The sequence below is a fragment of the Myotis myotis genome, unplaced genomic scaffold, assembly GCF_014108235.1.
Source record: "Myotis myotis isolate mMyoMyo1 unplaced genomic scaffold, mMyoMyo1.p scaffold_m19_p_12, whole genome shotgun sequence".
In the NCBI taxonomy this organism is placed as follows: domain Eukaryota; kingdom Metazoa; phylum Chordata; class Mammalia; order Chiroptera; family Vespertilionidae; genus Myotis; species Myotis myotis.
This window is the reverse complement of record NW_023416316.1, coordinates 37,856,431-38,000,609: the sequence shown is the minus strand read 5'-3', so window position 1 is coordinate 38,000,609 and position 144,179 is coordinate 37,856,431. Positions and strand designations below refer to the sequence as shown.

The following is a 144,179-nucleotide window of genomic DNA, read 5'->3' as shown; positions in this document are numbered from 1 at the left end:
TTAGTTTTTAAATATGTAAAACTTTCACATGGTTCAAAAATAAAAATTATATAGTTCCTATTCCCAACTATCTTGTGTGTAATATTTTAATTACTTTCTGGTTGTTTTTTATTTGTTTCATTTTGCAAATTCAACATTACTATCATTAAATATATATTTATATTCTTATTTCTCCTATTTTCTTAAAAGTTTGCATACTCTAAGTACTTGTCTTGAAACTTGCTTTGGTCTCTTAATAATATTGTGTAAATGATTTTACATTATTTCACAGAGGTCATTATGTTTAACTGCTGAATTTTTGAAGTTGCTTCATTGTCTAAGTGGACCACATTTTAATCATCCAAAATTTTATGAATGGACAAATAACATTAAATAACCTCATATCTATGTATGTTTCTTAGGTGTATTAAATTCCTGTACGTGGAATTTCTGAATCAAAGAATATAAACAAATATAGTTTGTTTATAAACAAATATAGTTTTGTTAGATATTGCCAAATCCCCCACCATCGGGGTATATATTAGTTTCTTAGGCCTGCTTTAACAAATTACCACAAACTGAGTGGCTTAAAATACAAATCATTTATTAACATAATTTTGGAAGCTACAAGTCTGAAATCAAGGTGTTGGCAGGATCATGCTCTCTAAAGACTCGAAGAGAGGATCCTTCCCTGCCTTGCCTGACTCGATTGTGGGTAATCCTTGGTGTTCCTTGGCTTGTAGTTGCATCACTCCAACTTCTGCCTCTGTCTTCACATGGTGTACTTTCCTCTGTATGTGTGTGTCTGTGCTTAGATTTCCCTTTTTTTCATAAGGACAGTATGATTTTATCATCTTTACTTGATTATATCTGTAAAGACCCTATTTCCAAGTAAGCTCATATTTGCAAATACTGGGAGTAGGAACTTGATTTTTAAATATGGTTTTTAAGAAATTATTGATTTTAGAGAGGGGTAGGGAGAGGGAGAGAGAGAGAGAGAGAGAGAGAGAGAGAGAGAGAGAGAGAGAGAGAGAGAGAAACTTGATGTGTGAGGGTCACATCAATCAGCTGCCTCCTGCACATCCCCAACTAGGGTTGAGCCTGAAACCCAGGTATGTGCTCTGACCCAGGATTGAACCAGCGACCTTTCAGTGCATGGGATGGCGCTCAACCAACTGAGCCACACCGACCAGGGCTTGAACATCCTTTTTGGTGGACACAATTTGACCTGTGGTACCATTAGCAGTGTGAGTCTGCTTCTCCATAGTCCTGCTAAACGACTGTTGTCAAGTTTTTAAATACCAACCATATAGGTTCTAAATGGTATCTTAGAATTTCTGTCTCTTATTACTGAAGTTGAATATGTTTTCTTATGTTTATATGCCATTTTAAAACTGCCTCTTCATGCCTTTTTAGTTGTCATTGAAAACATTATTCTGGCCCAGCTGGTGGTGATTCCCGGTCAAGGCACATTGCCTGGGTTGCGGGCTCGATCCCCAGTAGGGGGTGTACAGGAGGCAGCCGATCAATGTTCTCTCTCATCATTGATGTTTCTATCTCTCTCTCCTTCTCCCTTCCTCTCTGAAATCAATAAAAATATATTAAAAATAAAATAAAACGTTATTCTGAAAAATTTCAAGCATGCCAAAAGAAGAGAACATTTACTGCTCCCTCACATTTCTAACATCTGACTTAATTAGTTGTCAATATTTTACCAATATTATTTCATCTACTACTTTCTCCTGTTATAGAACAGAAAGAGTTTGTCCACCCAGTGCTAGCAGAGCCAAACACTTGACATGGAAAATTACAGTGGAGAAATATTGGCTATTTTACTATGAATGGTGCCTTTCAGGAGAACAGGAAGCAGATGCTCAAGAGCCCAAACTCCCTGATGGCATGTAGGTTACAGATTATATAGAGCAAGGCCCTGGCTGGGTAGCTCAGTTGGTTAGAGCATCATCACGATATGTCAAGGTTGCGGGTTCGATTCCTGGGTCAGGGCACATACAAGAATCAACCAATGAATGCATAAATAAGTGCACCAACAAACTGATGTCTCTCTCTCTCTCTCTCTCTTTCTCTTTCTGTCTCCCCCTCCAACCCCTCCCTCTCTTCCTCTTTCCCCCTTCCTCTCTCTCTAAAATAGATTACATAGGGCAAAATAAGATACTGAGGATGGAGTAGGAGTTTGGGTCATGCTGGAAGCTAATTGGTCAGAGGTGAGGGAAGGATTGTGAATCATTTCTTCAGGTCTTGAGGACAGCTCAGTTTTTTCCCCAGTAATCCTCTGTTTGGTCTCATGGGAAAGTAGCCAGGGGTCATTCTACCTTAGGGCTCAGAAATTGAAACATAACTAAGCTCAAGATGTGATCTTTAGCCTACCAGAGTTCTGGATCTTGTAACCATGAGTGAAGTCCAGGCTACTATCTTCTGCTACCATGGAGGTTGCTCATTATCTGGAGGGAAATCTAGGTCTACGGCGGGGGCGGGGGGAGGAGGGGGGAGGGATAGGAGAGGAGAGAGAGAGAGAGGATTTTTAGAGCTAGGATTTAAAGCTAAATTTAATCAAAGTCATAAGGACCCTCGGTTTCAATTCCTCCCTTTCTTTGATATACCTCATTTTTAGGGAGAAGGGGCAGGGACTATTGTGTCTGCTTCCTGCTGAAAAGGCAGAATATGGGATTAGAGGAATGAAACTGCCTTATATTCAATTGAAAATATTCTTTAGTGGCCCTAGCTGTGTAGCCCAGTTGGTTAGAGCACCGGCCCAATATACCAAGATTATGGGTTCCGTATCTGGTCAGGGCACATACAAGAAGCAACCAATGATTGCATAAATAAGTGGAACAACAAATCAGTGTTCTCTCTCTCTCTCTCTCTCTCTCTCTCTCTCTCTCTCTCTCCCCCCCCACCCCCCCTTTCTATTTCTCTCTAAAAATCAATAAATTAAAAAATAAATTAAAAAGAAAAAGAAGCCCTAGCCATTTTGGCTCAGTGGATAGAGCATTGGGCTTTGGACCAAAGGGTCCCTGGTTTGATTCCGGTCAAGCATGTACCTTGGTTGCAGGCACCTCCTTAGCTCGGGCCCTGGTTGGGGTTCGTTCATTGTCTTTTTGACAATGAAAGATATTTGCAACAGTAACATAGTAAAATAATGACTATCTGTATATGACAAAAACTTAAAATGACACGGTTATAGATTTGATTATAATGCAGTTGACAAAGAAATCTGCTTTTCTCTGCAACATAATATTTTAAGATACCAACTAGAACCTATTTGACTAATAAACCCAGGTAAAATAAAAGTATTACTTAATGCTGATGATTCTAAAGATATGCTTATTTAGGCAAACCAAACTTAGAACAAGCTTTCATATTAAATATTTCCCCAAATCATGTGATTCTGAAAAGCATTTATGTTTGTTATAATTTTGAGAATTTTCATATAAGCACTTTTTGTTTAGCCAATTTAACATTAAAAATTAGCAATACTATTCAGTGTTGAATTATGCTATATGTAGAATATGCAGACATAAAAATACAGATAAACATAAACAGAGATTTTCATAGCTTTTTTCTTTCAATCCTCAGCCGAGGATATTTTTCCACTGATTTTTAGAGAGAGAGGAAGGGAGGGGGAGAGACAGAGAGAAACATCAATGTGAGAGATACACACCGATTGGTTGCTTCCGCATGTGTCCCAAGAGCCTGCAATTGAGGAGCGTGCCCTTGACCAGAATCAAACCCAGGACCCTTCAGTCTGAGGGCCGATGCTCTCTCCACTGAGCAGACTGGCCAGGGCTCATAGTTTTCATTTTAGATTGCTAGCGTTTGTGTCCCAGATACTATTTAAAACCCAGAGGAAAAGCTGAATCCAAATAATCTTTCTGGCACATGTACTAATTAAGATTTTGTTCAGAGGCTCAAAACTTTGCATGCTGTAAAGCAAATAACATCAACAATCAATTCCTATGCCACCTCCCCCCCCCCCCCCCCCGCCCCATACTTTCAGATTTAATTTGCCAGCTCTAGATCAAATTCTAAATTGGTTTCTAGTTAAAAATGAAATACCATGGCTAGGTTGAACTTCTGCTGCCCACTCCTTCAGGTCTGCTGAAATGAGGTTGGAATTGGCCCCCCCTTCCCACCAGACGAGACAAGTAACAGGTTCCATTTCAGCAATCAATCCTAGTTGCTAACTGTAACCTCTCAGGGTCCTTTCTTTAATACAGTCAGTAGCAGGAGCCTCCAAACCACGTCAAATGAGTCCCTCAGGACCCAACCAAAAGTAATGGGGGTTTTTTCTGGGGTCGTCAGCCATGAGGTTACTTATCTTAGACATCTCCTAAACCAAGTACTAAATTTCTGTGTTGGTCAGCTCTGAGCACTGCAGGTTTGTCCCTGAAACAATTAGTCCAGGAAGCTGCTTGGGAAGAACTTGGAGAGACGGCCATTGGCCAGGGGTCGCTGAACTGCAGGCGAATGTCCACTCTGTAATAGAAAGCATTCATCCACCTGGTGCTAGCAGATCCAAACACTAGACACTGAGAATTGCAGTGGAAAGTATTGGGTATTTTATTATGGGTGGCACTCTCCAGGAGAACAGGAAGCTAATGCTCAAAAGCCCAAACCTTCCAATGCAGTGGTTCTCAACCTTCCTAATGCCATTACCCTTTAATACAGTTCCTCATGTTGTGGTGACCCCCAACCATAAAATTATTTTCTTTGCTACTTCATAACTGTAATTTTGCTACTGTTATGAATCGTAATGTAAATATCTGATATGCAGGATGTATTTAGGCGACCCCTGTGAAAGGGTCGTTCGACCACCAAAGAGGTCGCAACCCACAGGTTGAGAACCACTGCTCCAATGGCATGTAGGTTACAGATTATATTGGGTAAAATCATAAGACGCCATGGGTTAGGGGTTCAGGGTCTTGCTGTGAACTGATTGGTTAGGGGTGAAGGAAGGGTTGTGAGTCATTTTTTCAGGTCTTGAGGACAGCTCTGATATTTTTTTCCCAGCGTCCCTCTGTTGGGTCTCATGGGGTAGCCAGGGAGTTGTTCCATCTTAGGGCTCAGGAGCTGAAACATAACTTAGGTCAAGACATGATCTTTAGTCTACCAGAGGTCCTGACCTTATGATCATTAGTCAGGTCCAACTACTGTCTTCTGCTCCCTGAGGGGAATGGCCAGGTCTCAGAGGGTTATGGCCACAAAGGGAGAGATGATTTCTAGAGCTAGGTTTTAAAGCTAAATTTAATCAAAGTCCAAAAACCCTTGGTTCCACTCCTCTATGTATTTATTTCTCCAATTCCAGGCATCATATCATTTCATCCATAAGAACTTCAGTACATAACTGGAACACATATAACTGAAAAAACCACATAAAAGCAATACAATTTTTATACATAATAAGATTACCAAAATGTCTTAATTTTACCTAATATCCAGTCTGTTCAAGTTGTCTCAAAATTTCTTTGAGTATAATTTTTAGTCTGTTAAATGAAGGGATTAGACAAGATTACCTAGGGCCCTCTTTTATTTAAAAATTTTGAGACTTATTCTCTAATTCTACATAATAAATGAAGGACATCTTGCTATTGTAAGCCTTGAAATACTGCTGGGTAATGATCTCATTACTTACTGGTGAATTCTACAGAGCACTGTTTCTATATTCTCTTTCTTCAGTTGGTAATAGTCATATCTATTGTGCTATCATTATCCATTACTTCTCTGGAAATAGAGTGACTTGGTTCTCTAATGGGACTTTGTTCTCAAAGCATTTTTCAGATTTGACAGTAGACTATAATGTCACCTTAATGTTGCTGTGAGTCTAATAGGAAGTGAAAAATGTCATTGGTGATGGTATGATTGTAAGCTCATCATTTGTTTCATTTGCTGTATCTTAGTCTCTCAGAAGCTTGACTTTACCTCCTCTCTAGCAGAGCCAGACTTCCAGGGTTTTAATCTTTCTTCTGCCAGCTGTGTCTTAGACACTGATTCCTTATCTGAGAAAGACAGAAATAAAGTCATCAACTTCATTGGGTGGTTATGAAGACTAAATTAGTTAACCCATGTTAAACAATTACCAACATAAACAATGACCAGCACACAGGAAGTACCAAGAGAATGACAGATCTTATTAATCCATTCCTTGTCCTAAATGCCTCTTCCATAACCCAGTTCTGCTTACCATTGTCAGAAGTACCTGCTAGTTCTTCGTGGAGAACTGCCTTGTTCAATATGGATGCTGCTGTTAGCCATGTGGCTATTTAACTTTAATTAAAAAAGAAGAAATTTAAACATCTGGTTTCTCAGTCAATCTATAGCCACTTAACAAGTATTCCGTAGCCACATGGCGGGTAATAGCTGCCACATAGGGCAGTGTAGATATAGACATTTTCCATTATTGCAGGAGATTCTTTTGGATAGTCTTCTTAGGACTTTCTCCTGCTGGGGTGATGGCATTAATATCAAGAGGGAACCCTTTTCCCCCTTCTCCTCTTATTTTCATGAAAACTTTTCCCTCTGCCTTCTAGGAGATAATGGTTTTCAGAAGGAAGACCATATCCCTCACTCGGTCCTTTTTATGCGAAAATAATTCTTTTTATGTGATAATAATTGATTGGATAGAGTCACAAAAATCTTCTGGGCCAAGTATCTCTTCTGGGAGGTAATAATAAGTCTTCCCTCATGTGTGGCCTTACTTTTTGGCTCTTGCTCTTTCTTAGTCATGTCTGTCTGTAAATAATATTCTTTCTTTTTTTGCCTCTCACATGGTAAACCACTAGGGAATAGATTTCTGGCTGTGTGTTTCCTTCCCTCACCTCTCCAACATTCTCTGTTAGCCCTCCTTATGACTGGGTAGGTAAGTTTAATTCAGAGAAGAAAGGCTAGCATGAATTAAGATCGGAGCTGTATTAGCCATTCCCATTTTATCAAGGATCCTAGTGCTTATAACATAAATATAATACTTTGTTTTAATTTCTATGTATGTTTCTTAAACCAATTGAATCCTGTGGAGGAGTGTGGGAGGTTAGTATCCTACAAAATGTTCACTCGCACTATAGCTCCCCAAAGCCTACCCCATCAAATCAAAATTCCTCTGCCTGACTTTCAAGGCTCTCTATAATTTAATCCTACTCTAATTATCTAATCTTCTTTAATTCAACTTAGTGACTGTTGGCTGAATGTCTTTTGTACATATGTTATGATATCTTTCTTCCTCTGCTTGATCCCGAGGATATAAAGATGGTAAGACATAGACTCTTCCATAAAAGCTATGGATTAGTTTGATAGAGAGGCATATAAATAAATAACATACATAATGTGCTGAGTGCCATAGTTAAAAAATATTCAAAGTACTAGGTGAATATGAAAGAGATAGCAGTAAGTTTTTTCTGGAGAGAGAGAGAGAGAGAGAGAGAGAGAGAAAGAAACAGTTTCAAAGACACACACACACACACACACACCCACACACACACTTGTATGGTGGATAGGAGTTTGCCAGATAGAAATGCCAGGGGAAGGGCTTTCTAGATAAAGGGAACAATATAAAAAAATGAGGCATAAGGTTTATATTCTTTACTCCAAATTGGCTTCTGTCCAGAAGCCACAATTCCATGCATATGTTCAAGTTGCTATGTAAGCTTGTGGATGAAATCAAACTTGGTGCTCTTTCTGGGTAAGACCTATCTAAGGATTTCTATTTTTGCAGATGCAGGCCAGAGGCAGGAAGAATGCTCTTTATTTAATACTAAAACATACAAAACACATTACAGAGGAGGGTTAATTATCACAAGGCTTGCAAATTCATTTGTAGAGGGGTGGGTTCATTTAGATTATGGTTGGTGAATTTATTTACAGTAAAAAATATCAGTTTCCTCTAACAAATATAATCTATAGATTATAGGTTTTTATAGCAAATATTTCTATAGATTATGCAAACAAAATTTTCCATATGAAAATACACTATAACAATGTGAACAAAGCCAATTTTCCAGACAAAAGCTTTGTGTTCATCACAAACTTCAAGTTTAAAACTTATATTCCTTGGAAATCAAACAGAAACAAACAAACAAAAGTATTTATGGCTAACAGTTGAATATCTTAGAGTATTTGGTAAACATTAAAAAGAGGAATTATCTATAATAATTTATAATAATAAAAGCATAATATGCTAATTAGACTGGGTGTCCTTCTGGACGACTTTCTGGACAAAGCCAGGGCTGTGAGGGAAGCCTGGGTCCCGGGTGCCAGAGGGAAGCCAGTGCTAGCAGCCAGGGGAAGGAAGGCCTACTCTTGCATGAATTTCGTGCATTGGGCCTCTAGTAGAAAATAAAAAAAAAGAGGAGTTGTAATTAATCATATCAAGAATTGGGACACTACATATATATGTATATGTATGTTTGTATATACAAACATACATATACATATACACTAGTTTTCTAAAAGTGCTTTCCATTTTTTTGTATTTGTGATAAAAATGTAAATATTTTAAAATTTTTCATTAAATATAATTGTAATTTCTACTTTTATAACTTTGAACAGTAAAATAAACTAGAGCCTTAAGTTTATGTTTCTACTGGCAGATCCTCAATTCTAGATAAGACTTGATGAATGATTAGATGTCAGAGGGGAGGGAGGATCTGGTGAGGAAAGGGAAGAGTTAAGATAATACTGAGTCTTCTCACTCAGGATGCTCCATAGACGGAGTTTGGGATAGGGGAGTAGTATTATTTGATGGAGAAGAAAAGAAAATGTTCAGTTGAGTTTTGAATGTGGCAATTTTGAGATAATGTGGTACAAACAACAATTAATAAGAATCCCTTTTCAAATAAAAATTTATGGATACATAATAGGGTGAAGGATGTAATACTTCCCAACACTTGTTCATTAACACTTGTCGTGCCTTGTGACTGCCACTTTTCTTCTTACCTTAATTCTTTAAAACGGTTATATTGAAGGTTTGTGAGATTTAATCCTGGTTACATTACTACAAGTCAAGTTGTTTTATAAATATATTACAATAAAAATATTCTATACTTTGAATTAGTAATGATATTCCCCAGCCTCAGGTCACTGTATATTTATTAGATAGATATTTCTTGCAATGAGCTACCATTATGGCCAAAAATCCTTGGGGTTTATTATAATGGGATGTAAATTATATCTGGTGTGATTGATGACAATAATAATGTAATAATACTTTAACAAATATTACTGCTTACAAAACTTTTTCACATACATTACCATATTTTCATACTTTAGCAATTTTTGGCGGAGGAAGTTGTATTTCTCAGTTTTATAAACACAGAAACTTAGGCTTAGATGACTTTATTTAAAAGTTTGGGATTCTAGTGGAACTCATTAGGCCTACCGAATAGCAAGGTTCAAAGCACCATGACCTGGAGATCAGTACCCGGGTAGAAGGGTGTGTATAAATGTAGACCTTCATTAGTCTATTAATTCATTTAGTAAACATGAACTGAGCACTTTCTGGGTACCAGGCCCTCAATCTTGGAGGCCTTAGATAATATATAAAAGGATACGCAAACAAAGTTGTCATTTATTTTTAAGAATTAAACAGAGATGATATGCCTGGAAATAAGTAGCACTAATGATTTATTACCATTCACATGAAGACTAGTCATATTCTTCCATGTGGTCAGCTAAGGAAGCCAAAAAGAAGCAGGAATTTCCATGGCTTAGGCGATATCTTTATAAATTTATCCATCAACAGACACAGAATATCTTTCCTTTTTTTTTGTCCTTTGCAATTTCTTTCATCAGTGTGTTCATCATAGTTTTTGGTGTACAGGTCTTTCACCTCCTTGGTTAAATTTATTCCTTGATATAATTGTAATGGATTCCTTAAATTTCTTCTTTTTGCTGTAATTGTAAATGAGTTGTTTTCTTAATTTATCTTTCTGATAGTTGTTAGTGTATAGAAGTGTAACATATTTGCATATTGATTTTCTATCCTTCAAATATATTGCATTTTAAGTTAATTATAACAGTATGTTGGTGGAGTCTTTAGGGTTTTCTATGCATAAAATTATGTCACTTGCAAGCAGTGACAGTTTTACTTCTTCCTTTCTGATTTGAAAGCCTTTTATTTATTTTTTCTTGCCTAATTGCACTGGCTAGACTTCCAATACTATGTTGAAAAGAAGATTGGGCATTCTTGTCTTGTTTCTAATCTTAGAGGAACAAAAGTTTTCAGTTTTTCACTGTTGAGTATAATGTTAGCTGTGGGCTTGTCTGAGAAGAAAGTGGGGACATGCAGAAATATAGTTAGGGTCTACTTTTTATGTTTTAAATTATGTAGATAATTTTTATCATTAATTTTTAAATTAATTTCAGGAGATAAATGTACATGAGATTAAAATATTAGTAAAGAGAGAAGTATAATGATTAAATAAATATAAACCAATAAATTGTCAAATTGAAGCTAGTATTCTTGTGAATACTCTTGAAAAAGTCCTGTACAAACATTTTTTAAAATCGTAGGCTTGAAAAAAATTAATAAAAAATATATACCATATATTTAAAAAACCCACATATATCTATAGATACCATATAATATATGAGGGCCATGCATAATTTGTAAAGGTGTTTATATTTATATACTAGAGGCCCGGTTCATGAAATCCTTGCACAAGGGGGGTGGCATGTCCCTCAGCCCAACCTGCACCCTCTCTAATCTGGGACCCCCTCGACGGATGTCCGACTGCCCATTTAGGCCCGATTCTACCGGGATCAGGCCTAAACAGGCAGTCGGACATCCCTCTCACAATCCAGGACTGCTGGCTCCCAACAGCTCGCCTGCCTGCCTGCCTGATCACCCTCTAACCACTCCCCTGCCAGCCTGATCGATGCCTAACTGCTCCCCTGCTGGCCCGGTTGCCCCTAACTGCCCTCCCCTGCAGGCCTGGTCCCCCCCAACTGCCCTCCCCTGCAGGCCTGGTCCCCCCCAACTGCCCTCCCCTGCAGTCCTGGTCCCCCCCAACTGCCCTCTCCTGCAGGCCTTGTCCCTCCCAACTGCCCTCCCCTGCAGGCCTGGTCCCCCCATCTGCCCTCTCCTGCAGGCCTTGCCCCTCCCAGCTGCCCTCCCCTGCAGGCCCAGTCACTCCCAACTCTCCTCCCCTGCAGACCTGATCGCAAAAACTGCCCTCCCCTGCCAGCCATCTTGTGTCCACATGGGGGTGGCCATCTTGTGTATTGGGGTGATGGTCAATTTGCATATTACCTCTATTATATAGGAGATAATTGTGATAGCCAGCCTCTAAGATGACCTCCTGTAATCCCCATCTCTTGGTATTCATGCTCCAGATGTTATTTCTTCACCTTGAGCATGGGTTGGACCTACTGACTTGCTTCTAAATAATAGAGTTTGGTAGAAGTGACATATTCTTTTGAAATTAGGCTATTAAAGGTTTCTGTTTTGGGTCAATCTCTCTCTCTCTCTCTCTCTCTCTCTCTCTCTCTTTCTCCCTCTCTCTCTCTCTCATCATTTGCTCTGCCATGTTGTTAGCAGTCCTGTGGAAAAGCCTCCAGCCAACAGTGAGGGGCTTAGGCTTACCAACAATCAGTTAACTTAAAAGAGGATTTTCCAGGTGAATCTTGATGTGACATGCATTGGCTGACATATTTATTGCAGCCTTGTAAGAGATTCTTAGCCCCAACCACTAAGCTAGGCCATTCCCTGATTCCTGACCCTCAAAATCTGCATGAGATGATTAATGTGTGTTGTTTTAAGGTACTCAGTTTTGGTGTCATTTGTTATGCAGCAATAGAAAACTAATATAATAATATGTTATTGTATATTCAATAGTTAAGATCTGGAAACAGCCCAAGTGCCCATCAGTAGGTGAATGGATTAAAAAAACTGTGGTACATTTGCACAATAGAATACTATGCAGTTGTAAAAAAGAGTATCTCTTACCATTTGAGGTAGCATGGAGAGTATTATGCTAAGTGAAATAAGCCAGTCAGAGAAAGACAAGTATCACATGATCTCACTTATATGTGGAATCTAATGAACAAAATAAACTGAGGAAAAAAAAATCCAGAGACATTGAAGCATGCAACAGACTGATGTATTTCAGAGGGAAAGGGAGGGCGGGAAGAGATTAATCAATGGACTTATATGCATAGTCCATGGACAGACAATAGTGCAGGGAAGACCTGGGGAGGGGACAGGAGTGGGATGGATGGGGTAAATGGGGGAAGAAATGGTGACATCTGTAGTATTTTCAACAATAAAGATAAATTAAAAAAATATATTGTGTGTATACAGGGGTGAGCAAAACTAGGTTTATAGTTGTGAGTATGCAAAACAGTTTATTCTTATTATTATTTGTTAATTGTATTATTTTTCATATGAACAACTATAAACATACTTTTGCCCACCCCTATATACACATACATATCCTATATAATAAAGAGCTAATATGCTAATTAGACTGAACAGCCAAATGACCTTCTGGACAACCTTCCAGATGAAGCCAGGGCTGTGAGGGCTGGTTGGGGCTGTGAGGGCTGGTTGAGGCTGCGAGGGCCGAGCCCCTTGCATGAATTTTGTGCATCAGGCCTCTAGTTTATGTATATATACATATACCAGATATGTCTCAATATTTTTGACTCTTTAACCTAAAAGTATTGCTACTTCAGACCCCCTACAAGCTGCCTTTTTAAAAAGAGGAGTCCTATATTAATTTCTAGTCAGTGTTTTCTGATATATTTTTGCGGGGGATGGAGAGAGCACTGTCTATTTTTGTATATTGTACTGTAAGAGATTGTTCTATAATCTATATGTTAATTACTTTTCAGATATGTTGAGAATATTGTCTCCTAATCTGCTACCTTGAAAAGATGATTTATGGTGTAATTGTCTATAAACATTTGCTATAGTTAGAAACTCTTAATACTCTTAATTTTTAAATTTTCTTTAGATTTCTTGAATTTTTATAATTTTCTTAGAAAGGCTTCCTTGCCTCCAAGATTACAAAATTTCTGTTTTAGCTCTTTTGCTGTTTATTTTCATTATCATTAATTTTCTTATCTTCAGTTTTTTTAACTTTAAGCTATTTCTATATGGTTTTTCTTACATTGTAAAACCACATTTCTACTCTTTTAGAAAATAAATGCGTTTTATATTCATTACGAAATTTTTTTATTCATAATTTTTACTTTAAAACATTTATTATGAAAAGTTTCTCTTTTATCATTTTTATCTTGTTTTAGCTCATCAGCTTTTACATTTTTATAGGATAACATAATGAGGTAAAAGATCATATCTTTTAAAACATTTTTATTGCAAAATATAATACAAAAATAGTGCAAAAATATTTGTGCAGAGTAACAAATCTTGTGGTTATGCAGTTGACACCTATGTGCTTCCAACCAGGTCAAGAGAGCTTTGACAATGTCTGTAAAGCTCTTTTCTTTTCTTTTCTTTCTTTCTTTCTTCCTTTCTTTCTTTCTTTCTTTCTTTCTTTCTTTCTTCTTCTTCTTCTTCTTTTTTTTTTTAAGAAAAACACTAAAGGAAATGTGACAAAATAGAAATAATTTAAAAATCTACAAGATGAATTTATAGATGTTTGTTATAGTCCTCTATGTTTAAAATCACTCATGATAATAGCAGCATCCTATATAATGAAGTGGTAGTATGCAAATTGACCATCACACTCTCGCACAAGATGGCCACCCCCATGTGGGCACAAGATGGCCATCACAAGATGGCTAGCAGGGGAGGGCAGTTGTGGGCAATCAGGCCAGCAGGGGAGGTCAGTGGGGGTGATCAGGCCTGCAGGGGAGGGCAGTTGAGGGGGGACCAGGCCTGCAGGGGAGGGAAATTGGGGGTGACCAAGCCGGGAGGGGAGGGCAGTTACGGGAGACCAGGCCAGCAGGGGAGGGCAGTTGGGGGCAACCAGGCCGGCAGGGGAGCAGTTAGGCGTCAATCAGTCTGGCAGGGGAGCTGTTAGGGGGTGATCAGGCTGGCAGGCAGAAGCGGTTGGGGCAATCAGGCAGGCAGGCAGGTGAGCTATTGGGAGCCAGCAGTCTCTGATTGTGAGAGGGATGTCCGACTGCCGGTTTAGGCCCGATCCCTGGCCTAAACTGGCAGTCGGATATCCCTTGAGGGGTCCCAGATTGGAGAGGGTGCAGGCTGGGATGAGGGACACCCCCTCCTCCCCTATACATGAATTTTGTGCACCAGGCCTCTAGTCAATAATAAAAGAGAAACCAGTAACCCTGAAAAGCAGTTTCTTTAAAACAGTGTTTATAATATTTTCTAGTATTTAACATAATACTTGAATGTAGGTTTTTAATGGTGAAAAGGTACCATTAAAAGGAAAGTTTTTTTGGGAAAAAAAAATCATCCAAGTCACTTGCCTCTCCATATCCTCTACAGAGAAATGATGAACCCAGCTAACAGTCTGAAGTCGTAACTTCTTGCACCAGAGACATTTGATTTAATTTTTTCACCTTGCTTAGTTAAGAAAATAGTAAGTTCTTACTGAGAACAAAATGGCTGAAAAGTGTCATCTTAGTATGTCCAGGCTTTATTCCAGAGCGAAGGAGGATATAATGCTGTACAGAATCTTTATTGGGCCTTTAGCCCTCCTCTGGGAGCAGGTGGAGTTGATGACCTGTGAGCATGTGAAACTAATTAAGGCTTTTTAAAAGAGACTCCAGGGAAGAGATTGCACAGAGCCTGCAAGTCATGGAAAAAGTCCAGAAAATAAGGAGGGAAATAGAGAAAATAGCTAAAAGTGGAAATGTGTGTGGCTAATCGAAGCTAGGCATCTATTTATGGGGTTGTCTTTTGTAGATATCTGAATCAAAATTTTTTAGGTGGTTCCTGGTTTCAGTATGAGTTGAACTAATTTAAATCTGTTAGTGAATAGTGCTGTGATATGTAATCTTTGGTGGCAAGGTAATTTAGTTGTCATTGAGTGGTTCTCGAATGTTGGAGTGCGTGATAATCACCTGATGTGTGTTAAACTAGAGATCATTGCTCCCCATCAGTGTTTCTGTTTCACTGGGTCTAGGATGGAGAGCAGAGGAATTTGCATTTCTAACAAGTTCCCAGAAAACTACATTTTGGGATGCTAGAGGAGATGCTCTTGATGCCCACTTAGTTCCTCTTTCCAGATTCCTGCATCCATCCCCCTACTGTTAACAGGATATACCTGCTAATTTCCCCAGAAAATTGCCCTTGGCAGATGGAGCTGCTTTCATATGCCTGCAGGGTTACCAGCCTCTGCCCTGTGGCCTCTAGCAGCTAGTGATTGACAGAGGCAGACCAAAGCATGGCCCCTTAAGAGAGGACAACTCTGATATATGATCTACAGCCCAGAAGGGTCCTCCTTCCTGCCATGGCTGCTTAGTCTTCCTTATCTTCTTTTCCTCACCCTTTTTCAGGTTTTTATGAAAAATGTGCCCTCAATCAACCTCTGGTGCTAAAATCGCCATCTTTGGCTCTGGCAAACCATGGACCTTGATTTCTAAGGCTTGTCCTAAATTGTATATGCTTTGGAGCCTTGTAGGTTCAAATAAAAGCTGCTCATTGAGATTTGTTCTCTGGTTAGTTGTCGCTTCTCTGTCATTAAATATTTAATACTTGAAAAAGTATCTGTGGACTTGCTGGGCAGGACTGTTTATTTCAAAACATGTTTTGAAGAACAATAGCTACTTTGTCCACCTTTATTCATTTTTAGTTCTGATTGAAAACAGTAAGAAAATATGAAGCTGATCAAGCCCAATTTTAGCCATAGAAAAAAGTTAATTAATAAGGTCAAGTTAACAAATCTTAAAAACCAGGAGGGGAAGAAATGTGTGCCTATAATGGAAATGACCTGGGGGATCAAATTTATGGGAGGAGGAAGGCATGCTACGCTTGAAATGCATTTCTAGCCAGTTCATATTATATGACTGAGACCTAACAGTCAATAGCTCTGACTAATTGGTGTCATTGTTTGCAGCTATAGATACACTTTCTCCTAAGGGCCAGCTGTCTCCAGCCAGTAGGTAGGGTGATGCTAAGAGGACTTTCTGAACTTCAAGCTGAAAAGGGAATGTAGGCCTCTGCATTCCCCCTCAAACCCAGCCCTGTTTCTGCAGTTTTGCCCTGGCAACAGCTCAGCTTTATGTCCAAAAATCATGTGTGGAGAGGGTGTCGACTTGATGGTTGATCTAACCAAGGTTTAGATCTTGGTTCTGCCCAGGAGCTGATCAAAGGGCAAGTTATATCAGCTTTGGCAACCTCAGTTTCTTGTTCTGTTAAATGTGACTGAGTGAGATTACGTTTGTAAGCCCAGAGCATATTTCTAGGTACATGCTAAGGAACATTGTTCTTACTGTCCGAGATATTTGATTCCATCCCGCTCATTTCTTATTTTTCACTAAGTTGCACTATTAGGAGTCCTTCCCAGTAGGCTGTTTTGATTGCTGATTCTAGTGGCCCGCATTCCTGAATCCCTTTGATCTTTAAGGGAGCTGGTTTGCGTATCTTGTACAACTACTGGGGAAGAACCTGGCCACACAGGCTATTAGTGCCTTGGCACTTTTCTGATGAAAGGTGAGAGAGATAAGTGCAAAGTCTAACTCTGGGACTGTGAACAAAATGATGTCACCAGATTTAAAAAACCCAAACAAAAAACAAACATTCTCTCTCAAGAACCTGTAAATTGAAACAGCGATAAAGTTTTCAAATGCAGAATATAAATTAGTTATTCCACTCCACATTTAGTCACTTAATTTCATTCCTTAATCTGTCCTTTTTACCAATAAATTTTTTTTCTTTCTAAAGAACCCCACATCCTTTTGATCTGCCTGGGCAACAATGGTTTGACATATGTTTTTCTGGTTAATGATGATACCGACATACCCAGCACTTAGATTCTATTAATAAATGAAAGGCTAACAGAAGTTAGAGAACTATAGCTCACATAGTAAAAAGCCATAGAAGCAACTCTCACAAATGTCATGTTTGAGGTAAAATAAGTGAGGGTACACTGTTAGAGTTCACACTTTGCCAGCCATGCTTTCCCTTCAGGTACTTAGTCTGCAACGCAAAATAAACTATAAATCCAATCCTTTTCTCAGCATCCCAGCAGGGACATTAAAGGATCCCAGAAGCAGCGCAATAGGAAAACCTTCTTACTCTCATTAATCTGTTTTGAATTGTAAGAAGCCTTAACTTCAGAGGTGTAAGATAAACCAGAACAAATTAATTACACATGCTATTGCAATTAGATTTAAGTTTAGTGTTCCCGGTAAGAGAATTCAGTACAGCGATATGTATTGAATTAGGTATCCAAAGGAAATGAGTAAGATGTTTTGCTTGTGTCTTAATCTAGTGAGGGAGATAGGTACACATGTAATCTCCTACTTATTGCTGTCTGAGGCACAGAATGTGAAGTTTTTACTTTACTTTTCCCATTGAGTTAACTATCAGTTCATAAAGTCCATGTTGGATGGGCAACTAAGAGTATCCCCTCTCTCTGCTGTCTATAGGGGTCCTGTCCATATTTTTACCCATGTTTTGGAATCCAGGCAATTAGTACCAGACAGGTTCTGATTACAGTTGTTTCCCTCTGAAAGGAGCCAGGGCTGTAGACCCCAAGCTCTGTGCCAAGGTGCCCTGGGACACAGCAGCAAATTCAAAGGTGACATCGTCTGTATTTGGGGAGACCCCACTCACCCTTCCGTCAGCTGTAAAGCATATCCTTGTATGTTATTAGGGCTCAGCTGCTGGTGAGATCAGTAAGTTCTTGCGCTGCCTGCCTGGGATTGTACCATTAAGTAGTCCAAGTCTTATATCACATGTTCAGAGGAAAATATGCACAAAGCCCAAAGCTAAACACCAGGTTGTTAATCTTACTTAGTCATGTATTCATCTTAGAGAAAGGCCTGATCATCCTAGCATCGAGTCCTTGCATCTAAATCACTGCTTTTCACACACCATGCCACACTTACGAAGGACACTATTGACAAGTCCAGATGTTATTTTCTAAGGTCATGACCTGAGTGTGATAATGTTTTTTAGCAACTGTAGGTTATGTATTATTAGTCTCTCTCCCCTGCCCCCCAGTGTTTTAAGAAGAAGAATTTTATTAACATGTACAAAAATTCCAAAGTTATACAGGAATTATTGGTGATTGGTTTTTCTTGAAGTATATGTATATTTATGGGACTTTTTCCCATATAAAAAGGGACCATGGCTCTATGAGATTTAATATTTGAAATCACCCTCTTTGCATACCAAATTCTTTCTGAAGTAGTATCGATTTCTACCTCACCTGCTTGAACAATACCAAGCAGAAAGGCCAGTAGGAAATGCTTCAGCGTTCATTCTCCAAACCTGCTGGGACTAAGAATTCTCAGGGGCATCTGGAAAGCACTTTAGCAGAATGTAAAGAAGCAAAATCAACTCCAGAGGTTTGATATACTGTACCTTCTAGGATAGTCACTGTGAGCTGGTAAGTACATTTTTAGGATAAAAGAAAGGAATAACAATGACGATATAAAAGGTAAAGGGGAAATTTAATAAAAGGGAAGAGATGATGAAGAAGGCCAAAAGAAGGAAGATCTTGGAGAAACATGCATGGTGGTTTCAGTTGGGGGAAAAGGAGATTTTAAAGCTATTGTTCACCAGGGATGGAAAAACAGCATCATGTGGTCGAAAGGCAAGGCTTAGAGCTATGCAGTCTGGGTTTTTGTGGTTCTACTTGCTCATTAGAACTTTGTGCAAGAGGAATGCCAGGCCTCAGTAGAGTTAGGACAAGTCACGGGTGACATAGTACTGCTATAAACTTTTCTTGTATTTTAACTGACACAAATTGACAGAATTAACATTTATTTCCAGCATGGATAGGTGGCAATTTCCACTTTGAACACCTTGAAGAGAGAGCCCATCATGTCAACAGCTATATTTATTTCGTTAAAAAGACTTTCCTTTGCCTGGCCAGGGTGGCTTAGCGGTTGAGCATTGACCTATGAACCAAGAGTTCACAGGTTCAATTCCTGGTCAGGACACATGCCCGGATTGCTGGCTCAATCGTCAGTAGAGGGCGTGCAGGAGGCAGCCAATTGTTCTCTCTCATCAATGTTTCTATCTCTCTATCTCTTCCTCCCCTTTCTCTAAAATCAGTAAAAATAGATAAAAAAGACTTTCCTTGGGGAAAAAGGGTATTTTGTTATATTATCTGGTCTTCACTGAATGTATGTAGTTCATTCATGCCTCTAAGTGAGTTACCTGATGGTAACTGTATTTCCAAGTGGATCTATACTCACTTTTGGCCTCCATAGTTGCCTTTCTGGATAAAATTGGACTATGAGACAAGCCGTTAATATTTCTCTAGGAACTTCCAAATTTGATAATTTTGGCCATTAATTATGTCAGCATCAGTTATATGTCATTACATGTAGGTAAAGGTAAAGGCAAAAATTGCCTATCACCAGCAACTTCAGAGTGTATATTCTAGATAATGACAGGGTATATGAGTTCAGTCCCAGAAGTAGCTGAGAGACCCATATTCTAATCTAGTCAGATATTTAGACGAACAGGATTTTGAATCTCTTGTTCTTATAGTATTTCCGAGTGATCCAAACCTGCAGCCATTAGTGACCATGAGGGTCAGGTGACAAGAATTATACAGAAGATGATGATCCAGCATTGAGCTGTTGAACAAGTACTTGAATTACTTAATTCCAGACTTCTTGATCTTTAAGAAATATAAAACATTATTTAATTCACTGCTAGTCAGTGTAACCAAAACAGTTCTATTTCAGTTCCACACTTACCAGATAAAAGTATCAGAATAATTTGAAACAGCTGATAACCATATCTCTTTGATCCTGGTCATCTCATTATTAAAAATGGAGATAAAAATGCTCACCCTTGAGAATTATTGAGGTAATACAAATGAAAAAACCTAACATACCTCTTGCAACATAGTAGATGTTCAATACTATTTCTCCTTTCCTGGCCTGGTTCTGCTAAAACCAATGTACTTGCTCAAAATGTTTAAATCGTTTATGCATCTACTCACCACTCTCTTGAATAGGAGTAATAATTCCATCTTTACTTTTTTTTCTTGTTAGTTTTCCACATAGAATCCATTATGCTAATGCATTGTTTTAAACATGGTTGTATTATTTCTCCCTATATTTACAGACTTGGAACATAGATTAGTTACTAAATATTCTATTAGTTCTCCCAGTTCTCTAGAACACAATAAATTATTTGCTATAATACAATATAAGGGCTATGAAAACTTTCTATAGAATGATTTGGGACCATATTTTTCAAGAACATGTAGGACTAGAAGGGAACTTAGAACCATTTAGAATATCTCTCCATATACATATGAAAAAACATATCTGGGGGCATAAGTGACTTATCTAAGATCAAATAGTTAATGGGATCAAGTTAAGATAATTCTATAAAAGATCTTTCTGGATAAAGAACAACCAGACATTATAACTTCTATAAAGCTCTAAAAAGAACTATGAGCTATTTGTTCTAGGAATTTTTATTTTAAAATAATTTATTCTATTTGAATAATGCTTAATGGAAAAACATGATTGTGTGTTGCTATTTCAATTCAATTAATTAATTTAGATGCAACTTAATGTGCAAATAAATAAAAGAATGAGAGGCATATTTTTGTAAGAAATTTAACCCTCTGGTTTTCTGTTTAAAAACTTTTATTATGGAAATATTTTCTTATAGAAACATAGAGCAAATGTTTACTATATTTCATGAGCAAAAATTCAAATGCTACGTCATGAAATCAACATAGTTAATAAAATGGAATTGTATAAAATAAGATTTGTTTTAAAGGCAATATTTCCTTGATGGGAAAACTGAGTCAAATATTTGACTAGATTAGAATATGGGTCTCTCAGCTAATTCTGGGACTGAACTCATATACGATGTCGTAGTTAGAATATACACTCTGAAGTAGCTGGTGATAGGCAATTGCTGCCTTTATCGTTGCCTACAATTGTATAAGTGGGTATGAAACAAGCATTTCAGGAAAGTTCAAAGTACAAGTTTTAAGTACTGGGCAGGCACCTGAGAGCCACATGCCTTTGGAAAGCCCCTGGATTTTGTAGTAAATCATGATTACATGTACAATGCTCATGCCTGACTGTGGGTACTCTAGTAAAGTCTGCCAGCTCGAGAATGGACCTTCAGTGTGATCTGAATTATAAGGCCTTTTTCTTATGTAACATGTATCCTTCCCTCTCCAAAAAATTTATTTGAAAATCTGGTTCTTTCCAATAAGGTTATTACTGTCACCAGAGAACTATGGAGCAGCTTCTAAACCCCACACGTGGAATGCTCCCCAGCAGCTTGTTACAGTTTCATGAGCTCATCTGGTGTCTTTTGTTAACAACTCTCCACACCTCCTCCCCCTGCAACTTCTACTGACACACAACTTGAGCAGTATTTAAAGAATTTTTAGAGAAAGGAGGTGACTTCAACCAGGAGCTGAGCCAGATTCCACAGCTGGCCCACACACATTGCCTCAAGTCTTCAGCCATTGACTCAAGGAGGTCACCGCCACATGTTTACAGATTAAATTTAGGCCCCTTATCAAAGAGGTCGACTCACATCATAGGCCTTAATTTCTTCACTGTGTGTGCTCAGTGCTGTTCATAGAGAACTGAGCCTATGGGTTTTCAGACACAGAGGTTTTATTTTTGGCTGAGGGTCAAAGACTCAACACAGTCTCCTCTTTCTCAACGCATTAAACACACACACAAAACACTAGAAAATTAGGGAAAACCACCCAGCACTCCCATAGTGTCTTTCATTGGCGGTAACTTTTTCGTAATGACTGGTATATTGAGTAACTTTTGAATGTGGTGCTTTTATTTCTGGGAATAAAGAAGCAGAAATGTCACTATAACCTCTTAAACTACTTATCTCTTCCAGCTAGAGATGAAGAAAGCAGCATATTTTGCTCAATTTGAAACAGCCAAGATTGCTTTTCTTATCTTCATAAAGAATTTTAGTTTCAAAGTCACATGTGTAAACATTACCTCATTTTATTGTCATAACTCCAGGCATTGTTTTCCCATCATATAGGTGGGAAAACTACGTATTGGAGAGCAGTGCGTTTTCTTGCTCACAGTCTTACATGAAGGAGTGAAAAATGGAACTCTTATTTTGGATAAGGAACCAGGCTTTATTCTGGAAAATAGCTCACTTCACAGAACTGAGTACATCTTTCAGAGACAATTTCAAAGGAGGGTTTTCAATAATAACTTGAGCAATTGTTTTATCTGACACATGTGAAATTCTCTGAGGCAATATTCCTAAAGGAGACATCATCTATTTGGACATAGAAGTTCAAGACATTTGCCACAGGTGGCTCTTTATCTTTTGTTGGGATTAATATTTACATTTCTTAGCTCTTGGTCCAGTGAAATCTTCCTCTGTACCCAGTGCCTCAGTGATGTCTTTGTTCTTGTGGAAATAATAGTGCAAGATGACCTTTTCTAGTAGAAGCTTCCTATAATGAGATAATTTAATAAAGAAGCTACAAATCATGTCTTCTCAAATGAAAGGGGAAAAATAATTGAACTCAAAGCTGCGTAATTCAGGCAAAATTTAACTTTTTCTGCTTAAGTAAGTCACTCAAATATGGGTTGGATCGATCTATCTATCATCTATCTATTTGAAATGAAAGGATTCAGTAGAGGGTCACAAGACTGTGCAGCTCCATAGTTACTGTAGGACAGGGTATTGCTCTCAACTTGTTAGTTAATGGATGAGAGCAGGTGTTGGCATGATAAGAAGAGCATGGGCTTTGGATTCCAGTTTTGTCTTTGTACTTCTAGACAGTGAGCTGTGTTACATAGATTAAGCTGATCTCTTCTAAGTTCATTTCTTCTTGTATAAAATGGGAATAAGGGAATTAACTTTATAGGTTATTGGAAGTATTAAATAAGACTCTGAATGTAGAGAACTTAGCTAAGTGCCTGACACATTGTAATACTAATACCCTTACTAGTAATGATAACAAATAAAAACTTGAAAGGCTGTGTGGTATACTGGAAAGGTAATAAGTCTGGGAGACAAAGGACTTGAATTTGAGTGATAATTCAGCCTCTTGCCAAGGCATTCTCTAGTCATGCACTTTGTAATAAACAATGAGGATAAAATGGACGTTCTTTGAGATCCCTTTCAGTTATAAGCATTCAATTATTCTGCTGTTTGGGTCTGCCTAAGGTGCCCTGAATAGGATAAGTGGAAATCCCAGGAACCCTTTTCCTTATTGAGTCAGCCCTAGTATCATCTGAGATGGTGTTAATCTGCATCCGATTTTAACTCCTGAAGCCACATAATTTATCCTGTGTCCTCTGACAAGAATTAAAAAATTTCTTTACCTCTGTTTTATGTTTATGGCTTTAGCAGCAATGTGGAGAGTATGTGCATTCTGAGAACTGGGAAGGCTGGCTGATGCGGTGTGACCTTTAATGACAGTGCCCAGGACATTTGCATGCATTGCTCCCTTGTTGGTATTTATGACAAGTGGAATTAGAATCAACAGTAACCACCCTCTTGGTAAATCCAGTGATCTTTTTGTAGTGCTTATCTCTCTTGACCTAAAACATTACATTGTACAGATTCTACTATTTTAGGAGGTGGTAGTGATGGCATCCTTTAATGTGTGTGCATTTGGTCAGGTTCACCAGAGCGAACCTGGAGACAAAAACTCAGACACATATGATTTATTGAGTGAGAATTTCCAAGAAAGCTCAGCAAGTGAATAGGGGGAGCAGGACAGGGAAGGAACAAGTGAAGCATGCGTGCACTCTCAAGTGAAGTGTCAGCTTTAGCCGGTGCCTGCAGCAGAACATGGGAAAAGGGAGCTGGGCGCTCATGCTCCCACACCTGACATTCACTGGGTATGGGCCTCTCTGGAGGAGGTCATCAACTCCTGGGTACTTCTAGTGTTTTTGAGCGTATGGAAAGAGCAAATCCAATGATTGTGGGCAGTCCTCAGAAGAGACTCAGAAGTGCAGATTGTCTGTAAGGGATCCATGAAAATCTGGCAGAGCACCAACAGTGTCCACGAGTCTGTGATAGTGTGCTTTTCTTCTTTTTCTCTACCTCTTTTAAGTGCTTTCCTTTGTCTGTTGTGTACACACCCATGATTATGTCATAATAAAACTGGATTTCTAAATTTTTGTCTCTAAACTTGACCTCTTACTAAAATTTATAACTCCCTTTATGTCAAAAGTAGACCCCATATCAACATTTCTCTCTTTGCTGAGGATTACCTTAGTAGGGAAATGTGGTGAGAGTATCCTGTGATTGACCCTGAGTCCTCAGCATGACTGCTGCTCCTGTGCATGGCCTGCTCCCACTGCTCTAGGCCCTTCCTTACTTTGGAGAAGGCCGTGGTTAGAGCAGTCTTTCTGGGGGTGATGCTGCTGCCAGTTGAGGCCTATGCAGATGGACAGATGCAGACTGGGCCGTACAGGGAGCAGGTCAGATATCTCTTTATGGCATCTTCTCTAATTTGCCTTTACATACCACGTAAGTTTGAAGCTTTAGAATAAGGTTGGGAAAAAATAAGAAGCTTTGTAATATATGATATGAAAGATTTTAAGATTGTGTATTATATACACCTTTCCCATAGTTAAGAAAAACAACCTAAGTGTCCATCAACAAATGAATGGATAAAGAAAATGTGATATGTGTGTGTGTGTATATGTATATATATGTGTGTGTATACATATATGTGCATATGTATATATGTATAGACATATATGTACAAAATGAAATATTATTCAACTATAAAGAAGGAAATCCTGCAATTTGTGACAACATGGATAGATCTTAAGGGCAGTGTGCTTAAGTGAAATAAGTCAGACAGAGACAGACAAATACTATATGATCTCACCTATATGTGGAATCTAAAACAAACAAACTATAGAAATAGAGGACAGATTGGCAGTTGCCAGAGGCAGGGGGTGGGGATGGGCAAAATGGATAAAAGTGATCAAAAGGTACAAACTTTTAGTCATAAGATATATATGTTCTGGGGATGTAAGATATAGCATCATGACTATCTATATATATAAAAGCCTAAGTGACCATCACAACCGAATGGTCAACCAAACAGGCTGCATGGGGTGACTAGGCCGGCAGGGGGGTTAGGGGTGACCAAATGACCGAGCAGCAGGCTGGGTGGGGCCACCAGGCCGGCAGGGGGGTTAGTGAGGGGCGACCAAATGACTGAGCAGCAGGCTGCGTGGGGCAACCAGGCCCGCAGGAGGGTTAGTGAGGGATGACCAAACGACGACCAAACAGCAGGTTGTGTGGGTCGATCAGGCCGGCAGGGGGCTTGGTGAGGGGCGACCAAACGACCGAGTAGCAGGCTGAGTGGGGCGACTAGGTCCACAGGGGGGGCAGGTGGGGGGCCAGTTGGGGGCAAGTAGGCCAGCAGGGGGGACAGTTAGGGGTGATCAGGCAAGTAGGCAGGTGAGCAGTTAGGAGCCAGTGGTCCCGGATTGTGAGAGGGATGTCTGACTGCTGATTTAGGCCCAATCCCCCAAGAAGTCCTGGATTGGAGAGGGTTCAGGCTGGGCTGAGGGGAACCCCCCTCCCATGCATGAATTTCGTGCGCCAGGCCTCTAGTAATTAGTAATACTCTATTATATATTTGGAAGTTGCAAAGAGAGTAGATCTTGAAAGTTTTCATCACAAGAAAAAATGTCTAACACTTTGGGGTGATGAATGTGGTAATTGTTTTACAATATATACATATATTAAATCATTATGTTGTGTACCTTGAACTAATGCAATGTTATATGTCAATTGTATCTCAATAAAATTGGAAAAAAGAGAAAAATCACCCATCACATTCATAAGAGCTATCTTTATGAAACCCATTCTTTTTTCTTTTTCTTTTGGTGCCCCTGACCGGAATCGAACCTGGGACCCTTCAGTCCGCAGGCCGACGCTCCATCCACTGACCCAAACCGGTTAGGGCAATAAAACCCATTCTTAAACTTGTTCTCTTGTCCCAAGGTTCTTGTCTTTCTTCAGGAAAATTATTTAAATGTCCAAGATACAAATCCTTAGTTTCCTTTTGGGAAACCTTATCTTCTACCCACGGGGTTATTGTCACATCTTCAGTAGGTTCCATCCTCTTAAAGATTGGACTCGGTGGGATGCAGTGCTTCCCAATAGTATGTTTCCTAAGTCCGAGTTTTCAAATCTGGAATAACACTTACCGTAATAGTTAGGGGAAATGGCATGAGCAGGTGGTCCAGTATTGACTTTGCCACTCCTGGTCATATGGAAGAACCTAAAGTAGTGGGTAGAATCGTTACCTTCCTGAGGTTCCATTGATGGTGTGAGTTGCAAGTATGTTTTTTTTTTTCCTCTTCTGAGTCTAGCACATAACAGTTGGAACACACACACACACACACACACACACACACACACACGTTTTAAGAAGAAAGATTAATTCTCAGATACTGTATGGTCCAAATTCATCTGGAAGAGGGGATTCATTTTTGCCAACTGCCCCATATTTTTTCTCACAATGGGAATATTAATTTATGTTTTTATAGAACTACAAGAGGCCCAGTGCACGAAATTCATGTATGTGGGGGGGAGGCGTCCCCCTCAGCCCAGCCCACACCCTCTCCAATACGGGATCCCTTGGGGGATGTCTGACTGCCGGTTTAGGCCCAATCCAGGATTGGGGCTAAACCAGCAGTTGGACATCCCTATCACAATCCTGGACCGCTGGCTTCTAATCACTCACCTGCCTGCCTGCCTGGTCGCCCCTAACTGCTCCCCTGCTGGCCTGATCACCCCTCACTGCCTCTGTGTGCCAGCCTGATTGCCTCTAACTGCTCCCCCGTTGGTGTGATCGCCCCTAACTGCTTCCCCTGCTGGCCTGGTCGCCCCTAACTGCACCCCTCCCACTGGCCTGGTTGCCTCTTACTGCCCCCCCTGCCAGCCTGGTCACCTCCAACTTCCCCCCTCTGCCAGCCTGGTTGCCCCTAATGGCCCCTCCCTGCCAGCCTGGCTGCCCCCAACTGCCCCCCTGCCAGCCTAGTTGACCCTCACTGCCCCCCCTGCCAGCCTAATCGACCCTAACTGACCCCCTGCTGGCCTGGTCATCCCCAATTACCCCCCTCCCACTGGCCTGGTCACCTGTTATTGCCCCCCCTGCCAACCTGGTCACCTCCAACTGCCCCCCTCTGCTGGCCTGGTCACCCCTAATAGCCCCTCCCTGCCAGCCTGGTTGCCCCAACTTCCCCCCCCCTGCTCGCCTGGTCACCCCCAACTGCCCCCCCTGCCAGCCTGGTTGCCTCATGCAGCCGCACACAGCCTGCTGTTCAGTCGTTTGGTCACCCCTCGCTAACCCCCCCTGCCGGCCTGGTCGCCCCATGCAGCCTGCTTGTATAGTCGTTTGGTCATCCCTCACTAATCCCTCTGCTGGCCTTATCCTGGGCAGCCATCTTGTGAGGGCATGAGGGTTAATTGCATATTACCTCTTTATTATATAGGATGGTTTCTTACCCATAGTTCTATACCTTACCTTTGAACTTTGTGGCCTAGAAGCAGAGGCTGACTATCTGTTCAACAAATAGGGGTCATAGTTATTTTCATGTTTTGCCAGGGCTGACCAGCAGATCCTGAGCGACAGATGAATAATTACTCTGACACATATTTCTGTGAAAGAGAGGGCTAAGGGACTTCTTGGCTTGAGACACCAAACAGCCCCGTTCGCCAGCCTCCTTAGGCTTTTATTATAACAACAGCTTGAACTAAAATTAACTATTAGATACTATCACTAGCGTAAGCATCCTTGAGAAGACACATGTGTCCACAGTGTCCTTTAAGCAAGGACGTCTAAAGACTAAATATAAAGTTTCCAGTAAAACACCCAGGGGATCAGACTTGTTTGGAAAAGTTAAGGCAGGGGCAGTTGCCTTCGACCAGCTCTCCTTAGAGTCCCCCGAACTTTTGGAGATTCCTCCTTCCAAACTTTCCAACTAAGTCCGTGCTTCCTCACAATATTTCCAAGCCTATCTTACGGTTAAGCTATGACACATGATTAACTTCTGGCTGAAGAAATGTGGGCAAAGTGATATATACCATTTTAAGGCTTGAGCCACAGAACTCTTCCATGAAATTTTACTTTCTATTTCCCCAACTGCCAGCTGGATGTCAATGCTAATATGACTTCGGAAGCCATATGTTAAAGACAAAAGAACTTTCATAATTCTAGGTACTTGAATGACTACACGGAGTCATCTCCTCTCCTGAAAATGGCAGTTTGACTATGAGTGAAAAAACAAATTCTGTGGTATTTGGCCATGGAGATTTGGGGGGATTTTCTGTTAATAGCAGCTAGTATTTTCCTAACACTGGCCTCTACTTGAAGTAAGTAGTGGTCCTGATACCATTATAATAACCTGGTTATTAATAATAGGAAAGGAGCAAAGGAGAGACTGGATAATCTAGGCAAGCCTTTTATGCAGTTAACATTCTCCAAGTCTGTTCCCCACAGGTCACTGTGGGAAGGGACTGGACAGTAGAGGCATGCCCAGTAAGGTCTGGGTGATGTGGGAAGATGCTTATCTGTCAGTCACACCTGGTAGCAAATCAGTGGCCAGCATAGGTGTGGCCACTGCAAGAGTGGGAAAGCTGATATAGTTAACCCCTCAACAAAGTAAGTTCCCTCTCTTGCTCTCTTGGCCCACTTGTTCTCTTGTTGCTGTAGGCACACTCCCCTGCATTCACCCACATGGCTCATGGCCATAGGGGACCCACACAGTGGACTAATGGACTAATTAGTCTGATGCTGTATTGGACTTGGCTTCACCATGGAATGAAAGCTCTGGATACTGGCTTTGCTTTTAGCTCTGCTAAAGCCCTAGCTGCACCTTTTGCAGGACTGGTTTAAGGAACATGAGACTTTACAAACCAAGGGATCTAAATTTACAGAAATAAAAACCATTCATTCTCCTGAGGTAACTCTTAGAAAATTCTTTTTCTCAAGATATCACAAAAACCCCACTCTCACTAGTGATGGAGGAATTCCACCCACTCAGTTCCCTGGCGGCAGTCCCACTTTTGATCCCATGCTAATTATACAAGCACCTGACCACTTATAAGTCATGATTAAGTTCTTAATCAAACCACCATGGTTTCTGGGTGTGTGTATAGGGGTAAGAGTTTGGCAGGGAGGGTAGGTCATTTTGCTCTTACAGCTACATGTGTTCATGACAAATGTCTCTGATGAACACTGAATACATTCAAACCTGAACTAATTTTATTTCTTTATTTTTTATTTCAATTATTGGCATTACTCTTACATTCACTCAGACAAGCTTCCTGCTTTCATTTTCTCATTTAATTAGTCAAAGAGTCCTTTTGATCCTACATTTTAAACACTTCTCATATTTATCTCTTATTTTCTTCCTTTCTATTCCCACTGTGGGAGATCAGACCTCTATTATTTCTTATCTGGATTATTGCCCTGGCCTCATAACTCCTCAGTTTCCAAATGATACTACATCTTGCTGCCAGATTAATCTTTTTAAGGCTCTGTTCTGATTGTATCATTCCTCTATCCAAAAACCTTCAGTAATTCTCCATTGTCGGCCAGAAGTGTTCAGATTCCTCTGCAAGGCATTCGAGGCACTTCACGACCTGATTCCAAGCCAAACCTTATACCTCCCACTGCTCTCCTTTACATAGTTGTACGCCAGCCGAACTGGACCGCTTACTGTTTCTTAAATGTACACTAGTTCCTGCCTCCTTACCTTTTGCTCTTTTAAAACTATTTCCTTCAGCTTATAATTTCCTCTATGTCCATTGTTGCCTGTCAAAACTTTGCCCTTCAAGGCTCAGATGAAATACCTCCATGAAATCTTTTCTGATCTCCTCAGTGATAAGGAATGCCAGTAACACTGCACATACCTCCCTTCTGGCACTTGTGACATTTTACTTTGAAGTGTCGAGGCAATGAATTGTAGCGGATTTGGTGTCAGATAACTTTGGTTTGAGTCTGGGTTCGGGTTTTTATTACTTTTGTGTGATCTTGGTGCAAATCATTTAACCTCTCTTAACCTCAATTTTCTCTCACATTAAATAAGAATGAGCACTTCTGTATAACTCACAGGGTTATTTTGAATATCAAATGGAAAGATATATGTAAAAGTTTTACAATCTAAGTTTATATTTTGTCTAATCTCAGCTACCTGTCAAATTTCCTGTTTCTAGGAAGTATGTTTCATTAATTTTTTAATGGGATTTATAGATCAGGTACTCAATAAATGTTTGTTTGTTGAATTAATACATTTTTCATATAATTTATATTGTAAAGAGAATGTCAAGAATTATTTTAAGTTTACATTCCACATAAATATTGATTTCTTTAGTGTAGTCTCTCCCTTTTTACATTTATTTAAGATTTCTTGTTGTTGTTAATCCTCACTTGAGGATATTTTTCCCATGGGTTTTTAGAGTGTGGAAAGGGAGAGAGGAAGGAGAGGAGAGAGGGACGGAGAGGAACATGATATGAGAAAGACACATCAATTGATTACCTCTTGCATATGCCCGACTGGATTGGGGATTGAACCTGAGCTACATGGGCCATGGCAAGATTTCTTCTTACAACACTTCCATTCTTCCATTCTAATGGGGCAAAGTCATGCTATCTATTTACATTTATGTAGTCATCTCTTCAATGTTGATAATCCAGTCCAATTAAAATTTCAATCAATTGTATCGTAAGTCCTTTGACAGTTTATTTCAGTGTGGAAATTTTCTAGAAGTCTCCACAGTACTGTAACTTTGGGCACTTACATCTCATCATTCTTGTACCTCATATTTAGCCCTGTCTCCATGCCACACCCCATAAATAAAAGAAAAAAAGTTTTTGTTCAAAAGAGTTTTCTTATGAAGGAAGTGCTTCTTCTTCCTTAGTGCCCTGAAGGCTAGCTGAAGTGCAGGAAACCACAGGGTAGAAGTGTAGGACTTTATATATGGCATGCATATAATCTGCACTCGCCAGAATAGCCTGCCCTGCTTTTTGGTCAATCCAGATTGCCCAACTGGATTGTTACTCTTTATTTCTATTTTCCATTTCTTCTAGTGTCATTGGTCCAGAACCACTCAACAGTTAGGAATGAGACCCACAAGGGAAGGGTATGTTGCAAGAAACAGAAATATTGAATATACAACAGTTCAGAGAATGTAGATCACAATGAGAGTGTGTCACTCGGTACAAAATGTTCATCTAGAAATCACTCTTGTTTGTTTCTGTGATTATACCAATGAAGAATCAAGCCAAGTGAACCACAGTCCTACTCTGGGCCTGCAGAGAGAACAAGGGCTGCATTTCTTCTCCAGTGGGAAGAGTTACTTAAGTGACAGCCTAGGATTAAGGAGTGACATCATGCCTACTTGGAAGAGGCTGGCTGGATTTGGTGCCATTTTTGGAAAGTGAGAGTGATGCACCAAGAATGGCAGACTGCTGAGAAAGAAAATTATGTAGAAACCTCCCAATCTCCCTGAGTTTTATTCAAGAAGGAACTCAAGGGCAAAAGACAGCCTGGGCACCAAAGTGCAGGTTCCTGCTAATAGTCTTGACATGGAAAGAACTGTGTGCCTGAACTACTTCAAAGCATATTTGTCTGATCCCATACATTTATTTAGTTGGAATCTTAGTCTCACAGGTTTTTACATAGAATGTTCTATCTTGTCTTGTGCTGAGGGAGGGTATTTCATGAGAAGAAGAGGGAAGATGCTGAGATAAAAATGGAGCATAATTTGTTTATGAACCTCCTCTAGAATAGTCATTGCCATAGCCTCTGTGTGCCTTAAGCTTGTATAGTTTGTGGTTGGAGGATAGGATTGCCCACGCTGACAGAGAAGGTGGTGGCAGACTGGGTAATCCAATATGGAGTTTAACACACATCTAAATAAAAGTAAACATATTTTTGGCAAATTGATAAATGATAAGAAGATCAGCTTCCTGTCTTCAATAGGCCAAACTGTGGTTGATTAGCTTAATGCTTAGTTAAGGTGATAGAAGTTGAATCCTGGAAAGGACCAATTTTCTTTTCAGAAACCCACTCTGCCCCACTGATGAGGCACATGGCTAAGCTCAGCATCTTCTGCAGGGCAGTTATTTTACATATCTGTATTTTCTCACAGCTTCTTGCCAGTAAGTTTTAAAATAAACAGACTAGAAATATTGGTTATAAGAGGAAATGATAGAGAACATTGATGATACCATCCCTACTGGAAAAAGTCCAATGTGGCACCTTCTGGATTTGTAGGCAATAATATCTTTTGAATTCAAGCAATTCAAGACTGACCCCAGGAAAGGGTTGGACTGGGGGCAAGAATGCTAATTTTAGTAAGTTTTAGTAAATTTAGTATACCTCTGCCCCTCCCTGCCTTTTCAACTTCTCTGTGCTCAGTTTATTTTGTTAATCCTTTGAGATGTTCTGAACTCCAGTCTGTGGATGGGGGAGGCAGAGCGGCACGCAGACTCCTCTTGGCGCTGGCATACAGGCATGTTAACTAGAAGCATACGTGGGACCAGTTATTTGAATTGAAAACAGACTTGAATGAAGAGCTAGCTATATTGTGTTCCAATATCTCCATGTCCAACAAGTTATCAGCAGGTCATGTGGAATGAAAAGGTCTTCCAGCAAGCTGGGCTCATCACCGCCTAGTGATTTAATTTGAGAGCCCAGATGGTAAATTGGACTTGACGTAAAACAGCAGCCAAGGCCGAGCGTCTGCCGGGGTGTGCTGGGCTTGCCTTGGGCTGACCTAACCAGCAGGCCTGCTGTCACGTCTGAGTCATCTTCTGTCAGAGGACAGCTCCCTGTGGGAGGTCCAGGTTTCGAACGTTGCAATAGTCTAGACAGGAGGTGACAAACACGTTGACCTTTGGGGCAAGATTGATCTCTGTGGTTTTTGACAGGAGGCCTTTCCAGAAGGGAGTCTCAGGAGGAACAATCTAGAAGCTTCGTCGTCTGTGAGTAGAATCCAACCTATGTATCTGTTCCACCCAGACTAGAATGCCAAAGAGAGTTTCTCAAGGTTATTTATTTATTTATTTATTTATTTATTTTAGCTAAACAAGCGATGCTTATTTATTTCATCACTTTTCCTAAAATGTTCACTCTGGACTTCAAGAGGGGGGTGTTTGCTGAGAGAAAAAGGAAAAAGGGGGAAATAACTTACTTTAATGGTGTATCAATTCTGAGGCCAAGGAAGGGTGCTTTTCCACATGCTGCTTCATTTAATCCTCAAACAATGTTGTGAGGTTTACATCATTACCCTCACGTTAGAGAAGAAAATCGGAGGCTCAGAGATGATCAGACCTTGCCCAAGGCCACGCAGCAAGTAGTTTCTAAGGCCCAGATTTGAGCCTTGTTTTATTTTGACACTGATATCTTCCCAGGGTCTGGGTTTTCTGCTGTGGTGGGGATGATTTCAGCTCTTCCTGGAACTTTGGGAGTTATTAAAGTGTTAAAATAATTAAAAAAACAAACTTTTGCTTCTCTTCAAATCTAATTTTAACTAAAATAAAGCTTGTGTCCTCATGTTGTAGCTGTCTGGTTACTCCTGAAAGAGAGCAGAGATTTTTTTGCTGAAGGAGGTGAAATAGGAACTGGTCAAGACTATATTTGGGTGAAATGGGTGAAGGGGGTTGTTGTATGGTGAGGGATGGTACTGTTCTTTTGGTGGTGATCACTTTGTAGTGTATGCAGATCTTCACGTACAATGTTATACACTTGAAGCTTATGTATGATATACCAATTTTACCTCAATTATAAAATAGGGTTTGGGAAACTCGGCATAAATTTCCCTTCAGAGTCATGTGACTGGGTTTGCATTTTGTTGAAACTCAAGTTTTTCTTATTTTATTTTTCAATTATGTTGACATTTAGTATTATTTTAATTAGTTTTAGATTTTAGCATAGTGATTAGACATTTATATAATTTACAAAGATCCCCTCAATAATTCTAAAACCTACCTGTCACCATATATAGTTATCATATTATTGACTATATTCCCTATGCTGTATTTTACATAACCATGACTGTTTTGTAACTACTGATTTGTCCTACTACTTCTTAATTCCTCCACCTTTTTCATCCAGCTTCCCAAGCCCCTCTCTTCTGGCAACCCTCAGTTTGTTTTCTGTATCTATGAACTGTTTTTGTTTTGTTTGTTCATATATTTTGTTCTTTAGATTCCACATATAAGTGAAATCATATGGTACTTGTCTTTCTCTGGCTGGTTTATTTCATTTAGCATAATACTCTCCAAATTCATCCATGCTGTCACAAAGGGTAAGATTTCCTTTTTTTTTTTATGGCCAAATAGTATTCTGTTGTGTAAATGTACTGTAGCTTTTTTTATTCACTCATCTACTGATGGCCACTTAGGCTGCTTTCAAATCTTGGCTATCCTATATAATAAAGATGTAATATGCAAATAGTCATTACTCTTGAAGCATAATGACCCACTGTGTAACGACCAGATCACGGATCAGCAGGAGGGTGGGGTAGCGGGCTATAAGCGAGTGGCGGAGAGCTATAGGAGGGGGCAGAGCAGCAAGCTATGAGAGGAGGGTGGGGGGTGGGTGTGGGGGGAGCTACAGGAGGGCGGGGCAGTGGGCGGAGAGCTACTGGAGGGCGGCAGGGAGCTACTGGCAAGCTACTGGTGCATGGATTCATGTGCAGGGCTACTAGTTGTAAATAATACTGCAATGAACATGGGGTAGATATATTCTTTCAAATTAGTATTTTGGGTTTCTTTGAATAAATTCTCAGGAGAAGGATTGCTGGGTCATAAGGCAGTTCTGTTTTTAATTTTTTGAGGAAACTCCATATTGCTTTCCACAGTGGCTGCATTAATCTGCATTCCTACCAACAGTGTACGAGGGTTCCCTTTTCTCCCCATCCTCACCAACACTTGTTATTTGTTGATTTATTGATGATAGCTATTCTGATAGGTGTGAGGTGATATCTCATTGTGGTTTTAATTTGCATTTCTCTGATGATTTGTGACATTGAACATATTTTCATATATCCATTGACCATCTGTATGCCATCTTTGGAGAAGTGTCTATTCAGGATCTTTGTCCATTTTTTAATGGATTTTTTTTTTGTGTGTTGAGTTATATGAGTTCTTTATAAATGTTGGATTTAATCCCTTATTGAATGTATTATTGGCGAATATCTTTTTTCATTCAATAGGCTTTTTTTTTTCCATTTTATTGATGGTTTCCTTTGCTATGCAAAAACTTGTTAGTTTGATGTAGTCCCATTTGTTTATTTTTTCCTTTTCCCCCTTACCTGAGGAGATATATCAGAAAAAAATATTACTAAGAGCAATGTCAGAGAGTTACTGCCTATGCTTTTTTCTAGGAGTTTTGTGGTTTCAGGTCTTACATTTAAGTCTTTTATTCATTTTGACTTTATTCTTATACTAGAGGCCCGTTGCACAAAGAGATTCGTGCAATAGGCCTTCCCTTCCCCTGGCTGCCGGCACCGGTTTTCCTGCAGCACCCGGGACTCAGGCCTTCACTCCGGACAGAGCCTTCAGTCTTTGCTCCGCCACTTCACCCCTACATATGCAAATTAACCGCCATCTTTGTTGGGTTAATTTGCATACTCTCCTGATTGGCTGGTGAGCATAGTGGAGGGATGGTTAATTTACATGTTTGTCTATTATTAGGTAAGATATGGTACAAAATGGTCTAGTTTGATTTTTTGCATGTATCTGTTTAGTTTTCCCAGCACCATTTGTTTTTACCACACTGCATATTCTTGCCTCCTTGGTCATATATTAATTGACCACAAAGATGTGGGGTTTTTTTCTGGGATCACTATTCTGTTCCATTGATCTATGTGTCTGTCTTATGCCACTATCATGCTGTTTTTATTTCTATAGATTTGTAGTATAGTTTGATATCAAGTTGCATAATACCTCCAACTTTGTTCTTTCTCCAGATTGCTGTGACTATTTGGGGTCTTTTGTGGCTCCATATAAATTTTTGTGTTATTCTAGTTTTGTGAAAACACCATTGGTATTTTGTTAGGAATTGCGTGGAATCTATATATTGCTTTGGGTAGTATGGACATTTTAATGGTGTCAGTTATTCCTATTTTTGAGAATGGTGTGTGTTTCCATTTATTTGTATTTTCCATTTCTGTTTTCAGTATCTTATTATTTTCTGAGAAATTTTCAATTTCAGTCTTCAGTATCTTATTATTTTCACCTCCTTAGTGAATATTTATTTTGTATACAGCTAATTTACTAAGTTCATTTATCAGTTATAGGACTTTTTCAGTGGACTTTTTAAGGTTCTCTATATAGTATCATGTCATCTTCAAACAATGAGGTTTTCTTTCTTTCTTTCTTTCTTTCTTTCTTTCTTTCTTTCTTTCTTTCTTTCTTTCCAATTTGGATACTTTTTATTTTATCCTTTTTTTTTGTCTGATTGCTATGGCTAGAACTTCCAATACTATGTTGAATAAAAGTAGTGAAAGTGGAGAACGTTATCATGTCATCTTAAGGAAAATACTTTTAGCTTTTCCCCATTGAGTATGATGTTACCTGTGTGCTTGTATATGTAGTCTTTATTATGTTAGGTATATTTTATCTATTCCTGTATTATGTTGAGGTATGTTTTCTCTATTCATTTGCTGAGGGTTTTTAAAAATAAATGGATGCTGGATTTCGTCAAACAGATTTTCTATACCTACTGATATGATCATATGATTTTATTCTTTATTTCGAAGTCCAAGTTTTTCCAACTGAATGGATCATTAACCTTTTTGCCCCTAGAAAACTGATTACCATCACATAGATCCAATGTTTATGGACTACAATTTGCAGACACTAGTTTAAGTTTTAACAGTAGTAATGTTTCCCTAGGTCTAGACTCAGAAGCTTTATTAACTTAATCCAGGCAATGAGAATAGGATCAGTTATCTAGGTTTCTCGCCACTTGTGTTCAAGACTGAACTATTAGCAAATGCAAGGACAATCCGAAATAGTTTCAAGACTATTTAAATAATATTTTGAAGATGGTGAAGATATGAAAGAAATATACAAGGCTGTCCGTATAGTTTTCTAAAGTGTATATAGTATTTTCTTATACCCTTGAGCCCAAAACACTTGCACAGACCATCTTTTAGTAATGTGTGATTATCAAGTACAAATATTCCAAACCCAAAGGCCATTTACCTTCTGCAGATAAATAAAAAATCCCAAACCAAAATGCTCTGGCAAAGGCAAAATGTGATCTTTTCTTTTCTTTTCAAATCTTTCCTCCTTCTCTTTATTTTACTTCTCTTTCCTTTCCTCTTCTATTTTCCTCCCTGACCACATCTGACCACATGTACAGTCCATCTTTTCCTGAATACTTTGTCACTGTGGGAATGGATATAATGATAGTACTTACACATATACCTCTATATCTAAAAGTCTTTAACCATCTTCAAGCTGAACTTTATGTACATTATACTCATCAACTTAACAAGAGATTCCCATTGAGATTAACCAGGGATTGCGGGCTAATATAAACCATCCTGGTTGAAAATGAATTTGAGCCAATACCTCATTCTGTGAACTATCAAATAAAATTAGGTCATTCCTCTTGTTATTTATTTTGGATTTGTTGGTGTATTTAATAGTATACCAGAGGTGCTCTTTCTTTGATTTTTAAAAAACTAATTATACAGAAAAAGAGGTTTCAAAGCTAGGGGGAATTATATAAACACATTGACTTATTTACAATAAAATAGTTCACCCAAACTGCCCCTTTAAGGTTTTTAAAAAAATTTATTAGAGAGCCAAAATTTTATTTCTTTTTTTTTTAAAAAAATATTTTTATTGATTTCAGAGAGGAAGGGAGAGGGAGTGAGAGAGAGAAACATCAATGATGAGAATCATTGATCGGCTCCCTCCTGCACACCCCTTACTAGGGGTCATTGATCAGCTGCCTCCTGCACGCACCCTATTGGGGATTGAGCCTGCAACCTGGGCATGTTCCCTTGACCAGAATCAAACCCAGGACCCTTCAGTCTGCAGGCCTACACTCTACTTACTGAGCCAAACATGCTAGGGCCGAAATTTTTTTTTTAATTTAAATTCTTTTTTGTTGAAAGTATTACACATGTCTCCTTTTTTACCTATTGACCTCTCCCTGGCTGCTCCTACCCACCCCAGTAAATATCCCTGCCCCCCTACTGTCTGTGTCCATTATTTATGCTTATATGTATGCACACAAGTCCTTTGGTTGATCTCTTACCACATCCCACTCCACCTTCTACTTCCTTCCCTCCCAGGCTCGAAGGTGTGTTCGATGCTTCTCTGTCTCTGGATCTATTTTTGTTCATCAGTTTATGTTGTTTCCATGTCCTGGTGGTTGTCCATAATTCTGCAGTGAACACAGAAGTGAAAATATATCTTTAAGATAGTGATTTCATCTCCTTAGGATAAATACCCAGAAGTGGATTTTCTGGGTCATATGGTAGTTCTGTTTTTAATTTTTGAGGAATCTCTATACTGTTTTTCATAGTGTCTGCACCAATTTACATTAAAGCTGGTCGATTTTAAAGTCATTGTCCACTCTTTGTTTTTAATGTTTTAAATTAGGCCAAGCCACCCATGCCCCAGGTGGTTCAGGAAAATAGACCTCATACCAAGGAACTTACTCAGGACTGCCCTCTTCCTGTTTTTATGTGGCTTGCTCAGATGGTTCTCATCTTCCTGGTCCCATGTTTGGATGACTTCAGAGTCTCTGTCTAGTCTGAACACCAGTGCCTGGAATCAGCTGATGAGGGTGGAGGAGGACGTTGGGCATATTTGTACAGTAGGAAGATTGATTTCCTAACTTGAACTTGAAAATACTGGTAACTTCTTGTGCTTTCTAGTTACTTCACTACACATTGGTGTTTTTAAAAGGAAAAGCTATTATGCTGGGTCATTAATTATAGTCATAAATTGCTCTATTAGCACATAAAAATTGGACATGAAAACAACTCTCTAAAACATGAAATAAAACTGTTTGCTCATATCCAGCTCCCCGAGACCTGGGCATTTCTAGTAAAATGACAGTTATATTATCACCTCCATACTTACCTGCCATGCTTTATAGAAAATGACTTGTACCATTTTAGTATGATTATTATTATTACTTTCAATCAATTTACATGTTAGAAGGAACTATAAAAACACCTTTACAAATCAGTTTCCAAGAGTGCCGGAAGCCGGTCCATCCTTGCTGCTTGACACAGTCGCTGCAGGGAAGAAACATCTGCACAATTTATGTTTCAAGGGACCTGGCGTATATGGCATACTGTTCTTAATATGTTTGCTCCCCCTCTTAGCGCTATGTGTTTTAAACAGGACCACCTCCCTGAGAAAGGTTGTTTCCCCAGATTAGGGATTAACAGGACTAAGGAAGAGAATAAATCAGTAAATCCCCCTAGTGTTACAGAAATACCATGTACTGCTTACGAAGAACTTGGACTAAGACTGTTGGCAATAAATTTGGGACTTGTTGGGCCCACATCCCCAGGGGTCTTCCCACCAGGGAAAGCACCAAAGCCTATACCCCTGGAGATCCACCAACACAGGGCAGTCCCAGGGAAGGCAAGCAGCGAGGCTGGGAGGACATAACCTTTACTGGGTAGGATAATCTCCTTCAGTCACTTCCTTGTAGCTTATCAGTAGAGCAGTGACCTTGGAATAGCCCTTATAATGGAACACAGAGATTAACCTAGACAGGATTAAACTCAACAGAACTAGATTAACAAACGCCCTAACCTTTGGAATAGAATGGATAGGATTAAAATTAACTGGTATAAATACAGATGTAACAAGAGAATAAAGAGAGAACCTGGCTACAGAACCTGGCTGGAGAACCTGACTAAAGAACCTCGCTATGCTGATCAACTGAATGCTACCTCCGTGTCATTCCTTCTTTGCTGACTCCGTCCACACCTTTGGGGAACCCCTGGACCTACTGGGGCTGGACCCCAACACAAGAGAAAGCAGAGGAACTGGAGGATCGTTTGAATTTTCATTATGGTTAAAGACAGAAAAATAGCTAGGTAATAAAGGAGACGACACCAAATAAAACCTAAAGAATTCATTACTATTTATAGGGCTTTCTCTGTTGGTGGAGATAAAACCTTAAATAAGTTCATTTCCTGATTCTAAAGCAGGGGTGGGCAAACTTTTTGACTGGAGGGCCACAATGGGTTCTTAAACTGGACCGGAGGGCAGGAACAAAAGCATGGATGGAGTGTTTGTGTGAACTAATATAAATTCAAAGTAAACATCATTACATAAAAGGGTACGGCCTTTCTTTTTAAGTTTTATTCATTTCAAATGGGCCGATTCCGGCCCGCAGGCTGTAGTTTGCCCACGGCTGTTCTAAAGTCATCATGAAAATGTTTGTGACATGCCTATAAAAGAAATTTATTTTTAAGAGCTATCTATACTGGTATATATAAAAGCCTAAGTGACCGAACGACTGGTTGACTAGTCACTGACATGCACTGATCACCAGGGGGCAGATGCTCAATGCAGGAACTGCCCCCTGGTGGTCAGTGCACTCCCACAGTGGGAGTGCTGCTCAGTGCTACTCAGCTGACTGACCCATCCCAGTGGCCTGACAGCAGCCACTCACTTCCTCAGTAGTCCTGCAGGTCCAGTCTCCAGAGAACAGGCCAGACACTGATGGACCGGTGCCACCAGCATGATCCTGATAGCACCTCTGGCCTCCTGGAAATTGGCCTCAGACACTGCAGCCGCTTCCCCTCCTGAGATGCTCCACGAAGAAGAAACAGTATAAAAGTGGGCACCAAGTGGCTCCCAACAACCTGCGTGAACATCAGTGGGACAGATCTGGATCCTGGGCAGGCAAGGGCATTCCACCACCCACCCAGAAGGCCAATTGTATCCTGGACCTCCCTGCACCCCACTCGGTACAGGCGCCAGACGTAGGTCTTATTGTTGGCAAACGCTGCTGTGGGTGCCACTGCAGTGGTGCCAGCCTCTCCCCATCAGGACTGACTGGGCGTGAGCCGCAGCAAGTGCAGTGGGGCTGGGATGAGTGGGAGAGACAGGCAGGAACTTTGGTGTTGGACTGCCGGTTTTGGCCCAATCCCTGCAGGCCACCCAGAGGGACCCCATCCATGCACGAATTTGTGCACTGGGCCTCTAGTAGTGAAATAGTTCTTTATTTGTGACAGAAGCACAGATTTAAAATTCTAGGGTAGTAGTAATTTTACGGTAATGTATACATATACATTGTATACATAATTTTGTTAAAATGAGTAAAGGGTCCTGGCTGGTGTGGCTCAGTTGGTTGAGCATTATCCCATGCACCAAAAGGTTGCTGGTTCAATTCCCAGTTAGGGCATATGCCTGGGTTGCGGGCTTGATCCCCAGTAGGGATGTGTGCAGGAGGCAACCATTGTTTCTCTCTCCCTCTCCCTTTCTCTCTAAAATCAATAAAAGACACATTTAAAATGAGTAGAGGGGGGTGCTACATTATAAGATTGATAAAACTGTATTGGATATAGTAAACTAGATTAGAGACACTTTAACATAAGTTTAGGTAGTGAGAATTCATTTATTCATCATTCATTCATTTATTGCAGTAGGTGCCATGACGTACTGCCCTCAATTCCATACTTGGCCTGAGTGTTGGCTGCTAATGGGTTACAGCTGAGTGCTTCTTCAGGCCTTGCTGTGGCTGAAGGGAGCTGCCTCACCCAAAATGAATCCCCAACCCTCCCTGTCTGTTTGCAGTGTCTGGTCCATGTGGAACAATAAGGCCAAGCCCCATGGAATCTCCATCCAGAGCATCTTTGAAGGGACATCCTAGCTCAATTTGCATCTGAGTCACAGATCAACTCATCCCTCTGACCATTTCCACTCTCCTCACTCTATTACTACTCTATTTATAGGGAGTGTTTTGTTTTTACAAAGACTACTCCCTATAAATTTCCTGAATACAAATCTCTGCCTCAGAGTCTGCTTCCCAGGGACAATGACCTTATCCATCAAATAATTTTGAGCACCTATCATGTGCCAAGCATGGGTTTAGCCAGCCATGGGCAAACTACGGCCCGTTTGAAATGAATAAAATTAAAAAAAAAAAGACTGTACCCTTTTATGTAATGATGTTTACTTTGAATTTATATTAGTTCACACAAACACTCCATCCATGCTTTTGTTCTGGCCCTCTGGTCCAGTTTAAGAACCCATTGTGGCCCTCGAGTCAAAAAGTTTGCCAACCCCTGGTTTAGACACTGGGAATATACTGGTGAATAAGACAAAAAAGGTTCTTGTTCTCATAGGCTTGCAATCTAGTGGTGTGTGTGTGTGCGTGCACCCATGTGCCTCACGATTAAATTTCAAATAGTGATAAATGCTGTCAAGGACATAATATAAGATAAAATGTTTGATTCTTGCTGGTGTGTGTGTGTGTGTGTGTGTGTGTGTGTGTGTGTGTGTTCATGTGTGTATGTAGGATTCCAGAGAAATCCACATTGAAGAAAGGATATTTCTGCTGAGAGGCCCGAATAGCAAGAAAGAGCTTAGGGTGTCTAGGAAATGGTATTCAAAGCAGGTGCAAGAGGGACTTTGGTGACTCACATTTTGAATAGTAATGGGGATAAATGAAGAGAGCATTCCAGGACTGGGCTCCTGTCCATCTCCCAATTTATCCCTTCAAACACAGCATTTCAGCCCCTTGGCTTGCTTTCTATTCTTAAGCCAGCTTACTCTGTCTTCAGGACATCATGCTTGAAGTTCCCTCTGCCTGGATGCTCTTCTAACATCTCTATCCAAGTGTCTATCTCATCCTCCCCATCATTGCTCAAATGAGACCACATCTAAAGAGGCCTTCCCTAACCCACCCTATTTATTTACCATCACATGGCCTTTATCACCCTGCTTATTTTATCGGTTGGTTTTGTTGTTCATCTCCTCCATTAGAATGTATGTTGTAGGAAAGTAGGTAATTTTTATATCTTAAAAAAACACACAGCCCTAACCGGTTTGGCTCGGTGGATAGACCATAGGTCTGCGGACTGAGGGGGTTCCAGGTTTGATTCCAGTCAAGGGCATGTACCTTGGCTGCGGGCACATCCCCAGTAGGGAGTGTGCAGGAGGCAGCTAATCGATGTTTCTCTCTCATCGATGTTTCTAACTCTCTATCCCTCTCCCTTCCTCTCTGTAAAATATCAATAAAAATATATATATTTTTAAAAGAAACACACACACACACACACACACACACACACACATACACACACACAACAACCCAGAAACCGGATCCTGAATTACAGGTATTTTCTTGGACACTGGGGATATAAAATAATGAACAAAACAGATAAAAACCCTTACCCTCCTGGAATTCATGTTATAATGGGAAGAGATACAAGATAAAGGAGATAATAAGAAAAATAGCCTATATTAGATGGTAATAAGTGCTATGAATAAATTAAAGTAGGGAAGGAGAATGGAGGCTTAATTGAAGGGGGCTATAATTTTAAATAGGAGGGCAGTCAGAGACAGCTTCCCTTAGGAGGCGGCATTGGAGCAGAGGCTTGAAGCATGGAAGGAGGCACATCAGGAAGCCATCTGATGAGGAGGGAGTTCTTTATGCAAAGTAAGTTTGATATGGACCCTGAGCAGCACACACTTCAACCTATGAAAGGCTAATTTTCTTCATCCTTGCTCCTTGTGTTATGACTCATGGCTTACAAGATCAGTGGAAGTTCCAAAAGAAAATTCAATTCCATCTGAGAGTAAGCTTACTTCACTGTTCAGTATGGAAAGTCAGTTCTCCATCCTGAGACTTGTAGATGTTCACCCTTTGAAAGTTGTTGGTTCTAAGGGGATCTAAGGAAAAGTGTTTTATCTTGTTTGTACCTGCTTTTAGACAATAATTTGAAGGCAGTCCCTCCACATAGAATTCTTAATGATACAATATCAAAAAGCCCAACATTCTTTTTAACATTGTAAATTTAATTGCTCACTATCTAATCTAATAAAAAAGAAACATGCAAATTGACCGCACCTCTGCTATGCCCCAAGTCATGCCCACCAGCCAATCAGAACGACTATATGTAAATTAAACCAACCAAGATGGCAGCCGGCAGCCATGGAGCTGGAGCAAGCAGGAGGCTTGGTTGCTGTGGTGATGGAGGAAGCCAAGCTTCCCGTCTGCCCTGACCAGCTGTGGCCTCTGCTCAAGGCAACAAAGTTTCAATTATAGAAGATAAATAAATCCCAGATACCTGCTTCCAGCCAGCCTCCACTGGGAGCTTGGGTGGCTGGGGGCTGTGGCCAGCCTGCAAACAGCCATCAGCCCCTCACCCAGACTGGCCAGGCACCCCAGCGGGGACCCCCACCCTGAAGGGGCTGTGGCCAACCTGCAAACAGCAATCAGCCCCTCACCCAGGTTGGCCACACCCTTATGGGGTAAGGGTCCCTGCTGGGGGGCTTGGCCAGCCTTCAAACAACCATCAGCCACTCACCCAGGCTGGCCAGGCACCCCAGCGGGGTCCCCCACCCTGAAAGGGGTGTGGCCAGCCTGAAAACGGCCCTCAGCCCCTCACCCAGTGCGCTCCCACAGTGGGAGCTCTCCTCAGCCACAAGCCAGGCTGACGGCTGCCAGTACAGCGGTGATGGTGGGAACCTCTCCTGCCTCCTCAGCAGCACTAAGGCTGGCCAGGCACTCCAGTGGGGACACGAACCCTGAAGGGGGTGTGGCCAGTCTGAAAATGGCCCCCAGCCCCTCACTCAGGCTGGCCAGGCACCCCAGCAGGATCCCCACCCTGATCCGAGACACCCTTCAGGGCAAACCAGCCAGCCCCCACCCATGCACCAGGCCTCTATCCTGTGTAATAAAGGGGTAATATACAAATTGTCCCTAACAGTAGAACGACTGGGAATGACTGGTCACTATGACACACACTGACCACCATGGGGCAGACGCTCAATGCAGGAGCTGTCCCCTGGTGATCAGTGCGCTCCCACAGTGGGAGCTCTCCTCAGCCACAAGCCAGGCTGACGGCTGCCAGTACAGCGGTGATGGTGGGAGCCTCTCCTGCCTCCTCAGCGGCACTAAGGATGTCCGACTGCAGGTTAGGCCTGCTCCCTGCTAGCAAGTGGACATCCCCCGAGGGCTCCCGGCCTACCAGAGGGATGTCTGACTGCCAGCTTAGGGCCACTTCCCTGGGGAGCGGGCCTGAGCCAGCAGGTGGTCATCCCCCGAGGGGTCCCAGACTGGGAGAGGGTACAGGCCGGGCTGAGGGACACCCCCTCCCCCCCCAGTGCACAAATTTTTGTGCACCAGGCCTCTAGTGTAATATAAAATTTAGTCTTTCTCCTCCTCTCTCAACCACTAAGTATTTCTGAAAGAATCCTATTAGTCTTTATTAGTGGAAAGCAAACAGAATAATAAATGACACTACCAAACTTTATAGATGTCCTTAACCTTCCTATTCAACTTCCCAGGCAGTGGCTTGGAGATATAATTGCCTCTGATGAAAAAGTTTGGCTTTTTCAGGAATAGCCAGTTTGGTAAAGTAGATATGGAGAGTTCTGAAATTCTTGTCACATGAAAATAATGGGAGGAACAGCAGAGAGAACCAAGGGAAGTCTCCAAGGACTTTCTTCAAGTATTGGAAGGACTTTCTTGGGATGATTCCACATTTTTTCTATATTCCATGGGAATGCTGAGTTAGAACAAAGTTTTGGAATCTTTGCCCAAACAGATTTTAGCTAAACATAGGAGAATCATTTTAAAAGTCCTAACATTCCAATAGAATTGCTTGCCTCTGAATTTCCCACTGCTGAAAGCATTCAAGCGGGGACTGGTGGAATCTATTGGCAATGTGAAGGAAGTGTTTCTGCATTCGATGCCGAGTTGAGTTGGATGAACTCTAGGGTCCTGTTTATACTAAGCTTTTGTGATTCTATGGCATGAGATAAAGACTGAGACTCAATTTATTTATGAATAGGAATTCACAGGATAGGACTTATGGTCTTGCCAGTTTCTTTTTTTGTGTGGAAGGACCTTAAGTTACTGAAAGGTGAAGTGGCAAGACAGATGGAACACTATCCCTTTGACATGTGCTTCAGACACTGACTACGTGTCAGCCTGTGGTGTGAAGACAGTGGGATTCCCCAAGCAGCAGGAGACCCCAGAGGGCAGTAACGCTTCAGCAGTCTCACGTGGCTGCTGCCTCCGGTAGTGCATTTCTTTGCATGACAGCAAAATGACTTCACTGCAAATGTATGGAAAGACTAGCACCCACCAAAAGCAAGATTCCCAACTGCCTATCTTTACATTTTTTATATTTTATTATCACAAATTTGACTTTATAGAAAAACAACCTCATAAACTTTAATTTACAGAGGGATAGAGTTGTAGAGTTGAAAGAGCCTTAGAGCTTTAATCTTTGCTCTTCCATTGTGGTGCATCCATTACTGTTAACTCAGCCTGTTTCCCCCCAAGGTGGAGGATTGTACTTCTCCATAACATTGAGGTTGGACTTGGTTTGGTCGATGGAATATGGACGTGGCACATGTCATTTCTGAGCAGAAGCTTTTAAAAGCCAATTTTTTCACTCTATTCTCTTTTTCTTCAGCCTCAACTCTATGCAGTGGTTCCAAGGTGTTGCTTTATCCACCTGGGTTACAGCATGAAGCTGAGACAGAGAAGAGCCACAGTTGGCTGTGATGATCATGTTGCAAGAGTGAAGAACCATCCTTTGTGGTAAGCCACTGAGATTTGGGGGATTATTTGTTATTGTGGCATAACTGAGAGCATCTTGACTGATACAGAAACATATTAGCTTTGTAGTAGCTAAGGGATAATGAAAGTCTATTAATTATCATGATACTCATAATAATTATACTAGGAGCTAATATGAATTGGTACTTTTTATGTGAGAGGCATTGTGTTCAGCACTTTATTTTTCACAGTCATTTGATGGAATATGTATTAACTATATGTGTGTGTGTGTGTGTGTGTGTGTGTGTGTATATATTTGAATTTTTATAAGAGTTTATTTGAGCCATACTAATGACCTAAGTGGAACAAGATTGCAAATACTCCCAAAAATAACAAAAGAAGTTTTGCAGTTTCTTTTATGCACTTGAAATTAAGGAGAGGATGTAAGGAAGACTGGAGAAAGTAAGGTGGGGATTGGATTATAGGATAATTAACAATATGACTGCTCTCTTGAGGGTTAATACCTCACTTCTGGCATTTCAAAGGTGTGGTAACCTAGATGCATACGAACAATGGGCAAGGCCGCCTTAAAACCTTTCACTAAATGGGAGTTCCATTTTTAGTTTTTTGAGGAAACTCCATACTGTTCTCCACAGTGGCTGCACCAGTCTGCATTCCCACCAGCAGTGCATGAGGGTTCCTTTTTCTCTACATCCTCGCCAGCACTTGTCGTTTGTTGATTTGTTGATGATAGCCATTCTGATGTGAGATGGTACTGCATTGTCGTTTTGATTTGCATCTCCTGGATAATTAGCGACTTTGAGCATGTTTTCATATGTCTCTTGGCCTTCCTTCTGTCTTCTTTTGAAAAATATATACTTAGGTCCATTGCCCACTTTTTTATTGGGTTGTTTATCTTCTCTTTGTTAAGTAGTATGAGTTCCCTGTAAATGTTGGAGATTAAACCCTTATCGGAGATAACATTGGCAAATATGTTCTCCCATGTAGTGGGCTTTCTTATTGTTTTGTTGATGGTTTCTTTTGCTGTGCAGAAGCTTTTTATTTTGATATAGTCCCATTTGTTTATTTTCTCTTTAGTTTTCATTGCCCTAGGAGCAGTATCAGTGAAGAAATTGCTTCGGCATATGTTTGAGATTTCGCTGCCTGTGGATTCCTCTAGTATTTTTATGGTTTCCTGTCTTATGTTTAAGTCCTTCATCCATTTTGAGTTTATTTTTGTGTATGGTGTACCACTTCTAGGAATATATCCCAAGAAACTAGAAACACAAATCAGAAAGGATATATGCATCCCTATGTTCTTAGCGGCACAATTCACCATAGCTAAGATTTGGAAACAGCCTAAGTGCCCATCAGCAGATCAGTGGATTAAAAAACTGTGGTGCATCTACACAATGGAATACTACGCTGTGGTAAAAAAGAAGGAATTCTTACTATTTGCAACAGCATGGATGGAATTGGAGAGCATTATGCTAAGTGAAATAAGCCAGTCAGAGAAAGATAAATATCACATGATCTCACTCATTTATGGAATATAATGAACAACATAAACTGACGAACAAAAACAGATTCAGAGACAGAGAAGCATTGATCAGACTATCAAACCTTAGAGGGAAGGTAGGGGAAGGTGGGGGTAAGGGGGAGAGATCAACCAAAGGACTTGTATGCATGCATATAAGCCTAACCAATGGATACAGACAACAGGAGGGTGAGGGCATGAGTGGGAGGGAGAGTTGGGGGGGCGTAATGAGTGGATAAAGACACATATGTAATACCTTAATCAATAAAGAAATTTAAAAAAAGAAGTTATAGACCTGGGTTGTGACTACCCACGATGACTTTCCCGGTTAGAAATTTATGATCTTTACTCTGGGAAGTTAATTTTCATAGAACCTCCTTTTGGTCTTAAATCAATCTGAAAGATGCATTGATGACCACTTTTTGGTCAGGTAGTGTTGTCTAACAGCGCTAGGAAGGCTCATTCCTAGGAAGTCTCAGTTATTGACATTGTGTTGACCACTGGGGATAGGGCAATACTGTAATCATGGGATCTATGTTGAGGCAGGATTTTCCCCCCAAAAAGGGAAGGGCAGGTAAATGGCAGGCAGTCAGATCTTATGGCCTTCATTGTGAAAAAACACTCTGGATCATTTCTATTCTGTGAACTATCGTGATCTGAGTTTTTCCTTCTCATCTTTCTGTTTTTGGTATTTAGTATAACATTTACATGAGCTGTGAAAAAAGTATTAACAGATAACTTATACATGTTCAGTAATCATAAACAGTTGGACTATATAAAAAAGCCCAAAGAACAAGTAAAACTATTATTATGATTGATATCATTAGCAGAAAGTTAAAGACAAAACAAAATGGATTCTGAGTTCAATATCAATATGTAAGTGTACAGGTCTTATCGAGGTCTTGGGATAGCTGTCTACCTTTGTTGTCAGTGGTTCCTCATCCTCAAGGAGTCTTTGACATCCACAGACAGGGGTAGATGTTCATTCACAGCTAGGTGCCTGATAAGATCCTTTCCAACGAGGTTGGAGTGTGTCTTTTATTAGATTCGTTTCCAATAAACACTATCTGTAGGTGGTAGCCAATGATCTTTGAAGTTTACATCTTCTGGGAGCTCGCCAAATTCACCTGATGTGAAGCAAGTTGCCAGTGGGGCACAATGGGACCTTGTGTGTACCTAGCATTGAGTCAAGGTCTATGGCGTGGCCCTGGATGGCTTCCTCAGATTCTTGCAAGCTACTAAGTAAATGTTGACACTAAACCTGTGGAGAATTTTTATAAGAGTTTATTTGAGCCAAATGATGACACATGCTGGGGAGCAAGATCTCAAATGCTCCCCATAATATATATTTTATAGATGAGAAAACTGAGGCAGAGAGTTCAAGTAACTTGCTGAAGGTCACATAGCTAGTGAGTGACAGAGCCAGGATTTGATCTTGGTCATGACCAAGTCCGGAAGCCAGCAGTTTCTCTGAGTTGTTCCCTGAGTTGTCATTCTTCTTTGCTCCAGTTCTCAAACATCTCATCTATAAAATGAGGTAGCAATACCCTTCTCTTGATGTTGTTTTGAGGAAAGACCCAGATAGAGAAAAGGCTTTCTGTTTTTTTCTCTGCTTCCCAGGATCATGGAGGCAGAACCTCAGAAAGATCCCAGAAGGTGGTTGACTGTGGGACATTTAAACTAATAGTAAGTTCCCCTTGTTTGACCTCTTTTGGCCATACTCCAAAGCAAGGATTCAGAATGATTTGGTCAGACACCCATCAGGCTGTGATCAGCCATAGCAGCTCCAGAATGGCTGTGGTAAGATGAAAGGCCAGGACAGAAGCTTAACTATGACAAGGCCTTGAGAAAAGTGGCATGGTGTCAGTGCTGGGATGGTTAGACAAAAAGGGACCAAATAAATTTGTCTCCGTTTTTGGATCTGAATGAAAACACGAAGTACAGAGGGAAAGTGCTCCAGAAAATCCGACAAACAACTTGGTTTGGTTTGTTCATGAAACAGTAGGTGGATTGGAGAATGTCATAACAAACCACAGAATGACCACAGAAATAACTGTGCATAGCTTTTAGCCAGATTGTTGAGATAGCAGCTGTTCTTTCTGAAACAGTCTGAAAAATACTACACCCTACTTGGAATTTTTAAGCCCCAGGGAGAAAATTGAGAGGCCACTATTTTTTTGCTCCAGCAACTCTTACGTTCCTTCTATTTAAAACTAACAGCATCTGTCCTCACAACACTGGCTATTTACTTGGTTTTCTTCTATAGAATGACTATGTATATATGGAGTTTGGTGTGCCCACAATGTAAATGAAATAGTCCTTTCTAGAAGGAGTTTATAATAGTTCGGTGATTGATCCTATTTACCTCATTAATCCTATTATCTATATAGTGTGTGTGTGTGTGTGTGTGTGTGTGTGTGTGTGTGTGTGTGTGTGTAGGGAAAGAGGAATGGAGAAAATGAGAGAGGAGAGAAAACCTAAGTATGACGGTCATCGATCTTCTTATCATGGTAACGTTAACATCAGTATGCTTCCAAATTAATACCCATTCCAGTTTTTTGACAGAAGAACCAGGATCACAAGATAATGAAAATATATGAGGGTGAAGGAAGCAGTATGGGAAGAATTTTAAGCTTTCTCCAAATGGTAATAAAAAGGGTGGTTTTCTTGTTGCTGTTCCTCTCCCTCTTCCTCCTCATCTTCTCCTTCCTCTTCATCTTCTTCACCTCCCTTTTAATTCCTTTTTAAATAGTAAACTATACATAAAATTTATAATCTTAACTATTTTTAAGTGCACATTTCAGTGACATTAGGTACATGCACATTGTGTAACCATCATCATCATCTGTCTTAAGAAATGACTCTCTGTACCCATTAAATTATAACTCCCCATTTCTTCCTTCCCCTCTCCTCATCCATGGCAACCACCATTCTACTTTCTGTCTCTATGAATTTGACTTCTCGAGGTACCTCACATAGTGGAATCACATACTATTTGTCCTTTTGTGATTAGCTTCTTTCACTTAGCATAATGTCTTCAAGGCCCATCTGTGTTGCAGCATATGTCAGATTTTTCTTCCCTTTTTAAGGCTAAATAATATACCACATTGCTTTCATCTATCTGTGAATGGACACTTGTGTTGATTCTACCTGTTGGCTATGGTAAATAATGCTCCTATGAACATGGGTGTATAAATATCTGTTTGAGTCCTTGCTTTCAATTCTTTTGAGTATATACCCAGAAGTGGAATTGCTGGATTATTTGGCAATTCTGTTTTTAATTATTTTAGGAATTGCTATACTGTTTTCCATAGTGGTGGCACCATTTTACATTTCCTCAAGCAGCACACAAAGGTCTAATTTCTCTACATCCTTGCAAACACTTGTTATTTTCTTTTCTGTGTGTGTGTGTGTGTGTGTGTGTGTGTGTGTTTAACACTAGAAAGAATGAAATTTAGTATATACCTATATTGCCCAAAAGCAGTCAAAATGACTGCATTGTGAAAGAATAATATCGGAGCACTCTTCACTTATGTTCCTTAGCTTTTCCAATAACTCACTTCTATGCGACATTTCTTTCATGAATTTAGGGCGCAAAAGAAATAAAATAAACAACTTATTAGAACAAGTATCACTGCATAAAGATTCGAATAACAAGTACTAGTTTAGCTTATTGAGCAACTGCAACTTATCAAGTAATGACAATTTATCATGTACTTGTATGTTATCATGTGACGGTAATCTAAAAAAAATGAAAACTGTTATTTCAATACAGAGCTGAACTGGTCATATAAGAAATTTACTCAATTCAATAATAAGAGTTAAAATTTCCTGAAGCAGTCAAAATGACTGCTTTTGGGCAATATAGGTATAACACATATATATATACCGGAAATGAAGGAGGGGGAGGTAACTACAATTATTAATAAACACATTTATATGTTGTACAAAAAGTCACAAAATTCTAAGACATTGTGTCCTTATATACATAATTGTTTTTCTAATTGAAACTAAAAAGCAGTCAAAATGACTTCCTTGGGCAATCTAGTGTTAATAATAGTCATCCTAGTGGATATGATGTGGTATGACATGTGGTTTTGATTTGCAATTCTCTAATTATTAGTGATGTTGAATATGTTTTATATACTTATTGGCCATTTGTATAACTTTCTTTTGAGAAACATCTATTCAAGTCTGTTGCCCATTTTAAAATTGATATATTTGTTGTTGAATTGTAGGACTTTTAATATATTCTGGTTATTAATCCCTTATCAGATCTATGATTTACAAATATTTTCTTCCATTCTGTGGGCTGCCTGTTCATTCTATTGATAGTGACCTTCATGTGCAAAAGTTTTAAATTTTGATATAGTCCAATTTATCTATTTTTTTCTTATGTCGCCTTTGCTTTTGGTATCAGGTTCAAGAAATCATTGCCAAATCCAGTTTCATGAAGCTTTTCCTCCTATATTTTCTTCTAAGAGTTTTATAATTTTAGCTCTTGGACCTATTTTGAATTAACTTTTGTATCACCTTCATTTAAAACAGAAAGAGCACTACATTATACAGATGTCACTTGCTATGTTTAAGGCCTAGTGTCTGGCACTGTATGAGACACAGATAAATGGAACATTCTGACCTCAGAAATTTAAGGATGCAGAATAGCCATGGTATGAAGCAGGAAGTGGCCTGCTAAGTTTTCCCTGAGTTCTATCTCTGCACTGGGACATCAGGTTTTATAGTGTAGTTTGCGCAAATCTTAGTTCAAAGACTACCCAGGAGAAAGTTACCAAAGAGGATAAGCTGACAAAGGTATGATGAATGACAGAGCAACGTCCCTGCTCAGACACCATTTTGCAGAAGGAGCTGCTTATTGGGATTTGTTTCCTCAAGGTGCCAGGACTATCCATAACTGTCAGTTACCCTGTCCTGTTAAGCATATGCCCAAAGGGGTTATTTTAATTCTAAATTTTATAAAGTGACCAAAAAAGGTTTGTTGAGAAATCTACATACAGTGTAGGAACACAGACATATATATAGCTGCAGAGTAGTCACTTCTTAATTAAAAGTGGCTAAGGAAAATGTCTGCACTAATTTGTCTGAATCTTCTTCTGGAAGCCCTGGTTGGTTCCATGATTTGCTTCTTGGTGTTAAGCCATGTCAGTTCATGCCAGTCATTACCTTGGCTCAGAACAGCTAAATTCATTCATTACAGAGAATTTTCAGTCTCTTACTTAACATTTTTGACATTCAAAGAATAAACAAAAATTTTAAAAAATATTTTAATTTTGAGAGAGAGAGAGAAGAGAGAGAGAGAGAGAGAGAGAGAGAGAGAGAGAGAGAGAAACATTAACGTGAGAGCAAAATATCAATCGGCTGCCTCCTGCACGCCCCTGGGATCAAACCCTTAGCCTAGGCATGTGCCCTGATCAGGAATGAACCAGCAACCTTTTGGTGCACGGATAATGCCCATCCAGTTGAGCCATACCAGCCAGGGAATAAATTTTTTTATCATAACATTAACCCTTTTTATCCCTTTTCACTAACTCAAATTATTTGTGTATTCATTGCACACGTAAATTTAAGCGCCACGAAAGCTGCTGTATTTCTACTACTTAGAACCTTACCTGGCACTTAGTAGGCACTCATTAAACATTTGTAAAATAGATGAATGTATTGATAGAATTTAGCTATTTTTTGTTCCTGTTTGATACTGCACAGATCTCTGCAAATTAGAATTTCTGAATGTACAATGTTGTTTTAAATTTTTACTTTTAAATAGCTTCTAAAGTGTATTCTTCTCTGTGCCCCCCAGGGGAGGGTTTTTCTGTTTCCCTGGTTTTGGCGGGAGGGAAATAATTTGTGAGTTGAGCACTCCTAAAGAGGCTTGCTGCTGTTCAGACGTGTAATCCCTCTCTGGGCACTTCCTGTGTCACACCATTAAATGTCTAGCCTTGACCACACAGTTGGATTCTTTCACAGCTTCTCTGAAGTTATATGGCTTAGTTCCTTATTTCCTCCTGTTAGTATATATTACAGAGCAGACTGCCTTCTCTGCCAATAACCAACACCTATGTAACCCAGGCAAGTTATAAAATTTCTTTGTGCTTTATTTTTCTTATATGCAGAATGGGGATAGTAATAGTATCAATAATTAAAATTGTTTGGGTCAGGCTCTGTTCTAAGCATTTTACATTTAATAGACTCTATTCTTCAATAACAATCCTATGAAGTACTATAATTATTCTCATTTTATAAAAAAGGAAATTGAAGTACAGAAAGGATAAGTGCTTCATCCAAGGTCTCACAGATGGTAGGTGGTGGAGCTGGAATTAAAATCCACATAGTCAGCCCTAACTGGTTTGGCTCAGTGGATAGAGTGTCGGCCTGCGGACTGGAGGGTCCCAGGTTCGATTCTGGCCAGGGGCATCTACCTTGGTTGCGAGCACATCCCCGGTGGGGGGTGTGCAGGAGGCAGCTGATTGATGTTTCTGTCTCATCAATGTTTCTAACTCTCTATCCCTCTCCCTTCCTCTCTGTGAAAAATCAATAAAATATATTAAAAAAATAAAAAATAAAATCCACATAATTAGATTCCAGAACTAGCACATTAGGGCATATTCCCCTCATTCAGCAGTCATGAAGAGGATAAGAGATGAAAATTTAAAGTGCTCAGCAGAGTGTCTGGACCAGAGTCCACACTCTGTGGATGTTGATTGTTCTTATTGTTAATAGCTCATCTCCTTCCATGACAAATGCAAGGTAGGCCTTCTGAAGACCACAAACACCAGTTGAAGACTGCAAAGGGGTAAAAGTGGATAAAGAGGGACTAAGGAGATTTAAATTGGTAGTGTTTTGTTTTTTTATTGTTGACTCTATTATAGATGTTCCTCATTATCTCCCCCTTTGTCTGCCTCTACCCTGCTCCTACACCCTCTATGCCAGCGGTTCTCTTTTACACGGGTCGCCTAAGACCATCGGAAAACACATATATAATTACATATTGTTTTGTGATTAATCACTATGCTTTAATTATGTTCAATCTGTAACAATGAAAATACATCCTGCCTATCAGATATTTACAGTATGATTCATAACAGTAGCAAAATTACAGTTATGAAGTAGTAACGAAAATAATTTTATGGTTGGGGGTCACCCACAACATAAGGAACTGTATTAAAGGGTCGCGGCATTAGGAAGGTTGAGAACTACTGCTCTAGGCCTTCACCATATGATTGTCCATGGGTTGTACATATATGCATATATATTCTTTGGTTGATCTCTTCCTGTTCTCCCCCACCTTCTTTCCCTCTCAGATCTATCAGACTGTTTAATTTATCCATGCCTCTAGTCCTATTTTGTTCATCAGTTTATTTTGTTCATTAGATTCCATATATAATTGAGATCATGTGATATTTGTCTTTCTTTGACTGGCTTATTTTGTTTAGCATAATAATCTCCAGGTCTGCCTTGCCGGAGTGGCTCCGTGGTTGAGCGTAGACCTATGAACCAGGAGGTCACAGTTCGATTCAGGGTCAGAGCATATGCCAAGGTTGGGGGCTCAATCCCTAGGAAGGAGCATGCAAGAGGCAGCTGATCAGTGATTCTCTCTCATCACTGATATTTCTATCTCTCTTTCCTTTTTCCTTACTCTCCGAAATCAATAAAAATATATTTTTTAAAAATCTCCAGGTCCATCTATGCTGTCACCAAGGGTAAAAACTCCTTTTTTTTATATATAGCTGCATAGTATTCCATTGTGTATATGTACCACAGCTTTTGGGAGTACTTTAATGGAAGGGTAAGTTCTGAGTAGGGGATAGAAGATCTAAATCAATCCATTTCTTATATGGTGAAGATGCAGAGAAGTTTAAGAACTTTGACTAAAGTTGACTTTGAGAAAAGTCTATGGAGGCAATGGCAGTTCTGCTTGTTATACCATTAAAGGAAGGAGGAGGATGCCCCAAAATGGGGAGTGACCCACTCTCTGTTCCAAACACATCGGTTTTGGGAAGAGGAGATAACCATGACAGAAGTGCCAGGCGAATGGGGAGTGAGGACAGGAGGGAGAGTTGTTCTAATCCTTGAATAAAAAATCCCACAGTTGGTCATCCTCTATGTGTCTGTTATATCCTGAAGGTATGTATGTTTTTTAAAATTTTGGCAGGAAGATGAATGGAGGTGATTTCAGTAAGGGAGAGGCAACCTACTGGCATTAAATAGATAAAATAGTAAGATATGGTACCTTTTCAGAAAGCCAGGAAACATATTAAAACAGTTATAGGATCCTTCCCATATATTTGGGGGAAAATGCACATTGCTGATAAGGTTGAGAGCCTAGGAGATGATACACACACAAAAACATACAAAATAAATTATTTCAAAACTTTTTGACTTAAGAACACATGAATGAAGACATTTAGCCTTACATAAAATTCCCCAGAGCTAGAAAATTTGTTTTTAGGAAGAGTAGAAGAGAAAGTTAACTTGACAAAAATCTAAACAACCAAAAAAATACCACTAAGAAATATGAAGTAAAAGACAAACAGTGTCTAAGTTTGGGGATGGGATGGGATTACATTGAAATGCTATTCTTTGTAATCTCACATCACTACCCCACTTCTTAGGAGACTAGAATTTTTCTTTGATAAATATTTCATCAAAGGATTCATCTGTCAATTCACAGAGGAATGTAAGTCATGACAAAGAAGACGATGGGACATCAAGGTGGTCATAACAGCAGAAAGTGAGAAAAAAGCCTTCCATCTTCTGCTTTAGACCAAGCAGACTTCTTCAGCTCTAATGTGAATATGAATCACCCAAGAAGCTGTTACAGTGCAGATTCTGGTTCATTCAATGGTGGTGATGATATTCTGATTGATTGTGTGTGTGTGTTTGTCGGGGGGGTGGGGGGAGGACCTGAGATTCTGCATTTCTAACAGGCTACCAAGTGATGCAGGAGGTCCTGGTGTATGGGCTTCACTTTGAATAGTAAGAGTAGACCATATGATACCAGTGGTGACAGTTACGAAAACATGTACAAATTTGGGGAGAATGTAAGAGACTTAGTTTTTGTGTGTGTGTGTGAGACCCAGAGAGAGAGAGAAGTAGATAGGAAGAGGGGGAGAGGGAGAGAGGGAGAAAAGGAGGGAGGGAAGGAGGCAAAGAGGGAAGGAGGGAGGGAGAGACTAAGATAAAGTTGAACTCCTTTCAGGGCAGCTTTGGGAATTTTAATGCAGGAATACAAATAGGAAGGACAGGAAGAATGGGAACATGGTAGCAATTAGAAAATGAGACTAGTACCCCAAGCTGATTAGTGTCTCTATGCTCAATTCTTAATGGGTAGCCTTCCAATATTCTCTGTTCTTTCTCATTTCATGGATGTGTACAAAGTGGGTCAATTTTGTTCTTTTCAGCCTTTTTAACACCTAACCCTAACTCAGAGTTTGGCATGCAGTAGGTTCTCAACGAATATTTTGAATGAACAGGTTAAAAAGTATAAATGATCATACCTCCTAGATTTTCTGGGCATTGTGTCTTTTAGACCAGCTGTAATACCAAATGGTTTGAAAAATCTGATTCTGGAGCCGTTGGAAAGTATTAACAGGATAGGCTGAGGGCTAAAGGAGGGGGAAGAAATGAGTGGACACAATTGGTCAAATGTAAGCAATTTAAGATAGGAGACAAACATGGATTCAGCCAAAATATGTAGGAGGAAACTACCATATAATATGAGTAATGCCATTTTCTTAAATACCTCATATATGCTAGATCTGATCATAGTATATTGAGTGTCATCTTATTGAATTTTAACAGAAATGTTATTAGGTGGATATTAGGTGATAGAAACTGTGGCAACAGAGGGTAACATTTGCACAGGTCACTTGGCAATAAAGTGGTGAAGAGGATTTACATTAAGAAGCCAAGTATAGATGCCTTGGACACTTGACCTTATGATCTGTCATCAATGCAATCCAGTGCCCAGTGTCTGCCTTCTCCAATAACCTGTAAACCCCATAAGAGCAAGAGTGTCGATTCCGTTCTTAGCTGTGTCCCCAGCACCCAGCATATTTTTTCATCTTTAGGTACTCAAAAATAATTGTCAAATGAGTGGTCAGCCCAATTTGAAATGACCCCTCCTTTCTATTGATTGCATTATATAACCTGTAGAATACGAAAAAGAAGCTTTGCCCAAAGACAAGTGTTTCCTTGCTCTCAGCTTTGAGATATGTTTCTGGGAACTCCTGCATTAGGTTTGAATAATGCTTCTCAACATTTTTTTCCTGAAAACCTTCCCTTGATCACCAGTCAAAGAGCCTTTTAAGTTGTTTTTCACTAAAAGCCTCTTCCATGAATTTTAATACCATAGTTATATTGTATATCTGATACGTATTGTGTGTATTTCTGTGTTTTATACATAATATGGGTAAGATTTTTTCCCTGCTCCCCTGTCCCAAGAACCAATATTGGTCCCTTAGGAAAATGTATTAATGAAAAGGATTGCGCATCAGAGAAAAACTAGGAAAGCATTCAAAATATCTTTTACTTTGATTCAATTGAGTTGCAGTGACGCAGCAGTGATGCCGCAGAGATGGCCAGTTACATCCCCCAATCCATCCTCTCCTTAGCGAATCAGTTGCTAAGCACAGCCATCAAGTTGAAGGATTATATTCCCTAGCTTTGCTCCACACTTTCCTTTTGGCTAGGTCAGTGGTTCTCAATCTTCCTAATGCCGTGACCCTTTAATACAGTTCCTCATGTTGTGGTGACCCCCAACCATAAAATTATTTTTGCTGCTACTTCATAACTGTAATTTTGCTACTGTTATGAATCATACTGTAAATATCTGATAGGCAGGATGTATTTTCATTGTTACAGATTGAACATAATTAAAGCATAGTGATTAATCACAAAACAATATGTAATTATATATGTGTTTTCCTATGGTCTTAGGCGACCCCTGTGAAAGGGTCGTTTGATCCCAACAGGGGTCGCGACCCATAGGTTGAGAACCGCTGGGCTAGGTGAACACAATGACACTGAATTAAAGGACTATATTTCTTAGCCTTCCTTATAGACTCCTTTTGGCCATCTTACCAAGTTATGGCCAATGAGCCATGAACAGTGGGAGAGAAATAATGTCTATATTAAACTACTATATTTTGAATGTCTATGTTACAGCTGAACCTACCATTAATAGATACAAATCTCATTTTCATTATATCTTAAATTATCATTAATTCTGTTTAATAAATTTACATTTACCAGGCCCCACTCCTTATAAATTTTTAAGGATTTCTCCCTATGCCCTTCTTTTGTTTCCACCTCCATCATTTTAATGACTTGCATTAAACATTTGTGTAGAGGTGCAGACAAAAAAAGTAATGACACTTGTATGTATAATATATACTGCAATCATGATGACTACAGTGGAAGTCCACTAATTTTGAATTTATGACTTATAGTCTATGTATAATTAAATTTTGAATGAGGGAAGTTTTCAATTAAGGAAGGATTATTGAAGACTAATAATGAGGAAGAGAGAAAAAGGAGGAGGAATGATAAGATTAGATAAAATGAGAAATGATAAAAATCATTATTTAAAAAAACTTTTTTATTGATTTCAGAGTAAGTGAGAGGGGGAGAGATAGAAACATCAATGATAAGAGAGAATCATTGATCAGCTGTCCCCTGCACACCCCCTATAGGTATTGAGCCCAAAACTCAGGCATGTGCCCGTGATGGGAATCAAACCAGGGACCCCTCAGTCCACAGGCCGACACTCTGTCCACTGTGCCAAACCAGCGAGGGCTCATTTATTCTTTAGATTAATTTAGAGAAGGAAGAAGAGAGAAAACAAAGAAGTATTTACAAATTAATGTTGGGTTGTATTGAATAGCAGGGAAAATAAAGATCTAAAGGTCAAAGTAAGTGTCAGAGTGAAGAAAAGTTTCAAAGCTTAAGCCTTTAAAGAAAGGATGGATTCCAACCACAGTCATGCTTGTGCTGAATTAGGACTTGCTCTCTGCTGTAGGAAAGGCTCTGGAAGCCTCTTCACCTGCAGGCTTGGTACAAAAGCCATCAATTATTTAGCTTAAAAATCAGGGGTAAGAGGTGACACCAGGAATTGGGATTAAGGTTTTTTATTTTGTTTCGTTTTTGCTGGGAATTTAATTGCAAAGTCTTTACTTGTGGTAACCAGACTCAGAATGAAATACAAAATTGGGCAATAAAGTTGTATACCTCTTAGAGATTTGAAAAGAAATAACAAAACATACAAAAACAAGGAGAGAGTTTGTTTGCCTTGTAAAGCTGGATCAAGAGAAAACACCCAACCGGATAGAGATTTTGCTTAATTTAAGACCATATAAACACACAGGTTCTCTTCCCAAGTCATGAGTCATGAAAAAAAAATGTTGTTAGTAATGCTACATGCAGAGTATCTATGATAGACATGGTTAGCGTCCAACCAATAGCCATTCCCCTCTACTTCCTTGTTAACCAAACCTGCATTTTGATCAGAGAGGTAAAGTGCCCTTCCTCAAGGACTGAATCAGCCTTGGTCTAAGTTGGTCATGGAGATCTTTTTCCCCTTTGGCAAATTTACACTTTCCCAGCCATTCTTGCAGCCAGGAGTGGTCATGTGACTAAATTCTGACTGACAACCTGTCAGTAGCAAGTCTGCTAGGGAGCATCTTTGAAATACTTTCGTGTTTAGGTAAAAATGTAAAGATTTGCAAGAGAAAATTGTTCCCCTTGCCTACTTTGACCTGCTTGGTATGCTGGTGTGATAATGTGCTGACTGGATATATACTGGCCAACTTGTGACCTTGTGGTGACAAACAAGCAGATAAAAATATTATACATAGAGTTTGAGGAGACTTAATTTTGTAAAAAGCCTGTTTTTTGTTTGGAACCTGGGGTTTGAAAGAAATTATTGAGCTATTAACTCTCCTAATGCTAAAGGTTGGTCATGGACAAGATGCTACATGCTCAGTGATGCAGTGAAAAATAGAACATGAAGCCTGGCTGGTGTGGCTCAGTGGTTGAGTGTCAACCCATGATCCAGGAGCTCACAGTGTGATTCCTGGAGGCAGCCAATTGATGACCAATGATTGATGATTCTCTCTCATCACTGATGTTTCTATATCTCTCTCCTCCCTTCCTCTCTGAAATCAATAAAAGAAATGTATAAAAATATTCAATGTTTGAATCATTCCAGACCATAGAAAAGGAGCCGAAGCTTCCTGATTCTTTTTATAATGCTAACATAACTTTATTACTAAAAGTTGATGAATATATCACAAAAATAAAAAAATATTTTCCTGTATTAATATAGATATAAAAATTCTGTATAGCATGTAGCAATTGATTCCAGCTGTGTATTATGAGAACAGTGTAATATGATCTAGTAGAATTTATTCTAAGACTGTAAGGATAGTTCAATATGAGGAAATCCATCAGTGTAATTTATTACACCAACAAATTAAATGAAGAAAGTCAATAATTATATCAATAGATGCCTAAAAGGCATCATAAAATTTAACAGCCATTCCTAATAAAAAGTATCCAAGAAATTTAAAAATGAAGGAAACTATTTAAACGTAGTAAATTCTTTTTACCAAAACCCAATAGTGAACACTATACTAAAGCATAAAAATGCTAACACTATTTTCATTTAAAAATAGGGTTGATTTCTTGTTATATTTAATCTGTGGTGAAATTGCTCATACCTTTTTTTCTACCCCCACTAGTTGAGGACATACCCCTCAATGAGGTGCCTGAAATGATGTATTTAAACATATTTTTCTCTTTTTAGACTGAGACTTTCTAAAGGCAGATATAGACTTTACAAATTTTGTATCCTTAGTCCCTGATAGCTTCTGCCACAAAAAATTTTCTTGAATGCATAAGCAATTAAATTAATATAATAGTAGAATTTTGTACTTTATAAAAGTCCATTTCCCTTCCCCACAAGTGGACTGTGTCAGTTTTGTTTACATATGACATGCTGCGTATACCGTGAGCACAGTTTACAAAACCATGTTTCAAAAAGTACACCCCAACCCCTCCAAAAAGAAAAGAAAACAAAAAAGTCCAACCAAACAACTATATCTGAACCAGAGGGCAAAGACCATTTTCACTTTTTATGATTTTATCTTTCCTTGAGATTTTAAGATCTCACATAGTTTTATGATCATCAGTTTTGTAACTCCTTTCATAATTGTTCTGGGATTTATTTATCATATTTAGAAGTTGAGCTGTGAGCAGCTTGGAAATGCAATAGTATGCCACTTAGCTTAAGTTTATTTACTTTAGAAACCATAAGAAGATTAAAAACAAAAAAACCCCAAACTGTTTGGGAAATGCTTCTCAAAGAGGAATTTTATTTTCACATCCTTCCCACCTTCTAAAACCAAAGTAAAAATTTTTTTCTTTCCAAATTGCTATTTAAATCTGAGGGCATCCATATATTTAACTTCCCTAGAATCCTCAATTATTTCACTTAGCATTCATGGACTAGGCCCCTCTACCTGTATTTGCTGCTACCTATTATAAACTAATGCCTCCTGCTGCTGTGTCTTTCTCTCAAGAGACAACAGATGTGCTACCCTGAGATGGAAAACAGAGGTTGGATGTTCAGAATTCCACTCTGGAAGGGTTGTGCACCCCCAAGTTAATGCACTCATTTATTTATTTAACAAGTGCTTATGAAGCTCATAAGCTGGAGTGGGTATAGAGTGAAGACAGGCTGCCCTTGCAAAGGAATGTAGTCTGGCATCCTTTTCCTTGTTGCCTGTCTTTGCCTTTTTTCTGCCTATGCTGTGTGTTTCTCAGTGGTATCCTTTGAAGTCAACAAGAAAACAAACAAACAAAAATAACAACAACCATCTTTTTACATTTAACAACAAATCTAATTATTATAAAGGATAATTTAAAGAAATAAGATTTCCTTTCCCCCCCCTCTCTCTCTATCTCTCTACCTATCCCCTTCCTCCCTTCCTTCTTTCCTTCCTTCCTTCCTTCCATCCATCCATCCATCCATCCATCCATCCATCCATTTTTGGTCTGCTTAGCTTTAACCTCATCCACTCTCTCCTAGAAACAGCACCCTGATTTTCTTTGGGGATTTCACCCTTTTCTACTGCCAGCCTGTGTCCACCAAAGCTTCAGGATAGACATGGGATCCTGATTGCCCAATAAGGAATTCTTGGGATTCTAACTGGAATGACAGGAAAAGGTACTCTTATCTACTTACTAAATTGGTTTAATTTTGGTGCTGCTGATGGCCATCTTGTCATTACAAGTAGAGAAATTATGTGAAAATGAAGCTGAACAGAGAGGAAAAGGAAGTGAGTGATGAAGGAAGACACATTTTTGATGAGACCATTTAAGTTCTTGAATTTGACCAGGCCTGTGAGCCAATAAATTCTCTTTTTTTAAAAAAAAATCACTTTGAGAGGGACTTCTCACACCTGCACCTAAAATTCATGTAATAGAGGCACAAAAAGCAATCCAGAGGAGTCAGAGCAAGCTTCCTGGGAAAGTAACATTGAAATGATTTTCTAAAGGAAGTTGGGCTAAGATGAAAAAGGAGAGTGTTTTCAGCAAGAAAACAGCATGTCAGAAAACTGCAGTTAGAAAATGTTCGGCTTCTTTGAAGAACTGAAAGCCGTTCCCTCCGGTTGGCGTACCGAGTGCAATAAGGGACAGAGTAGGAGCACCACGGAGACGTGAGACTGTGGAGGTTATGCAGGGTCAGAGTGCAGAGAACTTCATCCTCAGGGTAAGGGCAAGGGTCTTCACTGGGGCAATCCAAGATCCCAGTTCCATCCCAGAAGTGTCTCTCAAGGAACCATTAGAAAATTGATTCAAGAGGGGGAATCAAGGAGACCAGTCAGTGTGACACGATGGTGGCCTTTCTGAGCAGTGTCAGTGCAACTAGAGAGAAATGAATGGATTAGAAAGCTTTGTAAGTTAGAATCAAGAGGCTTGGAGACTGACTGGGTGGAGTGAGAGGAGGAAGAGTGAGGAGGAGTCAAGTAAGATGCAGAGTTTCCTGGCATGGGCATGGCGATGGTGTTGAGGGAGAGTATCACACACAGGAGGAGAAGGTTTGGGAAGAAGAGGAATTCCGTGTCGGAGAGTTTGAGTATCAGGTGTTTGGCATGTCTGAGGGGAAACATGGAATAGGCTATGGGAATTATGGTCAGGAAAGTAAGTGTGGTGCTAGAGATATAAATTCGGGAGATATGTGAACCGCGTCCAGCACTTCCAGTGGTGAACCTGAGGAGGGGTAGTGAAGGATTAAAGAAAACAGACAAGAGAATATAGTTGGGGCCAGGTGGATCACTGTGTCTGGATGAGGACACAGTGACACAGCCTGTAAGCCGAATCTTTATTTTGTAGCCAGATCACACAAAGCAAAATAAGGGAGTGGTCAAGATGTTTACAATGTTCTTGCGAGTTTCAAATCTGCTTCTTTCCTCTTATTGCAACTCTCTAAACTCTATCAAGCTTTGTTTTGGCAGCACTTGCTGCACCTCCCACAGCCCACATCCCTCAGCTACCTAGGACTACAAGGTCGGACTATAACGTCAAGCTTACATACAACCATAGCCTTTGGCTATAATTGTGCTGGGAGGGCTTTGCCCTCCAAGCTGGGACTTATATGTGCCTTTGCTACAAGAGGACCATACCTCCTCTTCAGTCCAAGGCTTGATCCTGTCCAAATGCTATAGCTGCTCTCCACAGATATGGATGCAACTGAAGCCATGATTATAGGTGAAATATGTGTTAGGTTAGGAAAAAAGAGGGTTTGGGGCAGAATCCTAAAAAAATCAGTATTTAGAGGATGAGCAGAGGAGAAATGGCCCTAAAAGGAGTGTAGAAAAAATTGATCAGAGGAACAGAAGAAAAATCCTAAGAGTATGGCACCTCAGACTAGAGCATATGTAAGGAGAGAGTGGTGAAGAGTCAAAAATGCTACTTGGATCAAAGAACTGTTAAAAGTTAGGGAACTGTTAGAAGTTAGTGTTACTGCTTATTGCAGAGAGAGATGATAAACCCTTGATAATACAACTACTCATGTCAAAGTTTCAAAAGAAGAAAAGGTTGATCTTTAGGATAATTTGGAAGTCTTAGAGTAATTCTGAAAGGAGACAGTGAGGAAAGGAGATGTAAGGGAAAGAGCCAGGGAGCTAACTGAGGCTCTTGTGTGATGGGACATATTCATGAGCCTCACAAAAGTTCTGTAAAATTTAATAAATGTGTGCATGACTGAAGTGGTTATTGTTTGGCACGCCTGCAAGGGGTTGCCCACCCCTGCCCTAGGGCTTAAGGGCAAGGGAAGTTCCCAAATGATTCTAGCATTATATAAAAGAAGGATTGAACATTGTCTGGGATTTAGCCATAAGGATGGTGTTACTGATCCTGGAGAGAGACATTTGACTGAAATAGTTTGGACCAAAACTAAATGGCAATGTGTTCATTCAGAAGTGAGTGAGTGGGGACAGTGATATTGAAAAAAGAAGGTTAGCTAGGAAAGTCAGGAGAGAGAGAGAGACAGGATGGAATTTTATCTCAGAGGCTAATCATTCACCTAGGGCAGTGTAATTGTCTCTTCTAATAAAGGTGATATCTTTTTTTAAAAGTGATTTTGCAGAGAGAGGAAGGAAGAGGGAGAGAGAGAAATATCGATGTGACAGCAAAACATCAATCACTGCCATCTGTATGTGCCCTGACCAGAAATCAACCAGGCAACCTTTTGGTGCACTGGGTGATGCCCATCAACTGAGCCACATTGGCCAGGGCAGTGATACCTTGATATCGCAAAATTTGCCTTCATAGCTCCTTACTCTGTTCCTACTATCATTTATATTTATTTATTTATTTTTTGTCATTTAGATTTAAAGAACACAATCAAGACGTAAAAAGTATAGCCTGTTGGGAAGTTTAATTTTGAATCTTGTGCTTTAAAGAGGCTTATTAATTTTCTGTGTTCATGAACCGAGACCCAATCTGTGTCATATAGCTCCTCATATTTTCTTCCTGAGTGGAGAGAAACATCTTACTGGCATATCATTACTCTTCAAATAGCTGGAAGCATCATCAAAAATTGAGATAATTACCCCTAACAGGAATAAATGAATTTTGAGTACATGGGCTCCCGCCCCTTAAAGCAGGGCAAAGGAGGTTAACCAGGCAGGGCAAGTCTCGGCTGGAGGAGTCCATATAAGTCATTCTTAATTGGAGGTTTCACCTTTGTTCCCTTGAGCAGCTGCCAAGGAACTTTCTCCATGTGACTTGAGATAAATGAGCGAGACAAGGAACTGTTTGCATCTTTAAGATGAGCTGCTAGGCTATTCCTTTGAAATCCAAAAGGGGATGGTGGTGATTACAGATATATATATATATTTTTTACAATGTATTGTAAAAGACAGTGAAGAAGTGCTGAAGGAAGAGTCAGGACACAAGGAAGCCCACACACAGGGACTCTGGGAAGCTGTCTGTCACGTTGTTTTCTTACTCGTGCCAGAGGGAGGCTGACAGACAGATCATAAGGAGAACGGTGGAGCATGAATCAGAGCATCACTGCTTCTTTGTAAAAGAACAAAGGCAGCAAAGGGAAACCTTGAAAGGAAACTTATATTAACACCCTCTTCTGCAGACAATCTCTGCTGCTCCTCAAGGGAAGACACAGAGACCATCCTTTCAAGGCTCTAGCCTCAAAGGCTACATGTTGAGCATGATTGTGTGATGCCATAGAAACAGTGCTGGGTGGAGAGTCAGGGGTCTGAAGGCATAGGGCTATCCTATTCACGTCTTTGCCACTAATTTGGTGACTTTGGGCAAGCCTTGACCCCTCTGAACTTCCGTTTGCCGAAGTGTAAAATAGCAGAAAGCAGATGGCCACTGGTATTCTTACCTATGATGGGATTCTGAGCATCTTGAAAGATGGACAATATATCTGTAATAAAGAGGCTCAAAAGAAAGCTGCTGCCCTGTGTATTTTGCTTTGGGAATAATATGTTCCATTATATGGGAAAAGAAAGAATGAGTGTGAAACCCAGACGTGTGAGGCTGGCACGTGCAGACAATAATATTCTTATATAAAATTTGGATAAACACTTATTATACACTTGCTTTCACCCAGAATATTTGGTTTTCAATTCCTTAATCTTTTGGAATGCTGGAAATTACTTCTGGCATTTTCATCATTCCTGGGGTACAACTTAATGCTATTTGAAACAGAAATGGTTTCAGCCTCAAAAATAACACACTTCCTGCTAATCAACTTAAAATCTTCCAAGTCACACAAACTGTCGGAAGCCAGAACCTGTTTTTCTGGACAGGGAATGTATTTGTTCAGTCCATAAGATTGAGATCAAACTTGGATATTATTTTCCAGGTTCTAGTTTTTGGAAAGCAGATGAAGAATACCTCGATGGCATGAGATGTTTTGTGAATAGCAAGCTCTATAAACATTTTTTTAGGAACCACATTTTGTCCTGAGAATAAATTAGGAAGGTCGTAGGTATATTTTCTTGAATTTATTTTTTGCTTAGTGTGGAGCATAGCATGTTTTTAGCACACAAAAGTGTTTGTTGAATAAATGAATGAATGCATACATATATGGCATTTAAAAGAGACTATGAAATCTATCATTAGGAATTTTTCAAATTAAAATTTAATTATTGCTATCAATTTTAATCTATTATGTATATCAAAGGACTGACAGTTAATGAATGAGTATATTCTTCTGAACTCTTCCTGAGATAGTCTTATTAACTTTAATAATGGCATCTGGCTTTCTTTAAAAAAAAGTTAACAAATAAGAGAACCAGTGTTTCTGCTTATTCAGACATCCAAGAGCTAGTCAGGGGATGATTTAATCTGGGAATAACTTCCTAAATCAAGTGGCTTCTCTGAGAGGCCTCTCTCTTTGGAAACCTTCTTGAGTCTGATGGTGACATTCGAATTGTGGGCACCTTAGATTCAGCGAGAGAGATCTGGAAAGGAAAAGGGTTGATTAGAGGAAGATTTGATCACTTTTGAAACTAAGAAAGCACACTCATTGGGATGAGGAGGAAAGTGCTAACTATTCACTTATTATCCTGATTAAAAATGTGAGTGAAGATATTCCTATCTGTCTCCCATGGGCTGCAACTTGGCAATATTTAATTTTGATGACCTATTTTCCTTTTTGATTAAGATAACCTTTCCTGGAGGCTTTTCCTGTGGGAAATAAACTCTGTAATACATAGTTAATATTGAGGCTTCTGCTGATCATTGTTTCACTGAATGTGTGCCTAAGAAGACTGTCAAAATTTGAGTGGGACGAAACGTCTAAAGGACCTCGTTGTATCTTGACAATTGACATTTATAAGTTGGAATACCATTCATGATCTGTTTTATCACACATATTTATTAGAAGAGTAAGATAGGATATTTTATTTTATTTCATTTCATTTTGGTAGCAATGAGTCATGGATCACCAGGGTTGATCAGCCAGCCAATCCAACAGCCTCATTTTATGATGAGAAACTGAGGTCTGGAGAGACAGAGTTACTTGACCCAAGGACACCTCTAGCTAGAACTAAAATTTAAGTCTTACAATATTTTTGAAATTTGTAACAGGCTGCATTGCCACTTCTTGGTAAATTCTATGTAAGTTCTATACTTTGATTGAAGCTTCACTTGAGGTAGAAAATGGTATTTTGAGGAGGTCTCAAAGTGTGACTATTCCTGTTCTAGATTTTTTTCCTAATCAGTCATAAGTTCACATAGCTCAGGATACCTTTTCTTGGAATCTAGCCCTAGGTCATACAATAATTAGTTTGTGGATTACTTTAAGGACAATAGCAAAAAATGGTGGTGGGGGAGCTTAAGATTCTATGGGGATATAGACTTACAAATATACAAGTAAACTTTGGGGCATCAAACTGGTTTGCATCCTAGTCAGTTCTCATCTAACTGATCTTCCCTTGGGGGAGGGGCTGTAGGCTTTGATTTCAGATCAGGTCCTCACACCCTGGTTCTCTCCCTGTAGGACTGGATGACTGTGGGGTCTTAGCCTGGCCACCAGGACTCATAGGCTCAGTCTGTGCATTCACCACAGGGGCAGGTGCCGCTTCCCTGCTGTACTCGCCCTGCATGGTAGGAAGGCGCATATTAAAGTGTTGAGACTGCACGTAGCCTCTGAAGCCATCTTGGGCAAACTCATCTTTCTGTGCCTCAGTTTCTTCATCTGTATGTGGGGATAATATTTGTGTCTAAAGAATAGGGATATGTGGAATGATTCACAGGATTGTCCAAAAATGGCTTTGAGTGATTGTCCCAGACTGGCCAGTGTAAGCTGGCTCATACTGGAGCCACTGCCTTCATTCACCTCAGCTGGTAGAAGGCAGTCAAAATATCAGGAGATTCGTGCCTTCCTCTTAGCAGAGGGAATTTGGGGATGAGTGGTGGAGGTGGGGGTGTGGTGGAAGTGGGGATGGGAGCAGGGGGTGGAGGGATATAGCTCAAGTACCATGGAGAAACCTCATCTTTAGTTTTCAAGTGAGAAGTCACAGTGAATATAACATTTTTATTAGCTGGCATTTTAAAAAATAATGCATCAGTGAAATATATTATTTCATTTTATCTGAATTTGAATTGTTTGAAGAGAATGTATATTTGGCACATAGGAGGTGCTCCTGGTATGCTTATGAATTCACCCATCTATTTATTTGATATACTACTTATAAAATCCAGAATTATTCTAGGTGCCAGTCATTTAAAAAAAGCAAATAAAAGGACCCTTAACCACTTTTTACTTTCTTATTCATTTACATCTTTGGCTTAGATTTCAATTAGGTAAAATTCATAAAACTAAAACTTGGAATGGAGGTTCTTTATAGTCTAGAGATTACTAAGCCATTAACAAATGCTAATGGCTTAGTATTTGTTACTGCAAAACCTGGATTGGCACTAGATACAAACACACACACGCACGCATTTAAATTCGCTTTAATTTTCTTTTTTCCTTTTTATATTTATTGATTTGAGAGAGAGAGAGAGAGAGAGAGAGAACACATCAATTTGTCATTCCACTTATTTATGCATTCATTGGTTAATCTTTGTATGTGCCCTGACCGGGAATTAAATCCACAACCTTGGTGTAGCAGGATGATGCTCTAACCAACTGAGCTACCTGGCCAGGGTGGCTTTAATTTTCTAAAAATAAGGATGCTCCATGTTGATGTTCTATATTAGGGTACTGGTTTGGCTGCTTTAGCAGAAACCAAATAGCAGTGGTTTAAACTATATAGAAGTTTCTTTCTTTTATACATACAAATCCAGGTTGGCAGGGAATCCAGGGAAAGGCAGCCCTGGATGAGGTTATCCAGGGACCCAGAATTCTTTCTGTTTCCTGACTCTACCATTCCCTAGGGCCGTAGTCGGCAAACTGCAGCTCGCGAGCCACATGCGGCTCTTTGGTCCCTTCAGTGTGGCTCTTCCACAAAATACCACGTGTGGGCGTGCACGTACAGTGTGATTGAAACTTCATGGCCCATGCGCAGAAGTCGGTATTTTGTGGAAGAGCCACACTGAAGGGGCCAAAGAGCCACATGTGGCTTGCGAGGCGTGGTTTGCTGAGCCGCAGTTTGCCGACCACTGCCGTAGGGTGCTGCCTTCATTAATATGGGTGATGGTGTCTTGCTACCACCTGCTTGTGCCCCAGCCTGACAGATTGTCAATGAAAAAGTGGAAGACACAAATTCTATTCAAGACCATAACCTGGAAGTTGTACAGATTACTTCTTACAACCCATTGTACTGAAGTAGGCCAATGGGCTAACCCATAGGAGGCTGAGAAAGTTAGTCTTCAGGTGGGTAACCATGTGCCCAGCAAAATTCAGGAAAAAAGATTAGTATGGATATTGGGGAAAAACTAGTGATATTTAAGGGGTGTCCTGACTCCTTCTTCTTCACATATACATCTGCATTTTTTAAGGAGATTTTTTTTTGGTTTTGTTTTATAAAACTAAATTTAAAAGCTACATAGAACTTCAGAATACTCATGAGCCCAACTTCCAGATTTCATGTTGCTTGTTGAGCGAACCCCAAGGTATGAAAGTTTAAACTCCCTGAATAATCTACGTCTCCTCTTTAATGTTAAGAACTGGTAGTATGGGCATTTCCCTCCTTTTCACCGGTCATGGAGATGCCCATTGGGAGGAAATGGGCTATAGCAGTCTATTAGTGATGCAGGGGTACATGTGACCAACTTCCACATCCTCGCAGGTCCTCTCAATGGCCTTGCAGTCTCTCCCCCTTCCAGGATAATTGGGCTCATTATTTCCTTATATAAATGAAAAACATTCTAAAGCCCGACTCTCCAACTTAACTTCCGAACATCAACCTGGTCCAATGCACTTTTTCTTGGAATATAGAAGGTCCAGTGTGTGTTGCATTCAGGTTTTTGTTTTTGTTGTGATTTAACTTTCAAATGGCTAGTCTTTCTCTACTGTAAAGGATAGGGGATGTGTCCCTCTTCCACTGTTTGGGCAAGTCCTGGGGAAACAGCAGACAGATGTTATTTAGGAAAGTGTGTTAGCCAGAGTCACTTATAAAAATACATATAAAAGAAGACTTTTTCATAACTTTTCAGGGCTCTCAAAAGTGAGACTTTCATGAGTTTATTTCTCAGATATAGGAGAAACACCAAATTCTTAGAGAATGTCCAACAGCACCAAAGTTAAATAAAATCATTTGAGTTCCTGTGCTGAGCACAGAGGATTCTGCACATGACTCTTGCCTGAAACCATATGAGAACCTGAAACAGAATAGAGGCAAAAATTTAAAATGGTATTAAAATGTTAATTTCTCTTCAGTAGTTCCACTTGTAACAGTGTCTGAACTCACCGAGTTGAAAATAATGCTTTCTACTTTGTGACAATAGGACAACTTCTGACTGAATTGTAAGCATTTCAATTTGGAAGAAGTGTTTTGATTTTGATTTACATTTAAACGAGGCTCCTTTTGGATGGAAGGCTTAAAAGATGTCCTAGCAGGATGTCCTGATTCTGGCTGAGGTGGCATCCAAAACAGAGAGAAGGGATTGGAGGGCCTACCAAGTAGCTGGTTATTGTGGTCTATTTTCCAGTCTCAACAGGGATAAATGCTCGTGTGGGTAAAATGTTTGGCCTCCCAGGGGGAAAGGGAGTAGAACAGCCCAGTGTGGCATAGATATAGTCACCATTATTTATGAGGTTTAGAGCTGAGTGAGGGAGGACTGAGGAATTTTGATGCTGGTCTCTTTTCTAGGTGGGAAATGAACATTCCTAGTGAGTGAGAATTGCTAAATGATTTTTGATTTTATAGCCCAAAGGCCTGTTTGCTTATCATTTACTTGTTCTCTTCTCAATAGCTAAGGCTGAATATGTAGATTGTTTCTGGGGCAATTTGTAAGTAACAGACACATAAATAATAAATCTTCATTAATGTTTAGACTAGACTCTTGTAACCTTTCCTATTTCTCTATTAAGCTTTTCTCAAAAACCTTTTTGTCTCCCAGGATATTGCTGTGCATTGGAGGAAGGTTTTGTTTCGCTTTGTTTTGTTGCCAAAACAACAATTGGTAGGCTGTCAAAATAGACTTACTTTGCCAGTTAGGTTGACATACTTCAATCCAATCAAACATCTGATACTTGGAAGCAAAGAAGTAAGGAAGGGAGGGAGGGAGGGAGGGAGGGAGGGAGGGAGGAAGGAAGGAAGGAAAGAAGGGGTAGATTTAAGGGAGGTACTGGAAAAAGATCCAAAGTTTATCTTGAAGAAACATCACCCTTTCACCAATTGTTGAGAAGCCACATTGAAAATCAGACCTGAGTACGCCTTGAGTATGAAGTAGATACAAAAAAAACTGATGCCTCTAACCGAGGTCCCAATACCATAACACTATTCTGTTGTTATAAAAAGATAATATTAGAGGGATAATAAAGACTCCAGCTCTTCTCACAGACTAATTTCAGAAGAGTTTCAGTTACTTTTTTTCTCATTCTTTAATTGACCAAGGTGTTATCTTACAGAACTTCCCCTTTTTCTACCCACTTCGTAACAAAGTCTAAAAGAAGAATGAGTTTTTCCACAATGCAAACAGACCTCAGTGAGCCAAACCAGTTCCACTGTGAATCTTCACTACAATCTCAATGCAAGATATTCCCTGCCTCGCTCAATCTGCCCAGCAACTCTTATTTCTCTTCATGGAACCATTGCTTTAAGTATGTGTATAATGGTGTGTGTATGTTTGGCCATGAGTGTTTGTGTGTGTGTGTGTGTGTGTGTGTGTGTGTGTGTGTGTGTGTGACACAGCAAGGGTGAGAGGATAAAACAAAAAATGCTCTGAATAGGGGAGTTTCTTCTACATTCTTCTCTCTTCATTTGTCCAGTAGGAATACAGAGCTGAATATTAGGGGAGCTATTTCTAGTGCTGAAATCCAATGATGCCAGTCACATAGATAACTCACTCAGCTTCTCTGTATTTTAGTTTCTTTCTTTCTTTCTTTCTTTCTTTCTTTCTTTCTTTCTTTCTTTCTTTCTTTCTTTCTTTCTTTCTTTCTTTCTTTCTTTTTTTTTTTTTTTTTCTTCAAGATGGGGGCACTCTGAATCAAATGAAATGGGAGGCGACTTTGAAAAGCAAAGGAGGCCAGGACTGTGATAATGCCTTTAGGACTTCCTACTATTGCTGTCTGTTTTTTCTCTAATTGCAGCAGCTGAGTTGATGCTGGAGGAGGAAGAAGGGTGAGGACAGGCAGAATCCTGGACAGTCCAGCAAGTTTCTTCCAGGACAGATGTTCCCTCTGGTACCAGGACAGCCTTCTCTTTTCAGACTCACACAACCATATCATGAAGCTCTATCAAGTCCAAATAAATTATTATGTCTTTGAACCCTCTTTATTTTATTTTCCCTCTCACCAAAGGAATGATTTGGTGTGCCCTTACCTCCTGGCTGTGTTTCCCACTGATCGCCTCTGGGATTACTCCCTAGAGTTGTGTTTGTTAACAGGATGCCTGTTCTCCTGCACAAATCTCTCTCTAGCTGGTCTTGGGATTTCCACAGTGCTCTAATTACACAGACAGGGGCGACATTTGGCACTCAATAGTCTCCTCAAATGATACTGTGGAATGTAACACAGAGTGAATGAAATTGTTCTGAAGCAGTCTTAAGGAAAAAATTATTATTTGATTTTTTTTCTTCAAATAGTATGAGATTCCCATTTTAGAAGTTAGAAAACCAAGCTGCTGCTTGTTTTTTCCTTTGTAAGCATCAGAATATGGAGTGGAAAAGAAGTTGACAATCCAAATTCTGGCTTCACAATTTTCTATTTGATATTGAGTTTTTTCAATCTCTTTGAACCTTAGTTCTTTGATCTGCAAGATAAATTTAACATACAGGGTGTCCCAAAAAGTGTATACATACTTTATCAGCTAGGTTGTTGTGAAGCTTCAAATAAATGGTATAGATGTATATGAGAGAATAAACAGTAATCTACTGAATGTCCAGCAAATTTCCATACAGGGTGGGGCAAAAGGAGGTTTACGGTTATATGTATGAAAATAATACAACAATAAAAATAATAAGACAGGAATAAACTCTGTTTTGCATACTCACAACTGTGAACATACTTTTGCCCTGCCCTGGATGTATGTTAATTTTCCATCTGTCTTACCTATTTTCTCATTTGCACAAACTTTATGGAGCAAGTAGTAATAATGCATGTTGTTGAGATTAACTATTTGCAGGAACACAAAATGTTTGCAAATATACTAAGTTATTACTTGTGTGTGGGGGGGTGCTCTAGTTCTTAGTCCAGCTTTTTAAAAATTGTTTAAAGTATTACATATGCCTCCTTTTTCCCCCATTGACCCCTTCCCGCCACTCCCACCCCCCAGGACAAACCCACCGCCCCAGTGTCAGTGTCCATTGGTTATGCTAATATGCATGCATACAAGTCCTTTGGTTGATCTCTTACCCCCACCACCCCCCAACCCTGCCTTTCTTCTGAGGTTTGAAGGTCTGTTCAGTATTTCTCTGTCTCTGGATCTATTTTTGTTCATCAGTTTATGTTGTTATTTCACAAATGAGTGAGACCATGTGATAATTATCTTTCTCCGACTGACTTATTTTGCTTAGCATAATGCTCTCCAGGTCCATCCATGCTGTTGAAAATGGTAAAAATTCCTTTTCTTTTATACAGCATGGTATTCCATTGTATAAATGTACTATAGTTTTTTAATCCATTCATCTGATGATGGGCACTTAGGCTGTTTCCAAATCTTAGCTATTGTAAATTGTGTTGCTATGAACAAAGGGGTATATATGTCCTTTCTGATTGGTGTTTCTGATTTCTTGGGATATAGTCCTAGAAGTGGGATTACTGGGTCAAATGGGAGCTCCATTTTTAACTTTCTGAGGAAACTCCATACTGTTTTCCACAGTGACTGCACCAGTCTAAGATATCTCACTTTTGATTGAACTTGGTTTATTTTTCTGCTTTAGTAAAAGAGGTGACAAAGATTCATTATCATTCTAAGGAGGTTAAATCATTGCTGTCATGCTTATGTTGGTTCTTCCCTGTAGAAGAACAACTTCATACCCCTAAATCATCAGGGTATGCAGCTAAGGAGGTTGCTGGCAAAAACTTAAAATCAGGCCTCTTGTGTTTTGTGTTGGTGTGTATTCTTTATTTTAAAAATTATTTTTTTTTTAATTTAAATTTTTTATTGTTGACAGTATTGCAGATGTGGGCTTCTTGTGTTTTGAAAGCTAATGGGTCCTCTAGAGGCAATCCTGGTAGCATACATAGATGGTGTTTGGGTAAGCCCTGTTGTCTACCCAGAGTGTATCGTGAGGCCCTTTGCATTTCAGGGGTTAATGGGGGAAAGTTGCTTGATCTTAGGGAGGAAAGAATTAGTGGATCCCAGAGAAGGAAAGGAGACAGTAGCTCTGTGTCCACAGTGGTGGTGGTTTGAATTACTGACAGTACAGGGAAGTGGGGCTGGTGTTTGCAGGGATGGCTGCTCAGGGAAAGGCTGACACTTAGAGCTGTGATTCTGGGAACCCACAACATTTTGTATCAAAACTACTCTTGAGGGAGCAGGATCATCTTCCCATAAAGATTCAGGGTGAGCTCTGTAGGGACTCAGATCCACAGCAGATCAGAGTGACGATGCAGAGCCAACATCACGTGGCGGGGAAAACCAGAGGTAGCAGCAGACCCTTCAGACTCCAGGGTCTCTCTTTTTCAGATGATGATATCAGAATCACCTCACCTCTCTCCCAGATCTTTGCATATTTTAAAGATGGTGAGATGAGGAGGATACTAACATTCTATAATTTGGCACTGGGGGGCTCAAGACAGATTTATTTAGGGAAAACAAAAGCTATGTGATGCTAACTGTAACTTTAAAGTATGGAGCAATTTGATATGAACCTGCATTAGTGTTTGGCTAATTTTTCCTTTTGCCCCATATTTCAAGTTATATCCCCCCCTCCCCCCGGTCTGTGTTCTTTCTATTTTGTATTTGAATGAGAGAGAGAGAGAGAGAGAGAGAGAGAGAGAGAGAGAGAGAGAGGGAAGATAAAATAACCTGTCTGACTGACAGAAGTGGTTGGGGAAACAGAACATGTTATTATTGTCCATTATTACTTGTCTTTCACCAATGCTGGTCATGGGTTATGACCTGTGCTCTCCTCAGCTGTTGCTGGAAAATTACCCTTGTAGACCACGTGAGCATCTGTGCCTTGCCGCTTTCCCTCATGTGTCTCAGGGCCAACACTTTGGGGTGAATTTTTTTCGTTCCTCATACAAAAACCATATTGTATTGTTAATATACTTTTTTCTATTAAGTTGCAAATTGCACTGCCTTATTGGGCATATTTAAATGTATTGAGTCTCTTAGAAAAGATATATATATGAAACACAAATAAGTGGGATTATTTTGTGAATAAATGATTAGGCTACAAATAACATTGACTAGCAATAGGAGAAAGAATGCCTTCCCACAAATGAAATATCAATTGTGAGTGTGGTAAGGCAGGGTTGGTCTGTGCTGCTGAGGGGTGTAATGAATGATTCTATTTTGCAGTTGTTTCTAAAACGTAAGCATTTTCGAATCAGTGATGCAGTGTTTGGCCCCAGGAGAAAAGTAAGAATTTCTAAAGACAGTCTCAGTTTCCAAGTACAAATTGTTCAAAGAGGAACATTGTGTCCCTCATCCTGGGCTGGACCAGTTGGGCCATTTCAGAAGAGCATAGACGTGATGTTGACTCAAAAAGTCAGTGATGTGACCCTAATTTATTATACGACCTTGGTCAAGTCACAGAACCTTTTTGTTTCTTTTGGTAGTTGTTTTTAATTTGTATAATTCTGGACTTTGAAAAAGGCCCTTTTTCAGAACTCTACAAAACCTGTTCATTGATGGAGACAAAACATTCCTTTGGGACTTTTGGAGGTGTCACTTAAGCCTCTGAGTCATAAAGTGTGGATGCTCTTGTCTTTCCAGATGCTCAGGGGTAGTTGTAAAGAGCGATAGACTTGCACACGAGTTCCAAGCCTCTGAGTACACATTGACCTCCTCAACTCTAGGAGTTGAGAGCAAAGGAGCCGCTCTGGGAGTGCACATCCCAGGGAGAGTGCTGTGCAGCCTGGGGCAGAGGCATCTGGACACAGGGTTGTCCCACAGTGATTTGAGAGGGACAGTTTTACCTTCTCTGCTTGGAACTCCAAGGAGGTCATGGGACTGAAGAAAAAAAAAAGAGATGCCAAAATTTCAGTAGCTTTTCTTTTAGAATAGAAAAATGCAAAATTACCAAACATTTGTATCTTCTCCTCTTTCTACGTGTCTTACTCTCTTCCTCCTCTGCATGCTATATGCTGGGGTAGATGAAAGCAGCATGAGGGAAGGAGGGCCTTAGTATTTACTAGTCTCCTATGTGCTATGCCAGACACTAAAAGACAAGATTTTATTTAATTCTTACGAGACCTTTTTGAGGTAGCTCAATTATAATCCCTATTTCATAGATGAGGGAACTGAGTCTTAAGAGCATTAGTGTAACTTGCCCCAAATCACACAACCAGTAAGAGGCAAAGTTAGATTTAAACACAAATCTATGGAGGTGTTGCAAATCATTTTCTCTTGTGACTCTCATCTGTCACTTCTCCAATGATTTACTCTAATCCCCTTTTCATTTGCCCAGAGATCAACATTTCTAAATCTCTCCCAGACTCTTCCTCTCTTCCCTCTTTGCTGCCCTATTCCTCTCCCATTTAGCTGGCCATTAGCCAATAAAAAATTTATTTCCATCAGAGTGATAGAGAAGGAGATAACATTTTAACACTCCGGCATAGAGTCTACATTTTATAATAATTTTATTTTCCATGGGAGACTAGATGTGGGGTCCAACACTAAAAAACCATAAAATTAGTCCAGTTCAGTGAAACCACAAGAATATGGGTATGTCTAGTGATGCCTGGGGGAGGAGGTCTAGTCAATAATGGTATGTCTTAAATGTAGGTTTTCCTTCCCTCTCTGGTGTGAAGGCACATATACAAAGTGCTTATAAAGGAATTTTGACCTCAAATAAGATTTCCTAATTGACTTCATTTTTATCCAGATAACATCCTATCCAACTGTATTTTGGTAGAAATCCCCAACTCTGGCCTGTATGAGGCACAGGTCCTAAATGCACCTCTCTCCCATGTTCACTACAAGATTATTCTATTTCTGGTGTGTCCATGGTGTGGATGTGAAAAGACGTCAGTTTTAAAATTTTCCTTAGATAAATGGTAGTGATGCAGTCTTTGAATTTCATGTTTTCTCAACCCAAAAAGAAAAAGAAAGAAAGAAGGAGAGAAAAAGAAAGAGAAAGATAACGAGGTTTCTAATGACTGTCTAAAAGACAGACTTTTGGTTGACAGAAAGGAAGAGAAACTCTTCGTAATTGACTCTACTTCCCTCGCATACCTTGGAAGTGAATTTCTACATACAAAGAGCATTTATGAAACAGAGGAACTCTCTTCATCCCTAGAGCATAGGAGCAACATCAGGAAGAGCAAAGTCGTGTCCTGCACTGTAGATTGCTAACTGGTTTCCCACCATCTGCTTTCATCTTCCTCTACCCCAGTGGTCCCCAAACCTGAATGTACATCAGATCCCCTGGAGGGCTTGTTAAAACACAGATTGCTGGGCCCTCCCTCCAGAGTTTCTGACACAGGAGGTCTGGGATGAGGGCCTGGGAATCTGCATTTTAACAGCTTTCCACGTGCTGCTGCTGCCGCTGATCTGGGAATCCCACTTTGAGAACTATTGCTCTAATCCTTTTGCATGCAGCCTCCAGAGTAATCTTTAAGCGTATAAATCAGATCTTGTGTTTTTACTTAAAACCCTTGCCCTGTCCTTCCATTGTATGCAGAACAGAGTCAGGTGCTGTTCTGTGCTTGCAAAGTCTCGTAGGGTTGCCCTCTCCCTACTTCAAGCTTATCTCCTCCTGCTCCCTCCTCTTGCTCACAAGGCTCCGGCTCTTTGGCTCTTTCTCAAGTTGTCCTAGAAAACAGGGAGCACCTGTTCCCCTTCAAGGCCTCAAGCTCTTTGTTTCTCCTCTAGTGCCTGGGTGATTCCTTCTCAACCTCCAGAAGTTTTACTGACAATATCATCCAGTGCAGTACCCCCACCCCACTGCAGTCATTCTATAACACCTCATTTCCTCTATAGTAATATCACTATCTGAGATAAAGAGATGAAGTCCTCTCTCTCTAGAGCAGTGGTTCTCAACCTTCCTAATGCCGCGACCCTTTAATACAGTTCCTCATGTTGTGGTGACCCCCAATTTCACTGTTACAAATTGAACATAATTAAAGCATAGTGATTAATCACAAAAACAATATGTAATTATATATGTGTTTTCCGATGGTCTTAGGCGACCCCTGTGAAAGGGTTGTTCGACCCCCAAAGGGGTCACGACCCACAGGTTGAGAACCGCTGCTCTAGAGTATAAGCTCTATGATGACAAGATCTTATTCCTCTCATAGCTGTAACCCCAGTGCCCACAGAAGGTGTTTGACACATTGGAGGTTAGTTTCTATTGTTCAAAGTGGTACGCTTAAACAAGGGGTCTGAATTACACTCCTTGAGTAGGGCAGGCTTTGGACTTAGGTAACCAGTCAGTGAGGACAATAAGCTAATCCTTTCTAATGTTACCGCACCCCATGAGCAGTACCAGCCCAGAGGCGCTAGGCTGGGTAGAGGGATGTTTGAGTCCATGGCAATGATTGTGCTGAGCTTCCACCACACAAGAAAAGTCTATGAACCCAAAGCAGGGAGGGTTGGAGCAGCAAGAGGACCTCCTTTACTGTTTCCTGGGGTGGGTCCTGTAGCCACAATGCATCTTGAAGCCCAGATTGCAAAGTTAGTGACAACACTCAGCCTTATTTGCTGGCCCTGGGAGAAGAAAGATCTCATCCTCAACAAGGAGAAAGGCCAGTGGTCATGTGCGTGTCTGTCACCAGAGGGTATTCAGACTGGATGGAACTTTGGCACTTCACTCCAGGCGAGGAGGATATGTGAAATTTCAAAGTGGGCTTGGGGCAAAGTGGGCATGATTTTGACAGGTCTTCCTGTATCTGTTTGATGCATTATTTGGAAATATTTTTGAAAATGGACATTTTTCAGTGTTCTTGAGTCTCTCACCATGAAACAAAATGTGATTCTCCCACCCAGGCGCCCTCAGAGATCCGCAGGACTTCTGCTCCTACTCCTTCCCCTCCAGCACCCCCGATGCTGTAACACAGGTGTAACCCAGGGTACAGAAAGTGACTCTAAAACAGTTGTGTTAATATCAGAGCCTCACATTACAGAAACTGCTGAACAACAATCCCATTTCCCAGCACCTCGCTCACTTCATATGAGCCAAACCTGATCGAGGCTAGACCCAGAGAAAACACATGTTTCCGAATGTGGTCTGGGATCATCTAGACTGGCAACAGTCTAGCACAGGGGTGGGCAAACTTTTTGACTCGAGGGCCACAATGGCTTCTTAAACTGGACCGGAGGGCTGGAACACAAGCATGGATGGAGTGTTTGTGTGAACTAATATAAATTCAAAGTAAACATCATTACATAAAAGGGTACGGTCTTTTTTTTTTTTAGTTTTATTCATTTCAAACGGGCTGGATCCGGCCTGCGGGCCGTAGTTTGCCCACAGCTGGTCTAGCACCAAGAAAGAGTGAATGACTTCAGCACAATCTAGAAGTAGGCACATTTCTGGAAGAAGTAGGCACTCTTTTAGGTGATAACTCTCTGAAAGAACCTCCCGTTCTAGCTGTATCGATAGAAGTTATAGACACACATGCGCAGCTCCAGGGGGAACTGTTCAGATTGTAATGGACCAAAATGGCACTTTTAGGAAGCACGTGATGGTGAGAGTGACAGTGATTTCAGGTTTGCCTATAATCCCAAGATGGTTCGTTTTATATGTCAACTTGACTGGGCTAAGAGATGCCCAGATAGCTGGTGGCACATTATTTCTGAGCATATCTGTGATGGAGTCTCTGGAGGAGATTAGCACTTAACTGAGAAGACTGAGTAAAGAAGATTGTCCTCACCCATATGGATAGACATCATCCCATTCATTGAGGGTCAGAATAGAACAAAAAGGTGGAGAAAGGGAAAATATTCTCTCTCTGCTTCAGCTGAGAAATCTGTTTTCTGCCCTCAAAAGAGAAAGGGAGGCTTAGTCACCTTTAGAATAAATAACAACTCCCTCTCCCATTTTAATAACTGAAAGAACTGGAAATAGAGTTAGAAAATGGTTGGACTTATGCATCTGAATAACAGTCATTGTGGCCATTAGTAACACACAGGGGTTTGACAGATGAGGCAGAATGGGACTCTATCCCTTTTAGTTCTCATACTTCCCTCCCTGCTAAGCAGACCATTTTGGTGTGCAGGATTTAGATATTCTAAAAATATCAAACTAGTAGTCTGAGTGTTTACTTTTTTTTTCCTGCTGTGCAGTGAAGGCAATCATGAATGATGGCAAAGCTTTGTTAGAATGCATTCCAAAGAAATTCCAGCCAGATGGACAATGGAGACTGTGGATCCAAGAAGAATCTGATGTTGGGTGTCCACATCTTCGAAGCTCCATATCTTCTCTCCTTTGGTAAATTTCCTTCCGGAAGAATCACTACTGTAACAACATCTTCCCCCCTCCCTCTGAATAAAAAGGAAAAGGTTAGGTAAAAGATGAGAAGAGGCAAGAGCCAGGGTGTAAGGAGAAGGAGAGTGGAGTACAGTAATATTCATCTGGTGGGTGAGGAAACGGAACTGAGGGTTTTGGTTTGTCTGGGTTGAGCTGAGGAGGAAGAGCTTGCTGAGGTTTGAGGACAGCATGTTGCCAGTGTGATAATCCTGGGAAAGGACACAGACATGCTCAATTTTCTCCATGGTTTGGATTCCTCTTAGCAAACCAGATTTGCTCAATTGAAGTGGGGAAGGGAACAAGGTAGTGCAGTTTTGTTCCTTGGACATTTTACTTTTAAAATGATTTTGGACAGAACTACTAATAGAATCCTATATAATAAAGAGGTAATATGCAAATTGACCATCATTCCAACTCACAAGATTGCTGCCCCCATGTGGACACAAGATGGCCAGCAGGGGAGGGCAGTTGGTAGGGACCAGGCCTGCAAGGGAGGGCAGTTGGGGGTGATCAGGCCAGCAGGGGAGGGCAGTTAGGGGCAATTGGGCCGGCAGGGGAGCAGTTAGGCATTGATCAGGCTGGCAGGGGAGTGGTTAGGGGGTGATCAGGCAGGCAGGCAGGCAGGTGAGTGGTTGGGAGCCAGATTGGAGAGGGTGCAGGCTGGGCTGAGGGACACAGCCCTCCCCTCCCCCCACCCTCCACCCCCCACATGAATTTCGTGCACCAGGCCTCTAGTAGATAGATAAATGGATAAACAAAATGTGGTGTATACAGATCACTGAATACTATTTAACCTTACAAAGGAAGGAAATCTGACACAATGGTATAACATAGATGAACCTTGAGAACATTATGCCAAGTGAAATAAGAAAGACAAATACTGTATGATTCCACTTGTATGAGGTACCTAGAGTAGTCAAATTCATAGGGATACAAAGTAGAACAGTGGTTGCCAGGGGGTGGGGGTAGGAAAGAATGAGGAGTTGTTTAATGGGTGTAGAGTTTCATTTTTGTATGATGAAAAAGTTTTGGAGATTGGTTACATAACAATGTGAATGTATAATACACCTGAATGCTATACTTAAGGTGATAGTTTTTTTTGTCATGAGTTATGTTTTTTGTTGTTGTTTTTTATTTTTTATCACAATTCAAAAAACTACAAAGAGATAAGGTAGTTCTGAGATTTTTGGCTTTGTCTTAAAAGTTGATTGTTTATTTAAAAAGGGATTTTAAAAAAGTGAGTAAAGCCGTAACCGGTTTGGCTCAGTGGATAGAGCATCGGCCTGTGGACTAAAAGGTCCTGGGTTCGATTCCGGTCAAGGGCATGTACCTGGGTTGCGGGCACATCCCCAGTGGGGAGTGTGCAGGAGGCAGCTGATCGGTGTTTCTCTCTCATCGATGTTTCTAACTCTCTATCCCTCTCCCTTCCTCTCTGTAAAAAATCAATAAAATATATTTTTTTAAAAAGTGAGTAAAGAGAAGTTCATAGTGAGATGGATACTATAATCTCTTTTTCTACCCCTAAGGATATTGCTGTGGAAAATAGAAAGGTTTTTTGTTTTTTTGTTTGTTTGCTTTTTCCTTATCATAAACCTATATAACTTTGGGCAAGAAAGAAAACATTTATTGAGTATCTACTATTTGCTTGGTATTGTGCCTGGACCTTTCACAAATGTTATCACATTTAATACTTATATACGGCTTAACTCAGTTTATAAATAGGTAAAGCTGAGGTTCAAGAGAGGTTCAGTTATTTGCCTAAAGTCACACAAGTGGTGACACTAATAAGAATAACAAGAAGAGTATTTGACATTTATGGAGCACTTAACTATGTGCCACGCATGATTGCGAGAACTTTCCAGTTTTAACTCATTTAAGTGACAGAGGCTGCATTCAAATCCAATTGCTTGATCTCTGACTGCCATCTTTCATTTATAGGTGATGTGACTGAGCCTTAGACTCAATGGCGTGCCCTGGTCACACAGCTACTTAGCACCATAGCTAGGCTAGGACCAGAGGCCATATCAGTGCTGTTTCTAATTCATACTCGTTGCTATCCTGACTTTGGGAAAAGAATTATAACTGCTATTTAATTGGGAAACACTTAAAATTAGGACTAGCTCCTTCAGAGGGGACACTTAGTGAACTCTGAATCTGTTTCGTGAGCTGGCGTTTCCCTTTGGTATCCTATCAACCAGAGCCATCAAGACCAAGAATAGAAAGACAAGTGATTACTTTCCTGGATGTAATTTCAACTCTTAAGTGGTATACATCATGTGACTATAAATGCACTGTTCTGGGTCAATGTGGTGATAACCCTGTGATGATTCAAAAATTATTTTTATTACTATTACAAGGCATTTAAAAATATGTTTTTATTGATTTCAGAGAGAGAGAGGAAGGGAGAGGGAGAGAAAGAGAGAAACATTGATGAGAGAGAAACATTGATCCATTCCAACTGCACGCCCCCTACTGGGGATCTAGCCCACAACCAGGGCATGTGCCCTGATTGGGAATTGAACTGGTGACCTTTCCGTGTATATGATGATGCTCAACCAACTGAGCCACACTGGCTAGGGGTACAAGGCATTTTTTATGATTGTAGTGGACATGTGTGACTTATGGGAAGGTTCCACATCATAAAAGAATAAAACTGAGGCATAAAGTCCTTGTCTAGGAAGAGTTGGAACATTTTCCTGGATCCACATTCTGTCTCATAAATAATTCTTTTCAGTTTTGAGTAAATGCCATTAACTGTCAGACCAAGGCCATGCATCAACTTGAGATATGCTGCTTGCTCTTCACTCTTTCTTTTCCTAAGATCAGGGAGGTAATGGCATGCTTTTATTTTACGATGCTTTCTGGGTATCAGGGCTAAACATAGCATCTACAGAGATCTCACATTTTTTTCTTCCACTTTCCTGCTGGAGTCAAGAAGAATTCATAAGTGGAATCAATATGTGACTTGTCACAAAGGAATTAAACAGAGGAGTTTGTAACATGAAGATAAAAATGTCTCTTTCCTCTCTTGGGTGTAGCTTTGTCGAAAGTGATAATCAAAGGGAGGATTTAATGTGAGCAGGCAATTCACTCCATTGCCATCTAACCCAATATTCAACGGTTTTTACAACTCAGATTGTAAGATGAATTAAACCAATATCATTTATTTGCTTTCAGCATGAAAAAATGAATCTCTGTTTTTAAGGTAGTTATTGCAGTGTTTTGGAAGAAATGTCCCTCTGAAATACTATCTTTTATGTGCTTTGGAGCATATCATTGCCCTTGTTTCAGGGAAATCAAACATGTGTGTGCATGCACAAGTGCTCACACATGTTTTATTAGTCAGCCCCTCCTCTCTCCCAGCACACAGTAAAATGCCGGCCACACAATTCAGCAACTTTCTCTGGGATTCTATCAGTATTTACTACCGACGGGCTCTGGGGCTTCTTGTGAGGCTACACAGGCCCCTAATCAAAACTCTTTGCATTCTGACTCTGATTCCAACACTATTCAATTTCCTGACCATGGAAAAGGATTTTCACTAAATTTCCCCATCGTAAACCTGGAATTGTAATAAATAAATGTTTCCTTCTCACCACCTTTGACTCCAAGCACCTTCTGGTATCTGGGAGGATTTAGTAATATTGGAGAAAGAGCTTGTACCTAGAATTATCTTTTGTAAGTGTGATGAAGTTCAGGTCATTTGGTTTTTCAGCTCTAGGGATTTATTCCCTTGGATCGAAGCCTGGATCTGACCTCCCAGGGGTTAAGTTTCTGTCCTTTGACCTAGTGTCTGAATTGGAAATGCTCTACTTCTTCATTTTGTCAAAGAGTCATTCTTACTACCTTTTCCATAGTCAGTTTTGATACTGTCTATTCTACCTTCTTCCATTTAAGTGTGTCACCTCTGCAATCTGGACACAGTCTGAAATAAGACCTGATATCTGCTCTTCTGTTTTCTGTTTCCATGCTGGTTCTTACCCCTCTATTGGTGGTGGGGAGAGGGGCTTGAAAAAAGACAAATGACTGACCCCCTTAGTCCTTCTTATAGCAGAAGAACAAATTGTTGAAAATAAGGCTATACCTTCTAAATGTGACATGTGGTGGCCTTGATTTCTTTTCTTGGTTGGCCTTTTCTTTTGAGTGAGGGCATGCCACAGTGCTGTTGGAGCTCCCAAAGGACCTCCGAATAGTTGAAAATGCACAGTTCTCCAGACCAAGGAGAACAGGCTCAAGGTTGTGGTCCAGGATTGGAGAATCACAGGGGAGCAGGCTGAACACTGTAGATTCCCAGGCAGTCAAAGCCAAGGTGTTCATAGTTTGTGACAATATTCTCTGACTGGTCTCCTTGCTTCAGGTCTTTTCCTTGACTTTGGAATAATGTAAATGGGATCACAGTCATTCTGCTGCTTAAAATCCTGCAGTGGCTTCATTGCCGTAGACCAGAACACCAAGATCTTAATTACTGTAAAGGCCTTACATTGCCTTGTTCCTCCTAACTTCATGTCACACCCCCCCACCTCCTTTTATTTATTTATTTATTTATTTTTTTGACTACTCTCCAGTCACATTAACTTACTTTAATATCTTTGAATTTACCAAGTTCTTTCCTGCCAGAATATCTTTGGTCATGTTGTTTTTCTTGCCTGGAAAGCTGTTTGTCTACTTGACTCCTACTGATCCTTCAGATTTTAGTTTAAATGTCACTTTTTCAGAAAGACCTTTCCTGTTAGTCTCTTTCAGAGCACTTTGTTCTTTTCGTAGGACTTACCATGATGTGCAATTATATGTGTTCATCTTGGGTTAGGGTTAATATTTGTTTGTAGTTGTTGGGTTGTAAAATTTGTAAAGATAGGAAGATAAGTTGTTTTGTTCACCACTGAGCCTCAATAACTGGCACATAATGGATACTCAAATAGTGTGTGTGTGTGTGTGTGTGTGTGTGTGTGTGTGTGTATCTTGGGGTTAGAAATCAAGATAAGCAGTTTAGACTCATATCACATTTAGCACAGGACTGAGCCATGAGGTAAAACCTGGCATGTTATCAAATACCAGGAGACCCAATTCTTCAGGAGTGAGGTTATATGTCAGAGGCCCAGCAGGAGGACATGACTGGGGAATGCGTGTGCTCTGAATGCAGAGGAAGAATCCAGACACACATGGGACAGCACCAGACAGGCTCGGAACTTAGCACAATAACAGGTAGCAGACATGTGGCACCAGTGACCAGGAGCACAACACACATGCAGTGGGAGCATCTGGATTTCACTGCAATGATTCCACTTACAGGGCCTGGCTGAGGTCTCCTGTGACAGTTGCTAGGCCTGACAGGCTCCGACTTCCTTTTGTGACCTATAGACTGCCTGAACGTCTGCACTTGATCACTCATCTTGACTGTGGAAACTCAGTCTGCACATCCCTCACCCCAGCTCGTGTGTGCCGTGCAAATGCTGCATGGCACTCTTTGGTATTCACTACATAGTTCACAATTGTGACAGCTCCCTTCTGTTCCCAGAGGCATTGAGACTGGGTGATAGGACATTCTCAACTATTTTAAATGCGTTACATCGGATTAAAAGATCTCGGGGCTGAAAAGCCCATACAAGTCACACAAAGAAGAAGTCATTGCAAGCTGCTTTGACAGAATGATTTTTTGCTTTGTAAGGGCCATCCAGCCTTATGAGGGAAGAGAGGCAAAAAGGAAGAGCCTGGCATCTCACTGGGCTCATGGAACAGAGGCTGTTTGAATAGGACCTTATAGATCAGTGGTTCTCAACCTGTGGGCCGCGACCCCTTTGAGGGTCAAACGACCCTTTCACAGGTGTCGCCTAAGACCATCGGAAAACACATTTATAATTGCATACTGTTTTTGTGGTTAATGACTATGCTTTAATTATGTTCCATTTGTAACAATGGAATTGGGGGTCACCACAACATGAGGAACTGTATTAAAGGGTCGCAGCATTAGGAAGGTTGAGAACCACTGTTCTAGATCATTTTCAAATTATTTATCTTTCTTGGGTAAACTTAGTTTTGAATGAATGGATTACTGTTATCATTATTGATTCATTGCTTTTCTCTCAAGGTTTCTTTTCAAGTGTTCCTAAAGTAGGAAAAGACACAAAAACTGAGACAAGATCAGTTTTCTCCCCATTTCTCCTTTTGTTTCAATATATATCCTCAGGAGAAGGAAAGTTTTCTTTTTCTGACATAAAATGGGCCCCGTAAAGTGCATCTCACTTCCTGTGGCCCTGCCTTTTGCCTAGATGGACATTTTCTGGGAAAACAGCATCCCTTTGAAAATAGAATAAGCAATAAGGTGTGAACTAGGAAGGATTTTTCCAGAAACAAGTTTCTGTGGGTAACTCATCGTAGCAAAACCAGAGGGGAAAAAGGCGACCATTGAACTTTGGCCCTCAGTGAGCTCAAAGCCATAGGAACTGGAGGCCGGGGGACAGACAGGATGGCCCAGCTGAGTGGGATACCCCATCCATACATAGCATAAGACGCCCCTGAGGAGCTGTAGCGGCTCATACTGATGCATTGCCACTACCTGCAGCATCGCGACGCATCTCGGCAGGTAAGCCCTGAAGACTCAGCTCACTGGCACCCTGTGAAAACACACTTGAAGTGGGGGATAGGATCACCACGTATTTCAAAGAAACGTAAAAGTGTTTAAACAGAAGGTAATGACGCCTGTCTGAGCTCTAGTTGGCGAGGCATATGGAAGACAATGACAGATACTCAGTTTCACCGCACAGCGAACCAGCAGGAAGAGACACAGCGATTACCCCTGGAAATAGCACACGTTTATTTGCTGCGGATCCGTCAGGATGCTACATTATATGCTTACAGAGGGCTCCTTAATGAAAAGCCTCATGAGTAGATGGATGTCCTCATTTTGTAAATAATTTAATACATGTCTCTTCAGTGAACACAAGTTTAGCAAATGATTTTGGTATTTAGGAGCAGAACCAGAACATTTTATTTATGGGTGATCTCTGTATCCAGGTACTTGCAGTATAGTTTTTCATCTTCCCTCCCTCCCTCTCTTAGCTGCTTCCAAAAGCAGTCCAGCATTAGATACCTCCCCTGGCTCTTCCTTAGGGATGCAGCTGTCACTTCTAGTCAGCGATTCTGGATTACAGGGAGGGGAAGTAAACAGGAAAATAACCAGGAGCCTATTCTAAAGTTCTTCATTGAAAAGCAGGCGTCTCTTCCCCCGCCCCTTACAGAGAGAACTCCCTCCCACACATCTTCCAGAGATGTCTCTTCCCTCCAGCTTGTCTGGATGCTCCAAAGGGAATTTTCAACATCTTCTCACCCAAGCATACTTTTTTATTAAAAAAAAATAAAAAAATCCCCCAGCTATAAAATGACAACTGAGCACACAGAATGCAGAGCTACTCGGAAATTATAGCTCTTGCCAGCTTGGCTGGCCCAGCCTAGACTATTTGAGGGTTTATAAACCACGCTTTGTTGGACTCTCAGGGTGAGAGGAAATTTCTTAACCAAGAGCTCCTCATGGAAAACATTGTTTCTGTAATGGCCTGAGGTCAAACTCTGGGACGAGCTAGCAAGAATTCCACTGGCAGCGCTCATTTGTCTTGAGGTTATAACAGGAGAAAGGAATCCCTTTCCCCCCTCTCTCCCCTCCGAGGTTCAGGGGAGCCTGGATTCTGAAGAATTTTGTCTGCTCAGCCATTTTTGAAGTATTCACAGAAGCAGACGGTATGAACTGCAGCTGAGGTTGTCTTTGTGGTTAAAAAACACACCCCAAAACCTCGTAGGTCTGAGGAAGCACATTTTTCCCCCCAGAAATACCTACCAGGTAGGATAAGAGAGATGGAGGCTCAGAGGAGATGTGTGCCTCCAAAGATCTTGCTCATGTGCTTAGAAAATGCTAGCGATTTATGTGTTATGGTTTCCAAAGGTAGTTATTTACTATGAAACAGCCCCACTAGGACATTCTTGGAGCAGTTTGAAGTAAAATCTTAGGAGACCATAGTCATAGGCATTATTCAGATCGTGAGGCAACTGTTTCCAAGTCTTATTTAAAGCAGTTAGGAAGAAATAACTCTTAGCAAGCTTGGGGATGAGAAAATTCAAATGCAAGAATATGGGGGCTGGATACTTACCCCAGAATGAAGGTAAAGCACCAACGGAAATATCTCTGACTCAGTTTGGAAACCTCTTTCTTCTTTTTCCCTCTAAACTTTCTAACTTCTAACATCCGCTTGCAGAGGATGCGTGAGTGGAGGAGGAAAAGGAAGAGTCCCAGGTGTCTGGGGTTTTGCACACATTTCCTTTGGGGCTGGGCTCAGTATCTGCCTTAAGAGCAAATCAATACAAGAGGCCAAGGTCTTCCTCTGGCAGAGAGCCAGGCACTGGTGCAAAGTGGGCAACCAGTATTTGCTGGAGGAAAATAAGAGGAGAGCGAGGAGTGTGTGTAGCGGGGGTGTGGGATGGGGAGAGAGCTCTGAAAATCATCTGATTTAGTGAATAGGTTCTACTGAATAGTGGCTTTGAGGAATCAAATAGTGGGCAGGGTCTTAGAAATATTTTACTTTTTAGTCTTAAATTTGCCCCCATTTACATTTTTTTTTGCCCAGGAAAAGGATCTTTAAGTTTAATTTAGAAAAGCTCTAGGGTTTTTGAGTCAACTGTCTTTCTTCATCTACTCTTTCATATACACCCCACCCTGCCCCATAGGCCTTGAATTTGGGAGATGAGGAAAGAATGGGTTCTTAGCATGAGGTGACGAGGGATGAAAGGTTTGAGATGTCCCTTGGGAGTGGGGGTCCAAATAGCTCTTATCTTCCCTATTCCCTCACACTTTAGTCCTTATTTGTTAGGACTAAATAGACTAGACTATTTTTATAACTAGCCGCTGTGTCTAAGGGAAGTACTAAAAGTCCACCTGAACATTCTCAAGGATAACCAAGCAAGGATCATGTGCGAAGCCAAGAGAAGGCAAAAGCTGAGGCTGGGGTAAGGTCATACTGCTTATTGCCAGGGCCTGAAATCGACCTCAGATGATCAGAACCAGAGACTTCAGAGTCATACACAGGACCTAGATAGTAGCAAATCAAAAGCAGGAAAGCCAAGGACAGGAGGAAATGAGAGCATCAGGGCTGGAGACACAGTGTGCTTGGGAGGGATGGTTTAATCCTTTACACTCCGTGGGTTTATGTGTGATTATTCACACTCAGTGCCGATTTTCAAATGCCTTGTAGTACTTGGATTACAAAGGTCAAGAAGTGACATTTTTCACTCTGGACTTTTAAAGACTATGCTTTTGTGAGTCTATGTTCTTAAATACAGAATACATAGGATCATGTAATAAAATTTTACTCAGCCTGTTTTGGGAAGAGAGTTGGGAGACTCTCTTGGGGGTGAGTGCAGGTGTGTGCCACTTGGCATGCCCACCCACAATGAGGCTGGCGGATCTGGCATTTTGAGCAGAGCTTACTGTGGATAATATCCTGGGCGATAAGGATACTTTCCCCCAGTACATTTCATCATAATAGCTGGAGGCGAAGCAAGACCCCTACAGAATTAATCTGAGTTGAAGGGAGAAGAAATAAACCAGCCTTTAGAAAGCAATACTATGGAGAAATGTGACATTAGCTATGCTTTCCTAACTTTGATTTGCTATAGTCTAGATTATGTTCATGACTATGAAGGTCTCTGGTTCTGATCATTTGGAAAGTATTTCAAGCCCTGGCAGTGAGTCATGTGACATAAAAGGCCTTTGTACAGTATCTGCCTCTCTGGTGTCATTTTTGCCTTCTCTGTGCTTGGGGCACAGTGAACTTTCCAAGACCTGAAGGTGCCTTGTTCTCCCCTTCACACATGCTGTCTCTTCTATGTCAATTGTTTTTGCCTCATCTATTCACTGGCTAATTCTAAGGCATTCTATGGTCTCTGCAAGCCTTTCCTAAACCCAGGCTCACTCATCCTGCGTTCCTGCAGGTTGAGCACTTAACACACTGAATTGGCAAAGCTTGTCTCCTTGTCTGGGTCTGTATTGGACTATGGAAAGTTATACTTCAGTTATCTGTGCCTCAGTGTCCTTATCTGTAAAATGGGACCATTAGGGGTACTGATCACAGGGAGCATGAGGATTAATGAGTTAATGCAGCACTAAGAGGATCTCTGGCATACACTAAGTGCCCAACAAATGTCAGCTTTTATTTTTATATTTGAGGGCAGGGACCATATCTGTCCTTTTTATGTCCTAGAGCCTGCCTCAGGACTGGTACAGAGTAAGCTGCCAAAACATAAATATGTGGGAGAAGGTCAAGAACTCTGTAAGGACTAAATCATAGGCTTAGGAACATTGAGGCTTCTGGTAAGATCGCTGCAGCTTTGCAAATGTTCAGACTTACTCAAGCTGTCTCTCTAATATGTGGAGGCAACGAGGCCTTTGGCCCTGGCACAGGCACGTCTGGAGGGCTCTGTGGGAATGACAGAGGCTCTCTTCTCTTAGCTCCTAGGAGTTTGCTGAGCTGCTTTTAGGGTTTTACATAAAAGACGCTGACGCTTGGAAGAAGCTGAGAGGTACTGCTTCACACCCATTCACTCAGAGGATCTTAAGGAAGACAGGCAAATGCAAGAGGTAACATGGTCCTGTAATAAGAAAAGAGCTTAGCCCTGGAGTCAGACACACCTGGTTTTGTATGTCAGCAACATAACCATCTGTGACTTAGTTCTTAACCTCTCTCAGACCTGATGTCTTCGTCCATAAAATGGGAATTGTGGGCTTTGGAGTGAGTCAGACCTGAGTTAGAAAATTAGTTTTGCTATTTACTAGTTGTGTAACATTAAAGCTGTTACATAATCTCTTTAAGCTTCAGTTTTCATCATTAATAAAATGAACATAATAATAGGATCTGATCGTAAGGTTGTTGAGCAGAATAAATGAGACCTGTATAAAAAGTTAGCACGGTCTAAGTGCCCAATATTGGAAGCTGTCTTTGTCTGTAGTGGTGCTATAAATTATTTATTGAAAAATAGCAATCGCACAGGGTAAAAATAATTCTGATTTTTTGAGTGGGAGTTTAAAGGTATGTCTTCCTAATTTCAAATAGCACATTCCTCTTAGGAGACACTTTTACTACCAAGAATGGCAACCCAACTGAAGGCACAGATATCCAGTTGGTTTTACCACTCTATAGCATTCAGAATTATTTCGAACATTCTATTTGTCTTGGCTTTTGGTTAGAAGTGCTTTGTCACAGAGAGAAATACATGGGTGACCATCTGTCCTTAATGAACCATGTCTTTAGACACAACATTGTGCAACATGATTACAAATCATTACAGCGTGTTCTTCTCACGATGAAAAGAAATGGAGCAGGTGATGTTGATGTTATTGGGATTTTGCCCAGCTCAGTTGGATCTCGATAATACTTCCCTCTAGAAAGTACCCAAGGAATGGCTGGCAGGTAAGTCTCATTGCCAGCCCAGCTCGGCAGTCTTTAGACTGCACTTTTGCATGTTTCATGCTTTGGAACCAAACATCCTTAAATTGTTCCATTTTCAACTGCTGGGTAGCATTCCACCTTGAGATCACACTGAGGGAGGGGGAAAAACTTTAGCAAAATTTTTGGGTTAGCTGCTTCACATTCCTCTGCTTTACAATCAAAGTATCTCATTTATGTCTCTTGGCTCCTGTAGGTAGAATATTGTGTATCAAATGGAGCCTGAGCAAGCAATGGTGTGGTGCCATCGAGTAATTTATTGGCACTGTTTCTGCAGTGGACCCTTCAATATGACCATATGGCCTAATTTCTAATTCTGTTGTTTCAGTTAGAAATATCCCTGGGACATAGTTCCTAAGATAGAAAGAGAAGATGTGAAGACATCAGTGCCTTAGAACTCTTGAGGACAAAATTTGAATGTAAAATGGCCAGCACTGCATTTGACTGTTCCCATCCTATCATAATATCCTTGTATTTGCCTTCTGGCACTCCAGACCCAGCCTTTACCAGGTTTCTAAAATGTGTCCTTTCCTCACACCTGTGATGTCCTACAGTCAGAAAGGAAGTCCAGAGAAAACCACTGTCTGAGAACACTTTTGTTCACCCAGATATTTCCTGTGCAAATACTATTTGCAGGGCCAGTTCTGGGTCCTGGGGATTCAGAAGTGAATAATGTAGGACTCCTGAGCTTTGAGGACCTTCGTGCGGGACACACATACTTGGATAGAGTATGATGTAATGTGTGTCAGAGGAGCTACTGAGCTGCTTGGAGACTGCACAGGGTGGAGAGGAATTCTGCCTGGAAAACGGGAAACTGCCCCCAAGGACACAGTGTTGGAGATAGACCTCAGAGGACAGTGTCCCATGCTTCACAGAGTGTCCAAAGGCTCTTCTGCCAGGTAGAATCACAGTCAGTAATGTGTGCTTTTGTAAAATGCATATCAGGCATGTGAGGCAGACAGGACAGGTGGCATCGCTTTCAATTTATAGAAGAAATCATGTTCAAAGAGATTGGTAATCTGAGTTTCCACGGTTGGACAGGGGTAGCGCTGGGACAAGAAAGCAGGTCAGGATCTGAATTTGGTTCTCTTTGGTGCTGCTTGGTCAGTGTTCTCCCACACTCAACACCTGTGAAAGGATAAGATCTGTGTTCTCAGCCATGCAAACGCCTCCCCAAGCACTCCAGTGCCAGTGGCCTAGATTGGGCCAGCCCGGGCCAGAGTCCTGTGCATGGGGGGATTTCTCCATGGGAAGAAGGGTTAAAACAGGGGAAGAATGTCTTAAAAGTTATACAGCTACCATAGCTTCCCCATCTGAGCCATTGGCCCCTTGGTGAGAGAGAGTGTCACCTGGGTACTTGTGAGCAGCCAGCGACTCCAGGAAAGGGGAAAGCGTCCTTATAACCAGGGTGCTTTATCTTTATGTGGATTGCTCTAGTGGCTCTGTGGTGCAGGTATGACAGATAGGATTTTCTTACTACAGACAAAGACACCAAAGTGCAGAGTGGTTAGTGACCTGTCCATGGGAAAATAAATCACGTAACTGGGGCTGGAATTCAGATATTCTTTTAGTCCTACTGGCTTTCAGTCAGCTGAGGGATGTGGTGTATCTTTATCTTAGTTCTTGAAATTCCTTTGATAGGAAACAATGCCATTTACTCTGTAATTGAGCTGAGGTTTAAAATGAAGTATTAGTTTGCCTTAAATATTCGCTAAATCATAAGTCACCTTTATCAGATCTTTCCCTGATGGCAGTTTTGGTGAGTGGGGAGGGTGATAGGAGGGAATATTGGACTCCAGGATTCTGACAGGATGGAAGGAGGAAGAAAGGGGAGAGTGATCTTTTCAGAAAAACTGGGGATGTAAAAGCAAGAGCCCAATACTCCAAATCGTTGCCTGTGACTCCAACCTCCCCATCATCTACCTCCTCTCTATCCATATGTTCTGCATCAGCTCCCCTTCCTCAGATGTGATTCTGCTTCTTCAGCCTGAATCTTTGTCCATGCTGTCTCCCCCCGCTATCTCTACTTGTAGACATAACACATCTTTCCAAGACCATTTTCAGTCTTTCTTTATGCTCCTGCCAGGATTCATTCTATTTTTGCTTCAACTTTGATACCAATGGCCTGAGCACTTTGTATTCTCCTTGGTACTTGCTATATTTTACTTTGAGCTAGAGTTGAGTAGTTGAGTAGTGCTCTTGTATAATTCTCCCACTGGAGTGCAGAGGGAAAGGCCTGTGCTTTAGTCAGATAGTATGTAAGGGCTCAAGTTACAGGGCCATCTTCTTAAGGTCAGCTCTGATCCATGGAGGCCCAGTTATTGGGCCATAATAAGCAACTGAACCTTAGAAGGGGGCCTGCGTGTCTTGAGTGACCTGCTTGGGCCATGGAGAAGGGTTGGGTGGAGGAGAAGATTTCTGGAAAGAAGATGACCATGTCCAAATAATGGACTATCTGTAGCCTCTTCTCCAAATATGTGGCATACTCCATTGTCGACAGTTCCTATTCAACTAATTAGATGTAGTGACCTGTGCAGAGTGATGTAAGTAGCCAAGGGCAGAGAGAAAGAGACTAATGTGCCTCTAATTTTCAACTGTGAAGTGCCACTGCTCACATGTTCTTTTCAGCCAATGTTTGCAAATCTCTGACTCACATTAAGAACTTTGCTTTTCAAAATGACCTCAGTGTCATGGATGAGAAAAGACCACTCAAGATGTAGGTGTTTCTGAGTGCAAACAAAGATCTTAGGATGTCTCAGCAGCTCATTAAATATGCGCAGTGCTTGACAGCTCACAAAGTACTTTCACACATCTTACCTCATTTGGCCTCCACAATTACTTCCAGAAATAGGTGGGACAGGAATTACTATCTCCTCTTTACAGGTGGGGGTCAGAGCCCAAGAGCCTTGTCTATGACCATATGGCTAATTAGGGGCAGGGCAGATTCTTGGACCTAGAATTTAATTTGTCCAGTCTGGGGCTATTTCTGCTATTTTGCAAGCATCTTAGATAATACCTGCTATCACCATCAAAATGAAAAGGATAGGGTGTCCAGGAGATGAAATAAACAAATAAAAAAAAGAAACAAAAGGGTTTTGGTGATTTTTTTTAAGAGAAAGAAAGAAATATGCAGAAGGAGGGACATGGTTTTCTGCCCCATACTTCTGTCTTGATACTAGCATTTATCTCCTAGTAGAGGATCTGGAAATGGCCAGTTCTGCTTTCCCGGCCTGCCTGGTAGAAAGGGCATGTGCATGTGACTTAGTCCTGGTCAGTGGAACCAGAAGGTATGTCTGCCAAGAGCCCTCTGGGAAAGGTTTTCTTTCCTGATGAAGAGATTCAAAGTGGTAAAGGGAGAAACTGCCTTTTTGCTTTTGGGTGGATTTGTGTGTGGATATGACACCCAGAACTGCAGCAGCTGCCTTGATATTATGAAGGGAGAGGATAAGAGAAGAGGTGCTGAGCGTGGTAGAGTTGAAAATTGGGAAAAATATGTAACTTTTATTTTTACACAGTTCATTAACAAATCTTGCAACCACTCCACCTCTAGATAATGCCATGTGAGCTAATAAATATTGTTAAAGCCACCTTTAGATGGATATTCTCTTATTTGAGGCTGAAATTATTCTCAGATACATGTAGCAATTGCCTACAATTGATGGAATCTCAGTTTAGGATACTGGCACAGTGGGACTCTACTAGTTTGTACTGAGAAAGGTATTTAATGCCCATTCTACATATTAAACAATGACCCTAGGATCTGTTAGAAGAAACTTGGAATGAAAACATTGCAATAGTTATTAATAACTTTAATAAATTATTAAAATGTCAGTAATCCATCTTTTAGCTCAACGAATTACTACTAAATAATAATCTCTTTCACAGCAGTAATTACATTGAAAAAGGAGGGGCTTTCTTAATTTATTAAAATGCTGTCAGATAAATAGCATTGATTTCAAATAATGTTATGTCATTCCTTGGACCTTGCTGATACAAAGATTCAAATCTGCATGTTTCTGCCTACATCTTTCTGCATCATTTTGTCTTTCTTTTATTTACATACTCTTCAGTGTCAGGATTTTGTCCATTCTAAGTCAGTTTTATGATACACTTTAAATTTCTATAGCATATTAATCCAAGAATCTGAACTTCTTTGTCAACGTGGTATTATGCTTCTTTGCAATATTGCTCCGGAAGGAAGAAGTGAAAGCTGTTCTCATTTATTCTGCAGTCATAAGAAGAGGCTACTAAAGAAATTAAGCCCAGGGGAAAGCATGAAAACCAGCTTTCAGATCTCTGTCTCATGAATCAATGTCCCACTACTTAATCAACAGCAAACACCACATTTGGGGGACAAAGACAGAAAGCAAAGAAAACGATTTATGGAAGCAAATTGGCATCGATGCGATACACTACAAGCTTCCGTGTGTTAGTGTGCACAAGGAATGGTTTCTGGGAGGCCTGCCCTGTATACAGCACACTGTCCTGGTGCTGGGTTTGCACCTGGCTCAGCTCAGTGCCTGTGGATTTACTGATAATGCACTTGGTGCACAGCTTGTCTGAGATGAATAAATGTGTGGTGTGATCCAGGAGTGCCTTATGCCTGATGTTGGCTTTTCACAGTACATTTGCCTGACAGTGGAGCCTTTTAGACACTTTTAAGCCTTCTGTGATTTTTTTTTTTTGTGTGTGTGTGTGTATTGCAAGCCTATAAGTATGTGTGAAAAGGGGCGCTGGTAGCATAAAGCCAACTCATGAAACATGGACTTTAGTGTAATAAAGATGAGAAGCTAATGCGCAGGCCTCATGGTAAATAATTCCCCCTTTCCTATACTTACCTTACAAATGTGCTTTTCTGAAAATTCAAGGCCCTGCGCCTTGTCTTGTCTTCAGCAACTAATGATATCGTTGCAAATGTCAGGGCTGCAGTGAGTTCAGTTTTGTTGTTGCAAGTGGGAGACTGATAAGAAACAGTGAAGAGTCACTAATAGCTTTGGCAACAAAACATGACAAGGTGCGTATTACTGGAGGCAATTACAGGCCTCTCAGGGGCATTCCATAGATGCTAGTGCTAACTTTAATGACCCAAGAATCCACTTGCCCTTTTCGTTTTCTCTGTTATCTCCAAGTAATGAAAATATCGAGAAAGTTATTGTAACTATAAAATTGCAGCAAAGTTCCCTTATAAAAAATAAAGTTTGATTGAACCTAACTTGGAAAATAGTTCATTATACTTTCCTTCAAAGGGAGAATAGAACGGAGACAGAGGGAATAGCTTGCTTTGTCTGATTTGCCTGGTGCCAGGCCATGTGGGCACCAGCTCAGGATGGGCAGGATTTTATATTACTGCATTGGAGGAGGAAGCCGCTTCTAAACTCAGTTCTCAGAACGTCTCCAAAGACCAATGACCAGCTATAATTTTATTGATGCTACTTATGAAGACTTTGCAAAGTTTTCCTAAATTAGATGAGAAAATATGCATCAAGTATCAAATGTAGTCACCTAAGAATTATCCACACAGATAGGACCCTCATTTCATCAAACAACTACTGTCTCCTGTGCCACTAGTAAGCTGTATCTCTCGAGGGATGCTGCCGCTCAGGATCATCAGTCACTTACTCTCTGGGAAAGTATCAGAATTGTCTTATAAGGAAAGTATTTGAACTCTCCTTCTGTGATTCTATGGCACTATTTATTTATTTATTTATTTATTTATTTATTTATTTATTGTTGACACTATTACAGGTGTCCCCATTTTCCTCCCTTTGCCCACTTCCACCCAGCCCCTACCCTCCTTCTTCCGTGGCCTTAATTTCACTTGTCTGTGACCATGGATTATGCATATATATTCTTTGGCTAACCTCTTCACCTTCTTTTACCCAGATCTCCACCCGCTCCCTTTTGACATTTATCAGTCTGCTCATGTAGCCATGCCTCTAGTTCTATTTGTTCATCAGTTTATTTTGTTTATTAGATTCCACGTATTGGTGAGATCATATAGTATTTGTCTTTCTCTGACTAAGCTTGCTTAGCCTAATAATCTCTAACACTTTATTTTTATCTTTTAAAAATTTTTATTGGTTTCAGAGAGGAAGGGAGAGGTAGAGAGATAGAAACATCACCAAAGAGAGAGAATCATTGATCAGCTGCCTTCTGCATGCCCCTACTGAGGATCAAGCACACAACCCAGGTATGTGCCCTGACTGGGAATCAAACTGTGACCTCCTGGTTCATAGGTTGACGCTCAACCACTGAGCCATGCTGGCTGGGCATCTCTAGCACTTTTTAAACACTTGTCTATTGTAGAACTTGTGACGTTTGTCCGGAGATGGCAGTAGGGGTATGGATTTGTTATTTGAAAGGGAGAGAATAGAGATAGAGAGTGCCAAAGATAACTTCTCAGGGAATTCGCATTTAGGTGGTGGGAGAAAGAAGCAAATCCAATTATGGAAAGCAGAAGGAACAGTCAGGGAGCAGGAATGCAGTGCAAGGGAGCTATGCTTCACCACTGTCCCTGCGTGGGAGGAGAAAATACAAGCTGGTTCCTCTAGACCAGGGGTGGGGAACCTTTTTTCTGCCAACAGCCATTTGGATATTTATAACATCCTTCACAGGCCATACACAATTATCAACTTAAAAATATTTGGTCAAACATTTAATTAACTCACCCCTAATGCCTTGGCGGGGCCAGACCAAATGATTTCGCGGGCCTTATGCAGCCTGGGGACTGGATGTTCCCTAGCCTTGCTCACAGGAGAGGGTGGTGGCAGGATGCTCCTTTTCTTCTTCTCATCCTCTCAGTGTCCTAACCCAGTGGTCGGCAAACTCATCAGTCAACAGAGCCAAATATCAACAGTACAACAATTGAAATTTCTTTAGAGAGCCAAATTTTTTAAACTTAAACTATATAGGTAGGTACATTGTTATTAACTTAATTAGGGTACTCCTAAGGCTTAGGAAGAGCCACACTCAAGGGGCCAAAGAGCCGCATGTGGCTCGCGAGCCGCAGTTTGCTGACCACGGTCCTAACCTTTCTCTTTCTCTGGTAGCTCTTGAGTTTCTCTCTGTGTGTAGGGCAATCAAGTTCTGAATAAGCCATGCATGGGGCAAAAACAGGCATCTTTCCTGCTGAATGATCCTGAGTCAATCGATGGCTGCTCACGATGGAAAGTTCTCACTGAATGCCAGGGAAAAGGATGGTGGTGCATGCTGCTCACTAGAATGGAGACTGACCATCATAATTTACAGCCTTGCGTGCTTATATTATAAATTGAATTGCTAAAATTTAATGTTAAGCATCAAACAAAAAATTTTAAAGTAATAGATTAAACGAAACTATGAAATAAAGGAGATAATAAAGGTAAAATCTGAAATTAATGAAATAGAAATTAAAATATAGTTGGAAATATCAACACTAAAAGTTATTTCTTTGTAAGCGCTATCAAAATACATGCACTTATTTCTAGATTTATTAAGAAAAAAATAGTGAAGATATAATATGAGAATGGAAAAGATGATGTAAGTAGATAAACTTCTAGATAACCAAGAAGCTAATTTTAGAATATTATGACTAAATTTATGCCACTGCATTTTAAAACAGAAAAAAAATTCTTTTATTATATAATATATAAAATATGATTGAAAGAGAAATGGAAGTAGAACTAGAAAACTAGAACTTCCCAGCAAACAGAACATCAAGCCCAGATGATTGTATATGTGAATTTTGTCAATTTGATAAGAAATAAATTATTCTAATCTATAATAATAAAAGCGTAATATGCTAATTAGACCAGACAGCTAGACATCCTTCCAGATGAAGCCACAGCGGCAGGGGCCGAGGCAGAGGAGATTTGGGATGATCAAGCAGGCAGGCAGAGGCAGTTAGGGGCAATCAGGCAGGCAGGTCATTGGTTAGGGGCAGTCAGGCAAGCAGAGTGGTTAGGGTCAATCAGGAAGGCAGGTGAGCAGTTAGGGGTGATTGGGCAGGCAGGCAGAGTGGTTAGGGTCCATCAGGCATGCAGGTAGAGGTGGTTAGGGGTGATCAAACAGGCATGTGAGTGGTTAGGGGCAATTAGGCAGGCAGGCAGGCAGAATGGTTAGGGGTGATCAGGCAGGCAGGTAGGCAAGCGGTTAGGAGCCAGCAGTCCCGGATTGTGAGAGGGATGTCTGACTTCCGGTTTAGGCCTGATCCCACAGGGATCGCTGCACGATTGGGCCCAAACTGGCAGTCAGACATCCCTCTAGAGGTCCCGGATTGAGAGAAGGTGCAGGCTGGGCTGGGGGTCCGCCCTTCCATGCACGAATTTCGTGCACTGGGTCTCTAGTAGTATATAAATTCTTCCATAGAACAGAAAGAGGGAACCAATCTATGTTTTGTGGCCAGTGTCAACTTAATATCAAAATCTGATAAAGACATTAAAAGATAGGCCAATGTCACTCAGAAACAAGTATATAAATATTTTTTAAACAAAGTTTTAACAATTGGAATAGAACAGTGCATAAAATAATAATGAAACATGATTAGGCTGGTTTCCAATGAGAGTGCAAGAGTGACTTAATATTAGAACATGTATAAATGTAATTTTACTAGTAGATTAAAAGTAAAAAATGTGACCATTGTAATAGATACCAATAAATGATAGAAAATACAAGTATGCTTAGCCAATTAGGAATATATGGAAATGCTCTGGCCTGGTAAACAGTATCTACCTAATTTATAACATGAAACATAATTTTTAACAAGGAGAGGTTAGTGGTATTTACTTTAAAATCAGCGTAAGACAAGGATGGTAGTTCCCACCACTTTCGTTTACAATGGGAGATCTTTACCAGTGTATTGAGATACGAAAATAAAATAAAGGAATAGGATCAGATTTCTAAAACTAGCAGAAACATAAATATAATACAAATAGAAATGCTGATGACAACAAGCAGATGGAATCTTAGAATACATCTAATAAATGATGTGCAAGATCTATATGTAGAAAATGGTTGTTTGTTAATACAACTCTATTGCAAGTTACTAAGAAGACCCAAATAAATTGAGAAGTATACCATTTTCATGTATCAAATGCCTCAATATTATAAAGTTGTCACTTCTCCCTGAAATGAATTCTAGATTCAGGACAATTTTTATCAAGGTCCCAGCAGCGGTTTTTGAGGAACTTGATAGGCTAATTCTAAAATTTAAATGAAAAACCAAGTCCCAAGGAAGCAAGACTCTGCTGAAGGAGGAAACAATGGACTTGCATTTCCCGATAAGTGAGCATAAAGCTACTGTAATCAATATAATACAGAGAGTTACAATTCACACAGAGTTACAAATGAAACTTGATAAGGAGACTAGACTGCTCAGTTACAGACCCGCGCATGGAAGTTTATGTGACAGATGGTATTGTGAAGGATTGGGAAAGGAGGCAGTACTCAGTAGGTGGTGCTGAGAGACTTAATTATCCACATGAAAAAAAATAAATAAACTTGAGTTCTATTCCACAGCACAAAGAAGATCAGTTTTAGTTGGAATAAATCATATGAAAGCAAACCTTTTCATAAGCTTTATAGAACAATTTGCATCCTGGGATAAGGAAACATGTATTCAAATAAGATATAGAAGCACAAACTAAATTTTAAAAATTCAACTACATTAAGTTAGGAACTTCGGTTTATGAAAGACACCAAAAGTACATAAAAATATAAGGGGATGGCATTTGCCGGACACAGAACTGAAATAGGCTTACTATCTGGAATAGATAAAAAAAATTTCTACAAATCAATTTAAAAGAGTTGATCAGTCCAACAGAAGAAAGTGGGAAAGGACCTATTACTAAAGAGGCAATATGAATGGCAAATGTATTAAGAAAAGATATTTAACTTCATTTGTAAGCTGGGAGGTGCAAATTGAGTTCCCTGTTATGAACTCCAAAACCAAGTAAGAGTAAGTGTATTGTTTATTTATAACAGAGGTCCTCAAACTTTTTAAACAGGGGGCCAGTTCACTGTCCCTCAGACATTCCACACGTGCGCACTGTGGGCCCGGGAGGAGTCGGCTGCTAAGCAGGACAGGCAGCAGCGGCAAAAACACCCGGCGGATAAATGTTTTCGGCGGGCCGCATGTGGCCCGCGGGCCGTAGTTTGAGGACCCCTGATTTATAAATATGCACTGAGTGGCCAGATTATTATGACCACCTGACATTTGTAGGCAAATTAGCCGTACACTGCATTGTATAGGATATGGAAGCCGAAGGCCTGTTCGAACACCTTTGCTGTCTGCAGTTACCAAGATAAAACGTCTCCAGTTTGCACAGGAACACAAGGATTGGACAGTCGAGCATTGGAAAAAAGTCATGTGGTCTGATAAATCACATTTCCAGTTGCATCATGCAGATGGCAGAGTGAGAATTTGGCGGAAACAGCATGAAAGCATGCACCCCACATGCATGAGTACAACCCTTCAAGCTGATGGGGGCAGTGTTATGATTTGGGCCCTTTAATTCATGTGGAACAGCGTCTGAATAGCACAACATACCTAAATATCATTGCTGATCAAGTTCATCCTATCATGTTGATGGCGAATCCCAATGGAGATGGCTTCTTCTAACAAGACAATGCGCCATGCCACGGTGCTCATATTGTGCAGGAATGGTTGCAAGAACATGAGGGACACTTTACTTTGCTTAGGTGGCCCCCACAATCACCAGATCTCAATCCAATTGAGCATTTGTGGGATGAAGTTAAAAGAGCCATCAGGCAGCTGGTTCCACAACCATCAAATCTAACAGACTGGACAGTGCTATTCATCAGGCATGGTGTCAGATTCCTCGAATCACCTTTCAACATCTCGTGGAGTTGTGGAGAGAAAAGTATAGAGTAGGGATGGAACAAAGCACACAGGCAGGTTCAATGCTAAGAATAAAGCTCTCGTATTACTAGTAAGTTTCTTGGTGGGTTCATAATGTAGATTTCATACTTCACATGTTTGCTACATACATTCTTTAGTATGTATCAAATGTTACATAATTTTTCTCAAAATCAGTGAAAAGAAGAAAGTGAAGAAAAAGAGTATGGATAGAGACTTCTGCCTGCTTCCCTACATCTCCAATTCCGTCTTGGAGGATCGGCCCTTTGAAACTGCCAGTAGAAAACACGTTCATCTGCCGTGTTTATTTCAGGGCGCCAGGTAAAACAGAGCCCGCTTCTCCTGGCCTCTGGTGAAGTCTCTCTGTGCAGGCTCCTGCCTCTGGCCTGTGCTCTGTAGGTGGCATAAGTCAATTCATTGTTTATTTGAATGAAGCAAAGAACAGTAAATGAGTTGTTGCCGCAGAATATACTGCAAACAGAAAATGGCCCTTGTACTGTGCCTGGCACCACATGCTGATGAATTTTAGTAAATGCTTTTTGACGATAACAATGTTGAAGAAAAGACGCCCTTTGAAAGAGAGAGCTGGCTTATGCTGGCAGGGTCCTGAAACCTGTAAATGAGAAAAACTCTTTGGCCTTTGGGTGCTGGTTCTCTTGATTTTTCATATGTGAGATGGCCCCTGGAGCCTAAGCAAGCAGTTTTGCCATGCAGACCGGGCCTTCAAAGGCTGTTCTCCTCTGGGGATTACAGGGATGTGAGGGAGCATCTGTGCTAGGCCAACTGCCTCTTTCCCTCACCTGCAGGTCCAGAATCCAGATGGGAAACAGGATGAGGTAGAGAAAGTGAGGCAGTCAGCACTGTTTTGCTGATGTGCTGGCCTTATACAATTCTCAGTAGAGCTTTAAGAAGAAGGAAGGAGAGCTCTCTCTCATTTCCCAAAGGAAATATGTGCACTCTCAGGCTAGCTTGTGGAAGGAAAAGGACGCCCTTGAAATGTATCTATACAGGTAAAACCGTCAAGGTGATGTGTCTGAATGCTGCTATAATCCCTTCACCCCAGGAATGGCAGACCACCTGCTGCTCTTTCGGATCAGTTGTTGCTGGGAGGGTGGGCTTTTTCTTCAAAGGAAGAAAAAGAAAATGTTCGCCCCAAAGTAGGTATTGATTTGAATTCAACAAATATAAAATAGGGATCCCAACCCTCATTTTTAAAGCAAAAACTAAATACAATTTAAACAATTACTTTGAAGAGAATGCAGAAAGCTTGAATTGTTTTTAATTTCTCTCTCCCTTCTTATTCTCACTTCATTTCCCCCCTACTTTTACTAACTATGTGGGATGCTCAGCCCACTTCTATTCTGCATTTCTCAGGCGTTGATGGCCCCATTGGAATCCCACATCTCTGTGTCCCTAAAACCCCGGGAATAAAAGTGAAAAGGTCTCCTCTTTTATGTTTTTTGTTGTTGTTGTTGTTGTTGTTGTTGTTTTGTCTCAGTAGTGTATTTGGCAGCAAACTTGTTCTGCCTTTTAATTTCATTGTTGCTGAGACCTGTTATGTTAATGCAGGCCATGATACAACAGACAGAATATAAGCTTTGGAGTGAATTTAATCTAATTTGTTAATGCAGATCCTATTTTTCTCCAAAAAAGAATAACAGAAAAAAAACAGTTGCAATTTAATTAGCTACATACCATAAATGTGCCAATCATAAATGATAAATAAAGCTGAACACCTGGCACTGAGCCACCTATCAGCACTGTAAAAAGAGAAACATGGCACCATTAAACTCTGAAAAAGCAGTTTGAGTTACATCTGGATTCAAATCCCAGCTCTATCACTTACTAGCCATGTATACCCAATTAGTTTTTTTAAATATCTCCACAATTTGTTTTTTGTGACTACATGGGTATAAATATCTAATTGAGTTACTGTAAGGATTAATATTAACTAACTGTATTAAAAATATCCATCAAAGTGCATGGCACATAATAGCTAATATCTATCCATCCTTCTGTCTATCCATCCATTCATCTGTGATCCATCTTTCTTATACCAATTTATCTACCTACCTATCATCTATCTCTCTCTTCCTCTATTATCATTCTCTCTCTCCTCTCTCTCTCTCTCTCTCTCTCTCTCTCTCTCTCTCACACACACACACACACACACACACATACTTTCATTCTCACCCTCTCTGTCATCATCCCTTCTATTTCATAAATCATCTATTGTTATTTTCCATGGTTTTGGAAATTTTGTTCTATGTAATTATAATTTTTAGTATAATATTTTTGAAGGCAGAGATGACTTCTACTTTTTATTCCCTTTATTTCCAGTAGAGTGCTGGTTATAAAGGCATTCGGTGAGCATTTATTGGTTTGGTTCTTCCATTGAAAATGTCTTAGGTTCTTATTGCTTCCATTTTCTCAGGAACATTTCTCATTTATATTAGGCTTCCCTTAGCTCTTGACTTCAGTGATAAAGAAAATGTTCCATTTGTCTGGACTGGGCCCCTGTGCTTACCCCTCTCATGGGTCTCCAGGATTTTCTGGGTTGTTTCCACAGAATGGAGGACACTGGCTACTGTGTACCTCTTTGGGCTTCACTGATGGACAGTCCAACAGAACAGGGGAAAAGGGCAAGTGGGTTAATCTGATCCCAATTCCAGGCAATCAGAGCTTCTGTCTGAGGGTGACTTCTCAGCAGGGGTGTGGAAGACACCTCCCTGAAAGGAACTTGGAAGCGTTTTGAACCTACAAAAGTTCCAGGCTGCTGCTGTGGCCCTTTTTCATCACTGAAAACTGTGAAAGCTCCCTAGTGTAGCTCTGTATTCAGATAAGGCTCAGAGAACTATTTCAGTCTAGATGTGTTGACATTCCGACTTGCTCACAGATCCAGCCAAGCTTTAGTGAAATGACTCTCTCTAAGCTCTGAAGTTCTACTCTCCTTTGAAAGCATGGTGCCATGGCCTCTCTCATCTTCTGTGCCTGGGTTCCAAGAAGAGCTGGGAGGGAACTAGGGACCCTCTTGAACGGTCTTAAAGTGTGCTTTCAAAGAAGGGTCACTTTCCACACTTCTCTGTGGCATTCTAATTCAAGCTTTTAGAGCTGCCATAACAGTTTACATCTCCTATTATAATTTAACTAGAGGCCCGGTGCATGGATTCGTGCACCTATGGGGTCCGTCGGCCTGGCCTGTGCCCTCTCACAATCAAGGGCCCCTCGGGGGATGTTGGACTGCTGGTTTTGGCCCAGTCCCCACAGGGTAGGCCAGCCATGGGCAAACTATGGCCCGCGGGCCGGATCCGGCCCGTTTGAAATGAATAAAACTAAAAAAAAAAAAAAAAAAGACCATACCCTTTTATGTAATGATGTTTACTTTGAATTTATATTAGTTCACACAAACACTCCATCCATGCTTTTGTTCTGGCCCTCCGGTCCAGTTTAAGAACCCATTGTGGCCCTCGAGTCAAAAAGTTTGCCCACCCCTGGGCTAGGCCGAGGGACCCCATCAATGCACAAATCCGTGCACTGGGCCTCTAGTATGCATATAAGATCTTTGGTTAACCTCTTCCCGTACTCCCCCCACCCCCTGAGATTCATCAGTCTGTTCCATGTTTCCATGCCTGTGCATTGAGTGTCTGCCCCGTGGTGGTCACTGTGCATCATAGCTACCAGTCGAACGATCAAATGGTCGCTTAGGCTTTTATATATATAGATGCTCATGACAACCCCTTCAGGAAGGCATGCTCACCCCAATTTTATAGAAAAGAAATTCAAGGCTAGCAAATTCTAGCACCAATGCATCATCTTTCTCACTTCAAATCCCAGTAAGTTGGGTTGCCTTCTCTTCAGAATATAGAAATTAGATGTTTATTAAAAAATCATTTAACATTGTAACTCCTACGCTTATACCCAAAACTCCATTTTGGGTTTGTATTTGTTATTTGGGATGCCATATGACAAATAATTATAAAGATATTTTGGAAAGCCAGAAATTGGAAACTTATTTCAAGAAACAGTGGTATATTTAGAAATTCAGCAACTTAGCAGTGAAATCCAAAGGTGGGTGGCAGAAGGTTTGCACATCGATGCCAGCTGTTGGGACCTACTGACTCATACACACTCTCTTTCTTCCAGATGGTCTTCTCAGATCCTGAGTAGATGAGAATTCATTACACATGGTGCTTTTGTAAATAAATCTAAGGTCTTATGTGTAAAGCAAGCATTGTATTAATGAAAGGAAAAGGGCGGGGGGAAGAGAGCTAGAGCTTTTTGTAAAGCCCTAAGATATACTTTATCTTTATCCCTATATTTAGTGAATCAGGGGTGGGGGCATCATCTGAGTTCCATTAGTTTCCAGATGGGATCTCTGTCCTTTTTCTCCCTCTTAATTAGTTGTGTTTTTTGATAAAGCAGCTCTGTTAGCAGGGGAATTTACTGAAGTATATGAATGTTGTGATTCTCAAGTTCAAATAAAGTTGAACAAATAATCTGAATTCTTGGGTGGTGCTTTATACTCTGTGGATGAACACAGTTCTTTCTGATTTGCACATCACAAACTACTATGATGAGAAGTAATTTTAAAAATAAGCACAGTAGCCCGGCCAGTGTTGCTCAGTGGTTAAGCATCAACCAATGACCCAGAAGGTTCGATTCCCGGTCTGGGCACATGCTTGGGTTTTGGGCTCCATCTCCGGTAAGGGGTGTACAGCCAATTAATGATTTTTTTCTCATCACTGATGTTTCTCTCCCTCTCTCTCCTCCTCTCAATCTCTGAAATCAATAAAAACATATTTTAAAAAATAAGCACAGCAAACTAAGGGCAAAATATTAAAAACAAGACCGCTGATGAACATACAAGTATAAGTTTAAATCTTATTAGAAAGAAAAAAGTCTTAGTAAAGCCATAACTAAGATTTATTAATGAAATTTTAAAAGCTTATTAGTAATCATATATTGTAATAGCTAAAAGTTATGTCATCATTATCATTATTAAATTTTATTACAGATAACTGTACTGAATTTCAGAGTGCGACTTTTTCCTTGGTCTCTCTTAGGGTGATAGTTGTTGACTTAGTCCAGTTCACCAGTCCGTTAGGATAGCTTTTGAACAGTGAGGTCAGCCTTTTAGGACCCTGCTTTTCCTTTCCTAACAGATAGGACTTGGAAAAATGCAGCAACTGATATTTTCTTCTAACTGTACCTGGTCATGTAGATGCAACTTTGGTCTTCATTTGAATTTGGTTTGCCATGGAGTTTGAGGCTCAATATACAGGCATCCAAACTGGCAGCTCCAACCACAGAGTTGGGTCTAATATTACACTGAACAAGTATACTCAGGGCAAAGTGAACCAGGCAGAATTATTGGAATTGCTACAGTTTTCAGACATACTCTCACCCTCCTGAAAATTTAGAAACTGTTGCTTAAGAAACGCATTGTTTACAATTAGTCTTCTTGAGTCTTAATTTATTTTTCCTATATTTTTATATATCCATTCTTAGGGCCATTACAAAACCCCCACACAACTATTCTCAGCCATTACATGGATTCAACTCACTACCAAATCTATTCTTTTTGCTTTGCTCTCCTCCACATTCTTATAAAAAGAAAACACCCTGCTCCATCCCTTCCCATCATGAAAGAACTGTTTGTGTGTTGTTGTTGTTTGGGGAAAAAAAGTAAATAAAGCAACAAGGAATGAGAAGACTCATTGTGTGGACTTTGGAATGTGTGATGGTGGATTTAGTGCATGTTATTTAACTCTGAGGATATATTGAAGTCGACCATATATATCAGACTGTTCGTGTAGTCAGACCTAATCAGGAAACAGAGCTGAGCAAAAGCAAACTTATCTCTCTCCAGATATTGTAACTTTTTTTAAGACCTTTATAGGAAAGTTATTTTGTGGGAGTGCTCTTAGCATATCCATCTGAACTCTTTTATATGGGAGACTGTTTAAATTTTAAAATACATAGCTGATACACACATACACATTTCTTCTGTAGACAGCTGCTCAGATGTTTTTGATGCATGTAACTTCAGATCTAACTTCAGGCAGTGGAACTGAACCAGAACCAAGACTCCCATTGCAGCCTGGTCAGTCAGCCATGGGATTATGGGATCATTTTGATGCAGAATTGGAATCAAGATGGATAGAAGCCTGATGATTGAATTTGGGCTGCAGAAACGTTGTCTCTGCCTTGTCACAGGCAACACACCACTGCAGATGGCATCACACCAAAATAAGGAGGTCTGAGAGCCCTAATTAGATCCAGTACAATCACACACAGGTACATTTTAGCTAGAACTCTATGGAATATCATGAGAGAAGGTGGAGCTTGACATGGGTTAGGGGTAGATGAGACACATGGGCTTTGAAAAAGCTTCTTTTTACTGTTTCTAATCCTCATCTGAGGATATGTTTATTCCATTGAATTTTAGAGAGTTGAATGGAGGGAGGGAAGAGGACAGAGACACACATCGATTGGTTGCCTCCTGCATGTGCCCCGACTGAGGTCAGGGATCTAATGCAACCCAGGTATGTGCCCTTGACCGGGAATCAAACCTGAGACCCTTGGGTCCACAGTCTGGCGCTATACCCACTGAGCAAAATTGGCCAGGGCTGAAAAGGCTTTTGGGTTCCCTCTCTCTGCAGTACTGGTTTATCCTAAAATTTACAGAATAACTTATTACTGTCTTGATCATCAGTAGTTAATTCTTCGCTTTGGATCATGGGTATATGTAGTCAAAATGTACCTATTTAAGTGTTAAATCAATTGTTACAAAATTTCAAATAAGAAATTTTGTTAAAAAAACAAAACAAAACAAAACACCAGAACTAAGTGATAGTTGTACATAGTTGACTAATCCTATTGATCTTTTTATGGTCATATGCACCGAGGCAGAAATCATTAGACCAGAGATCTCAAACTCAATTGCTTAAGGTGTTAAGCATGTAACTTAATGAAATAGATTGAGGTCACTCCCCATTCACACGGACCCCTTCAGCAATTATGGCCATATGTAGGAATTTGGGCCTTGGTATGGCCAAATCTTCTGATTTTAAAAGCAAGTGCCTGCCCTAACTGGTTTGGCTCAGTGGATAGAGCGTCAGCTTATGAACTGGAAGGTCCCTGGTTTGATTCCAGTGAAGAGCATGTACCTTGGTTGCGAACACATCCCCAGTAGGAGGTGTGCAGGAGGCAGCTGATCGATGTTTCTCTCTCATCGATGTTTCTAACTCTCTATCTCTCTCCCTTCCTCTCTGTAAAAAAATAAATAAAAAATATTTTTTTAAAAAGTGATTGCCTGTGTCCTACATATAGTATCCCTCTATCCATTCATGCATATGACTCCTACCCATTCTTTAAAACTTTGTTCAGATATTGTCTGCTCTAGGAAACATTTAACTCCCGAGCATTGCTCCCCACTCACTTTCATACTCATAGCATGTTGTACAGACTTCCAATGTGAGTTGACCTTCACTAATGACGGGGTAATTGCTTGCTCAGTAACTGTCTCCCAGCTATGCAGTGAACTGCTCAAGGGTAGTCTCCACCTAGCATTCCGTAAGCACAGCGCCTGACCCTAAGTACTTGCCAAATAATGCCAAATTGTTAAAAGAGGGGTATAGAGGCAGGATCTGAGTGAAAACCCCTTAGATTCTTAGAGTTGATTTGGTGGTTTGGCAAGTAATGGAAGCCATGAACAAGTAGTGGGTAGGCCTTGACAACATTTTTCATTAGTATTCCTTAGCACTTTTTTTAAAAAAAAATTGATTTTAGCCCTGGCTGGTGCTGCTTCTCACCAGAAGGTCACAGGTATGATTCCTGGTCAGGGCACATACCTGGGTTGTGGGTTTGATCCCAGGTCGGGTCAGGATGCTTAGGGAGGCAACCAATTGATACGTCTCTGTCACATTGATGTTTCTCTTTCTCCCTGTCTAAAAAAAAATTAATTTGGGAAAGAGAGAGAGAGAAACATTGATTTGCTGCTCCATCCATTTATGCATTTATTGATGGACTCTTGCACGTGCCCTGCAACCTTGGTGCATCAGGATGATGCTCCAACCAACCAAGCAACCCAACCAGGGCTCCTTACCACCTTTTTAAGTGCTCTATTTTTCAGTGCCAGCTACTACATTGCTTTTCTCAGATGGCCCTTCAACTCTAACCCCTGCCCCCTGCCAGGCTATAACATATTAAATATGACATTAAAGTATGTATTTAAAAAGTAGTATATTGATGTATCAGTTCTTAAACCTTAAGAATCTAGTGCAGTGCCTAGAACCTAGCTCAACAAATGTTCTTATGAATGAAATACATCAAACCTTGGTTCTCGAATGTCTCCCATCTCAAACAACTTGCTTCTCAACCTGACAACCCTTTCATGCTGATACCGTATGATTAGACACATGTCTCTCAGGCAACAAACAAAGGAGAAAATGTGCAAGTATGGGGCAGTTTACCACTGTTAAAATCTCAGGATATTGTGCTGTGAATATTTTCATGTTTTGTGGGGGTTTTTTTGCTTTTGTTGCTACTAATTATTATTAATTTTTCATTTTTACTGTACATTTCATTTCCTTTTTGTTAAATTTTAATTTAGATTTCATGTCCTTTTTGTTTCATTTATTTACTTATTTAATAAATATTTTTTTTTATTGATTTTAGAGAGAGGGAGTGGAAGAGAGGAATAGAAACATCAATGATGAGAGAGAATCATTGATCGGCTGCCCCCTGCCTGTGCCCTGACCAGGAATTGAACCATGACCTCCTGGTTCATGGATCAACATGCAACCATTGAGCCACGCTGGCTGGACCCTTTTTGTTTTTAAAGTGCTTATTTATAGATTAAACAGTACATTAGAACATATTCTGTATATAAGAAAGGTTAAAACAGGTAATCAACTGGGGGTCTGGAATGGATAATTCAATCTACATTATTTCTAATGGGAAAACATGATTCTGTCTTCACGAACAGCCTTCTAGAACAAATTAAGTTCGAGAAATTAGGTTCTACTGTATTATAAATGAAAGCCCTTGGCCTACTAGCTTGGTTGGTTGAAGCTTCGTCCCATGCACCAAAAGATGGCGGGTTCTATTCCTGGTCAGGGCACATACATAGGTTGTGGGTTCAATACCTGTTTGGGGTCGGTGTGGGAGACAGCTGGTTGATGTTTCTCTGTCTATGTTTCTCTCTCTCTCTCTCTCTCTCTCTCTCTCTCTCTCTCTCTCTCTCAAATTAATAAACATATCCTTGAGTGAGGATTTTAAAAAAAGAATAAACAGTTAATACATTCATCAGATTGCTTTCTGTCTGGGGAAGCTATCTGAGAACAAGCCTGCAAGGCGATATGATCCTGGGCGGCAATTAGAAAAACAGGCCACAAAATAGGGGGAAGTGGAAGATCCCTAGATAAGAAAATTGTTCACGTCATCATTTCCTTGGGGCTCAGCTTAACTGGGAGGGTAACCTGACCCCCAGAATGGGATCATAGATAATGTTTTTGTCAGCTCCTTAATTTTACATTTAAGCTTTAAGTTTCTAGAATCCTGTTCTTTGTCATATAAGTTGCAAGTATCTGACCAAGATACAGGCCACCCTGCATTGCTCTATTTCAGTTACCCCGAGATGGAATAAAAGATACCTTTCACACAGCCATTTAGAAACTCATTTCAAGGTCTCTGGTGTAGAAGGGGTATCAGGACCAGCTGATGTTCACGCTGCCTCCTTGGACTCTAATTTGATGATGTGGCTGTGATATTTTTGCCTCCGAGCTGAGCTAATGCAACATCGAGCATGTTTTCCTCTGAGGCAAAGCAGCTTGCTGCGTGTAGCAGACTATGCTCACTCCGTAGCATGAATCAAAACAGATATTTCTCAAGCCACATCACCCCCATTATTAGAGACATTATTGGACTTCAGTCTTGGGTGGGGAAAGAAAAGTAGCCCACAGCCACAGAGCATAACAAAATGTTGTTGTCAATTTCTGGTGCTTGCATGATGGGCTGGCATTACTCACTGCTACTAAGAGTGGTAATTACATTATAATATTGTCCCTTTGGTGCCCTAAAACAGAATCCTAGGAGTAAAGGGAGGGTAACTTAATGGTCTGTTATATATAGTTGGTCTGGGTTTTCATGGTTTTTAAGTTCCAGTAAGAGGAATTTAATTAAGGTATAATAAAAAAATAATAATATTGCAGCAATAATTGTAACAATAGAGAGTGAGTTCAATTTCCCCCAGTTTGCTGTATATTCAGATGCATTTCTGTGACCCTGCTTGTGGGAAATGTGTGTCAGTGTCTATAGATCACCATGAAGCTCCAGTTTTGGCCACCTTTGCCAGACATAATCTTATAAACTTGAATCAACATGTTTTTTAACATATGGCAAAACTGGGGAGTCAATGATAGTTGTAGGAAGAGTTAGGAGTCAAGAATTACTTGCATAATTGAATAGAGGTCCATGTCTATTTGTTGATATTAATTTTTTTTTACACCATTTTCTTATCTGAGAGCTCCTTTATTTCTTCTCTCACCAGCTGTGTGAGCAGGGTAAAGTGAGTGTCAGCCTTCTGTTACACACAGAGGAAAGTGTGTAACAGAGCCTACCTCTAAAATTCCAACCCTTAAAACAGGTACTTCTTCTTCTAAGGAGGATTAAATACTTTGCAAGTCTAACTGTTCATTTTCAACTCACCAGTGTGTGAGTTCCCTCAGCATTGTTGTTTAAATCTGAAACAACATTGAGTGATTTGTTTCAGGTTACCCTGATTGATGATGGCATAACCACGAGGACAACCCTGAGTGGTACCCAGACTCCCAGGTGATGAAGGCTGTGGTTGAAAGTCACAAGGACAGAGCATAGAAACGTTTAAATAGCACATTTGCATGCAGGGCATTACTGCCTGGAACCCGAAGGATAGAAACATGACCTAGATGCCCCTTTTGTGTAAAAGTCAAAGTCCTAAGTTATTCCAGGTGGTAACAACTGTGCCCACATAGTAAGAATTACCAGTTTCCAGGTGACTAAGAATGAATATCAATACAAAGAGACAAAGACAAAGATAGCGCTTCTCCTCAACCTCTGTCCTGGTGTGCCCACCCGTGCAGGTTATTTCACTCACCTGCAGAAAGCCATGAGTGCTCTCACTGAGACCACATTACTTCCTGTTACAGTCCAGCTGGCCTCCCTGTGCTCTTTGAAAGAATCATGGGCCAGTGTTGAATAAATAGACTACTGTTGTCAGCTGAGACTATGCCTTAGGGCAGTGGTCGGCAAACTGCGGCTCGCGAGCCACATGCGGCTCTTTGGCCCCTTGAGTGTAGCTCTTCCACAAAATACCACGTGCGGGCGAGCATGTACAGTGTGATTGAAACTTCGTGGCCCATGCACAGAAGTCGGTATTTTGTGGAAGAGCCACACTCGAGGGGCCAAAGAGCTGCATGTGGCTCTCGAGCCACAGTTTGCCGACCACTGCCTGAGAGTATTACCCGTTAGAGAGGCCCTTGGGGCAAATCACCACCTGTTGTACAGAGTATCTGCTCTTTAAAATTTTTATTTAAGGCTGTTTGTTTTCTTTCTCTCTTTTTAAAAAATATATTGAGAGAGAGAGAGAAAGCATGAGAGAGAAAGGATGAGAGAGAGAAAGAGAGAGAGAGAGAGAGAGAGAGAGAGAGAGAGAGAGAGAGAGAGAAAGAAAGAGAAAGCATGCACCCCAACTGGGATCCAACCTGCAACCTGGGCATGTGCCCTGACCTGGAATCAAACATGGGACCCTTCGGTGCATGGAAGGACAGTGCAACCACCTGAGCCACACCAGCCAGGGCAAGGCTGTTTGTTTTCTTGATCCATGGTGTCTCTCTTCTGATTGGCAGTCATGAGACCTCTGTGTGTGCAGCAGTGGAGGTGGGTGTGGGGAGTTTTTCTGAACAGATGGTGGTCTCTTTAATGTGCCTCCCAGCCTCCTGGTACCTCCCAAAGCAGATTTAATCAACGCTGTGTAGCCTATAGTTCAAGTCAGAGTTGGTAAGATGGAGATGGAAGTCTATTTTTATTTATGTTGATTGCAAATTAGCTTATCTAAACAATAATGGCTTTGTTCTGTAGGCTCCTAGGTGTTTGTTTGGTCAGATTCCATCTGCTTATCTGGACCTGCTTTCTGGAACTCTTAAGGTCAAGTTTAAGTTTCTTTTCACCCCTTTCTTATCCTAAAGTCCCTTAAGTGAGTATTTCTCAAACAGGAGTCTGAGAAATGCTGAGGTCTCTAAGAACCACTTTTGCAGGATCTGAGAGTTCTTTACAATAATTTTAAAATTTTGTGTTCATATTTTAATAGTAATCTGAAACATTAATACAAGTGTGCTCTAGATTACAGTGGACGTTTTTTGTTGGTTGTGTAGCATATTTATTTTCATTCTTTCTTGAAAACAGTACCACCGTTTTCCTGTAGAAACCACTTCTTCAGGCACAGAGCTTGGGAGAGAGTAACCCATCTGCGGCTCTTGATGTTAGTTCTTTGATCAGTGCATTGGCCTCTGGGATGAGATGCGAACCTGTACAGTTAGAGCCAATGGGAGTGTTTGTCAAAGACTCTCTCAGCTATGACCCTGTTTGAGTCAGATTCTTTAAATTTGCAATTAAAAAAAAAATCCTGACAGGTACATAGATCATTTGGATGAATTTAGTGCCTATGTTTGTGCTTATGTTTCCAGTATCTTTTGTGCCAAGTAGTACTACTTTAATTATTTCAAGCTAATAAGCAAATAATAGAAGTAGGTTTAATATGTAAATGATGCAAATACACATTTTGTAAATGAAGGCTTTGCAGTAATCCCATTGAAGGAAGTGAGTCATCCAGTGGCATCTATTCTTTTAAGCCTGCCCAACCATAGGTGTGGATTCGGGTTCAAACTGCACGCAGTGATTAACTCTCAGCAATTCACCATCATTCATCACATCAGATTAAGACTGCTAATTAAAAATTTATTGTCTCAAAGTTTTGTCTGTATTTCATTAAAACTTTTAGTTGTCTATGACCTATGAGCATAATGGCTTTTATATCTATAAGTTTGATTTGAGTAACTTTTAAATAAAATTAACACCAGGAGCTTAAGGGGAAATGTATTTTTCCTTTACAAGGAATCTGTTCATTTCTTGAGTTTTAGAAGTGTTGCCATAAATGGTAAAAAGGTGCATTTATGTTTAAAAAAGGGCAGACTTAGGGATTGGATAAACATCCTCCTGTCTGGAACATTACTGAATTGTACCAAACTATATAAAAGTCTACCTCTAAAATTCCAACTCTTAAAAAGGTGCTTCTCTCTTCTAAGGAGGATTAAATATTTTGCAAGTATAACTGTTCATTTTCAATTCACCAGTGTGTGAGTTCACTCAGCAAACTCTGGGAACAGATACGAAAACAGGGCAGAGCCCAGCAAGTTCAGTTTTTCTTGTTGCAGACATAGCTTATGTTGTCCCAAACTCTTTGTAAAATTTAAGTCTAGAGAAAAGCCAGGCTGCGGCAGGGGTTGGTAAGGATGAGGTGGGTTTGGGTAGTGGAGCGGAATCTGCTCCTCTCTCTGTAAGAAGGCTCTAAGTGCTTGACCCCTACAGTTTGGATCCCCAGAGCTTGGAAGTCACAGGCTGTCTCATGGAACAGGCTAGCGGTGACTCCGTATCCCTTGCATTCTGTACCACACAGGCAACAAACAACCCTTTCCTGGAGGGAGCCTCCAGTGCACAGAGCAGTGGCCTGTGTTCTCCTGTTGCAGGAACAGGTGCAGGTCAGTCAGCCCAACTCAAAATATACTTTCCAAGTTCCCGTAACATGCCCAGCATTGTGCTATGTCCTTGGGGGATGCAAGGAGAAACTAAGACATGATCCTTTCTCTTAAGAAGTTTGTAGTATGAGAATACACAGATTTCAATACAGTGTGTAATCAAATTAACAGGGGTCACCACTGAATACTATGAAAACCTACTCCCCACCACCTGTCAATTTATAGAAAAAAAGACAGGTAGAACGTTTCACTGTCTTACACACACACACACACACACACACACACACACACACCCCAGTTATTTGACTATTTTGGCTTTACAAGTCACTGTGCCGGCATCACCTTAGATAGACTGAAAGATGGAGAGCCAGCTGCACTACATAATGAATAGAGACTGCTGCTGATTTTTGATTCTTGTGTATTAAAGTTGTCAACAATGGTTTTGGCCGGTATAACATTGCTGTTGAAGAAAAACATATTTGGCGAGACAGTTACAGCTTTTATTTCTACACCTGTATGCAATGAAAAGTACTCTTTCTCGCCAATGAAGCTATAGTGCCATTTTCCTGATGATGCCTGGCAGATTGAAGCCAGACTGAGCTTTGAGCTCATCAGACTTCAGCCTTCCTTGCTCATTAATTTTCAGTAAATTTTTAAGTTGTTCCTTCAGGTACTGAAAACCTCAGACCAAAGTATAACGGGAATAACATGGAGAGGGTGTGGGGATTGCCTTTTTTGGATCATTTTGGAAGAGAAGGGCTGTGATCGGGGCACGGATATGTGGTGGCTGATGAAGAATGAGGAGACTACAGCATTTAGGCCATTCTTTTTACTTTCTGAGCATCATAAAGAGACTGTTGTAGTTTCAGAGCTGAATTTTTCTCCGTTTTTCTTGGCTCCATAATTTGGGCCAATATGTCTGGGTTGTCAAAAACCACATCCTCCTATTTAAAGTCTTTCCATTTTTACCTTTCACTTTCTTGCCAGCCAAAAGCCTTCTTGTGCTAATTCTATTGATTCCTTCCTTTTCTTATTTGGAATAAAGCACCTTGAAAGTCATGCCATGTTAATGTGGGTAGCCTATGTCTGAGGGGAGGGACTCTTCTATAAAACTGAGAATTTTGAATGCATTGGTAAGGAATATTCTTTTTTTCTGAGCCTTATCTAATGGTGCATTAAAAGTTGGCTGGGTACTAAATTTATTGAGAAGTCCAGAAAAAGTGTAATTTAATCTAATAAAGATTTAATTATGCTGAGAAATAATGAGGTCTAAAGATCCCAGTGGAGTACTCTCTGAGTTAACTTACTCTAATGATACATTTCTTAGCACTGGCATAAAACATAATTGCAGGGAGGTGGGGCCCACTCTGTGTGTGTTCATTTCTCTTTGGAAAAAAATGAGAGTGTACATGGCATGTTTGCATAAGTATTGCTTAAAGCTGTTTAAGAACAATAGATCTATGTTTGTATACTCTTGTGAAAGGGGTCTGATGATTGTACTCTCTAAGAGACCAGTTGTAGAAGAGCAGCTAATTCTGGCTATCTAAATTATTCATCTATTCCTCCACCATTTATTGATTAAACTGTGGGGGATGCAGAGCAGTATAGCCAAAGGCAGTCCCTGCCTGCATCGCTCAATATACTTAGTTCAGACTTTCAAAAATATAGTTGTTAATAGACATTCCATAAAAGAGTAAGGGAGAAGGGGGTTAAGGAGTAGAGAGGACTTGTGGTCAAGTGTTAGGAAAACACCTTTTACTTATAGCCTTTTAGGAACTAGGTAGAGCATTCCTTAAAGACTCTGAGATATTTTTCCATAAAAATCAGTGTTTCCTTTTATTTAGCCTAGAGATTCTAGTTCTTATTTGATCATGGAGATCCTGTTTCTTCCCCATGAATATCTATGTATCTCATGGACCACAACACAAGAAAAAGATAGCCATACTGGTTGTTTTCATTGTCTGTGATGGCTGACTGATATGTTGTAGTGTCATATAGACAGAACCTCTTACAGAGGAATGTTCTCAAAATGTGGTTATATTTGTGGTAAAGGCATACGGCCTCTATGTCAGGGATTCTACACTGCTGTGCGGAGGCTTGGCCAGGAGAAGCCCAGTATCCTCCCTCAGGTTGGAACGGCAGCCTGGGCTCCATGTCTGTTTGGCCTCCTTTCCTTCCCTTTCAGGTTTAAGGGCATTCCTGTGTCATGTCACACAAACAACCAAAGCAGTCCTCATTCTTGCTTATTAATATATCCACTCCTTGTTTGTTTTGCTTCTTCTGGGATATGTAATGTGTCCACTCCATTTTGTAAGTGGGTTCATTGTGTGATTTGGACAGTCTTTTCCTTTTTATAAAAAAATGTAATATGTTTTTATTGATTTTGGAGAGGGAGAGAGAGAGGAAAATAGAAACATCAATGTTGAGAGAGCATCATTGATCAGCTGCCTCCTGCTCGCCCCCTACTGGGGATCAAGCCCACAACATGGGCATGTGCCCTGCCCGGGAATTGAACCATGACTTTTTGGTTCATAGGTCAACACTCAACCACTGAGCAACACCAGCCAGCTGGACAACTTTTTCTAATCTCTGACTTCTTCCTATTCATTCTTAGACAACTCCTAGAAATACTATTTCAAGATAACAAGTGAGAAAACAAAAACCCTGTAGAGAGAAATTTATTTTTCCTAGAAACTATTTGAACTATTTACTATATGACATTCTAGAGATAACAATTTCTTTTATCTGTATATTCTTTCCTAAATATTTTTACATGCCTAATCTCATTTTATCCCATTGAATCCTTGGGAAGTAGAAGATGAGAAGGATCTCAATCTGGATGAGAAGGATTAACATTAGAGAAATTAAATAGATTTAGAAAATAATGAGCCCCCAAGACTCAAAACCATGACTCCTAAGTTGATGCTTTTTCTGTGATACCAGAGTTTCCCAAAGGGGGAAGATTTTAAGTGAGGTATGAACATGGCATGAAATGTTATTGAGCCTGGCCGGTGTAGCCCAGTGGTGGAGCATTGACCCATGAACCAGGAGGTCATGGTTCAATTTCCGGTCAGGGCACATGCCTGGGTTGTGGGCTTGATCCCCAGTGGGGGCATGCAGGAGGCAAGCAATCAATGATTCTCTCTCATCATTGATATTTCTATCTCTCTCTCTCTCTCACTTCCTCTCTGAAATCAATAAAAAATATTTTAAAAAAATGTCATTGGGTCATAAGGTCAGAATGTTAAAAATGTTTCCCTTTTTTAAATTAGTAAACAGTTTTTTGAGCAGTTTTAGGTTCACAGAAAAATTGAGCAGAAAGTACAGAGTTGCCATATTCCCCTTACCTCTACGCAAATACAATCTCCCCCACTATCAACATCCCACATCAGAGTGGTACATTTGTTTCAATTGATGAACTTACTTTGACACATCATCACCACCCAGAGTCCACACTATATGTCTGGACAAATGTATAATAACATGTATCCACCATTATAATTTCAGATAGCTATACTTTTATTCATATATATATATATATTTACAGAATAGTTTCATTAACCTCAAAATCCTCTGTACACTGCTTGTTCCTTCCTTTCTCTCTATTAACCCCTGGCAACCACTGATCCTTTTACTGTCTCTGTAGTTTTGCCTTTTTTAGAATGTCATGTAGTTGAAATAATACAGTATGTAGCCTTTTTAGATTGGCTTCTTTCACTTAGTAACATGCATATAAGTTTCCTCCATGTCTTTTCATAGCTTGATAGCTCATTTCTTTATAATGATAAGTAATATTCTCTTGTCAGTTTATTTATCCATTCACCTACTGAAGGACATCTTGGTTGCTTCCAGGTTTTGGAAGTTATTTTTTTGTTTTTGTTTTTAAGCTGCTATAAAAATCCATGTTCAGGTTTTATGTAGATATAAGTTTTTAATTCATTTGGGTAAATACCAAGGATCATGATTGCTGGATTGTATAATAAGAGTATGTATAGTTTTGTAAGAAACTGCCAAACTGTCTTCCAAAGTGACAGAACCTTTTGTATTCCCAGCAGCAATGAATGAGAGTTCTGTTGCTCCACATCCTCACCGACATTTGGTGTTCTTACTGTTCCAGGTTTTGGCCATTCTAATAAATGTATAGCGGTACCTCACTATTGTTTTAATTTGTATTTACTTGATAAATTATGATCTATAGCATCTTTTAATATGCTGATTTGCCATCCATATATCTTCTTTGGTGAGATGTCCAGGCCCTTTGCCCATTTTTAAATTGGGTTGTTTATTTTCTTATTGAGTTTTATGAGTTCTTTGTATATTTGGATAACAATCCTTTATCAGATGTGTTTTTTGCAAATATTTTCTCCTAGTGTTTGGCTGGTTTCTCATTCTCATGATCAATTTCTTTTTTTCAACACTTCCAAATACATAAGGGAGAAAGTCTCTGGTTCTACTCTTTAACACATCTCTAACATTGGCACATAGCCCCTTTCAACAAATACAGAGCAGGACACAGATAACAGTGTATTAATTCCATTTCACAGTTACCTTCTATTTGTGATGATATAAAGTTTTCTTTTTATTAAAAATACTTTGTTTTTTTAATAATGGAACAGAATGGAGAGCCCAGAAATAAACCCATGCATTTATGGTCAATCAGTTTACAACAAAGGAGCCAAGAATATACAATGAGGAAAGGACAGTCTCTTCAATAAATGGTGTTGGGGACATTAGGCAGCCACACGCAAAAGAATGAAACTGGACCACTATCTAACACCATACACAAAACTCAACTCAAATAGATTAATGACTTGAACATAAGAACTGAAGCCATGAAATTCCTAGAAGAAAACAGGCAGTAGGCTCCTTGATGTTGGTCTTGGCAATGATTTTGTAGATTTGATACCAAAACCAAAGGCAACAAAGGCAAAAACAAACAAGTGGTATTACATCAAACTGAAAAGCTTCTGCACAGCAAACCATAAACAAACCTAAAAGGCAACTGAATGGGAGAAAATATTTGTAAATCATATGTCTGATAAGGGGTTAATCCAAAATAAGGAGCTCATACAAGTCAATAGCAAAAAACATCCCAATTAAAAAATGGACAGAGGATCTGAATAGACATTAAAAAAATACACAAATGGCCAACAAGTAGATGAAAAGGAGCTCAACATCACTAATCATCAGGGAAATGCAAATCAAAACCGCAATGAAATGTCATCTCACACCTGTTAGAATGGCTGTTATAAAAAATTCGATAATGTTTTGGCGAGGATGTGGAGGAAAGCAAACCCTTGTGCACTATTAGTAAGAATGTAAGTTTGTGCAGCCACTCAGGAAAACAGTATGAAGTTTCATAAAAAAAATAAAAATAGAATTACCGTATCATCCAGCAACTCCACTTCTGGGTATTTATTTGAAAGAAATTAAAACACCAACTCAAAAAAGTATCTGCACCCCATGTTCCTTGCAGCATTTCCGGCCACATATTTTTTCTTTGGCTCTCTGTGTTGTCTTTTTCCTTAAGTTCTCCTTGAAGTAGAGGAGGGAATAGATCCTCACCTACCAGAGAGGAAATCTGCAAAGAGGAAATAGTGTTAATGAACATTTCATCCTCTAATGGTTTAGAGGAGCCTGGAGCATGAATCTAACTAACAAAAGGGGAAATGGTTTTTCCTAATGGCTTTCTCTCCGGAAAGCTAAGGTAGATTTAACAAAAAGATGCCAATAGTGTGATTTGCTGATGTCCATGTGAACCAGTCCACAAATTGCAGCAACAGGAAAACTGTTCTATTCAAGTCAGAGACAGTCAGCCTGAAACAGCCTTAGGACTCATCTGCTTTTTTACCTAAAAGGCAGGCTCTTTTTCTGTTGCTAAATTTTCACTAAAAATGTATTTGGCAAGATTCTAAATAGTTTTTACATATAATTGCACCCATGTGAAAAACTAAGGTGGGGTACAGTTAATCATAATGTAGGTTTTTATTTATTTACTAGGGGCCCGGTGCACGAAATTCGTGCACTGTGTGTGTGTGTGTGTGGGGGGGGTGCCCCTCAGCCCAGCCTGCCCCCTCTCACATACTGGGAGCCCTCAGGCGTTGACCCCCATCACCCTCCAATCGCAGGATCGGCCCCTTGGCCAGGCCTGACGCCTCTGACAGAGGTGTCAGGCCTGGGCAGGGGACCCTCATTTCCCCCCATCACTGGTTCTGCCCCCAGCCCAGGCCTGATGCCTCTGGCCCAGGCATCAGGCCTGGGCAGGGGACCCCCAGACCCCTCCGATTGCTGGCTCTGCCCCTTGCCCAGGCCTGATGCCTCGACCAGAGGTGTAGACCCCCATCACCCTCCGATCGCCTGATCGGCCCTTTGCCCAGGCCTGACGCCTCCGCCAGAGGTGTCAGGCTTGGACAGGGGACCCCCATCTCCCCCCGATCACTGGCTCTGACCCCCGCCCAGGCCTGAGGCCTCTGGCCCAGGAATCATGCCTGGGCAGGGGACCCCCATCTCCCTCTGATCGCTTGCTCCACCCCCCGCCCAAGCCTGACGCCTCTGACCCAGGCTTCAGGCCTGGGCAAGGGGACCATCATATCCCCCCAATCCCCAGCTCCGCCCCCCACCCAGGCCTGATGCCTCTGGCCCAGGCATCAGGCCTGGGCAGGGGACCCCCAGCCCCCCGCCCAGGCCTGATGCCTCGGCCAGAGGAGTTGACCCTCATCACCCTCCGATCACCAATCACCGGATCGGCCCCTTGACCAGGCTTGAGGCCTCCGGCAGAGGTGTCAGGCCTGGGCAGCGGACCCCCAGCTCCCCGCAGTTGCAGGCTCCGCCCCTGCCCAGGCCTAACGCCTCTGGCCTAGGCGTCCGGCCTGGGCAGCGGGGACCCGCAGCTGCAGCGGCCCCGCGATCGTGGGCTTCGCTTTAGGCCCAGGCAAGGGACCCCTAGCTCCTGGGACTGCCAGCTTCGACCGTGCCCAGCTCCCATCGCTGGCTCTACCCCTACTTCCTGCTATCACTGGCCAGGGCGGCAAAGGCCCCTGATTCTCCGATCATGGCTGGGGGGCAGGGCAAAGGTGGCTCCAGGGCCGCCTTTGCCCTGCCCCCCAGCTCTTAGCTCCCCCTGGGTTTCCGATCACTGTCAGTGGCAGGGGGCTTCTTCCTGCTTTCCCTTTCGCCTCCCTGCATTGTGCCTACATATGCAAATTGGCCGCCATCTTGTTGGCAGTTAACTGCCAATCTTAGTTGGCAGTTAATTTGCATATAGCCCTGATTAGCCAATGAAAAGGGTAGCGTCCTACGCCAATTACCATTTTTCTCTTTTATTAGTGTAGACTAGAGACCCGGTGCACAAATTCATGCATGGGTGGGGTTTGGCCAGCCCACACCAATTGGGGCCAATTGGGCCAGGCTGGCCGGGGAAAGGAGGTTTGCTGGCTGGCCCGACCCCTGATCGGGCGGGGGGCTGATCGGGAGCGGGGCCAGTCAGGGGGAGGGGCCGTGGGTGGTTGGCCAGCTGGCCCCGCCCCCTGGTCAAACTCTAGGTAGATTGAACTCCTGCCCAAGGGGACAATTTGCATATTAGCCTTTTATTATATAGTATTTTTAAACTCAAATGAAAGCCTATTATCATACTGTTCTGAGGGGCTAAATATAGCAAAAATGTTGCAGCTGGTATACAAATGAGTGAAGATCATAGATGTCATAGCTGCTGAAGTGTTCAAAAGATGATCTTTAATTTTCTCTGCATCATAATTATGAAGGAAAGACAAGGAGCATTATAAGAAACACTTGGCCCCAAGAAAATTCAGGGCCGCTGAGGATTTGATCCCATGATTTCATGTTCAAAAATGAAACTTATAAAGGGGTTTCATTTGTGTTTAAACTATTTGAGGAGCTTTTCTAGAGCAAAGATTCTAATGCACTAAGCTCCTGTGCTATAAGAAATGCCAGAGCACAACAACGAGAAATGATAATTATATTCCCCGTCGATAATGCTTCTTAAACTGGGAGCATAAAGATGTCTGCAGTGTGAACAAGGCCAGGGCCACTTTCTGTGTAGCAGGGAACTCATTCCAGCTGTTTGTCCACGTCCTTCTCTGCCAAAGGCTTTCCTGGAAGGCAGTATTAGCTCTAGGAGCCCTACATTGAATTCTGCAGAAGATGGCTACTTTGCCGCTTGTTTGGTAGTTTCTTTGGAAACAAACGTGGTCCCAACGACAAGTCTCTTATACAGTGAGCACAAATTCGTCTTGATGCTGCACTTGACCCTGGATATCCAAGTGGGTTGCATTTTCTGCTACTCCAGCACCATCCACACTTTCTTGAAGACATCTGATTGCAGCAAAGTGTAAAAGCATTTGTCCAAAATTTTTGAGACCCACCCAAGGGCCAGATAAATGGCGTCATGTTTATTTTCTGGAATCAGGACTTAAGGGACAGGGTTAAGAGAAAGAACTCTTGTTTCAAATTAAGTGTACTGGAAATGAAGCAATCACATTTGCACAAAATCTTGTTTTTCTGTCTCTGTGAGACATAATCATCTGGCACACTGTAATGGCTTTGATGGTCTCACCTTTGAATGTCATATGCCTGTTGTACTTGTATTCTTGTATGCAGTATTGCAGAGGGCAAAAATTAACAATTTGGGCAATCTCTCTGATTGAGGGAGGCTAATATTGCCAAGCCTATGCTTTTCTAATACAAGTTAAGTGCAAACCCACCAGCCTGCAATTTGCATCCTTGTAGATGTTTGAGTCATTTTAGTAATTCTCTAGAGATGAGAACAAACTTGGAGCAGTAAGTGCTTTAGAAAACAAACTACCAATGCACCACGAGCATCTCAGCTGATGCAAACTACACCAAACATAAAGTAAGGAGACTAGAAAAATAATATAAGCCTTGATATCATGGGCTCCTCACCCACATCCCATGAGGCAAAGATGCATTTTAACGCTTACACGGGGCTGAATCAGGCAGACCCCAGCTGGTGGATGATATTCACTGCTTCCTGGACACATGTTGCTATTCACCCCTCTTTGACTTTGCACAGAGTGTTCCTCATTTGGACAGTCTCTTCCTCTTACTTCATTTGTTGAAATTTCTCTTTGGAATAAACTGTTATTTATCACCCAGTGGCTTTTCCTCCATCTTCTGTAGTAATAGAATATTGAGCTGGGCACATGGCTACCCAGAATAAGTACTATTTTTCTTAGTTTCTCTTGAATCTGGGTGTAACCCTGTGACTATAGTTACTAACCAGCTGTTGCTAGTCTATAGGAATCACATTGATTTCATAGATAGAGAAAGAGATGCGATAGATACATATAATTATCTTGTTTCCATCCACTTTACTGAAACATTATTTAATGTTACATATATTATTAGCTATTAATATTATCAATAATAATGGTATATTTTTATAATAGTTATAATTGATTTCTGTGTATATTAGTACTGATGCTTTATTTATTTTTTATTATTATAGGTGTGCGTGTCGTTCCTTCCCATGGCTTTTTGAGGAAGGGTCTGTGTCTTAAAATATAAAATTAAAGGAGACCTTGGAAATCACCTAGACCAGTGGTCTGCAAACTGTGGCTCGTGAGCCACATGCAGCTCTTTGGCCCCTTGAGTGGCCACGAAGTTTCAATTGCACTGTAAGTGCATGCCCGCACGTGGTATTTTGTGGAAGAGCCACACTCAAGGGGCCACAGTTTGCCGACCACTGACCGCAGCCAACCGGTGGTCCGCGGACAACTGGTGGTCTGTGAGGTCCAAAAGATTGACATCCGCTGGTTTAAGGAAACCTTTGGAGCAGCGGTCACCAACCAGTGGTTCGTGAGGTCCGAAAGGTTGGCGACCGCTTACCTAATGTTTTCATTTTTAGAAAAGAAGAATTGTTAAGAGCAGTTAAGTCTCTACAGTCTTACTCATGTGTTTTCTCCAGGTATTGTTAAACCACCATAAAATAGACGTACGTTTCACTTTCTCCTGAACACATAGGCTTTAGGATGGGGGAGAGAATATTAAAGGTTTATATTATATAAATTATGGTAACAAAACAATAACTACTCAGTGGAGCCTCCAGCAATATCTTCCGAAGCTAATTAAATTTTACGTTTGCTGCTGGTGCAGAAGTGCACTGCGGGTGGCCTTGACTGGCTTGTGCTGCTCCTCTCATCTCAGTGTGACCACTGAGGTGGATTTTGTGCCATCACCACTCTCATGCTGCCACTCCTCACAGGAGGAAAGTGTTCTCTCCTTTTTTATCAACACTTAACTCCTTTTTCATTGGATTTCCAAAGGCAGCCTGGCTCTGTCAGGTTACAGTTCCCACTGCCAATAAATGTGTCCAGGTTCCCGGGCTCTGGTCTGGAGGCCCTTTGAAAGCCCAATATTTTCCTCCAGTTTCATATGTTGAAGCCTTAATCTTCAATGTGTTGGCATTTGAGAGGCAATTCGGTTTAGATGAAGTCCTGAGGGTGGAGCCTCCATGATGGAATTAGTGCCTTTATTAGAAGTGACCAGAGAGTTTCTCTCTCTCTCTCCCTATTTATCCACAAGAAGATGGCTGGCAGGTGTCTAAAAACCAGGAAGATGGCCACCATGAGACACTAATTTGCTAGACCGTGGTCGGCAAACTGAGGCTCGCGAGCCACATGCGTCTCTTTGGCCCCTTTGAGTGTGGCTCTTCCACAAAATACCACAAAATACCACAAAATACCATGTGTGGGCGCGCATGTACAGTGCGATTGAAACTTTGTGGCCCATGCGCAGAAGTCGGTATTTTGTGGAAGAGCCACACTCAAAGGGCCAAAGAGCCGCATGTGGCTCGTGAGCTGCAGTTTGCTGAGCCACAGTTTGCCGACCACTGTGCACCTTGATCTTGGACTTAGCCATCAGGACTTTGAAAGATAAATGTTTGTTGTTTATGCCATCCAGTGTGTGGTATTTTATTATAGCAGCCTGATATATATAAACACCCAGCCCTTCTTTTGAAATTTTAAAAGCCAAATTTATTGAACTATAATTTACATACTATAAGGCCTCTAGATATGTGAATGAATCTTAACAAATATATATACCTGTGGAATCATCCCAGCTAAGTTGTCGAATATTTCTGTCACCCCCCCAAATTTTCATGTCAATGCGCCTTTGCTGTTGATGCACTCTCCTCCATTCCACGGAATTCCCAGCAAACCAGTGATTAAATCTGCTGCCTGTCACTATAGATTAATTTTGTTCATCCTGTAATCTCAAATAAATTAATCATAAAATATGTGGGCTTCTGTGTTTGGCCTTTTACTCAGAGTGATGTTTTTGGTTTATTCATGTAGAGGGGTTAGTTAGTAACCTCCTTTTTACTTCTTGGTAGCTTTCCATTTGTGAATATACCACAATTTGTTTATAAACTCACCTGTCACTGGATGTACATTGACTTTTTTCCAGTTTGGGGCTAATATGGATAACTATGCTATGAATAAACATGTACAAAACATTTCTTATGGGTAAGTACTCAACTGAGACAGCTGGGTCGTAAGTTAAATGTTCACATTTCTCTTTCCTTTTCCTCTTCTCAATTGCTTGTGAATTTTTATTTCTTCATATAATTCTGTCAAACATCACTGTGTATATTCTGAATCAGTGTTGTTAGAGAATAAATTTCTGGGGAGTTACTCCTTTTATCATTAAATAAAACTTTCATATTTCTAATAATATTTTTGCCTAAAAAATCTATTTTGCCTATATTAATATTGCATTCTGTAGTTAACATTTTAGCAGTGTGTTTTACCATTCCTATAATTTAAAATATATACATTTTCTTTAAAATAATATTATAATCATAACTTGAAAAGCCAAATTGTGTTACAATGTTTAATGAAATCCTGAAGTCTTCTTCCTTAGTATGGCTCAACCACAATCCTCCGGAGGCAAACATTTAAAATTATTTTTGGTTTCCTGTTTTATATTTATTTTCATATTTTAAAATACTATATTGAATATATAATTTTAAGCTTTTCTCTATTTGAGGCATTATTTATCGATTTCTTGCTACTATGGACAGATATAATTCTTGGTTAAATCATTATTTGGAGTTTTTATCTTATGAGCATTTCATATTGTTTATATCTAGACATAACAGAGCTATACAGTTGCATTTACTTTTTGCATAATGTTGTTCTTTTCAACAACTACTTCATTTTTCTGTTTTCTTTTAAAAAATCTATTACTATTTTTTCCTCACACTTTTCAACATGGTCGTATGTATTGGATAATCTGTCTATTCCATTTCGTTTCTTTCGTTGATGTACTTCCTGGAGCCCTCCTTTCTTCTACACTAATCTGGACTTTTGGGTCTAGACTTAATTCACTTTTATGCTGCCTTACTCTCCTTCTGAACAGAATTTCTTTCTCTCCATGGCCTGTTATACATACCACACCAATTAAACCCTACTTCCTGAAATAAGTGTACATCCTCCTCCTTCTGTCACTGCAGGTGACAGTGGAGAAAGACTAAAAAGGCCGTTGAAGGAGTTTAGGGATGAGAGCAGCACAGCAGGATTTGTATTAAGCCACCACTGCTTGCAGAGTGGAAAATGAGGGGGCAGCTGTGGATAAGGATCTAACTATAGTCCAGTCACAGATGATGGTGCCCACTCAGACTTAGGTAGTAGTAATAGAACAGAGATCTGAATTTATTAAAAAGATATAAAAGAAGCAGTATGCATAGGGATTGGTGATTGCATGGTGATGGGTCAGAGATAAGAGAGGTCAAGGATGAGTCCTGGATCCTGGCTGGAATGGATGAAGGTGCCATTGTTACTGAGATATGGAGTACTGGAAGTCCTGGGAGAGGGGAAGGAAAAATAAGAAGGGGAAAAAGATGAAAGTTTCATTTACAGGTGATAGTGATGTGATCTGCTATATACCAGCTATTTGTGTACATTTTCTAGGTGTTCTAAAAATTTTAAAGCAGTGGGTAACAGCAAAAAGGAGACTGTTTCTGATAGCAGTCAAATGAAAAAGCATGATGATCTGCCTGTTTGGTCACTGTAGGTGATGCTCAGTTAAACCCCATTATTTTTCAAGGATCAAAATACTGGTATAATCGATTACCTTAATTAATTGGTTGCTTCTGCTTATTTTCTGGGATACCATTTCACATTGAATTTTTTCCCCCTCTCATACTCCTTTCTTCCAAGTAGCATGGATAGGCCTATTTAGTAAGCAGATAAAGTTGGAAACTGAGTGGAACTGTTCCAAAAATAAGATGGAAAACAAAATGTGAAAGAGTGCAGAGTTTGAATTGAAAAAACCCTAGAGAGAAAAATGCAATGAGCCGACCTAATGAGCCAACCGATTTCAATAGGAAATTATTGGGAAAAGGATTTTTTTGAAGGACACATAAGGAGATTTTACCTTCACAGAGCACAGTGCCAAAGAAGCTGCTGGGGAAAGAATGTGCAGGCCTGTTCAACAAGGAGAAAGGAGAGGGTTATGAAAAATAGGACTGTCACAGGTCTTTGAATATCTCACAGTTAGAGAGAAATAGAATCAATGATTCTTAGGGCTCATGTGCTAAGTCACATAATCTTAATAGCATTATAGATAGATAGACAGATTCTGAGATAGAGAATGTATATTTCACCACAGGGAAACAGAAGGCTAAGAAAGAATTTAGCATTGATCATAGAGGCATGATTCATGTCATTATAGAAATAGGTTCATGTAACAAAATGAGCCAATTCCCCTGCTGAACCCTCATCAATGAGAAAAGATTGTAAAATAATATTTTCTTCATTTTAAATCACGTGCAAACTAAATCACACATTTACTAATAAATTCAGATTGCTTTAAAGTGGGGGAAAATAGGGGACATCTGTAATACTATCAACAATAGAAAGTAAACTAAAAATAAATAAATTTGGGCTGCTTTAGTGTTTGATAAATTTATAAGGAGTCAGAAGCAATCTTGAAAGACAAATTTACCTCTACTGAATTTATGCTTTGCACACACATTTCTTTTTCATATCTGTTTCCTTATTCTATTATTATTGAAACAATCCATTATATCTTCCCAATCCATTATATCTTAATGAAGATGATGGCCTTTGAAAGTAGAGAGAAAAAGAATACATCGCTATTGTTCCTTCTCCAGATAGAATGCCAAATGGCATGTTGACTGGAGCAAGAAAACCAATAAACTATTCAGATTTACTTCCAACTAAGGACTACTTTGTTGCAAGCAAAACCTGAAGTTTCTCTAGGACTCCTGGTTAGGGTTTTCAAGGGTTTGGAAGTTCTTTTTTTTATTATTATTAATTAAAACTTTGTTGTTCAGATTATTACATTTGTTCCTCTTTTTTCCCCCCATAACTCCCCTCCACCCAGTTCCCACCCTACCCTCCTCCCTCAATCCCCATCCACTGTCCTCATCCATAGGTGCACGATTTTTGTCCAGTCTCTTCCCGCATTCCCCTCACCCCTTTCCCCCCCAAGAATAGCCAGTCCACTCCCTTTCTATGCCCCTGATTCTATTATAATCACCAGTTCATTCTGTTCATCAGATTATTCACTTGATTTTCAGATTCACTTGTTGATAGATGCATATTTGTTGTTCATAATTTGTATCTTTACCTTTTTCTTCTTCTTCCTCTTCTTAAAGGATACCTTTCAGCATTTCATATAATACTGGTTTGGTGGTGATGAACTCCTTTAGCTTTTTCTTATCTGTGAAGCTCTTTATCTGACCTTCACTTCTGAATGATAGCTTTGCTGGATAAAGTAATCTTGGTTGTAGGTTCTTGGCATTCATCACTTTGAATATTTCTTGCCACTCCCTTCTGGCCTGCAAAGTTTCTGTTGAGAAATCAGCTGATAGTCGTATGGGTATTCCCTTGTAGGTAACTGACTTTCTTTCTCTTGCTGCTTTTAAGGTTCTCTCTTTGTCTTTTGCTCTTGGCATTTTAATTATGATGTGTCTTGGTGTGGTCCTCTTTGGATTCCTTTTGTTTGGGGTTCTCTGCGCTTCCTGGACTTGTAAGTCTATTTCTTTCACCAGGTAGGGGAAGTTTTCTGTCATTATTTCTTCAAATAGTTTTTCAATATCTTGTTCTCTCTCTTCTTCTGGCACCCCTATAATTCGGTTGTTGGTACACTTGAAGCTGCCCCAGAGGCTCCTTACACTATCTTTGTATTTTTGGATTCTTTTTTCATTTTGCTTTTCTGGTTGGGTGTTTTTTGCTTCTTCGTATTTCAAATCGTTGACTTGATTCTTGCAATCCTCTAGTCTGCTGTTGGGAGTCTGTATAATATTCTTTATTTCAGTCAGTGTATGCTTAATTTCTAGTTGGTCCTTTATCACAACCTCAAGGGTCTCATTAGATTTCTTGTAGATCTCATTAAGTTTATTGGCAGTTTCTAGAAAATTCTTGAAAAACCTTAAAAGTGTGGTTTTGAACTCTATATCCAGTAGTTTGCTTTCCTCCATTTCTGTCCTTTTTCTTTGTCTCCTCATTTTTTATGCTTCCCTGTGTTGATAAAGTGGTTTTCTGTGCTGAGTGTACTCTAGGGCCCAGTGATTCAGCCTCCCCAATTACCTGAAGAGGACACTCTTGGTGCACCCCCTTGTGGTCTTTGTGCACAGTCTTGTTGTAGTTAAGCCTTGATTGTTGTAGGTATCACTGGGAGGAATTGACCTCCAGGCCAATTGGCTGTGAGAATCAGCTGTGTCTGCAGTGGGAGAACTTCTGTGCTGGAGACACCCCTCTGGGGCAAGACTTGCTTCAATGGGGCTTTGGTGCTCACTGAGTCTGCCCCCTGAGTGTGTCCTTTATGGTTCCACAGAGCTGCAAACTGGATGGTCCCACTCTGACCTCTGGGTTTCCTGGCTCCTGGATCTCTAGGGTGGTGCTAATCTAGCCTTTGCCTGAGGCTCTCCAGCAAAAGCCTCCCTGCAGGTCTTGGGCGGGGCGGGTCCCACAGGATCAATAGGGCGGGGCTAGCAATTATGGCTGCTCTCAGTCCAGCCCTCAGAGGCTCTGCTTCTCAGTGTCCCGGTAATTGCTGCAAGCCCCTCAGAGAGAAAGCTGCCCTAGGGTTCTGAGCGATGCCAGACAGTCCCGCTTCTCCCATATGAGTCTGGGTCTGTAGAGACTCGCCCAGAACTGGAGCTCAGAGCCTGAGACTCCCTCCCGACTGAAAACGACAACCGCGCCCTCAGCTGCCAGCCCCCTCCGCATGCACCTCCGCACCTTAGTATTTTACTTCCGCACTGCGCCTCCTCTGAGTCTCGGTATGCTTTTCTCTTTCCTTCTAGTTGTAGAATTTCCACTCAGCCAGCCTTCCTGTGGTTCTGGATGATGTCCGTTCCGTCTTTTAGTTGTATTTTTGAAGTGGTTGTTTGAGACAGCAAACTCAGATGTTTACCTATGCCGCCATCTTGGTTTCTCTCCTGGAAGTTCTGACTGTGCTAAAAATATTCACTACCCACATCATCAAGGAAAATCGCACAACTGCAATAAACTGAACCTCTCTCTCATGGAGTCATTACATGACAACGGGGAAGAATACAAAAACTCCACCATATCATTCAAATGACACATGTGGCATTAATAATTCTCAAACATCAGAATTTTCAGTGTGATAGAGGCAAAACATTCAGATAGTATAAAGGATTTTTATTTTGTTTTGATGGTATTATATAAACAGGTCTAAATGAAAAAGACACAAATTTGCTGAAATAATTCATTTGTTTATGAATTGGCTTTGGTGACACTGTTGCCCCAAGGAGATGCTGTGTTAGTATGACTGTAGTTATGATTCCACAAAAAGCAGCATAGGCCAGAGGGAAGAGCATGGCATTCAGAGTCAGACACCTGGGCTTCAAGTCAGGCACTGACACTCCTCTGTGACATTGACAAGTGTTAATTAATCCCGCCTTAACACAGAAACAATAATAACACCTGCTGCTACCTCACATTATCACTGTGAAGAGCAAATAATTCAAAGTGCAGACTTTGTAAATCTTTGTCACACCAGTGTTCGGTATTTCTCTCTCTCTCTCTCTCTCTCTCTCTCTCTCTCTCTCTCTCTCTCTCTCTCTCTCAGAGTGTTTTCTCTTGATTACGGCCACAATGGTGAACTGACTTTCTTATTGAGTTATTCATAAGGTTCATTTGAAAATGCATATTCTGATCTTTTACATTTAGTGTGAAGTCAGCTGAGAAGGCTGCTGGGAGGGAGGGAAACAATGTTGACTTCTAGTTCTTCTAGTTTCTTACAGAATGAAGCAAATACTGATGGTTGAGGCATGTTGCTCTATAGTTTGGTACTACATGTGTTAGTTTTGTCATAACAATTTAAATCCTTCCCCAAGAGACAGGAAAATTTATGTTGGACACACTTGTGGCTTCAGTTTCATATTCCAAAAAGGCACTCTGGGGTCTGTTTAAGGAGACATTGAGACTCATAAGATAGCCCATCTGTACTCCCCGACTTGTAATCCGGGTGGTTCCCTTGTGGGAATTTTCAGAAACCCTGAGCAAAGAGGCCATAATTCTGTCAACACCTCACACCACAGAAGCAGGGGTTAGGACTCGATCCCTAGAAGCTGTGCAGTTAAACTGGGCTCTAACACCATATAGAACGTGTGGGCTTGCTAGATCTGGCCCTGATACCACAAGAGCCGTCATCCTGCAGAGTTGTCAGAAGCAGCGGGTTGCCCAGTGCCCTGGCTGCTGATGCTGCATTTAATGATGCTCAGTGGACAGCCTGGATCTCCAGGGATGGAGGGAGCCAAACAGCTCTTGCTAAATCACTGGGCTGAAGCAAGGGAGTGTTCTCAGCTCTCTCACAGCGCTGGTAGGATATTAGGTTATGTGAGGTTTTGCGTTTCCTGTAAACCTCACACCGCATGGCCGGGGTGATTGGAATGAGTGGGAATTAAAGTGTTGATGTGGCCCAGTCATAAGCCATATGGGGACCATTTCCTGGCGTGCTGGGTCCACTGTCCGCCCTTCTCTGCTCTGCTCTGGGTCCTTGGAAGCTGGCCTGTGAGGACTTTATCAAATGGCTCTTTTGCCCTCTGGCTTCCGGTTGGATGGTCCAGTGCAGGGGTGGGCAAACTTTTTGACTCAAGGGCCACAATGGGTTCTTAAACTGGACCGGAGGGCCGGAACAAAAGCATGGATGGAGTGTTTGTGTGAACTAATATAAATTCAAAGTAAACATCATTACATAAAAGGGTACGGTCTTTTTTTTTTTTTTAGTTTTATTCATTTCAAACGGGCCGGATCCAGCCGGCGGGCCGTAGTTTGCCCACGGCTGGTCCAGTGGGAGCCCAAGCAGGAGATCTGTGGAGGAAAGAGACAAAGGCAAATGTTCCCTTGGTTATTTTCCTGCAGGCTGGTCAGAGCTCTGTTAGGTGCCCCTCCCACGCACACTTCTCTGACTTTGGTTCCTGTAGCCACACTTTTCTCTCACCCCTTCTGACCTACCCACAGAAGTGATGGTATGCCTACTTTATCACCAGCGCTGGGTTACTGCAATCTTCCTTGTAGTTTACCAGTTCCCTGCTCATAAATAGGAAACTATAGTCCCATTCATTACATTTTCATTACATATTCCAGTTTGAGAGTGCCATCTTTTTCCTGCAAGGACTTTGATATGCCAGACAAGCTGGGATGGCCGCTGCCTTGCCGTGGGAGCAAACCAAACTTTCAGTGCCAAATAGCTGTTGGGTAGAATGCCATTCAGTTATAGTGACAACAAGGGTCCCTCTGTTTTCATTACTCTCCTGATAAGGCTTTGTTTCTCTCAGTTCTGTCCTATCACAAATGTCTAATTTGTGCTATGGCCCAAGTCACTTACTGAAAGGAGGTCCTGGGTATTTTTGCTTAATCTATAGAATGGTTTATTTGATGTATTCATTTTGGATGGAGTAAAAAATGAGGTATTAGTTTTGTCATTATGAAAAAATAAAATCCCTTTCCCTTCTCCTTTCTTTGTCTATACATTCCTTTCCTTATTAATTTTTTATTGCTTAAACCTAGAATAGCTATCTATCATTCAGAATACCAGATTTGGGTCAATATTCATATCTGAAGAAATGAGAAGGAGAAGAAAATCTAGCAACTTTTTAATGTTTATCAGTAGGAAAACATTGGAATCTCATATTGTTTTGATAGCAGGTTTATGTAGATCAGCTTGGACACAGGCTTATTGTTTTAGTCAAATGCTCCATTTAAGTTAGCTTATTGAATTTATTTGTATGATACTATATTTAAGAAGTTTCAGCACATATTTTTATTTTTTTTTAAAGTATTAATGTTGTGTGCTTCCGCCCTAGCTGGTTTGGCTCAATGGATAGAGTATCAGCATGCAGGCTGAAGGGTCCCAGGTTCGATTCCGGTCAAGGGCACATGCCTGGGTTGCGGGCTCGATCCCCAGTAGGGGGTGTGCAGGAGGCAGCCAATCAATGATTCTCTCTCATCATTGATGTTTCTATCTCTCTCTCCCTCTCCCTTCCTCTCTAAAAATGAATAAAATATATTAAAAAATATTGTGTGCTTCCATCTTTTTGGAGATGCACTAGTCCTGGACCTATATTGCTGCTCCACAACTCCAAGTACTGAGTGCATGTAGACATTAAAATAGAGTATATCAGAATTAACTTTATTTTGTTTGGAGAACATTGTGTATCTGTAATTGCAGTTTAGGGCACATTTAGGTGGCCTCTTCTGTCCTATATTCTCCCCTCCTCCAGTAACAGTGTTTCCTTCTCTGGGAACCACTTCTTCCCCAGCTCCAACCATGTATTAATCAGGAGCCACCCTGTTTCTTCCATGACTCAGCCTCATTCTGACCACAAGTATGTAATTGGTTGAGAAGTGAGCACATGGCCGAAGCTCAGCCAAAAGGAATCCTCCCCTGGGCTTTTTATGAAAGGGAGAGAGGAAGAGAGTTGGTTCCTCTCTGGAGATGGGAACCACAATTTGTAAAACTTTGGTGGACACTGTACCTCCATGTAAAGGAAATCAGTTTTTGGTGATTGAAAGTAAAGTGACACCCAGAGAGAGGAAGAAAGGGGGTAAGAGCAGGTCCTTGGCACACGCAAGTACTGGGTTCTGACTGTCCCTGAAACCCAGGTGCATTTCTCTCTTTCTCAAGTTTTGGTTGTTCAGATAGCCTTCAATTCTATGAGATATATTCGGTATTGTTCTTATAACCTTCCCATTGCCTTAGCTTGATCATGGTCTCCATCATTTACAATAAAAAACATCCTGACTAAAACAAATGACTATAAATATTCAATTTACGTTTATTCAACAATCATTTTCTGAATAGATGTTTTGAGCCAAATCCTCCAAGGGAAGTAATGTAGTATGAAACTTTGTTCCTATTCCCTCTGAGCATATGTTATAGGAAGAAAGATAAGAATGACAATGATGATTATAACAACCATCTTGATAATACAACAGGTCTACATATTTTACATGCTTGATTTTATTTAATGCTCGTAATAACTCTCTGTGTGTGATAGTACCTATCACATTTTGGAAATGATAGAATAAAGGCTTCGCAAGCCTGAGCCACACAGAAAGTAATAATAGAGGCAGAATTTGAACTCGGGACTCTTGGATTTCTAGGTTCTTGCTCTGGCTCACTATCCCTTACCTCTTATATGTAAGGGAAAATGTGTGTGACGTAAAGCAATGCTCGGAGAAGGCACAGATGACATTCACCTGGAAGGCTCTAGAGAAGTTTAATGGAGAAGGTAACATTTATATGTATTTTCAAAAGGTAGCAATAGGATGCAATGGGCAGGAAACACAATTGTACATGATCCTATATCCATGCTTTAAGTATACTTACAACTGAGACTGGACCAAGGATATAAACAGGAGATAGCATCCACTGAAATCCCTCTTGGGCTGCATTTTATACATTCAATGCTAGCTCTTCCCCCCATTCAAGCTTGCCTTTCTAATGATTCTGCCAAGTATAAAGTACTAACCTACAACTCTAAAGATTCACAGCTGGAAGGATGTCATTTTGCAGGAACTGAAGCCAGGAAAGTGTAGGAGTCTTGATTGAGCAGGTCTAGAAGTTGGTGAGCTTGGAGTGAGCATGTGCTTCCTGGGCTGGTGAGGTTTGCATGACTGATAGTGGCTGTGGTGTGCTGCCGTCAGGCACTCTGTGTGCGGGGAGTCTCCTTTCCCCTCTCCAGGCTCCATGAAAGCAAGCCTCCCATCTTAGCACAGTCCCCCTGCCCTGCATCTGACAGAGACACACGCAGCCCTTCTGATGCACAGCAATGCTGATGGCCGGACATACCTCAGGGGTTGTAAAATGAGGGTGAAAAATAGTGTCTGTGCACTCGGCTCCTCTCTCCCTGGGGTAGAACTGATGTGGTCATTAGTAACCCCGGCTCTCTCTGTGAACTTTTTGGATAGAATTGGTCTACTGATAACAATCACTGATTCTTCTTTCTAGGTATATGCTATTCCCGCGCCAGTGAGTTCCAGTGCTCTATGGAGAACTAATACTTGTTGAGTGTCTACAATGTGCCAGTGACCTCATATATCATCTCTTACTTCTGAAACTTCATAGTTACTCTATGAGAAGCCCAAGATTCAGAGAGCCTAAGTATCTTTAACAGAGCCACACAGGCAGCAGGTGGCAGAACTGAAATATGAACTTATTTTTGTATGACACAAAACCAGTGTCTTCACCTCACTGAGCTTTCAGTAGGCATTAGTAGCCATTCTTTGGCTGGGGATACTAACATCTGGAAGTTACGTCATTCGTAAGGTCACCTTGCAGATTAGGAGTAGATGTTATCTATATCCAGTCACAGTAGTGTGGTTGCACTAAAGCAGACGTCTAAATGAGTTGGATGTCAGATTCTAGTCAGAAATAAAACATGCAGAGGTGAGAAAATATACTCTGGAGAAAAACAAAGTCAAACTTACTTTTAGAAATGCCTGTGAACTTAAGTTTTAAATGACCTGAGGATTATTATTATTATTCACATCAAGTTACCACGTAGCTCCTTCCAAATTGGCCACTTCTTTTTGAAAGTGTTAATGTCAGGCTCAAAATAAGTGAACACTGGGAACCTTCAAAAATAATTGATTGGGCAGATGGATCTTAGGCTTGTTGCACAGATACTCTTTGTAAAACAGGCAGTGTCCTACTAGGGGCTGGCAGAAAGGCATCCTCCGCTGCTATCTTTTTCTGAAACTAGACTGTTGAGTTGAAGGGCATGAATTATATATTGGTGTACCACCTAAGAGCGATGCTATATCCATTTATGGCTTGTGGTTTTACTTTATGTTATTCGATGACTGAACTTAAAAGAACTGCATTTTTGCATGCATTGGGTAAGGTGCCCAAGGCAAGCAATTAATGGTACTTCTGTTTTATATGTAACAGTAAAAGGTGAGTTCTTTTTTTAAAAAAAATGAAGTAGTAAAAAGCTGCAGCTAAGAAATAATGAGGGTATATCACTCTGGGAGTGAGATGCAGTTCAAGATTTATGTAGTAAAAATTGTAAACATCTGAATATCATATGCTAAGCCCTGTACTTTATTATGAATTTCTGATTTTAGTCATGTGGGGAAATAATTTATTTGACCGCATATTTTCTCCCTGTCAAGGAAACTTTATCTCTTTAGACTTAATAATCAAGAAATCATTGTCAAATTTTATCAGATAATGCTAGGTGCCTCCTGGGTTAAAGCAACTCTTAAAATGTTGAGAGGACCTGGAGAGCATTATGCTAAGCAAAATAAGCCAGTCAGAGAAAGATAAATATCACATGATCTCACTCATTTATGGAGTATAATGAACAACATAAACTGATAAACAAAAACAGATCCAGAGACAGAGACGCATCATCAGACCGTCAAGTCTCAGAGGGAAGGCAGGGGAGGGTGGGTGTCAGGGGGAGAGGTCAACCAAAGGACTTGTATGCATGCATATAAGCCTAACCAATGGACACAGACAGGCGGGTGAGGGCATGAGTGGGGGGCAATAGGGGAATAAGGATACATATATAATACCTTAATCAATAAAGAAAATTTAAAAAAATTTAAAAAATGTTGAGAGCAACATTGATCCTTTCTTAAACTGGATGCTGTAGAAGTTTCTGGGGGAACCTTAATGAACCTGGGGCTTCACTAAGGCAAATAGATCCTGGTAAAGCCACGTGGATTAAAAAACAACAACAACAAAAAACCTTCATAGGATTCTAGACTGTTCCTTAGGAAAAATATGTGGCAGCAGTTAGAGAGTATATAGCATTATTTGTCTTTTCTTTATTAGTAAGTGTAGGAAAATCAAAGCTGCAGTAACAAATAAAGCCTCAAATTTCTGTGGCTTCACACAATAAAAGTTTCTTGCTCTCATCCTCATTTGCATCAGGCTGCACGGCTTTTCTGGGCAGCTCTTTCTCCATGTGGTAACTCGAGTATTTGGGCTTCTCCCATCATATGTGTCTATCATTCAGGAATGCTTTGATTTCTGTTGGATGGATGGGGAAAGAGAGTGCTTACAATCATGTGTGAAATTTTCAAGACCATGCCTGGAAATGGTCTGTTTTATTTCCACCCATAGTCCAGAGACTAGGACTTAGTCACATACATAACCCAAGTGCAAGAACGCCTAGAAAATGTAGAACACATGAACAAGGGAAGCAATTTTACATGTCAGTGACTTTATTTTTGGAGGTCGATCTTAAGAGTGGGGAAAGAAGTACACAGGAGAAACCTTTTGCTTAGATTGGCAAAGGATTGTAGGAAGAAAGGACTGTGTAAAACCCAGTGATACTACAAATGTCACCACTCAGATAAGAGAAATCAAATTACTGCTTTGGCCACTGGAACATAGCAATGCTATGATTGATAGCTAGATTCCAAAATGTAAAAATATGTTTTCCATTTTGTCCTGTCAAGTTGGTCAAAGTAGGAAATATATGGATAGTATAACCATTGGGTGTGTTTTTGAGACTTTTGGCCACAGTATATTATTCTTTCTATCTATCTATCTATCTATCTATCTATCTATCTATCTATCTATCTATCTATCATCTATCTGTCTATCTATCTATCTATCTATCTATCTATCTATCTATCTATCTATCTAATGTAATCAGAAAATCCAAGAAAATAAAACCTTGGTGTGTTCTAGGTAATGTATTAGCAATTGTTGTATAGATCTACTGTTAGCTATCCAGAATCTATTTCTCTCTCAGTATAGAAATAGCACCTCTAATTTCTTTTGGGGAAATATTCTTTTACCTGTCTTAGTTATGCTCTCTGTATTGTATTACTTCTCAACGCTAGGAGTAAGCCAGAGTTAGATTGAGCCACTTGTGGAGCTCATCACCTTTGCAACAGTAATTGGTTTAGCAATGTAATATCACCTGATTTGATCAATAGAAATGCTTGGAAATGCTCATTCTTTTTTTTTTAATCATCACCCGAGGATACCTTTTCCATTGTTGTTTGAGAAAGAGAGGAATGGAGGGGGGAGAGACAGAGAGAGAAGCATCAATGTGAGAGACACATAGATTGGTTGCTTCCAGCATGCCCCCAAACCAGGGCAGGGGATTGAGCCTGCAACCAAGATATGTCTCCTTGACTGGAATTGAACCTGGGACCCTTCAGTCCATGGGCCAATGCTCTATCCCAGTGGTTCTCAACCTTGGCTTCACATTAGACTTCTAATCTCCCAGGTGATTCTAATGTGAAGCCAAGGTTGAGAACCACTGCTCTATCCTCTGAGCCAAACCAGCTAGGGTGAAAATACTCATTCCCCTTCCTTTCTTGAAGATATTAACATATTGATTCATATCTTCAGGGCTGTTGGATCATTGTCACTCTTTAAAACCTTAATCCTATTGAATTATTGGCAACCTCAGTAACTATGTGGATGATCCATCTAATTCCCTGGACCCTCAATTCTTTCATCTCTTCTTCTCCTTCACTCTAAATGAGATACTCACTTCCATAGTCTGACTGTAGACCTTATCATTACCAATAAATGTACCCCTTTCATAATCTCTCTCAATCTTCCCATTTTGTGGTAACTCTTGTTGTTAATCCATTTTAACTCATAAACTCATTTCCAAAATTCACTGATTAAAGTAGGTCCTAAAATTGAACACACTATCATATTATTGCCCATCACCACCACCCTTGGGCACATATGTCATAACTTTTATTCATGTCCCTTTAAATTCCCTTATATAGCATTAAAATTACTTCCTTACATATATTCTTATATACTCTCTTGCACCTTTCTTTCTCCCTTCCACTTGCCTTAGAAAAACCCCTACATGGATGAAACTCAGCTTTGACTGACTGAACTAAGGCAGCTGAATATCTATACTAATAAAAGGGTAATATGCAAATTAACCATCACTCCACGACAAAAAGATGGCAGCACCCATAGCCACAAAGATGGCG

General features: G+C 40.5%; 1 long non-coding RNA gene across 3 annotated transcripts; it reads left to right on the top strand.

Moving 5' to 3' along the window:
* Positions 1-32,926: 32,926 nt before the first annotated feature.
* On the top strand, positions 32,927-74,265 carry LOC118666790. Of its 3 annotated transcripts, none has more exons than XR_004971080.1 (3): positions 32,927-33,044; positions 46,712-46,839; positions 74,088-74,265. It is a non-coding gene; the product is annotated as an uncharacterized LOC118666790 (long non-coding RNA). The 3 variants fall into 3 exon arrangements; XR_004971081.1 differs by lacking the exon at positions 74,088-74,265 and adding an exon at positions 61,301-61,433; XR_004971082.1 differs by lacking the exon at positions 74,088-74,265 and adding an exon at positions 49,955-50,020.
* Positions 74,266-144,179: the final 69,914 nt, after the last annotated feature.